We start from the raw sequence: 144,179 nt of genomic DNA on the forward strand, positions 1-144,179 counted from the left end.
AGCACATGCTTATGTACTTGATTGAACACAGAAAGGACTTAAGCACATGTTTAAGTGTTTTGATGAGTGTTGCCATATGAATTTCAACATGGATTTACAGATCTATGGCTTGACTGACAGACTCTACCCTTTCAAACATATATTATCTAATTAGTGCCTGAAGGGAAAGACCTAGATATAGAACATTTGTCTTTTAACACACAACTCACACAGCATTTCGTGACGTCTTGACACTTATTAATTGCATTCAGTTTGAATATAAACACTGTCACATGATCCTTAATCGAGAATTGGCTGAAATACCATAAACAAAGGATTACGAGCAGAGAGCGGGGAGGATGTGTCTCAGGGGATGCCATGGGGAATTTTGGTTGTGTCCAGTCTTGTCCTCAAACGATAAGTAAAATAGAATTAAAAACAAGCCAGAGTTTGCAGATGGTAGAAAACAGGCACGAGAGGAGCTAGAAAAGCAGAGTACCTACAAATATTTGAAACTTGGTGGAAAGAAAGAAAGGAAGGGTTATAATAGGAAGAAAGAAATTTCTATCTTCTTCCTCTCAGCTGGAACAAAGACAGTATTCTCAACACCTTCTGTTCAAAGAGGTAAAAAGCCCCATGGATGATCCAAAATATGCACAGAGCAACAGTAGAGACAGTATCACAGTATCACACAGAGCAATAAGAATGAAACACTGTCTCCAGGAAGAATGTCAGAAGAAGGATTCTGTAAAACTACCATGTCCTCTAAAAAAAACCCTAGCAGCAGGAATGACACCAGTATAAATCCCCTTCCCGCCTCCCCTCTCTCTGCAAACCTTCTTCCCTGAGGCTGTTCCAGCTTTGCCATCTCCAGGTCTATGGACTTCAGTCATCCCAACCCCTGTTACAGGCTGGAACTTGTGACAGAGGCAGGATGAACTACTTTTCCTAGCTCGTCATGACATCTGGGAAATTCCTTCCTTGCTCCAGCAATCAGAGCCTGGCACCAGGATGTGACTGCCACCAACAGGCAGTGGAAAAAGTGGATGACACAAAAGCACCTCTGGGTTTTAGAGTTTCCTACAGGCACATATGATTTTGCATGTGTTCACAAGAGCATGGAAGCTCCTATGGGATTGCAGGATAAGAGCCTAGACTTGCATTGGAAACCAAGAAGAGGGCTGCAAACTCTGGTACCCTCTTTCTGGATGGATTATGCTCTATCCTTAAGCTAAGAGGAAGCAAAATGCTGGAGCCTGCATTCTGTATTTGTAGAGCTGCAAGAAGTTAGCCCAAAGACATTTTTTCACATTAGTTTGGCATTTGCTAAAAGCCACTACAGTTGCATTTATAGCATATCATTTTTCAGATGACCAGAAGACTTATTTTCATCTGCTTGTCAATTAATACATTTATCATTCAGACCTTTCCTTTAAGTAAAAGTGTTCTCTCATAACTTTCATGCCATTGTAAATTTTTACCATGTGGGGGTATCAAGTAAAATTCATCAGAGCTTTCAGTCAATGTGAGATATATATAGATATATAGAGAGAGATATATGAAGAAAGTGCAGCAACGGTATTAAATTTCAGAGCAAAATCATTTATTCTGCCTAACAATGAAGCTGCTATCTAGAAACAAGACTGATTATTCATAATACTACCCACTGCTATTACCAGAACTCTTTACAGCCCCCGATAAGCTTTTATCCAACATGTTTAACATGTCAAAGTCAATTTGCCTTTCCACATGTATATTTCATAAGGTTACTTAAGTATACAACCAGACACCCAAGTATTAAATAGAGTATACATTTGTTTGTATTTATTTAATATTGCTCTAGCTCTTGACAACTTAAAAGAACACACGTCTTAGAATAACTGAGGTTTCTTCAGGAAAAGATCTGCCATGAAAAGTTATGTTTTTTTCTAAGCAGCTTAATGGTAGAGGGTTACTATTTTAAAGTAGGAAGAAAGATTGTGTAATTCTGTATCTTTATAGTTACATATTGCAATATACAGTATAATTTGCATAGCTAGAGTAACAAAGGACGAGGGTATCTCCCCTAACAAACACCCAGCAATGGCGAACTCCAGATAACGTGAGAAGTAAGGGTACACCAGGGAGTACACAGCAGACATACTGACCACGTGCATTCAGCTCAGATCCACCGGGCCTCCTGACCCCTACACCACCACCAGTTCCAAGGCAGCTACAGGAATCATTGACAATGCACTGTGCAGGTGGGGCTGCAATAGCTCAAGTAAAGCGACAGTACTTAAGACATAGATCAGGTCCTCCAGTACAGTCAACGCTGAATCAGACTCTTCAGCCCCACTGACACAGGGGCAGGCTGTCTCTGCCTGTCCTCCCACTTCTGTCAGCTAACTGCTCAAGGGCTGCTTAACAGCAATGACACCACTTCTGGCGTCAAGCTACTCCTGAAAGACGTAACTGTTCTTACTTACTCCTGCACCTGAGCCAACACACACTGTGTCTCTGCACAGAGCAAGCTCAGGTCGCCCCACAGCCCAGGTATAACCCACAATCCAGTCAGCCACTCACAGAACCCTGACAACATCCTGCACAAAGCCTCATCTCCCCAAGGAGCACCACAGCTTCACCTGAAGCACCCGCCAGGATAACACCCACTGCTTCCTCCTCCCACCTCCAAGCCCACCCTCATCAGCTCCCAACATACCCAGTGGAGTCAACAACAGATCACTCACCCTTCAGAGAACAGCTTCTGCTGCCTGGTAACCTTAGGATGCTGCTGCACCTCAAACACAGGGCCCCATCTCCAAAACCCTCCTTCCCACAAGGGCACAGCTCTCCTACGCCACTCCAACGGAGTATCTTTTTATAGCCCAGCCTCCTCATGCTGCATAGGTCTCCTAGGCTGAGTGAGCGCCTTTTAATGCTCCTCTGCCTGGTGAGGGTGGGAATGTGCCTCCCCACACTGCTTCACAAATACTGAACAACCTCACATAGCCTCTGCAGGACAGAGAAATTGTCATGTCCCCAATGGGGAAACTGAGACAAGCAGCTTGAGCATCATCCCTGCTGACTGGCAGCACCAAACCTGTGCCTTCCTTGCATGAGCACAGTAAGTCAGGAGTAGCTGTGTAGCCCATAAGCAGATCAGCTCTTCACACACAAAAAGCCTGTCTGAAGTGCCCAGCACCGATGAGCTCTGAAGCTAATTTCCACAGAGTACTAGGCAGGGCTCTCTTTTGGATGAAGCACCTTCACAGCCAAAAATGAAAGCCTGAGGAAAGCTTATTATCCATGAAACGCAGACTTACCAAAAAAATACAAAAACCTTGGGCATTTTGAATTTAGCTTACCTTGGAGCATCCCTGGTAGTTTAATGGAAAGACACATAAGCATACAAACACAGAAGTACAGGTTAAGAACAGCTAGCTGAAACCTAGAGCCCAGTTTTCTTACTGTTCACGTTTCTGAAATAAGCCTGTTTGGGGCCAGGATGTTCCTCTGCTTTCACATCACCAAAATCATGAGCAAAATCTAAACTATTCCTGGTAAAATACTTCTGGAACATTCAGCTTTAAAATACATGCATTCTTCCTTCACACTGTACACTGCATGTACCTGACAGCACAAGACAAAATGCAATGTTTTCCTGTCTTTGCTGTGTTCTTCTGAATAAATACAGAAAACAGTGAAGATTTTCCCCTAAGTTACTTTGGAAAAGCTCCTGCAGTCATTCTTGGAGCCTACTGAGCAATTCCTCTAATAAATGCAACACCCAGAAAGATTGAGTTCATGTCACAGAGACACATCCTTACAGCTGAGAATCATTTTCAGGCTTTGAATCCAGCTAAAAAGAGACGCATTAGCAAATGCAGACGACACATTACTATTTCCTTTTAAAGGAGGTTTGGCCAGCACACATGATGAATTCTGGGAGCCTTACATGATATAAATAAATAGCTGTGATTTTTTTATTATTATTATTTGGAGCATCAGGCAAGCTTTTTCAGTTTGAGATTTAAACGAAAGAGACCACGCTTCTTGCCATTTACAGTGCATACCTTGGACAGCGCTGACAACAATTAAAATGGGGTAAAAAGGCTTCCCAAATACCTTGGCATTGTCGGGATGACCACTGAATTTTAATAACAGTTTCAATTAATTAAGACAGGAAAATACCAGAATCATAACAACAGTGCTATTTTACTGGCAAGCTATTGGGGGGGAAAAAAAAAAAAAAAAGAGGATTCATCTGTTGGCCAGCAATAAAAATCAAAATAACTGCAAGTAGCCTCGGGGCTAGAATCTGCTCTTATTTACACCATCCAGGTAATTCCATTTATTGCAGTGGGATTACTCCAGGCAGATATTGTGGTCATGCAGCTGTTTAACACCTTGTGCAGAATAGAGCCCTTCAAGGAGAATTTGGCTCTGTGCATTTACACTTTCTATCAGGCACATAGCCCTAAGGGGCCATAATGAAATGTTAAATAAATAAAGTAAAATAAAAATAGGGACTTCTGGCTCAGGTTTTAACTCTGCCCTCCTGCACAAGGTTCCAACTGATTTACCAAGTTAGTATTGTGCCTGGGAGGCACAGAAAAGTATGAGGGGTAAAGAGCTCATTTCTCCACTACTAATTCCTATTATCGTTAGCTGGAGTCAAGAATAAGGTGGTTCAGAGTGAAGATGTCAGGAAAAAAGATCAAATAACTTGAACAGGCAATAACAGCACACTGACTAGCTACAGCAGCTGGATTACAGGTGGTAGTTCTACCTCCCAAAGAATAGCTGGCATAGGAAACAACTTTCAGGGTGAAACACGGGACGCTGCTCAGGACAGCAAGAGAAGATACAGTCTTTGAATGACTTCTCCACTGCAGCAACCCTGAAGTAAGATATCTTCCTAGAAGAAGGAAGACAGACTTTATATTTTCACATGCCCTATGTTTCCTTACGTTCCCTTACGTTTCTCAGTCACTGCGGAAGAAGTGTCAGTTGACGATGAATGTATTGCTGGAAGGTGAGTGATATGGCTGGGGATCTATCCCCTGCAAAGGGTCTTGCTGTCAGGCTACACATGAAGATGCTGTCTTTGGTTGAGGCCAGTGCACCCAGAAAAGTTTGTGCTTGTCGGTAATTCAAAATGGTGTGACCAGGAACAACAACAAAAATTCACTCACTGCCACCAGCTCAGGCAGCAGAGTCTTCATCTGGGTGACTGTTTTTTCCTGACCTTTCTCAGTTGTGGCCCACTGGTGGAGCATATTAAAACAGATGTATTGCCTCCATCAGATCCCTTCAGCTCCTAAGTAGGATCTTGTGACCTTATCATAGTAAACTATGAAACAAATGATCTGCAATACAAAATGACTTCCAACCAAACTGATTCAACTTCACAGGTCTTTAAGGACCAAATACTTAAGGACATGATTTCAAGAGAATGTATGCAGATGCTTTTAATTAGACGCAGAAAGAAGTGCTTTGCTAATGTGCAGCTGTGAAAGAGAAAGGTTGGCTTGTTAAGTGTAAGATTTCTCACATACCTGGAATAATACACCTGCTTAAGTTTGAGATCACTAACTGTTTGTACCTGCAATACTGTTTTGTACGTGCACTAACCACTGAAGGCCAGGCAACCAAGTCTGTCTTTTGTCTGCACTGAAGTTGCAGAAAAGTCTCAGGCAAACAGCTTAGCAGAGAGAAAACAGTGTGTTCCATTGCATGATACAGATGACATTTTTCTTTACAAAACACTGCAGGTTGATGGCAGGGTATCAGCAAAGAGAAGTTATCTGTACTTGGTGACTAATTCACCTTTGGAAGGTATTGCTCCTACAGCTTATAACAGACTCAGACAGGAGTCCTGCCCCTGAAATCATTTCCCATCAATCTCAATCACTCTGAAAGGCTCAGCCACCAAAGGTTCCCAAGTCAGCTGGCACATGAATGTTCAGACCCTGCCAATATTTTGTGATCCACTTACTGTAAACACACAGCTAATGAATGTTCATTCCCTTGATGATTCTTTTGGAAGGTGGAGACACATCTAAGAGTGCTTAGGAGGTATGTAGTACTCCAAAAAATTGATAAATATTCTGACACATCTTAAAACAGAGGCACCAATGCCTTCAGCCAAATAAATAATGCTAATATTATATAAAGACATGAGTTATCTCAGGAGCCTCAATATATTAATTTCATTATCACTGAACATTGCAGTTAAATATTCTGACCCCATAGCTTGGAGAAGGATGGGAACAAGACTAATGCAGATGAAAATTGTTAGTTGTTATGGAAACCTTTGAATAATTGTGATGGCAGTTTTGTGTCAGTCTGTGGATTATATATTTCTGCTATCAGCAATGGCCATTGCTAACCCATAACATTCACTTAGCAGGATCTGAGACTGTGCAGTTCTTCCAGCAAATAGGATGCCCTGACTGTGGGAGAAATGCTGACCTGCAAGTGAAAATGAGATGTGCGGCAGGGCTGCTGTCCACCTTCCCACTGAGCCAAGCTAGAACGCGGCAACGCAGTATCAGTAGCCTACAGGAAGACTTGGATTCTATTTATCATGATGCCCAGAGGGACTGCTCTTCTAAATAGCTGGGCACAAGATAAAAATTGTGGTATAAATGCACTCGTGCACACAGACATGCATACACTTAAACAGAAAATTGAAAATTATGTTTTAACAATATTGTGCTGAGAACCACCATGAAAAGCATTTATTTGACTTGAGTTTCTTTTCACTACAAATCCCTAAAGGCAGATGATGGGACCCTTTGAACACAGTAAGAATTTGGCAATATGAAGCCACTTGCAGATATTGTGTCTGACACAGCACATCTCCTGTAAGGGTGTACTCACTGACTGCCATCTTAGAAAGGAAAGCTTCGAGGCATCAAGGAAGTTGAATGCAATCTTCCGGTTCTTTCTGTCCTTCCAGTGTGGCTTCCAAGGAAGGGTTTTCTATTCCCTGCCTCTGTGTGTGATCATGTTGCCATCTAGTGACCGCAACCTAGAGAATACTCAAGCCCGAACACTCCTACACAAGCACAGACAACGCTGTGAGTGAAGCAACAGGGTCTTGTATAACCGAGACCTCAGGGGAAGTCTAAGCTGTTGCCAAGATATACGGGATTATTTCTCCTAAAGTTACAAGTCTCAGTTAAGCAGAAACAGCAAGTTCCTTGAGTAGGATAAGGAACTGAAAGCTCACAGAGGTTGTAGCTCTTGCAGTATCATTTTTGTGCCACCCTTCAGCTCTAGGACAAACACGGTGGTTCCCTTCCTTGAATTCACACGGAGACTTGGCAAGACCAACCACAACAGTCAGTCGTGGCCAGCTGGTCTCTGCCATTCCTGTGAGATCTGCTCAACTTTTCCTGTTAAGCACAAAGAAGAACAAAATGTCCCAGCACAGGTACCGAACAGTGCAAGGCCTCTTCTACTGCTTGTTGCACCTGGATTCAATGGCAGATTTTCTGGGACAGGGGGAAAATTCAGTTATTTTCTACAACCCAAGGGATGTAGGTACCCAGCACTCTTTTTTAAATGACCAAGATATGTAGGCAAATAAAATGTAGGGATTCCACATGCAGGCACTTCTTGAAGTGAGAGCTGAAATGAGAGTTGAAATCCAGCTCTCACTGGTCTTTAGGCATCTTTCACCAATCTTGGCCCAAAGACACTCAATCACCATAAAAGTTGTCTGAGTGTTTTTCAAACTTAGAATTATGGTAGCAGACTTCTTTTTTGGCAATTTGAGAAGGCACTTTCTTTCATAAACATGTATGTGCTCATTCCATTTATATGTAGATAACTGCACATATATGTGTGTGTGTGTGCATATGCATGCACATGTATAAATACACATATACACACACAGAGCATCCTCTCCAGGGTAAAATCTTTATTTTTTTCCCTATATACACATTGCTACAAAGTCAGTTGTAGACAACTGGCCAAAGATACAGAGATGAACTTACACATGACTTTCTGCAGTATCTCTTGGCGAGTTTTTCACCTTGCCTAAGCACCAGACATTACCATCCCAAAGTCTCTGTATCCTGAAAATGACTTCTCCCCACAGTATCAGGTTTTGTGGAATTTGTCTATGTTTTTCCCTGTGTTGAAAGAAGGCCTTCTGTTTCTGCTTTAACAGAGTCACACATCAATCTGGATCAGTATCATCTTGTTCGTTCTGTCTATAAACATACACACACACACACACAGAGTAACAAAACCAGCTCAGTTTTCTTCCTATTATTCTCTGTATTATCTCTTTCTTTTGCTTTGGGATCTGAAAAGCCAATTATTTGTTTTCACTAAAATATAAATAAATTTTAGGCCATATATTCCTTGATCAAATACAGACAATGGACGGCTAATTTCAGCATACTTTTCTCCTTAAACTGTTATAGAAGTCTCAGTGTGGTTTCCTGAGAGATATGATACACACAAGAATTGCTAGCAGATATAATTTACTGGCTCCAATTTATTAGAGATCAAAGAATGGGGAAAATAGGCCTCATCTTTCTTGTTCTTCTTGGCAGTGGAACTTTTAGATCACTAAGAAAACCAAAAGGCAAGAGGAAAAGAAACAGCATGAGGATATACAATTGCACTGGGGAGAAAAATCATGATCATACTGAAATACCTAAGGGACCTAAGGATGGCTTCCAAAAGCCTTCATAATAATTAAATGCATAAACCAAGTCAGATGCAGATTACCAAGCACCATGGCCCTTATCCTCAACAGCCATAAATCAATCTTGACGTAGCTATGCTAGTGTGAAATAGCTGAAGCACTTCCTCCGCTCTGGTGATGCTCTAGGGTTTGGGGTGGGATAGTTCCAGTGGAATATGGAGGAGAGGATGCAGCTACATACATCCCCATTTGGGAAATAAGGGAGTCATATTTCTTAAAATCTTTTCCATCAAAATGCACTAGCTGATGAAGCCAAACTCTGCCACTCGTGTGAGATTTGCTCAACTTTTCTTGTTAAGCACAAAGAAGGAAAAAAAAAGGTGAAGCAGAATGAAGGACGGCCATTTGCAGGATTGCTATTTTTGCTCTATTATGCTATATATGATTATTCATGTAGTCAATTAATTTTTCCCCAAAATAACTCACTAGATGACATTAGATTGAAATTTTGTTCTATTCTGTCCTATGGGAACTTATATTCCTCAGGCGATTCCTTAAAATCAGGTTTTCTTTTAGTCTTTAGCAAAGTGCTCCCTTTCCAGAGAGATCACCCAGAAGAAAATAGGAAGTTCCACAGTTTCATATTCTTTGAGGAGCAGAATGCTGAGTTCAAGCCCCATACTTCCCCAGCCATCAAGGAGTTAATGTGTTGAGGAGCTACTTCATGTTCTGCAGCTACGTATGTACTGATTAGCAGTGGCTGGAATAAAAGAATACAGCCCAAGGAAGGCGGAGCATTCTCAGAAACAGCAGTCTGGCAAGAAGCTGTCAAGGGAACAGATCCAGAACCCCCAAGAAGAACGAGATGGACCGACTGGGAACAATTAAGAAAAATCCTTCCATTCTATATAAAGGGGAGAACAGAGCATCCTTCTGAAGTTGTGGAGTCCCTGGAAATCCCCATGAATATAGGATACAGAAAGGGCTAAAAAACCAATAGACTGGACCATTCATAATCTCTTGGAGGATAAGAGCAAAATGCCTTACAAGAAGAGCGGAAAATCTTCCCCAGCATTGTCTCCCTATCAAATGTGCTCATGATGGCAACAGTGCTTCTAGAGCAGGTTTCACCCCAGTCCAAACCAGACAGCCACTGGCTGCTTGTGTTGGGGGTCAGACACAGTAGTTGTCTATTACTGCCTAGCTACGCAAAATTTCAAATAGCAAAGCAAAATACTTCGATGCTAGTGGCCAGTCTCTCCACTCAACACTTATCTGACAAGAAGCTGCACTATGCTGCTAGAGAAAGCTACCCAAAAGGCAAAAGGTAAGAGTCCATCCCCAAGCCCATTAGTTCTTTGATTACACTACTGACAGTGCTAATGATTAGCAATGACTATTGAGAGATGTATGACTGAACTGGCTGATTGACTGACATAACTGGCTCCTTTTAGGCAGACACCTGAACAACCCCCAGCCCCACCTAGGAACTTTCTTACTGAATCTTACCCAATTCCAGCTCCGGAAGCAGACAGAAGTAGTCATCTCAGAGAAAGATACAGGACACTAAAGATCAACAATAATCTGTCCCCCACCACTGTATTTGGACTTCACCTTGATTCCATCAGGTTTTGTATCCTTCTCAAAAGACACATTTACCATGAAATACTATGAAACTGGTTATCTTAATTACGCAGACAAAGAGGATTTCTTCTGTCTCTTGCTGAGTTTTGGTCCCAATGTAATCGAGCGGCAATGAGTTTCACAGACTAACTCCATGTTATGTGAAGATGCATTCCCACAGGGCAGCTGTGATCCCTTCCAGGAATCAGCAGCTTTGAAGTTTTTCTGTTACAGTGAACACAGCCTCTGCGGCCATCTCTGCTTCCTTCTTTCTTCTATGGGCCCTCAGAGGACAAGGGCATGTTCTGGCTGGACCTGTGTCACAGGACGACGATCACAATAGCTCCCCTGCAAATCACTTTATTAAAACTATTAAATGATCAGCAAGGACCAGGTCTCCTTAAAGATCAGAGTGCCAGCTGGAACCACGGTTCAAGCTGGAGTGAGGGCACATTACAGATCAGGCTAATCAGTGCTCTCTCACAAAACAGGAGTGAACAGGGGACTGAGTCATGAAAGTGTGAGACCGAGATATCTGATGGGAGGGCATAATGTGCAGGGACTCAAAGATATTACAGAATCACAGAATCATCTAGGTTGGAAAGGACCTTGAAGAACATCTAGTCCAACCATTAACCTCACACTGACCGTTCCCACCAGATGCCTCAGCACTGGGTCAACGCGACTCTTAAACACCTTCAGGGATGGGGACTCCACCACCTCCCTGGGCAGCCCATTCCAACGCCCAACAACCCCTTCTGCAAAGAAATACTTCCTAATATCCAGTCTAAACCTTCCCTGGCACAACTTGAGGCCATTCCCTCTTGTCCTGTCGCTTGTTACTTGGTTCAAGAGGCTCATCCCCATCTTTCTGCAACCTCCTTTCAGGTAGCTGTAGAGGGCGATGAGGTCTCCCCTCAGCCTCCTCTTCTCCAGACTAAACACCCCCAGTTCCCTCAGCCGCTCCCCATCAGACCTGTGCTCCAGACCCTTCACCAGCTTCGTTGCCCTTCTCTGGACACGCTCGAGTCATTCAATGTGCTTTTTGTAGTGAGGGGCCCAAAACTGAACCCAGTAATCGAGGTGCGGCCCCACCAGTGCCGAGTACAGGGGTAGGATCCCTTCCCTGTCCCTGCTGGCCACGCTATTGCTGATACAAAATTATTAGTCTCATTGCTACTGCAGAGGATGTGCCAGCAAGTTATGTTCCACAGATGATGGAACAAGGAGAAAATTCCTGCCATAATTCCTACTCTGTTCCTTATTTGGGGAACTTTATCACATCCCATCTCCTTGACCCTTGTAAGGCACATTAATCTGTTCTACAGCAGTGACTTCCTTCTGGTACATGGGGACTAGTAAAGCTGAATGCACGGCATGACCTCAGCACTTGTGTCAAGAACTTTTGTGCCTATATGCCTCTTCTGGGGATGAAGACAGGAGCAAAGCTTGTGATTTGTATCCTGTCAGTCAGCAGGTATTCTCCAATTCCCCTGAGCGTTACATGCCTGCATAGAGCAAAAAGATTGTCCCGTTTTCCCAGACTAATATTCTCAGCCCTGGTGCGGAAAAGCCAGGCAAATCCATGGCCTGACTTTCAGACGTGTCACAGAATCACGTAATGGCTGAGGTTGGAAGGGACCTACGGAGGTTATCTTGTCCAACCCCCCCCTCAAGTGGGGTCACTTAGAGCAGGCTGCCCAGAACCATCAGCCTTGCTCCTATTGTTTTTAGTGGGACATAATGGTGCTTACAGCACCTTTCCAGGACAGATCTCTCTCCTTAGGCATGCATTTTATTATATAACAATATATAGATGAGGAAAGCAAGTGGTAATATTTCACAGGAAGTAGTGCTATTTGGAATGGAGATGTACATCAATACAAAAGACTGTTTGTAAAGCAGCTATTTCTACATACACCAAAAAAAGACAGAAAAGTTTAAAATATTTATATGCAGGATTAATTCATAGCCTGTAAAACTCTGAATGCAATCTTACATCAGAATGAGCCACCTGCTTATTTATCCATCTTAGTAAACTGAAAATATACAAATAGCAAAACTGCATAAACCAGCCCCTACCCTGAATCAAAATACATGTTGCTAACTCAACACTGAAACAAAAAGAAAAGCAATCATCTTTGCAAATTATTTATTGAAATTCTTAAAGAAGCCATTGGAAACAGTTGTTTAAAAATAAGGCTTCTTAGGCTGTGGAACAATTCAGTAACGAGAAATCTTATTATTCTCTTTGAACAGTCTTGAAGCGCTTTGTAACAGACTGCTATTGACTTTACAGATGGGAAAGCCAAGGCCTTGCAAAGTGATACGATTTATCCAAGGTCCTTTCACCACTCAGTGGTGGAAAGAGGACTATAAACAAAGTTTCTTAATCTTTAGTCCACCACCAGCTTCCCTTAGCCTTACCTCTAGCACAAGTAGGACTGGAACAGCAGCTGATAACTAACCTGTTTACTTGTGGGCTCTCACACTGTGGTTTCATCAGAATCCATGTGGAAATCTGGTAGGATGTAACAACACTGGAGGACACTCTGCCACAAATCACTTCCTTAATGCAATTAAAGACACTAAAATGCAACAGGTACCCACTTCTGCATAAAGAAAAGCTAGTGCAATTTCATCCTAGACTTGAGTGAAATGACCTTGTGTAGGAAACACTGGGGAACAGCTCTGTACAACTTGGTCCCAGTTGACTAACTTCAGAGCGCTGCTTCTCCCTCTCTAACGGGAGCCTCATCGCAATCAGTCATTAATTTGCCACCTCTTTCTTACCTCCCATCACGAGTGGAACAAGAAGATGCAGAGCTCCCACTGTGGAGGGTGCAGTTCTGCATACCCACGCTGCCGTTGAAACCCCTGCCAGATTCCCACTCCTGTTCCCTTTACAAGTACCTCCATCTTCAGAAACTTTAAAGCAGGCCCAAGCAGAGGGGCCTCAGCTGAAGCGCAGCCACCCTCCAGGTAAGAACGACCCGGCCGAGGAAATCTTTGCCGCCAGAGGCTTAGAATTACCTGTTCCGCCCGAGCAGAGAACCCCCGAGGCCGAGACAGGGGCGGCGGGAACCGAACCGATGGACCCCCCGGCCCCGGCCCGGAGGGGCCCGGCCAGGCCAGCGCGGCCCCGCCGCGCCACAAGATGTCGCCCTCCCCACAGGCAGGGCCCGGGCCGGCGGCGCGGCCGGGGAACCCCCCTCAGGGCCGGAGCCGCCACCGCTCCGGCGGGAAGGCGGCGGCGGCGGGGTGGGCGCTCACCGGAGCCGCCCCAGACCCCGCCGGTCCTCCACCTGGCGGCGGCGGCGCCTGGCTGGCGCGGAAATGCGCCGCCGGGAGAGCGGCCGCCATGTCGCGGGGCCGCCTGAGGGCCGCCCCGCCGCGCCCTTCCAAGGCCGAGGGGGGACGGCTTTCGGGGCCGCTGGCGGGCCCCGCTCTGCCCCGCAGGCCTGCCGCCTCCTCTCTGCCGCCTCTTCCCTGCCGTCCCCCGCGCAGGTCCAAGTCCTCGGTCCCGCTTGCTGAAAAAGGGAGAGTTTAGGCACTCGGTTTGGGGGCCGAAAGGGCCTCCTGGGGCGCAGGCTGCCTCCCCTCCGCAGCGGTGCGTCCTCCTGCAAAGCCGCAGAGCACTTCAAACCGGCTGCCACTTCGCACCCAGGGCATGGGAGGCTCCAGCTCTGGGAGCCTGTTCAGGGGCCTCACTCCTCTGCTTACAAAACTCTTCCATGGCCAGCTCATTCTGCTGTGCTCCTGTGACACCGCTTAAGCCTGACTTATTTTTCACTCTTGTCTTCTGAGCAGTGAGAAAAACCCAAATCTAGCAGTCTAAGAGGATACCTGCTATTCCCTGTTGCTAGGAGCATGCAGTAGCATCTATGGTGACTCAGTGTTAAGGTAAAGCTACCATCTTTACTAAAAACCCCCATCTGGACCAAGCATCCCTCCAAAAATTACTAAATCAAACAACTTGATCCTAAAATGGGTCTCTTGCAAGGCTCAGCAGCCTCCACTCCTGTTCAGTTGACTCCTGGAAGGCAGTTACAAGTTAGGACTAAAAGACCTGGCCGGGATGCAAAACAGCTGCTCTGCTGAAGATGCATCCACCTCCCACTTACTTGTCAGCTCCTGCCTTCTAGAGGGTTACCACCTTCCCAACTCTGTAGGTGGGATCACCTCATCTAAGTGCAGCCTAAGCCACTTCAGGCACAATCAGACAGGCTGGCTCAAACAGCCTGAATTGGTGGGCTGAGCTTAGCCGGCAGATTTTCCTTGAAGCCCATAGTGCTAGATGGACAACTCCATCAAAGTGACAGTGGTATTATCTTTCTGTAGGTCCAGCCTTCTGCGCTGTCAATCTCCGGTGGCTTCCCAGGCTGAACGACTCTTTCAAACATAACACTAATCTTTCACTAAAGATGTTTTGGTGATCCTGGAGGAGGCCTCCTCTCCCTGCCATATGTAACATCTAGATCCAGCCCAGACTACATGCGTTAGTACTCCCATTCTGAGTCTGAGAGGCTCGTACACATGTGAACATAAGTGTGGGGGAGACGGGAAGAAAGAGGTCACCCACAGCAGCCTCTGAGCAATTCTGTAACGATGGCGTGTACGTAAATGACGTAGGAGGGTTCAGAACAGGAATCTGCTCTCAGAAAATATTTGCCCTCTGTGACACGAGGAGTCCTGCTGATGTCAATGAAACAGGAGTGGCAAGCCCTGGTCCTCAGTAAGGAGTCAGATTTCCCTTTTTTTTTTTATATTCACAGGATTATTATGAACATCTGGTAAACAAGTTCTTTCTTAACAATTGACAAGATTTTGACCATTTCCTTTCAGACAGCTGGCTTAGTGTAGTTAAGACGCAGACTCTAGGGTTTAGATTCACTCTTTTTTTTCATATGTAGCTTCTTTCACACAAGAACCAAACAAAGTTTCTCCTTACACATAATTGTATCACCAGCAAACCGTAACTGCTGGGGAGAAAGTTTTCCCTAAGACTGCGTTTAAATCCAAGCATCCCCCTTCCTTTTCAAGACCATGCTCATTATTACAAGACAGACACAGTGGTACTAGCTTTGTGTGATCCAATGTTTGTTTGGTACCTCTGGAAAAAAAGATTTAACTATCCTAAACTCTGTGCAGGAAGTTAGAGAGAAGAGTTACACAGTAATTCAATGCACAACAAGGAGATAATTAAACCTGGCGCACAGGCGAATCCTTTGTAATTGACTCCCTGGATCAGATTTTGCTGGCAACCCTTGGAAGTGAAGATTAAAAGAGTTTAACAGCTTCCATTTTCAAAAAGTGATTTTTAAGAGGAAAATACCATACTTCATTAAGAATTTTGTTGGAGCTGCCATGAATTATGTTCTAAACAAGACATACTTCATCGCTTTCTTTGCTTACATTGGTTCTGTAGATTCAAGTGCATTCCAGGGGAGGTTATTTTTTGTTACCATGGTAAAAATTATTTTAACTGTATATGATCAGCATTGCCCCCTCTGTTTGCTCATAATCTCTTCTACTCCTCCACTTTCCCCTTCCAAATATATAAGCATAAAGATTTTTTCCTTCTTCCTTTCACTCACATAGGTAACAGAAAAACAATTTCTCAAACATATCCAGTGATGACATCTGTTTATTAACTGGTCTGGATAAAAAACAGCTCTCTTTGTATAGCTAAGTATTCAAGACAAATCCAAAAATTTTAATAGCTAGAAGTTAAACGCTCTTTTTTTAGCCTGGCTTCCTAATGAAATGAGGCTTATGTGATCCTGCTGTCTGTTTTCCTCTCCTTTCCCACCCTCCTCCCCCATTCAAATGCTTTTAAACCTGTTGGCCAATTCCAGCTAAATTTGGCAGAGAGGTAGGAAAGTAATATCTTTGCAGCCTCACCGAGCTTAATGAAAATCAGCACTGAGCTGAGAAGAGATACCCAAATGAATGCCCTTGTTTTAGGAAAGACCATGTAGTTCCAGCGTCACCCGTTTGGCTCATGGGGTGGCCCAGCAGCACACACACAGCAGCCAGCATATACGTTGGTTACTAGAGCTTTCCCACCGCAAGCAGCCGCTGCTTGGCTAGCTGCTGATATATATATATATATGTATAGGATAGCCGGTGGGACTTACATGATGGGGGGAACTGGAGGTGGTGCGGGGCTGCGCAAGTCATTGGGTGAAGCTGTAGTTATAGGGTTGGGTATACAGAGGCATGGGAGAAAGACGCATAGGAAGCAGCTTTCACTGCGTCAGCTGCTCCCAGAACAACGACTCACAGTGACTGATACTACCCACTTGGTAATAGCCACCTTCAAATAGCACAGTAATCCAAACCAGCACGATTCTTTCCCCATGATACATTTTGCTGTTCTACATAAGCAGTTAGGGTAGGACACGTACGAGAAGACTTCCTGTGCAAAATACTGAACAGGAATATTTCTTATCTTCCATAGCCACTGCCTCCAGACAACCTATATTATGCCCTTTGCAACCTGGGTGGGAGCCAGGACTGCTGGAGTGATGAATCAATAACATCCATAAGGAAAATGAAATAGAGAAGGCTCTTATTCAGTACATTTCTCTTTTGTTAATTGTTGCTATATTTCATTCCAGCCCCTCATCCTTCCAAACTGCTGGGACTGTGACTCAGCTTCAGTAGCTTACATGCTCAGAAGAGATAGGAGTCACCCTCCTGGGGCTGATTTCACTATTTCTTCATAAGCTCCATTGCTTCTCAGGCTTGTCCATCACATGGATCCTCTTTCAGGTCTCATCCATCCCACACCCCGGATCCCTGTCTTGTCCCAGGCAGCCAGCCACAACAGAGAAGGGCAAGGACAGCTCCAGCAGCAGGGGCCAGCAAGATAATCCTGCTAACAGGACAGCCGCATAGAGAAATGCTGGCTTTCCTCATCTGGTACCATTGGCCTATCCTCATCAGCCACATAATCTCAATGACAGAGCACGAACTGAGCCTAAAAGCAGAGAAAAACAAGACCCACTGTGGCAGAAATGCCAGCACCGGATGGACAGCAATGCCAACTACAAAGGGCAATTATTTCTTTGGCTGTGGCACTTAAATCCAGTCGATTTAGTTTGTCAGTCATGAGTCAGCTCTGAAGCAAGCTTGTGCCTTCAAGGTATGGTATGGATGCTTCAGAGTTGACACCTAATAAGTCATTCTGTACGTATGGAAAGCTTAACACTGCTGTTCCTAGGTAGCAATTCCACTAGACAGCAGGTTGGAAGGAGGGGTTCGTGTAACTGGCAACCAGAAAGAAGGAGCCAAAATAAAGTTAATGAGATTTCTTTTTAAGATAACTGCTGTGTCCTCCTCAAAATAGATCAAGGCCCCTTAGGTGGAAACTGAGGGAAAAGCATAGTGAAAGCAAAACAAAAAAGCAATGAATAGCAACAGGAAAATAAACTAGAAACATATGTAAAACAAAGACAGAGGCAAAACAGACAGGCCTTTCCAAGCCTCACCCTTTAAAGCCCCAGCTCCCAGAGCCAGGAGATTGCATGCAGTCCCCAGTGTCATTAAAGAAAGTTATTTTCTCCTTCTTGCTATCCTCTGCAAAGACTTCAAAAACATAACATAGATGTGCTTTAAAGAAAAGCCAGAAAAGGCACCCAGATTTGGCTAGCAAACACTGGGTCTTTAAAACCGGAGCGACCTGGTAATTCTTTGAGATTTGCCCCACAACTTTTGAACAGTGATGAAGTGTTCAAAATGCTGGTAATACTGCATGGGTTGGATGAATTAATAGTTTGGGCCCTGGAAACACTATACAGCTCTGCTGCCTTCTGGCCATAATGAGGCTGTTTTCAAAAAAAAGCTGTTTATGTGCAAATATGTAGTTTCAGGTCAAAGAAAAACCTGGTATCAGAAAGTAAACAACGAGGACAGAGTTGTCTAGAGACATGCTGAAGCCTGTAAGCTCTGTATTTTAAGGCTAATATTTCCAAGTGCATCTGGAGATGGTACATTTATATTGCTAAGAAACCCAGCTCACACCACAATGACAATGGGACACTATAATGATATTGGTGGGACACTGTAATGATATTGGCAGCTGACTGCAAGTCTTCTACTGCTAATGTTTTAGAATAGGTCAGACACCACAACCCATATTTAGAGCACGCTTTTCAGAGACACTGGCCACCCACAATTCCTACAGGGCTGGGCACAGACATCAAGCCAACAGCTGTAAAGCTCTTACTTCCAGTGTTGCATTTCCAGTCAACACACAAAGCTTAGGTAGGGAACATATTGTCAGGAATGTCTTCTGGGTTTGTCTTTTCTTTTTTTTTTTTTCAGCCTGTTTCCCAGCTAGTCGTACTGAGGAACAAGAAAATCAAATGACTTGCATGGAGGTCACAGAGTGAGTCATCAACTCAGCCCAGTGACGGTCAAATAATGCTTATTTGTAAAACTATAATTTTATAGTGCTCTACTGCATAGCTTTAAAAATGAATGTATGGGAAAAATACACCCACATATGACAAACGTACTTATACTCTCTCCGCTTTGGGTGGACGTTCTGTTAGTCACAGGGAAGCATCTGTGTAAAGCTTTTTTTGTTGCTGCTTTTTGCTTCTCTAGACATTTCATCAAATGGTCCCTGAGTCAGAAGAAGTGGGTTTTGCTATTAAAGTCTGTGTGGAGGCTGCATTCCAAAGCTGTTGGAGGATTCAAAGATAAATATTCCTACTTTGGGGAAAAGGAAAAAAAAAAATCAAACATCTTTGATTTTAAAAAAACCAACAACAACAGCAATCCAAACTGAATGTAATGTTTACAAAGACAGCAAATAACTAATGATCCTGCCTGATAGTCACTTTGGAACTGAAACCCAAGAGGAGTTTCATTAAAGCGCAAGTTCCTTTAAAATTGCTTTCAATTGTATAGCGTATGCGCCTACTGCGCTAAAAAAAAAAAAATGGTATTGATTCATATTGAAACTAATTCCAACAGCAACAAAATATTAGCCAGCAACCTCATACAGCCACTGTGCAACGAACAAAGCTCTTTGGAGCAGGAGCCATCTCTGTTCTGTGATTTGTATTTTGTGTGGTAAGGGCGGAATGCAAGCCTGTAATAATCTGTCTCAAGAAAATACTTGGGGGTGAGCATATAGGCTACAGCTCCTTTGGCTCACTACTTTGGAAGCCTCATGTATCCTCTCAGATAGACAGCTTGCATCAACAAAATGAGGGAGAGCTGTGCAGTGGAAGATGGTCAAAACACCCCATCCTGAAAGCATTTCCCATATACATGTAAAACCAGCAGCCGCAGAATGCACCGGAGGTGTAATACGGGGAGGGCAGACTTCAACTTAAATCTGGGTGCATTGCTCAAAGCAGCACCCCTGCCTTAGTTCAGGGCAGCCGCTGGGCGGTACCTTCAGACCCACAGTTCTCCCTGCTGTGGTCTGCCACGGACAGCAGAAATGACAAATAAGGTCTATGGTCTCCGTATGTAGTATCTGTCATTGTCCCTTCTGTGGGGGTACCATAGGCTGGATGGGCTTGGAAGGATTTTACCCTCCTGCCTGAGGCAGAAAGAGTGTTTTCTGCCTTTTGCCCTGGGTGCGCTGACATGCAGGATGGAGGGACTGACCTGTTCAAGGATAGGGAAGCCCACAGCAAAGCTGGGTCCAAAGGCTGAGGGCAAAGCTGAGTTCTTACCCCATCCCACTTTGCCCATATCCAGCAATAGCCCATGGCTGGGATGATCTACTTCATACAGAAAGAACACCCTGGATGAGGGGAGGGATTTTAAGAAATTCATCTAACCTCCCTCACTCCTGGAGCTTTAACTCTTTCTTGCCTGGCTTTGCAGTGAACAGCTGAAGAGCTCTGCTTCACCAGCTGTTCAAGGTGGACCTGGACACAAGGGGAGGTAATGACCTCTAAAAGTAGAGCTTTGCAAGAGGAAAGCTGTTGAGCGAGAGTGCAACAGGAGAAGGGGACAATTTTCTTTGAGCTTGCCTGGTCCCAGCCTCACATTGCCATTGTGATCACGACCTAAGGAAAAACAGTCCTCAAGCAACATTGATGAGCCTGGTACACCTCATCCCCAATAGCCAGATCACCAAGACAATTATAGCTCATGTCCAAGAAAAGCTAAGAAGATAAATGAATAAAAATGTTGAAATATTAGATCATCAGTAAAACAATGAAAACCTTAAACAGATACAAATAATGTTATTGCCTTTTTTCTTTTTTTTTTTATCTTCAAGCTGAAAACCTGTTTGGGCCAGAATTCTTTGGAATTGTGCTACTGAATGTGCCTATAGTTAGGAGATAAAAAAAGAGGCGTTAAAGCTGCTAGGAGATGTGATCATCACAATGAGGGACTGGTTGCAGCCTGCAGGAACCTGAAAAGAAACTGGTGAGTGCAGGAGTTAGAAGGCATTGCTATGACAACAAAGCAAACCACCCCTGAAGAGAATAGAAAATATGTACAGCCATGCCAAGATCATAAGCAAAGAAATGTATATTCTAAGAGGAGGCAAATGAAACATTGACTTGGAAAACAAAATTACGCCTTTAGCATGATTTCTTCTTTATACATGGCACCTCTTCAGGAAAAGCATGCATTTAGCAGAGGGAGAGAAACTTTCATCAAAGCACCTCTTTGCCCAGTCCTTACACTTTGAGGAGGTAGCAGAAAGATCTTTGCTCTGTGTTTGCACTCTCAGATTTCAGTTAGCCGTGGTTGTTTAAGCTATCCATAAGGTGGTCTCTATGTTTTTTTCCAACCAACATTTACTGTGCTTGTGAACAAATTTAACGCTAACTTTCTTACATTTTCCTCCTAATAAAATTAATCTCATTTACCAGAAGACGCCTTTTTATTCACATTCAAAGCCGAGGATAATCTATGGAGGGTTAAAACTAGAAATTCCTCTAGCATTCTGGCAGAGAAGGTTTCCATGTTCTTCTACAGCTGCACATAAGTCATTAACAAGATCGGTCCAAGCAGTTTTCTGGACCATACCTAGCAGAAAGATCCCTGGTGACACTGATGCTTGATGACAGTCAACTCTTGAAATCAGAGCCAGCATGGATGTTGACATAATGGTCCACACTTTGTGTGCTCAACTAGAAGGGGGAAAATCCTCTGGTTCTCAAAGTGAAGGAGCAAACAAGCAGGCTGGAGGAGTGCACTATGACGAGAGTGTGCTGAAGAGGTGGTGAGCAGCATCTAGGGTTTGTTGCAGAGAGCAGAGCTGGGAAGCTTTGTGCCACGGGATTGTTCTGCATAGGGCATGTCCTACACTGGAAGAACTGAATAGATACTGCTGGAGACAGAGTAGCATCAGGCCCTACCCGGATGGTCTTTTGATGGCTTTTGAGATTTATCTTCTAATTTAGCTCTGGAATGGTAGGAGAGAGAGTGTCATATACACAGGCTTGGGTGGGTTGTCCTCTGTCACTACAAGGTCCTCAAGATGCAGCCCCCTGCCTCCCTCCAGCAGACCTGAGCAGTTCTGCATCACTTTCTGGCATAAATACTTTCCTACTTCAGCCTCAGAGATTTTGTTCCCCTACGGCACTCCTTAGCCAGAGACTGAAACACAGAGCTCAACTGTTACAAATATAAGCTGTAATACGTCTGGAATATCAGCAAACTAATGCGTGAAAAACGTTGTCCCGGGCTAGGAGATACCTTGCAGTAACAACAACAAAGGTGTAATTGTCCTTGCCTGTCCTGCAAAAGCTACAGCCATGGAACTGCATGGGTTGAACCTCCTAGCAGAGACACGGCCTGTGCCACCAAAGGGAATTTCAGCCTACGGCAACGCCACCTACGTACCCAGACACGCTAAACTGTCAGAAACACTCATCTGTCAGCATAGCTCTGTCTACACCAGTGCCTTGCCAGCAGTGGGGGAGTTGATTTCTTTCCACACCCTAGAATTACACTGGCAAACTCTGTAGGTTACACTAAGCCACAGAGTGCAGGCCACGTGTGCATACACTTTATTGGCCTTCATTTGATCCTGTGCATTAAAGGCAGCTGGGCTTCCTCTCTTTCCAACTAAATAATAATTACACCTATTGTTCCCAGTGGGCAAAGAGACCCTGTTCACACATATCCAGAAAGACAAGGCATATAATTAACACCTTGCTGGGATAGAGAGCTTTTGTTCAGGTTACTTATTACATGTCTTGCAGCCTGAAAACAGTGCTTCTTACATACATTTCAGCTCATTTCCTCCCTGTTTCAGAGCTTAACTCCCTGCTTCTTCCCAGGTCCTTGTGCATGAATGGGTCCAGCAGCAGTGCTCGGTAAACTGAGTCCAACAGCTTAATCCCGATGTCCAAGCAGGGGGTCCCAAACCATCGTGTGCATCCCACGTTCCTGCATGCTGGCAAGTGCTGTGGCTGTCGTTGCTGCTGTCAGACCCATTTGCAAATGAATGGCAAAGGTCTCCACCAAAGGGGCAAGGCAGAGGACAGGGCTCTCCCCTTGAGAAGAAGGTGAAGTTCCACCAAATGGATGCACTTAAATAACAGCTCATTGCTCTGCTCTTCCTCCTTCCTCTCTCTTTTCTACCTTATCCTGTTCCCATCCTCACTGCAGCTCTCATTTTCACTCTGCGCTCTGTCCTTTCCCTTCCCATGTGCTGGACTCCACCCTTGGCTGATCACGTGGTCAAAAAATCTCCTTTTTTGTATGCATGGATTTAAGGTTTTTTTACTTTTTCACTTTAGGTTTAATTTTTCAAGCCTCTGGTTCAGTGCATTCAACTGAATAATCCCAAACAGGCTGAAAACTGGCACAAAGCGGGAAGCAGAATACTCACGGTTAAGGGCAGAAAGGGGGTGGACAGGGAAAGGTGGGATATACTTCCTCCTTCTAGCAGCAATCTGCCATTAGATCAACTCAAGCTGTCTTCTGCAACTTTGCCATTTCTTTTACCAACACAACAACGTGGATTGTGGTGCTACGAGGAGGTAGGGAAGGTCGAACTGCGTCATTTTGCCAGTAATAATGTTGCATAGGTACAGTTACAGCAGCAAAGAATTACTTCATTTCAGGGCCAGAATCTCATAGGCAAAAGCATTGTATTGCCAGAGTAAGGTCTATCGCTATGACATGAGCTTCCCAGGAAGGCAATTCTCAAACCACTTTTAGACATGGTGCTGCTCCCCAGCACCCTGAAAGACCCTCCCGTATCACAGCCTCCGTACCTGAACTGCTGACAAGGCTGCCGCTCACACTGATAGCCACCAGCACTCAGGAGTACAAGGCAGAGAGCAGGAGCTGAAGAGCAGAAGCTACACTCAAGCCATGAAGAACCAGAGCAAGAGTGGAAACCAAATGGTTTGGCACAATCAATGCAGGTTTTAGCCATCAACTGACAAAGGAGCAGCTGTGGCTCCTGCCTTACAGCAATAGGTCCTGGCAAGCAGTGGGGTTACCAACACCCAACCAACGGGCGCTTTGCGTAGCGAACATTTCATCACTTCACTTCAAGATCGCTCCAGCTGGTGCTACCTGATTTGGCAAGGTCTCTGCAACCCCAAGGTGATGGTTTGCTCACTGACAGCTTTAACTGCAAATATCCAAACCATCATACCAATACAACCTGAATGAGGAGGAGCACTTACATCAGCTTAAAGACACCCAAGCACCAAGTTCCTTTGATGGAACCGCTCTCTGCTGCCTATCATCAACATGAAGCTAGAGGTCAGCTCTCTATCAGAGCACTCCCAAAGCAACTGGATTAATTTAAAACCCCTTTGTCAGCTCCATAAACTAACACGGTGCACAGCTGGGTTGGTAGCATATAACATCTTCACAGCCTCAGCACAGATAAAGCAGCACTGGTGCTTTGAGGAGAAAAGGTCCAAAAAAAGACCATTTCACACCTGTACTTACTTAATAAAGACAATAATAGCTGTGTTTTGTAAATGGAAAGTGCAGCCACACTCATGCAATCCTGGCAGACTAAAAACTCCTGTCTTCTTTTTCGGTCTCTAAATGCAATGGCATCTGGTGCCTTGGGGTTTCAGCCCTTCTAATTAACTAACAAGCTTTATCTCCCACTGGTGCAACTGAAAGGTGATTCTGTGATCTCAGGAAACACTAATTGCTCTTTTTTTTTCCCTGTTCTAATTTAAATAACATCCAGTCCCACCCTACCAAATAGCCATTGTAAGGAGCTTTTAAAAACTCTGTACTTAGCACAATGAGATTGCAACAGCCAGGTAAGCAATTAGGCAAAATAAGCAGCAATTTCTTCTAATACAACAGCCATGCAAAGGTACTGTTCATTTCCTGTGACAACGACTGTATCTAAATGATGGAGGATGTTTAAATAGATTTGACACATTTTGCTAATGATCTCTGGTTTCAGACCTCAGGTGTTATGAAGCAGCATGAAGTCCCTTATCTACATACCCCACCAGAATTGGTAGGACCTAGATAAGCATGTAAAGCCACCATGACAGCAATGTCCCTAAAACACATGGTGGTATTATTGGACTATGATTTGAAATGTTACTGTTAGAATCAGCAGTTTAAAACCTGATATAGCAAAAAACCCAACCCAAAACAACCCAACCCAAACCAAAAAACTCAGTCTCAGCTTCAGTTCTCCTTATTTTCCAATTCTGTGCTCAACAATATTTCAGCTGCTGCCTCTGGAGAAGCTAAAATATCCCTGCAAGAGTTAGGCACACCCAGGAGAAGGACACACGGTGCTGGAGGTGGGCACTACTTCCCCCATGCCATGAAGCTAGCCCAGGGCAGCAGCCAAAGGAGTGTTATTTCAGATTCTTTTGTTAACAGCAAGTCGGGAGAGTTCAGCAGTGCCCAACAGGCCAGGCAGAGGCAGAAAGGATTTGTCCCAGCTGCCCAGGACACTCCTTTCCTACTTCCCATGGGAGGTCTCTAATCTGCTTCTGCTGCTGGTGGCTGGAGATAATAGTGGCTGTACTGCCTTGGGCATTTTTCTCCAGGATCTCATCCGGTCCCCTGAATGGGGACAGCAGATGCACTTCCCTAGGTTCCCAGTCCATTCCCTGGATGAAAAGTTTTCCACCTTGCCAGTTATCTCCAAAGGAGGGCTCTGGGAAGCGTGGCTTAGCCCTGAAAAAGGTCCTGTTGTGAGGAGACAGGGGGAGTGAGATTAAAGAGAAAAGCAGCAGCAAAGCTGGACCACAACATCTGATTGAAATCTCAGGTTTTACTCACAGTTTACTGAAACTCCCCCCCACTTCCAAATTTTCTCATGACAGAATGAATTGCTCTATCAACAAGTGTAAAAGGAAATGATTAATTTACCCCTCCCATCCAAACTGATTACCAAGACTTCCATATCTTCAGGACTTGAGTAATGAATGAGCTTCCTGTGATTATAGCAAGGCACACCAGGAGGGCTCTGGTGTTAGCATTCACGCCTCTGGGTCAAAAGCTGTAAGGACCACACAGCTTATTTGTGCTCATCAGAGACAGCAGCAACTTTTTTAGCACAGCAAACAGCAACTCCTGTAGTCTTTGACCTTCTGCACAGTAGTAATCTTGTTTAAAAAAAAAAAAATAATCTCTGTTTCACACCACATGATATGGCACATAGAGCACTAGGCTAATGAGAAAACGCTGGAGTCCTGGTTTCCCTGCCATGCAAACCAGAGCAAGGGTAGCATGCCAGCTTGGACTTTCTGAAATATGAGGCTCAGCTTGCTGCAAGAAACACAAGAGGAATCGGAAGCTCCTATGTCGCAGAAAGACAAAATGCTGCCAGCAATTAATGGATGGTATCTTGCTTTCTTACATGACAAGCCTCACTCCTGGTGAGATGGGAATTCAGCATGAGCTGGAAGTTGCAATTTCTTACAGCTCCTTCTCTTGTGGTGGCATGGTTCCCAGTTGCTGATCCTACTATGTGCCAGGCAAAAATCTGTCCTCCTGCTATCTTTGGCCTCCACGCTATCAAATGCTGACCCTGATTCAGAGCTGTGCTGGTCTGAGTTAAACGGTGTGGCAGGGCTTCTCTGCACTAATGCGCTCCCTGTTGCTAACAGCGATGGGAAAACCAGGCTGGAGATCCAAGTGGGGACGTGATGGTCACCCTCCGCTGTTCTGTCCTCCAGATCAGATGTTAAGCCAAAGCCTCTTCTCCAGCTGCTTTCAAGGTAGAAATTACAAACTGTCACCGTCATTCTCAAAGGAATAAAAAGCAAACCTCAGCTTTAGTGTACAGGCCAGCATCCCCCCTTCCCCCTGGAGGAAAATGGTTTCTGTGTTAAACTTTCACAACTAAACCTGAAACCCAGTTATGTTTGTTTTAGGTTTTGTTACAAACCTAGAACACAGGCCAAGTTTGGGAAGAAAAAAAAAAAAAAAAACACGGGCAAAGTTTCAAGCAAATCAAGACCGATTTATGGTTTTGAGTGGAAACCATACTCAATTCACTACTTTCACAGGGGTTTGATCTGAAACCAGGCACAATCTGGCAGCCTTAAGCTGACTTTTGCTTCAGGTTAAACTGAAAGCCAAACCCAGCACATCTCCCCAAGTATATGGGGTCCTTGCAAGAAGGAAGGATTCACAATCACAGATGCTCCAGAGATCCCATAATTGCACAGCGGTACCTACACACCGGTGTGTCACTCCAGTCTCACAGGGGCAACAGATCTGCCTTCAAGACAGTACTGTAATATATGCTGAGAGCTTTCAATATAAAATACATCATATAATTCAAATTCTGGCCTGTAATTTTTCATTTGTGTGTTGGGGTTTTTTTTCCCATTTCCTTTAATGGTTTGTTTTGCTTTTAATCTCTTTGCTGCTTTGGTACAGTTGGCTTTTTATCAGATTGTAGACAAAAATTCTGGTGGTCTTATATCCAAGGCCGTAAGTTGTTGCAGTAATTGAGAATGCTGTTGCAGCACTGATAGTAATTCACCAATTTTACCGAGAGATAAGGTGCATGCCTTACTATGTGCATATACTGCATTATCTCTGAGCTTTCTCTCCCTCTGCCTAACATTGATACTTGTGTACGTTTTAGGCCTGCTTTTGAAATATTAAACAAAAGTGTCCCTTTGAAAAAAGTGATGGCAACTGTGCCATTGCTAGACATACAGCGCAGGAGTCAGCGTTTCACAGAGACAGAAGGAAGGCTGAAGTAAATAATGGACAACCAAAGCCATTATTTAATGATCCTGTGCCTGGCTTCTACCATTATTTCACATCGTTAAATGTAACGTCTTGCCTCTCCCTGCCAGCCCTCCATTTTCCAAGTCCCACTTAATACCTTGTAGATCCAGACAGTGGGGGTTTATGCATCCCTGAGTCTGATGAGACGCTCCAGACATACAAACATTCACAAGGCGACAGCCCTAAGTCAGCACATCAGTATTAGGGCCGTGCAGTCCGTGCCTCATACAGACGTACGTGTGTGCTTGACTATACGCTGGGAGTAGACTTTCATGGGATTAGCCACCGGGAACATTAAGTGCATGCTTAAGTTTTTGTGGGACTGGCAGTCCTATCTATTAACAAAAGAAACAGATACATAAATGCTACTTTGCACGTATCCAGTCCCCCATCCTAATTCTTTGTATTTTAATCAGATTAAACTTTGCAGAAACATATTATTTCATGACAAAAACGCCAAAGGAGCAATCCTTTGTACAGGATATCAAAGAACCATCTTGAGACATGGCTCCAGTCGAGTTGGCATGGAAGAGGTAAAGCATCCCCAGCCACGAATCCTCCCCAAGCCGGCAGGAAGCCACAGGGAAGTTTGTGTGCTGGAGCCAGGCTCCTGGAAACGTGCTGCTCTCTGTAGTGGTTTCAACAACAACAACAACAAAAAATCTGATAGCGAGTATGATGGGCTTAACATACGAGCTGCTTCCCATGCAGCCCGCTTGATCCGCTTCAATGGGTGCGGGGGAATCTTTTCATCACCACCTATTTCCCCAGGTCCCTGCCGAGATGGGCTTCCCAGCGGGAGGATACGGGTGGAGATACACGTCCTCCTCTGGCTGCAGCTGTGCTGGCCGAGTCACTCCCACTGCCACTGTCCCCGCAGTTCTCTCGACCTGCTCCCTTCAAAATCTGCTCTTTAAGCTGCTTATCGGGCTCATTTTCACCTTGCTGTGACAAGCAACCGGAGACAGGCTGTGAGCAGCAACCATCCGCCCACACCCTCACAGGCACATCTCCCGCAGGCCAGCCGAGGCCTGCCGGAGTCTTTGGCTTCCGTCTGAGCGACACCTTGAGCCCCAGCAAGCTGTGACAGCCACCTCCAGGCACTCCTCGGAGCCAGGGGACCAGCCTGCTGGCTTTGCCCGCAATTCTTCACCTCTGCATGGACTTTGCAGGGGGTTAAACCAAAGTAGGGAATAGCCCAACACTGCCAAGAAACCTGAGTAACCCTAGTCCTTGCCAGACAGAAGGCAGTTTGGGTTGGTATTCCTTTATTTATCCTTCCCAAATTTACCAGGCTATGTGATCTTTTCAAGTGTAAATCACCTGAGGTGACTAAGGTTAGGAATGGATTCCTAGATATTAATAACAACTGCCAACGATTCCACCATCCAGCTTGTGCACAGAGCTGCCAAGTAGCAGACCAAATTCCTCACTAATATAAACCCAATGAAAGGAAGGTTATTCCAGCAGGGGTAATTCTTACTTCTTCATGCTAGACACAGACCACTTCTTAAATCCCGTTTTCTATTTACATTTTAAGTATCCTCCTCATAAGATAAGTGAATTAGGCAGCCACGCTGTCTACTAAGGCTGACTGAAAAAATGAAAACTAGTCCAGCTGAAGCACAGCTGGACAACTTTTCTTGTTCTTCTTATTTATCCCTTCAGCATATAAAGAAAGTCTGTGCTCCATTGTTTCAGTGACAGAATAAGGCCTGCTGAGACCCCACCACTTCATTACAAAACATCGCATGCTGGAGCAACCACAGAAAGGCACAGCTGGCCAGCTCTGGGAAAATCAGAAAAAGAGTTTGCTAACTTAAAATGGCTTGAATTCAGAATTTCTGTCCCCTGCTAGTTGACGCAGCATTATTTGTTGGTCTGGAAGGAAATGCCCGTCACCTAAGCTGCCAGTTACCATACATCTGGTTTTAAAGGGCTACCGCCTTCACATTAGATGTTATGGCTGGAAAAAGAAGCTCTAGGATTTGACTGTCCACTGGAGATGGTAGTGCAGCAGCGGTCCCACTGGACCAGCTCCCACCCGCCCCTGCCCAAGCATGCCAACAAGTCAGGCAAACACTCGAGCTGCAAACCACATTTCTCTTCAGTCAGTTGCTTGGGTTGTTTCTCTCATGCCTATCAGCATCACCTCTCTTATCTGGAGTAAGCACAAGGCATTTTGCTCCTCTGTACGTCCCCAGCCTGCCAGCCCCCGGCTTAAGCAGGGAGGTAGCTCCAAGTGCACCTCCACACCGTAGCCCTAACAGGGCAAACCCACTGAAGGAGAGAGCCCTGCAGAGCCGCACAGGAGATGGGGTGCATACTAATAAATAGCCCCCAACACCTCTTGGGTGACTCTATACATCTCCCTCTATATGACCTGCCAGCAAACTGAGAAAACCTGGAGTGCATTGGGACAAAAGGCCAGCGATCTGTTCGAAAACCCACCATCCAGCAGTACAGCCATTTAAAACCAAGCGCCATGAAGCTGCATGCATCCATCCCCTGTTGCCTCAACTCTTTTCTCTCTGCTGCTTCTTCAAGAGCTTTGTCGGGAAATAAGAGGGCACTGGTAATGCTGTTGTCTTCAGCCACAGCCTGGGCTCTGCCACAGGCACTGACGTGAGCTTCGTCCTGTGCCCTGAAGACACAACCAGGCGTTGCAAGCACTCCCAGGGCCTTTTGCTAACATGAGCTGTGACCTCCCATTCCCCAAGTTACACACCTCCCTCTTCTTGTTCCTGCAGAAGCAATTGCTCAGCAGGAATTGAATGAGGCCAAAAAACCCCCAAAAATGGCTAGGAAAAAAAAGACAAACCCAAAACACGCAATTTTGGAGCTGCCAAAATGAATGAAACATGGCAAACATTTTCAACTGTACCCAAAATATAGGGGGAAAGGACATACATATCTACATTTCTTGAAATAAATGGTTTGTTTGGAAAATGCCTCAGCATTCTCTTTCAATGCCTCTTAAACACAACCCTTTGATTTGCTATTTTGAAGTGGCATTTTCCACTCAAAAGAGACCTGAAATAAAAGAAAGTGTGAGAATCAAGAGGGGTAACTAACCTCAAAACAAAACATTACATTCAAAATGCGATTCGGGTTGACCCAAAATAACACGTTGGGGTTTTTCTCATTTCCCCCGAACAAAAAAAAAAAAAAACACGAAAACTATTATTTCTTTTGCTTTGACCCAATCCAATTCTTTTGCTCTCCATTCTCCAGCTCAGCCCCTGAACTGAGGCAGCTATTATTTTCCCAGGTCTTTCCAGAGGGCATATTCTCTGCTTTGTGCCTCCCTTCCATGCAGTGCATAGGCAAACACAGAGCAAGCAACAAAGCTCTGCTCCTTCAGGGCAAACCAAACCCTCAGGTGCCTCATTTTAACTCCATCTTAACTTCTACATAAGAAGTGAGTTGGTATTATCCAGACTGCCTGACTCATGAATTTCAGGAGCATCTAAAATGCTCAATACAGATACAGTCTTCGCATGAGTGCGTGACGCAGACAGCGTAGGGGGAATCTCTTCATATTTAATCTTCTTTCTAACTCTGTCACACTTACTTGTTGGCAAGTTGATTTGCTCCCATGGCTCAGTTTCCCTGAGTCCAGAGCAGAAATGAGCTTTATCAGCAGAGCAAGCTGCTGTGCCTGCTGATGGGTGCACTGTCCTGAAAACAGCACGTTAACAACTGCACTGTTGTGCAGTGAAATTTCTTTCCCTCTCTTTCAGCATCTAGAGAATACCAAAAGGTTTTAATGGTCTAAACCTGCTTAACTCATGTGTCTCTTTTGGGATGTTGCTCTGCTTGCGAGGGCAGCCAAGCTTTGAGAAAAACAGCTTCTTCCCTCCCCCTCTTTCCCCTTTTCACATGTTTTTTTTTGCATCTTCCTCCGTGGGTTTCCGGCGGTTCCTTACAGCCCCACAACAGACAGCTGTGCTCACTGTACCTGTGTGTGTGTCTGACTTTTCCTCCCCGGGAGATTTGCCTAGAAGATAAGCACAAGCTTGCGGAAATCCTGTGACACCGACCTTAGGGCAGCTCTTCAGAGCGGGGATCCCAGTGACATTTTGTCCTGGAGGGCCGCTGACAGACACATCCAAGCATTTTGCACCCCCTGAAAATCTGAAGTAAAGCTTTGGGTGCCTGACACTGTCTCCCCAAACACACGAGGCTCCATCGCTGCTCTGCGGTTTCGCTGTGGCCAAGTTTACTTTCATTTTCACATGATGGCGGGGAACGTGGCATCTGGGTTTTAGTCAGGGAATCCTGCATTGTGGTTCTACACGTTGCACCCTAAAGACAGAGCACACATGAGGATGATCCCTCTGTGTGGGATCGGCAGGAAATTTATCCCTCAAGAGCGGGGGTATAAATGCACCAAAGTTATGAGGTGCTTAGTTGAGCGATGACTCTGAAGGGAGAAAGGAGCAGTGAAGGGAGGAAGAATTGGGGTGGGTGGTGAGATGGGTCAAGCACATCTCTCCTGTGTGGGAGAATCCTGTCATCTTGGCATGGAATAAGGTCAGTTTATTGCATATTAAGAAGGGCTTGTTGGGAGGAAAACCACATCCAGAAAAGAAAATCAGGACAAAACAATATCCCAAGGGTGCTTGTTAGGACGCGAAGTCAGACCCAAGCCTTGGACATCTGGTTGCCCTGAGTCAGAGAGAAGTGGGGTGCAGAGCCCCCGTGGTGTGACTGAGGTTGTAGAGGAGTTCAGGGGCACCCAAGGGCAGGCAGCCAGGTTTCAACCTTTCCAAAGGAGCCACCTTAGTGCCTGGACTAGCCACCTTCTCCTTAACATCACATCAAAACTCCCCAAGCCTGACTCTAAAATAACCGTAACAAAGACACACAAATACACATAAAAAGATGAAGCCAGGCTCTCCTTTCCCTGAAGCTGGCACTGCGTACAACATATCAGACTTTTTCATTTCCACCCCAACCAAAGGGGTGTACGCATGCATTTTTTTTCCTAGTTTAGAAAAGAAAAAAATATTTCTTGGGCTTTTGTTTCAAAAATCACTACGCTGTGACATTTTTCAGCAAAACATTTCAATTAGGGTTTTATTGTTCTTTTTTTTTTTTTCAGTAAGACAGATTTAGTATCTGGTTCCACAGACTCAGCAAGAGAGTAAATTGGAATTTGTAGGAAACTGGGAAGTCCCAAGTGGAAATACCCGGGTACAGAGCAAAGATTTAAGACTTATTTGAGGACATGGAAGTAAAAAGAACAACAACATTTCCTTTGGGAGGAGCAGCTCTTGTATTCATGGCTTCCAGTTTAAACAGAAATGTCTTCCCTCAGCAATTTCACATCGCAGGCAACTTGGGAGATGTAGCACAACTGGAAGAGGACAGGGAGGGGAATCCCTAGGACGTGATGACAATGTTAAGTAATTCCAGAGACTCTCCCACAGGAAACAAAAGTCAAAAGAGGAAAAGGAAAAAGGTCAACAACACCTTCCAGTTCAAAACTCTCTGTAAGCCATTGTTCTGCAGGTGAAAATGTCAAGGGAGGCAGTGTCTTCTGGTGGTGAATATTCCCATATTTCCTCTTCCTTGCGAGCTTGGCTAGCACTTTTGTGTCAAGCCTGGTAACCCCACAGGTGGCTGAATAACATTTACTGCAACATCTGGACACGGGAGAGCGCTGTGCCTCCTAAATTAGCCCAGGATACTCTCCAACCTCGACGCTCTAGGAGAGGGATGCCAATATCTGATACTTGAAACAGATTGCAAAATCTTTCCCTGCAACAGTGAGTTACGAGTAAAGACTGCCATCGAATAGAGGCAGAAGAGGAAGGCTGGAGTTTGGGGGTTCCCTCTCTATACCTGCTGGCTGATGGAGCCAATGGCTCTCTGAAGCTACCCATTTGGCTCCTGGGAGCCATGGAGGTGAAGAACAAATTTGGCATCAATCCCATATGAACTCAGAAAGGAAGACTCTGGTTCTGCAGGGGTGCACAGCCCGTGGCAAGGTTTCCAAAGCTGCGTACCTTCAGGGAGCTATGTTAAAGGCCAGCTGCTGGTCTCACCATGGTATATATATCCAAAATAAACGTGCCAGTGGTATTACTTCTGGTCTATACCACCATACCGGAGAGGAAAAATTTCCTCCAGTAGTCTTAATTAAGAGAAAGACACCTAGAGCTTAAAAAATAGTTCTTTACACTGGGCATAACCTGCCCTTCTCAGCCTGCAAACCACTGAGCAAAATCTTCACACCATGGGGAGCCACCAGACCCTGACCCCTGAGCCTGAAAACCATAGGGAGGAGGAGCTGAGAGTCAGGCAGGGAGAATTACCCCATCCCTGAGCTCTGCAGCTCCCTGGGTTGCGCTTGGTGACTGGCCACAGGGGTTCCTGCAGAGGCTCACATCCTCCAGGCAGCCGGCCACCCCCGATTCAGCGCTGGACTCAATTTTCACAGTCGCACACGTCTTCAAACCAGTGGGAATTAGAGGCTTTATGATCTGACTTCCATGATTCAGAAGCTTGCAATTTTGCGGGATGTGGGTGCTTCCCCCGCGTGGGACATCTGAAAGGCCAAGCCTTGCTCATCTTTGAAATTACTTCTAGTGTTTGGCTATCTTTCATGTCACAGTGCAATTTCCAGGATGAATGCATATGCTGCACCCCTTTATGGTAAGTGTGTTTTAATTTAGGCCTCTGTGATGTAAGACCCTGAAAAGTGCATTTAAAATTGAAAAGGCAGCTGGTCCTCAACACTAAAGGCACAACTATGATACCACAAAACATTTTCTGAAGGGTGTGCCTTCTTCAAACACACCTTCATTAGAAAGATTAAAATTCAGAAGAGAGACGGCATATGTCTTACAGTCATTATTAAAAAAAAAAATAAGTCGGGGGAAGCGTTATAACTAAGAATCTAAGTTTAATTCTTTATCCAAGTTACGTGTTGGCACAAGTGCAAAGGAAAGGGCTCTTGTTTAGGCAGCAAAAAGTACTTGTAGGTGAAAACACTTCTTTGGAGGGCGAAACATGTGTTTCATCTGTAGAGAGTTATTTTCAAACTTGGAAATCAGGGTGTAAAGAATTTTCCTAGGGTGGAAATGCACACTAAAGCACTTTTACTCAGGCCACACTGGGCAAACGACTACAATCATGTTCAGTTTGATGGGGCAGCTTCACAGCAGCATTTCATTTTAATCCATGCTGATATCAACTATGAGAAGAGAATAAGCATGTCGTATTTAGGCTTGAAGCATTTAACTTTACTCCAAAATTCTCCTAAATTTGGAGTAATTCTGATATGTCTCACAAACATGTTAGAATTTATTTTTGTCCTTTCTGATAGTAAAATACAGGGGAACAGAGGGGCTTAGGTGATTTAAATACCACTTACAGTCAAGCAATTAGACACACGTAAATAAACACGGGGAATTAAGTTCAAGTGGATGTTGTTTTCCTGTCCTAGATGACTCCCAAGTACTCCTGAGTCTGAGTTCTCCCCCTGACACCTGGGTATCTCCTTGGGCTGGGATTTCTTCTGCTGTAAGGGAAGACCAACGCTCTTCTCCACCCTTACAAATGACTGTGAAGGATACTAATGAAAATTAGTGTATAAGACCAGACATGATTACACAAATGCACTAACTATATCAAAAGTCATAATATATAATTTATTACTGGGGTGATTGTTTTTTTTCAAGATCTCATGTTCCTCAGTGATTATCTCCCTCTGATACTTGGAAAATGATTATGAGAAAATTCTGCATAGTGAAGTGCCATTGTTAAAAGGTCAAAGCTGCTTTTGAGGTAATTGTGTGCAGCAAAGTAAGTTACTGCAAAGCTTCCACTGCTTTCTGGTATAGCAGATTCTATGGTCAAGTAAAGCTCTGGCCATGATTTTTGTGACAGCTGTATAGTAGTGGCACAAAGTCCTTTCCACTGTTAATATTCTTCAGAAAGCAGAAGGCAGCAGGCTCTGGTGCCCTTTCTCAATGGGTGCCTTGCTCATCCCGTTGCTAGCAGAGATAAAGTCCACCTGCAGAGGGGATAGACTTGACCTTGAATTGCTACAGCAAGGTGAAAATCACCTCTGCTTTGCACCCTTTCAGGATTTTAAAGCAAGAGAGATATATATCTTTCTTTCAAGAAGACAAAGACTTAGCCTGGTTTGCCTGCGACACCAAGAGAAAAGAAGGGCCAAAATTTGGACACCCATCTCCCAGGCCTTTGATCAAGTCTCATAGGGAAGCTTTTACATTTGTTACTCCCTTAGACTCAGAAATGTCAAAGAAAAGGCCCAAAGCTCTTTAGAGCTGAGCAGGAACTGATTTATAAGCAGCTTTTCAATGTCACAGTTATCCAGATCAGTAATGCAGTAATAAATTAAATACTGATAGTGTGGCAATGACTTTGGTATGAGGAGCAGCAGTTATATGCAAAGTAATGCATATGGGCCATGACATTAGGGTAACTCTCACTCCTCAATGAGTTTGGGACTACATTGAATGGGCAGAACAGAATTGGTGGGAGAGAGGCAGAAAGTGAAAAATAAAAGAAGAACTCAGACTCTGATGAAGACAAAACTAATGGCATTAAAAAAAAAATCATCAGTCACCAAAACATCTTCTTCATAAGTTCTCTAGCTCCCTGTTTAAAAAAACAAACAAACAAACAAACAAAAGCAATAAAATGCTTAAAAAGTCAGACAGTGCTGCCAAGCTGAGGATGTATAAGAAGCTGGGTGTCTGGATACTGCTGAGGATCTTGTTCCTTGTTCCCCCAGAAATTTAGGGCAGTTAAGAACCCTTCTGAAGCTAGGCCCATTCTTTTGCAGAGATTCCTGCCCCCATTGAACGCACATGACCCTGAAGACATGCATACACGTGTTCCCCATGTCATCAATGGGACCTCTCCAATGTGTGAAACCAGGAGGCAGGAATTTGCCATAAGCCACTGAAGGTACATAATGGCTATTTAAAATAAAATACCTCTTCTGGATGGCCTGATCCTGCCGCCACTGCCTTCAGAGGGGCTGAATCAGGCCGTTTATCATCAGTGCCATGTAACTCCTCCTGTACAAATCACCCCTCCAGCCATACTTTGTAAAGCTGCAGTCAAACAATTATAACATGTTAAAAGTACGTGCAGGAGGGGATGAAATTCTCGCCATAAACACAGCTTTCAGCACATCCATTTAAGTGTAAATGCTGGGGTTTATAGACTCGAAGAGAAAAACAGAATCAAAGGCAAATGTTTACCTGCCATGGATCTAGGTTTCTTTCACAGTCCCTGCAACATAGTCGAGTACTCCCAACTATGGAAATGAAGCTTATTTTCCAGAATGTCTTCCATTTGCTATTTTCCAGCACTTTCTAAATAATTCTTTTTTGTCACAATAAACCTTAAATTAACCCCTACTCCTCCCCGCTTGCAATTTTAGAATGATGGTATTAACTGTAGAATGAACAAAACTCTTCAGCTGCCACTTCAGTACACCCCATATCTTGGATTGGTTTTACTTTCAGCTTTTAAGGTCAGAACATGCACCCAGCAATAACCAGTCCCCCCTTTTTTTTTTCCAGCTAAGAGACTGGAGAGACTCCTATCTAAATCAAGGGAGTTTTGTGAGCAGGCTGCGAGCTCTGGAGAGGCATGCCCATGTTTTTAGCTTTGCAGGCGTGAAGCTCTCATAACCTGGGCTTGCATTTCTCGGCTTTGTTAACCCTGGCAGCAACCGCCGCCAGAGATGTGGCTGGCAGTAAGCACATGAGAGGCCTTGCACCCAGTTTCTGCAAATGGCAGCGTCTGTTAATAACTACACACAGAACAGAGCTGTGCGTCTTCATTCCCTTCTAGACAGAGCTGGAATACATACTGGAGTATATATACAGTCCCAAAAGATTTGTGTGGGGTGACTAATTACTTTTCTCCTTAGAAGTGGGCAGGGAAGCATAATATGTTTGTGATTACGAGGACATAAAAGGAGCATATGATTATTTTCCATGGGAATGCTCAGGAACAGCAATGCAAACGTCTTGGAGGATGGCTGTCTAAGGTGGTGCTCTCTGCAGGACCATTAAACTCTCCTCCCAGGTTCTTCATCCTGTGCTGCAACTTATCCCTGGCAAAACTATCTAGTGATGCATGGGGTTAACCATGAACTTTCTTTAGCTCTAACTTCCCACCTCCAAGTCCTTCCAGGACACTCATAAGCCATGTGCTATATTTGCCTTGCTCGAATTGTTATGAGGACGTTGACACAAGGGAAAATATCTGCCTGGAGAAGAGGGTGGACTGCTACCCTTTGAAATTAAATATTGTCGAGCATCTGTGAAGAACTGCGTGGGTCAGTGTCACTGAGCAGCCCTGAAGCCGAGAGCTCAGTTAAGGAGGATACAGGCAGCATACATACAACACTCGTTCCACTCGTTTCCCCTGTGTACCACACGCCACTAAATGCATGACTCAGCCCTGTCCTCATTTCCATATTTCAGGAGCTTAATTTAATTCCGGAAGTGTTTCCTGATCAATACCTGGGGGGGGGGGGCGGGGCACGTTTCTGCCACAGCTGGGCCTGGACTGGGTAAACCCACAACTGTAACTGCTGAGATACTGAACTAGGACCCTCTTACTCACAGCAAGATGCTAGGTGAGGAAAGCAGGTCAAGCCACGAAAACTGGTTTTGCCAAAGGAGGTAGTCAACAGTTCATCCTGTCACCTACTGAGGCTGACCAAAGAGCTTTGCAATAAAGGAGATTCAGTTCAGAAGGGACAGTCTCCCATCAGCTGTGTGAACAAGGGCAGAACACCGGTTATTGAGTGAGCTTCAGGTGTCAGAAGGCAACTTTCTTAAAATACACTTAAGAGTTCAAGCCTAGTTCAAATAATCCCCAAGGAGGGGAGGAAAAGGTGTGCACAGCTCCAGTGTTTTTCTCAGATCCATCCACTTCTGTGCTCCCTGAAGTAAAAACAGATTATTTGGCATCTGTTTATTCAACTCCCATGAGGCCCTGGAAAGAGCTGAATCAAAAACGCAGAAACCTCTCAGGGGTGGAAAGGCATCTTGAGAGGAGAGCAGACATTCCCTCATGTCAAAAGTAGCCCACCTTTAGGACTAAGCCTGCGGTTGCCACTGGCTGAGTCTGTGCACACTTATTTTTCAATCTGATGGGCCAGGGCATGCTCTGAGCCGGGATCGCAGAGAAGCAAATGGTGATATGTGAAGGTTCTGTAGCAGTTCTTCCTTCCAAGCATTCAGCAAAAAAAGGTATGCAAGAAGTTCAAGAAGCAGCTGTGCACCCATCTCTCGTTGAGTCCATGCCAGGGACTCGGCTCTAGTGGGACTCCCAAAAATGTCATCCTGCATCACCACATCTGAAGGAATAGCCCCCGACGATGTTGCTGCCTCACTAAACCTGCTAATGCCACCCTGTCACCAGGGTGAAATTTGGAGGGCAAGGGGGAGGCTGAAGCACTGAACTCAAGATCAGAGCATTTTCCTGCTATCTGCACCACAAAGACAATGTGTCATGTGCTTGTGAGATTACAATTTAGGTTTGTTATCATCCCTTTATATCAAAAGGAAGTTATGCACACAAAGGAAACACCAAACCATCATGTCAGGAGGGCTATAAATCACATACTGCTAAGTATTAAGAGGATATCAGAGTGCCCAGTAGGAAAGCAAGGGTTTTGAAAAGCCCCCTTTTCCTCCCAATCCCCTCATTTCAATAAACCTTGCTTTTATTTTGGGAGAAAGTGAAGGAGAGCGCGCGGTTTTGTGAATATACCTACGAATGAAACCAGGTTTGTCCCATACATGTGACTCATGGCTGACTGCCCGCGCTGGTCAATGCTGCCTTAGCCGTCGGGACATTGCTGCTGCCCAGGTGGATCCCGTGGTGTCCAGAGAGGGTGAGCTCCTGCTCCACCTCTGCTTTCAGCTGAAAGCACTGAGCTGCTCCTCTAAACAGCTGTTTATTCTCTTTGAACCGGTGAGCACTGGGTTGTTTTGGAGATCTCTACTCTCTTTCCCCGTTCCTCCCTTGCCCTTCTTCCCCCCAGCCACCAGCCCCAGCATCTCGAAGCCGTACAGAGGCGCACACGTGCAGCAGCGAAGAGATCACATAAACTTTGTTGCTGGTTTTGGTCCTAGTAAAACGCATGGTTACAAAAAACAAGAAATGGAGAGAACAGCGGGATAGTCAGATCTTGGGCAAAGCAGCCCATCTGGCAGTGAGGGTCCCTTTCTGCTTTCCTGCTCTGGTATTACCGCCCTTCAAAAGGACATCCTGGGAAGCCTGCGAGGAGCCCTCCACCTCCTCTTCGCCTGGCAGTTGCCCAAAATCCTCCCGACAATTCTCCAAACCGCATGCTGAAATCCCACTCTTGCTGAAAAACCCCTTTGTATTTCCAAACTCTGTGACCTCCCAAAATGTGTCAACTCTGAAAGCTTTCAAGCTGACTGCAAATGTTGCAGATCGTTTGTGTAGCTCTTAAATTCTGAGCAATTATAATGGGGGAAAACACGGATGTAATCATTGCTTTTAAAATATGATTGCTTCTCGAAAGAATTATCGGGGAGGGGGGTAATTGTCTGGAGGATGGCATGATTCAGGACTGCTGACTTCCACTCCTCACTCATTCAAAGTCACCGAGTGAGTCAGTGGAAAAGTCATTGAAACTAGCACAGTCAACAAGGTACCAACATTCATATTTAGGTTCCTAAACCAACAGCGTGGAAGATCTCAGCTCAAAGGTACGAGTTTTAAAAGCAAGACTAGGTGAAGGTCGGAGGCTACATTGCAAACCTGTAGTAAATGCCATCCTAGACTCTGCTGCTTCAAACTCCAGTCCTTCTTGCCCCAAATAAGTGCTAGCTAAAGGTGTAGCAGCACTCGAAGTCTGTTCTCAGTCCAAGGAGAAACAAGGTCCATATACCACGTTCTCTGCAATGGCTAAAGTATTACTCTGCAAAAGAAACGTTTCTCTTGAATATAAAATGCAGAATAGTCATAGCATGCAAATCATTAGTACGCAGAAGCTGCTGTCTTGAAGCTCTGCCACCAATGGCTAATTAATTCTAGGTACCACAACGATCGCATCACAGGGAAGCGCTATTTCGCGTGTAAGCAGGAGCTCTGTATACAAACAGCACAAACAGAAATCGCACCTCTGAGAGCCTTTTCATTCAGAAAAAGTTAGTCATCTTGAAAGTGCTACTCGCAAGAACCGGCACGGTAACCTGAATATTAGAAAAATAAAATTCAATATTTATCATTATGAAAGTAATAGTAAGAGGGTTGTGCAGTGAGAGAAATCATTTGGAGAAGAAATAGCTTAGCAGCTTCCAAATTAGGACAGTGAAAGCAGAGATCAAATGCGAGATCTTGCAAATCCACAGGAAATGACTCAAGAAACTAGATCGAGTAAAACTTCAGCTTCCAAGCCTCACACACGTTTGCTTCTCACCGTCAGGGCAAATATGCGCATAGACAACACAAGTACATAAAAATACATCCAGATCATACGGCCAAGCACTCAAGCATTAATCAGACAGTGATTAAGACCCAGTCCTCCTCAGCGGTATATGCATTATAATGGCCTTTTAATTACATGATTGTGCCCTGGGTTTTTCACGTGGCCATAACTCTCCCCTTATTCTGGTTCTGTAGTAGCCAACTGCTAAATGCCACGCTTCCCACTTCATGTGCATCGATGCTCCTGGTGACCACAGAAATTTTTGGCATGAAAGATTTTAAGGATGTTAAACGTCTGTGCAATCTCGGTACCGTTTAGGGGGGAAAAAAAGAAAGACATAGGATGGGTGGAAGTGTGTCAAATCATTACATCTGGTCTTTTATGGTACAGCAGCTGAAGACGTTCCTGCCATTTCCTTGCCCCCAACCGCTTACTCCTGCCCTGACACTTCCTTTGGCTGCCAGCTCAGCTTTGCCAAGATGTTTATCATACCATTCTGCAAGCTGGATCCTTGAATAACTTTCCAAAATAAAGAGGTATTAGGGGGTATTATTAGCCGGGACCATTTAGCAGATCCAGCAGTGTAACACCCCAAGAGGGGGATGCATTAGCACAGCCGAGGAGGTTGTCAAACTGCGCTTTGTGGAGGAATGACTGGGTGGGAAGGGGATGGGGAGAGAGGCAGCGCTGCCGCCCAAATGAGCGTGCCACAGCCTGCCAAGGGGAGGGAAGCTGGCTCGCGCTCTCACACGTTATCTGGTGTTACGGCCGAACCTCTAGCGATGACAAGTGCGTTACTAAAATATTGAAAAGCCACCAAAGCTGTGGATTCTGGTACCATCTCCAAAGGATGTGCTGCTTCTCCCTGGGGATAACGTCCCATGAAGATGACCTCAAAGCTTTCATCAGCTCTTGCCTCCATTGCATTACTAGTAGTCCACAGATATTTCTCCAAGCTTCCACTTTTGTTCCTGAAAAGAAAATTTACAGCACTTAGAAACTGAAACCCAACAGAGCAGAAGCACAATTTCCACCCCAAAACCTGAAGGCCCCTTCAAGACTAAATCCCATAGACTAGACTTGAAAGATAAAGTCAGTAAGTGGCTTCCTTAGGAATTGCAGCCATACGGGGTCTGCAGATCCCTACGCAGTGAGAGCAGAGACGGGACATCTCCCTGCCTGCAATGGGAAAGAGATGCTGCAGCTGAGGAGGGAAGGGCAAGGTGATGTGTTTGGGTGGGACAGACAGATTTCTTCTCCCAGGATTGCCTGGTCACAGAGGACCTGACGGAGAAAGCAAAACCAAAACTCACTGCTAGTTATTGAACTTCATGGGCCAAACTGTCTTCTCAAAAATCGGCTCCTGTCACCCCCTCCTCTGTGGACCAAGCAAGTTTCCAGGGCAGGAGAAGATGTCACAGTGTAGCTGTGGACACACCACAGGCTGGGAGAGTGTTTACTGTTACAGCACTGCTTGTTGTAGCTAAAAAGATTTAAACTGACCTACAAAAAAAGCTGCGCAGTGCTGTCAGCATGCCGGCGCTCACCCCATAGTGTTGCTGAGCGCGGCTCCAAGGGTTGGTCTGAGCTCCCGCAGAGGGCGGGATGGGGTGGGAAGAACGCAAGGGTGGTGAGAAACCCAGCTGTGTGGGCAGAGGAGCCCCGTCGCCTCAGGATGTGGCTCTGTGGGGGCAACGCTGCTTCCCTGAGCTGTTAAAGCCCTTGCTGCACACACAGCATCACGCCAAGCACCTACGGGAACGTAAATCCTTCCTACGGGCCTTGTCAGCCATGACAAGGAGCTGTGTTGAGCCAGGCTGGCTTGGGTCAAACCCAGCCCAGCTGGGCTAGATTGGGTTGGGCTGAACCCAAGCGAGCTGGGCAAGGTCAGGGTGAGGCGAGCTAGGCCTGTCAGGACTGAGATGGGCTAGATCGGGCTGAGCTGGGCCTTACTAGGTCAAGCTGAACAGGACTAGAGCAGGGCTGGGTGAGGCTGAACCCAGGCAGGACAAGCTGTGGTGAGCTGAGAACCAAGCCAAACCAAGCCGAATCAGACCAAGCCAAGCTGGACCTAGCTGAATTGTACCAAGCTGAGCTGAGCCAAATCGGACCAAGCTAAGATGAGCCATGCCAAGCCAAGATGAATCAGACCGAGCCAAGTCAAGCCAAGTCGAATCAGACCGAGCCAAGCCGAGCCGAGCTGAATCCGACCAAGCTGAGCTGAGCCGAGCTGAATTAGACCAAGCCAAGCTGAGCCAGGCTGAGCCGAGCCAGACTGAGCCGAGATGGACTGAGCTGAATCAAACTGAGCTGATCGGACCAGACTGCGCCAAGTTGGACTGAGCTGAATCGGACCAAGCCGAGCCGAGTTGGACTGAGCTGAATCAGACCGAGTCGAACCGCGCTGAAATGGACTGAGCCAAGCCAAGCTGAGCCAAGCCAAGTTGAGCCGAATCGGACCAAGCCGAGCCCAGCTGAGCTGAGCTGAGCCGAGCTGAGCCGGACTGAGCTGAGTTGGACTGAGCTGAATCAGACTGAGCTGAGCCGAATCGAGCCGAGCCGGGCCGAGCCGAGCGGCGGCGGGCGGGGCGCGGGGGCTGCGGCGCGGGGGGCGGCGCCGGCGGGCGGAGGCGAGCGCGGCGGCGGCCGCACCCCGGGCGCTGCGCCGCGGGGGGCTCGGTGGGCCGGGCCGGGGCGGGCCGCGCCGCCGCGGGGGAGGCGCCACTGGCAGCCGCGTCTCCTCCTTCCTCGCCACCGCCGCCGCGGCTCCCTCCCGGGTCCGGCGCTGCCCTGCCCGCTCCCGGCGGCCGCGGCCGCTCGGCAGCGCCGCCGCTTCCTGCCGGGGCTCCCCCCTCCCCGCCCCCGTCCCCCCCCCCCCCCCCCCCCTCCCCCCGTCTCCCTCCCTCCCTGCTCCGCCGCCACCCGCGGCGCCCCCGCCATGGCGTGAGCGCGGCCATGGGGCTGGCCCGGCGCCGCCGCCTGCCCCCGGGCGCTGCGCCGCTCCCCCGGGCCCGGACCCCGCGCCGCCGCCGCCGCCGCCGCGCCCCGCCGCGCCCCCGCGGCGCGCTGACCGCTGCCTCTCCTCCTCCTCCTCCTCCTCCTCCTCCGCCCCCGGCCGCCGCCGCCCGGCGACGAGCGCGGCCGTAGCCCCCCTCCCCTTCCCCTTCCCCCCCCCCCCCCCCGCCGCCGCCCGCGCTCCCGCGCCGTCGGGCCCGGCGCGGCCGCCAGCCCCGGCCCGCCGCGGCGCGGCCTCCCCGCCATGTGAAGCGCAGGAAGATGCGGAGGCGCAGCCCGGCCGCCCGCGGCGAGGGATGAGCCTAGACGGGGAGAAGATGACCGAGGAAGCCTACCCTGACGAGTGAGCGGGGGCGGCGGGCGGGCGGGCGGGCGGGGGCCGCCCTTTGTTGCCCCGGCGGGAGCCGGTGCGGATCCCACCCCCCCACACCCCCCCACACCCCCCCACCCCGCACGCACAGACCGCGGGCGGACAGAGGGACGCGGACACGCGCGTACGTGTGCGCGCTGCCCGCCCGCGCATCCGCCATTTCGCGCTCCCCCCCGGGCCGCGCTCATTTGCATACCGCCTTTTCATTCATAAAAACCCCCGGGAGGCGCGGGGACGCCGGGGTGCGGGGAGGGGGGGGAGGGAAGGGGGCGCACCCCTGGACACCCCTCGCCGCCACCTCTTCCCGCCCCGGCTGCGGGGTGGAGGGGGGGGGGGGGGGGGGGGGGGGGGGGCGGGCGTCGGGGCGCCCGGCGGGGGCGGCCTGCGGCGGAAGCGGGGGAGGGGAGGGGGGGGCGGCGCGGCGGTGCGATCCCCTTTCCCCGCCCCGCACCCCCGGGGTTGGAGGGGCGGGTGGGGGGGGGGAATCTGGAAGTGGTGGGGGGGGGACACACACGACGTCGCGGATCCCCGCCCCGGCCGCCGCCGTTTTGTGAATAGGAGGGCGGCCGCCGCCGCCGTCACATGACGCCGCATTCATAAACCCGGTCACCGGCGGCCTCCCCATTCACCGCCACCCCCCCACCCCCACCGCACCCGCGGGGGCCCCCTGCACCCCCCCGCACCCCCCCCAGCCCTCCGCAAAGGCACCCCCGCGCGGGAACCCTCCCGCAACCTCCCGCCCCCCTCCCCAATAAACCCCCCGAGGGGCCGCACCGAGGCTTCCAAAATGCCTGACCGTGCTCTTTTCCCTTTTAAAAATTTTTCTTCTCCAAAATAAAACTTAAAAGATATTACAGCGAATTTACAGGAAAGACTTTTACAAGCCGTGCTGGCCTAAACGTTGTTCCTGGCTATCTCTTTCTGGATTTTGACAGTCGAGAAAAATGACTCACTTGCGTGCAGGACTGGTTTCGTGCCAAGCGCCATAGGATGTACCGTGCTTTAAAATGACTTCTCTCAGGGCTTATAAAGCAGCGTCAAAATTGTGCAAGTTCTCAGCTCGGTTTTGGAGTCCGAAAAAATCATAATTGGCGGCATGTGCTGCACTTATAGCTTTGTAGCGTCAAACTTATTTTAAGGCCATTTACTGGAGAAATGTGAGTGGCAAAGGAAATGGCTTCTGCCTGCAACGTGTGTGTTAAGAGGAATTGTTATTTTGGCACTTCTTAATGAAGAGACTATAAATACATGTTTATATGTAGCTTCTGAAATTGTGGTTATTTTGAAGTTGGTATGGTTCTTCCAAAAAAAAAAAAAAAAAAACACCAAAGTTGAGTTTCTCTCTCATGGATTGCCATGATCTAACAGGCTGGAAAAATGTGGGCAACCCATTCCCAATAAAACCCCACCAGTTCTTGGTTTGGTTTTTATGGTTTAATTTCTCAAATTGGACAAGAGGAGGAGAGGTGGGACCCTGTCTCTGGGTCTGGGAGTTCAGGAGCAAATCTAGCCCGGTTCAGTGGACGAAAGCTGGTGCTCGCCAACCTTCCTCTTGCGGGAAGACGTTGCTCCCAACACGTTTTCCTGAAGGGCTCAGTGCGGAGGTGAGTGTCGGTGTAAAACAGCGAGTGCTTGGCTCCGATGGTTGGTTTTTTTTTTTTTTCCCCTTAATTGTAGGCTGCAGTTTGTTTTGGAGTAAATTCTTCTTCCACGTGCCGCCACGCTGCCATGCTGAGGGAGGCTTTGGTTAATGGGTTTCGTGTGCGCCCTACCTGTGCCGGGGGAGGGAGGCTCTTGGGTCACTCTGCCTCTCCTGGGGGTCACCAGTCAACCCAGTAACGTTGTGCTTTGATTCCTGGGAGATGGAAAGTGCTGGTGGCCATGGGGAGCTGGTACCCAACCCACTTCCCAGGCCAGCGTTAGCTGTTTTCTTGGTGGCTGGATGTGTTGTTGGCTTTCAGGGTAAACGATGCACTGTGGTCCTCACCCCCGTGCACGTCCTGAGCAGCTGTTTGGGAGGCTGCAGTTGGGCTTGTTGCAGCTTAGTCCAGGCCTTCGCCTTGCAGGGCACAGTGAGGTGTTTTAAGTAAGCCGTGGTTTCCTCTGTAAGCTCTTTGCTTCCAGCCTTGCATTGATTGATAGCGTCGCTAAAGCCGGTGACTCATGGATTGTTTTTCATTTCAGTGATGGGTGAAGTGATTTGATTTCCCCCCCCCCTCCCCCCAATATATATGATGTTAAAAGGAATAAGGACAGGCTCTCCTGATAAGTTTTCTGAAGCTGTCAGAACAATGGTAGTATAGCATGCTATTTGCCCTAGATATCTGGCTTTAATTTGCATAGCTATTCTCATTTCACTGAGTGCACTGTGAGCAAATGTTAACAGCCAGTTTTCAGAAAAAAAAAAAAAGGACCACTGTCAGGATGCATTTTAAAACAACCATCTTCAAGTAAATTACGAGGGGTTTTCCCACCATTTTGGCTCCTTTTTTTTTTTAATTCCTTGAGAACAGCTTGGTAAGATTTAGAGTTTTGAAACAATTTATAAAACCAAGGAGGGGAAAAAATAGGGCTTAGGATGCTGGAAAGTCATTGGTCCCTTCCTGACTGCACCATTTCAGATCGATACTTAGAGGTCAATTTGTCATTGCAAAGCGAGCGCCTCTTTCTGCATCTCAGCCTTTATTTCTGCTTCCCTCCTTGCACCCCCCATCACCGCTGTGCTTCTCCTTGACAAGGCGGGGGGGAAAACGGGGATGCCCGATAATAATAAATCAGAGGCACGAAGCTGCGGCACTGAGCGTAAGTGGTGGGAGAGTTTCGGGCAGCGCTGCCTGCACCCGGGAGAGGGGCAGCTGCCCACCGCCCGCCGTGACCCTCTCCGCAGCCGACAGCTCCCGGGTGGGCTGTTGGCCTCTTTCTGCTTGCAAGTAGGAGGATTCGTAAAGCGATTCAGTTATGCCGGGAGGCTGCCGCCTCTTCGTCCCGATGCACGGTTCCAAGAAAGTCACAGGAAGTAATTAAATGGAAAAGGTCAGAGAACGAGGAAGTGTTGGTCCGCAGCCTTTCGCTGCTTGGGATGGAGCCGCGATGCCCTGCCCGGGCCAGGCAGCGGCTGCGTCCCCGGGGTGTCCCCATCGCTCAGCGGACGCGCCCTTGGTTTATTCCAGCGAGCCCGGAGCGAGCGTGCCAAGTGTTTGCAAGTGGGACTGGTCCCCCGGAGGTTTTTAATGAGCTGGGTTAAGTGGGATACGTCTCAGGCAGTGTTGCTGCAGTGTCACACGGGACAGTGAAATGTGGCGAGAGATCACAGCCGTGCTTCAGGGTGATGCATTTTTCCCAGTCCAGGGAAAGAAAGTTAAACTGGATTTACAGTTGTTTGTCCTTTCGCTGGTCCCAAAATCCTGCTTCCCTCCATCACTGAGCAGGCACCGGCAATGCTTGCTCTGAATATCACGTTTATCAATATTGCAGTTTGCCCTTTACACTGAAAAAATAACTTTTTTCTTTTTTTTTTTTTTCTTAATTTTCACCTCACTTTTGCCCAATACTGGTGATTTTTCTGTAGGTGTTATAAGCAGCTCATTCCGCTAAATTTTTTTGCTGCAAGCTTAAGCCAGGGAGGAGGGCATGGGACATGCTGTGTGTCATGACATTATTGCTTGCAAATAGGACAGGAAATGAAGGATTGCCAAAATGTAACTGTTTATTTCTTGGCCTGAAAACATGCCTCTTTAAAATATGACATGTAAGTAGCTGCTTTGTTCAGTTACTGGGAGAAGCTGCTGTTTATAAGGGAATAATAGCTCTGTTGGATGAAGAAGGGGGAAAAAAAAAAGGGATTTACCCTTTCAACTTCTGCCTTGGAAATGCCTTGGAAAGGAGCTGTAGGTGGAAGACGTATGGAGAGGGCGTTTGGTCGGACAAGTGGAAGGGAGACCTGCGTGAAGAGGGCTGCCACAAGTGGGAAGGAGCTGGACTTGAATTTCTCAGCATGTTAGTCCATGCTATGGCTGTGGGCAGTCCTTGGATAACCCCAATCCTATATGGAAGAGGAAAAACCTAAACAGCCCACTTTTGGGCCAGAAAGTGAGATTCTTCAGCGAGGCTCCCCTCAGCGGGAAGCAGCAGCGGTGGTTTGGCGGTGGTGCAAATGCTGCACTAGCAATGGGATCATCTTTGGCCTGTTTTTGCAGCCTGTTTTTTATCTCACTGGGGCGCACCCTCGAGCGTGGGTTAAAAGGTAGGCTTTATCTGCCCATTTAATTAAATCCTGAGGCTGCAAACAAAAGTACGTTGTGCAGCAAGGCTCGCTCTTAACGTGGACTCGGTTCACTGGTAGCTAGATTTAAACCACAAAATTGTTTCCTGTCGGCCACCAAACCACAGGGAGATGATGGTAATTGTCCTTCTTCTGGACCAGGCTGGAAAATAGGAGCTGAGGACCGAGAGACAGCTTAACTATAGGTTTCAATCCCTCCTTTTGCTTTCTTACGCACTCTGGCATGCTTGAGGAATCGATAAATTCAATTTCCTTCCCTCCAGCAGAATAAGAATAAATGATCCTCCAGAGGTATTAAACCTGGGAGAGACGTGCTCAGAAAGTTTGAGTTACCGAGAGGGTGCAGGCAATCGGCCACATCCCAACACAAGCGACTTTGCGTATTGATCCAGCCCGTTGAATGGCAGCACCCTGTTTCTGCAGAAGTCAAGATCTTGTGGCTCAGTGGCAAAGGTGCACATCTTGCACCAGCTTTGCCCGTAGGAACTGCTCCCTACAACAAAGTCACTGAAAAATGTGTTTTGTTTTATTTTCCCTTTTTTTTTCCTTTCCCCTTTTTTAACAGTAGGTCATCTCACAAGAAATGTCCAGGAGTAGAGAGGGCGCAGAGATCAGTAAAATTAAAAGTACAGCTCTGGAGACTGCATTTTTGATCATTTTGAAAATATCGCTCTGTTTGCAAAGCAGAGCATTTGATTTTTGGAGGACTTAAACTTCTGAAGCAATGCAGAAATTTAGAAAGAAATAAAAAAGGTCAGTTGACAAAAAAAGGCACAGGTAGACTGTGGAGCTGACTGACGGCAGATGCGAGCTGCAGCAGTCCCCATTTCTGTGGCCTAGGAAAAACAAGTGAGAAGCTGTTGTCGCATAAATCCTGGCACTGGTAAGAGAGGTCTTCTCCAAGCCTGCCAGCAAGCAGAGCAGTGCAGCATCTCCCAGCACCTTGCTTGCTCTGACCCTTTCTTCCCACCTTGGCTGTGGGTAAACTCAGCTGATGGTTTCTAATTCCCCTTTTTTTTTTTTGTTTTGTTTCTTTTCTTACCTATTGGGTTTTTGCCAAGATTTTGTGAATTTTCTTTTGCTTCCTTCCCTTTTCCCTACCCATGTCCACCCCCTTTCCTTGTCAGATTTCCTTTAATGATTTATTTTTCTGGTGCTTGCTTAGTACTGAAAACCTGACCCTCTGAAGCTGCAGAGAAACGCAGCTGGGCTATGCTGGCCGCCCTCTTGATGCCTTCCCTTGGCGCCTAACCCTCACCTTTGGTTTTGCATCAGCTTTTTGTAGCAAAGGTTGCGTTTGCCCACGTAGTTTCTCACGCTTTGCTTTCTCGCGTGGCCAGGCTGGCCATCTGCCGGTCCCCTCCGCTGGGTGAGTCGAGAGTGCCGGGGTGCAGAAACAGCACCGGGGCGAGGGAGTGAGCCCTGCTAATGCAGCAAGAATAGCAAAGCGATGCCCAAGTACTGCGCTTCTGCCTGCTGGTACAGTCATTTTGTGGGGTTTAGTAATATCAGTGTGACCATCGGTGTTGGCACCTGCAAATATCGTAGTGATGCTCCTCACCTCTTTTCCTACTCCAGCTTGATGTTGAGCAAATGTTAGGTGGGCAGGGGAAGGTCATCTCCTTTCAGCCCAGGAGGGTGTCTTTGCTCTTTCTCGCTGCTGTCTCTCCTCTAGCAAACTCACCAGTGGTTCCTCCCTCCCCTGCCCCATACCCATTGCACCCAGGGCTTGCCCTGACGCCCGCTGGCCGGCTCTTTGGCACGGGAGGCGTAGCCTTGCCTCCGGCTGAGGCTTGGGAGCAGCTCTCCGCGCGGAGCCGACGAGGGGCTGTTCCCTCCTTCCGCTGGGTTTCTGCACTTTCCTGCCCGCTTTCTCTGTTTCGCTTCTTGTTTTGCGCTCTTTCATTTCCTTTCTCCTGCACTCTTGGGTGGTTTTTTTTTTTTCCCTCTTGCTTGTTTTATTTCTATTCCTTCACGTGTCGCTCTTGTCTGGAAGCAGGACTTCTGCCATTGCTGCAAACCAAACCTTGCTGGCAATATTTTCTCCCTAGCATCAGGGGAAGGTGGTCTCCTGGAATGTGCACCTGATGTAGCCATTGGAGCGAAACGCTGTCCACTTCATGCAGTAGAAGTAGATGTTTCACCTTAAAAGTAAGCTGTGTTTTATCAAAAGCAGCATTACAAAGTGTGCTTTCAAGGCTGTTAAAGACCTTTCTGCCAATAGCCGTCAGGTTCTACCTGTTGCAGTAGGTCTAAGTGAGATTTAAACCAAATCATTATTTTTGTCTCTGGATTGCTTGTTCTTAGGCTCTTTGAATAACTTTCTTTGACTTTCTTCGCTTGCAACTCACACTTCAAGGACTATGTTTTGGGTTTTTTGGTGGTTTTTTTTCCTCCCCTTTGTTCTCAACTCCTACGTGTGCCGTAATCAGAGGAGAGATCTCGAGTCTATCAGCTGAGCCTGATAGCTTATGGCTATTCCGTCTAGGAAGGAAACTTCTTACTGGCAGGCATGGGGAGGAGGAGTTACAGGGCTTTCTAACAAAATAACTTGATTTCCCTGTCTGTGGTGTTTTCAGAAGTGAGACTGCAGAGTTGCCCACCTTCACAAAGTCCTTGGACTTTGGCAGTGGTGCCTGTCAAGGAGAAAAGCATTTCATATCCTGAAGACTAAGGTGGTGGTGGAGCCTGTTCCTTGCTAGCTAGTGCTTTCTGGCTGAGGAGCTACAGAAACCAGGCAAAATGTAAACCAAAAATAGCATATTTAGTGAACTACCTAAACAGTTAAATGGACTCTTTTTTGTTTGCATGTGTATTAAATGGCCTTTCAAAAGTAACATTAGGAACAAAAGTGTGTGTCTCTTTTTGAGAGCAACCACTTCCCCCCCCTTTTTTTTTTTAATAGGAAAGTTGAGTTGGTTGCTATTACACCTCTGCTGTTGCTCTTTGTGAGACTCGCACCAATGGTGCTGGGAGATGTGTTGTAAAACCTGATAGTGTCTTTTGATCTAGTGTATGGGAAACACGTCTCTCTGCTTGTAAGGACCTGTGCTGCCGTGCAAGGACAGGAGCATGTTCTGCACGTGCACTCAAGTCCCGAGGACGTCTGGAAGTGCTTAGATTATTTTTTTAATTGCATTATACATACGTCCTGTTTGGATAGTCACATTGCTGCTTTTCTTGCTAGTTAAAAGTGGGTCTGAAGACTGAGCAGCTTCCCTCCCTGCCCTGTACATTAAAATGTTTAGCATTGCTTGCCTGTTCAGTGAGTCGTTAGGAACAAGATTAGTTTCCTTTGCATTAGCTGAAATACACTGAAGGTGTTTGCACAGCAGTCAGAGTTTCAAAACGCTGTGGGAAATCACGGAGCTTCTTCCTTAAACACCGGAGCCTGTTGCAGCACCACGGTCTTGCCTACCAGCTCCTTCCTCGTCCTCCCCTTGCCTGCAGAAAGACAACATTTCTTAAATGATGTGGTTTTATAGGAATTAAGTCCATGCTTAGGATTAGTTGATGCCACACTAGTAGCAATTAGCATCTGAGCTAAAGCACATCTGTGTAATTTTTTTTCTTTTTGGGTCTCTAGACCATTTATGCTTTTTATTATTTATTAATTTACATACTGGTGGTAGAAAGAATTTTTCAGGGAGGGAACATGAGGTGAAGGAAGGCTCTCCCATAGCCTTGTGTATATCTATTTCCAGGTGGGGGTTCATCCCTTTAAATATGAGTAGCACCTACTTTTTTTTCTGCAGCTGAAATGACTGCTCACCTGTAGACCTTGAGTAGGTCCCTGCAGTGAGGGGAGATGCTGCCCAAAAAGGTACACGTTGTGCTCACCCCCCTCTGTCACGCGCTTCCACTTGATGCAAGCCAAGAGCTCGGCTCACCTCCACTTGCTGCATTTCTTCTGCTGACATGTCCAAACACTCCCGCCTGGGTTTTTAACGGCTTGGAAAGCAAGCTGGCTGTTTACGTGGTTTTTAAGAGTGGAAAGGTATGCCCCCAAGCTGATATAAGGTTACTAATGCTTCAAGTTGCAGCATATAGGGAAGTGTGTGCTTTGCCTTGAGTTGGGACAAAATGAGGTGTTGGGGGGTGAATAGCTGGGTTCTTGCCCTGGTAGCGAGTGGCAGCCCGGGCAGCTCGTCACACGCATCCTTCCTCCCCTGTGGCCCATCAGCCTGCCTCTGGGCTGGGGTGCCAGGAGGGTACCACTGGGACGGTTGGTTATTCATAGGGTCTTTATAAAATCTCTGAGGGCTGAGAATAGAAAACATATCCAGGTGTTAATACGGGAGAGCTACTTTTTTTTGTTTTCCAGAAGTCAAAGGGATGCCATGAAGAGCTGCTGGAAGGCATCAGCAGAGCTGACGAGTAGACTCAGCTGCTGCTGCAGGGCTTCTGGGTCTTACAGGTTACTTACAGACAGTGCTGTTCTTAAAAATTACATAGAGTATCCCCCGGGCTAATTCAAAGCATGCTTGGAGTTTTTTCAGCTGTTTAACTTAGTTTTTGTTCAGTAGCACAATTCCCATAATGCTTGGACCTTTGCATCTCTCCATCGTTCGTCCACACTGCATGGGTGGGGGTGTGAGGACAGCAGCACGATGGAGAGATGAATGCCTAATTTTGCCTTAGATGCCCAGTGCAGCGGGTCCTCACAATGCCAGCAAGCTGAGAAATTCGCCCTCCTCTGCTGCCAGGTTGGCCGTTGAAGAGCTGCATGGGAGAGCACGTTGGTGAAAGCGGGGACTAGACCTGCCTTCTGCCGTCTTCTCCACGATTTTGACACTGCAGCCGCCTTATTTGATTACATTTCCTAAAACCTCAGGTGCCCGATTCCTTAGCGCTGGTTTTGGGGTGTTTTTTTAGTTTCTAGTTTTTAACTTTATTAAAACCTACACTGCCTCAGTGGGGATGGAGAGCCAGGGTACAGCCACCCCGTTAGACCGCAGCGTAAATCCCTGTATTTCAGACCTTGTTACACTCCATGTATTTAAAGCCACTGATACTTCAGCGGAGCATGCTTGCGCTTTTTTTTAAATACTGGTGAAATTACAGCAAAAACTTTATCGCTGGAGATTTATAGCACTGCCAACATAATTCATCCTTGACTGAAACTTGGCATGGGAGGTGTTAAGCTGGTTGCAGCCCGTCATTGCTTTACATGTTGTTACTGGATGTATGTAGTTTTGTGGCTGTGAAGATAGGAAGGTTAGGAAATGGTATAGAGTTTTGTAAAATAGTAATTCCGATACTTGCGTTGCTTGAATGACCTTGTCTTTTAAAAAGGGATCTGATGTTTAGTTGAACTAGAGGAAAAACTTAGTGCAGAGTTTGTTTTCTGTGTTTATAAAACGAGAATAAAAGGCTACAGTACAATTAAACCACTAGAGCTGCTTCAGAGAAAAATTTCCTGTTTTCTCTGCAAGTATTTAGCATTTTGGTATTGTAATACTTCATGAAAGTCCAAATGTTGAACGGCTGGAAAGTTATTAAGCAATGCTAGAGATCAGCTTCTGCTTGTTGTCCAAAGGAAGTGAAATGTAGAGTTAGCTAGCTTGGTTAAAAAAAGTAAATGAAGGGAGTGATAGGAGAGGGGGAGAAAGGGGACTAAATGCATTTTAAAGATGCAGTTGAAAACCTAAACAGCATTATGTGTTATATAGATAAGGATAACTTGCAGATTTTTCTATAAAAAAAAAAAAAAATCAAGAAGAACTGTAATTTTCCTGTATCTTGTCCACCTTAGTGACTGGGATCTCAGTGACTGCTGAACCACAGGACTTCTTGTGAAGCATCTTTAGCCTCTGTACTTCTAAGGCACTGGGTATAAATACTGCAGGCAGGCAGGCTGGTGTGGAGAGGATCTGGAGGCAAACGGAGAGCACGGTCTCACAAATGCAGTCAGGAAGTTCTAGAAATACCCTTTATAAACACTACATCCTACAGGAAGAACCTTAAAGCCCAAATAAATCATTTCCCCCTATGCCTATGTATACATAAACTCTACTGGTTTGGAAGATCTTATCAGCTCAGCAATGTGCCTTTTTACAGTAGTTCCTAAAACAAGTTATATGATAAATATCAACTGGGTTTTTTTGAGCTGTTCATCAGGTCTGCCTGTGCTTTTATCAGTTATTAAAAAGTCGGCATCTCCCTCGCCATTACCAAGAAGTCATAAACCTTCCCAGGTCAGTTCATCTGGATAAGTGACCATTTTTGGTTAAAATCCTTCCAAACGCAGAGATGTGTGGATGGGCAGAGGCAGAAGGAGGGTGGGTGGTTTTATCTGCTCAACCTGATTGGGGAGGGGAGACTGCGTGTGTGTGTGTGTGTCTTCACCCACCTAAAAGTTGTACTTATATGTATGTGGTATCTGTAGCAATGATCAACGGACAGCAGATAAGGAGGAGGCAGAAATAGGCTTATTTTGATGCCTTGGATTGAATTCCAAAAGAATTTATTGATCCTGGGATTGCCATGGCTGTCCTGCATGATGACACTGGGCTGGACGGTGTTAAAATATGTGTGCTTGCGGTACAGTGGTGTTTTTACCCAGCTTCTCTCCTTTGTTTGCACATTAAAAATCTTCATGTTTCTCTCCCAGTTTTATTATTAGGTCCCAGAAATGCTTGTGTACCCAGAGGCCCAGATCTAGCTGGGGTCTCCCAGTTCTTGGCTGTGGAGCAGTTGGTGTGCCTGTTGACCTCAGCCCTGCCGATCGTCCCCTAAGTGAGTGGTTAAGGAGCCCTTTGAAATCCAGCCTATGAATGAAAAAAAAATTTTGGCTTAACAGAGTCTGCCACCAACCACTTGTTTGGTTTGGTTCTGCATGCATGACTTCAAACAAGATCCTTGAAATGAATTTCCAGGGCGTGCAGAATAGCCCCCACCCCAAACTCCCATAAGCGACAAAAAAGACTGTTCCCCAAAGCGAGCAGCAGAGACCTACAAATTGAAAAACAAAAAGCCCCATCTGAGGCATTTTTATCTTGGATGGTAAGGGTTTGTCTATGGAGCACTGAAATTTTGCAGTGCTTAGTGCCTCTGCACCCATGCACCTTTGTATTTTCTTGTTCAGGAAAGCTCTAGGTGAATTGTAAATGGTTAATTTGTTGATATAATTCGCTGTTCCGTACAAAAGTAATTAAAAAATATTTCTAACAGTTTTGTTGCTGGTGAGGGTGTTTGGGAGGGTTTTTTTTTTTTACCTTCTTCCCTTTACTATATCTCTAAGGAAGTGTGGGCTACCTTTATCAGAGTATTGGTGGAATAGCTTCCCCAGCCTTTCATAAGGTCGAATAAAAAAACAAACACTCCTCCTTATGGGAAGGAAGGGATGGGGAAAGAAGGGTGTTTGTGTACACTTTCCCATTCATGTTTTAAAAAGAAAAAATATAAACTTCTGGAGTTGGTGCCTTGTAACTCATGCGATTATAGGAGTTGAGAGTCGGAAGCTTAATTTGCTTTATCAGCACTGACTTAAAGAAACAAGTGAAGGGCAGTAGCAGTGAGCTGGAGACCACTTGCTGCTCTGGTTTTGCCTCTGTTGGACAAAATGCGCTCCAAGTTCTGCAGTGATTTAAGCAATAAAATCACTAGTTGTTTTTGCAAATCAGTTCTCTTTAGATTACAAATGTATCTAAGGTTTGTGTGTTGATTTGGGGTAAGGTGATACAGAAGAAAATGTATCCTTTGTTCCAGCACTTAAATTTTGAGATTTCAGTAAAGTGCATACTTTTTGTGCATACTTTGTATCAAGAAAAAACAGTTAAATGTTTCTAGACTATTTCCCTCTTCTGCTTCCTCTCTGCTGCAGGAATAGAAGGAATAATTTTTCATAAGACCATTTACCAGGTGGTGGTTCTGCACGAGTCTGGTACCCTTCTGAAAATCTCAACTGCAAGTAGTACTTCCCTATACGTGATTTAAGAAGGAAAAAGTTGCTCTGATCTCTGTGCTTGGGGCATGAATGGTAGAGATGGGACTGAAGCTGAGCATCGCTAGTTGGATCTTCTCCAGATGATCATCCACCTTGGGTCAGTGGTGGTGAGCCCTGGCTCTCTACTCATGGTGTAGATGTTTAAAGCAGCCAGGTGCCACGTTCATCCAACACTAAAGCAACCCCTGCCCTGTAAGCAAGGATGGAAAAACCCAGCTGCTTTGCGAGGCGTTTCTGGATCTGCTGTTTCTGACCAGCTGTCTGTGGAACAATTGGAGACAGTATATAACACGTGCTGTTTGTTGCAGTTAATGCTTTAAAGGACTCATCCACCAGACTTCCAGGGATCTTGCAGAAAACTGCTGCTGGCAGTTGCAGGGAACATGCCTGTGCCTGGAAGAGGTGGTCTCTACAGATGGTTAACGTTAGCTGGCCTTCAGCTATGAAACGAGCATTAAAGAGAGATCCTTCACATCCCCTCTCGTCTTTTTATGAAAGTGACAGTCCAGATATTAGGATGCATTAAAAAATTATTGGTAAATAGCTACCAATGTTGCTTTTGAGTACTGTTAGTACTGGATTTTTTTTGCAGTGTCTATGGAAGCAAACATTCCTGTGTGTAATGGGAGCAGTGGGGAGAGAAGGGAAGGATGTGATGGCAGGGAAATTTGTTGACTTAATTGGTGATGGGTCAGCAGAAAGAATACTAATGTTTTTTTGTCCTGATTCATTCCAGTTTGTGGTTTCATAAACTGCCACGATGTGAACATGGCCAGTTGGGTCACCCCTTGCTACAAGGGGCACGGGAAGGTGGTGACTGTATTCTTCTTGGAGCAGTAGAAGTAAATCTTCCTTATGTCTGCAGACAGTGTCTTCCAGTGTCAGATGGTGTGCATCTTCCTTGGCTTATTGTTCAGAGGTGTGTTTCTTATCAGGTACAGAGCACCTGGCTTTTTTTCTTACCCATTAAGCCTAGTATCATGTCTTTCTGGATTCTGGCAGAGTGCAGATGCACAGGAGGGTGGCAGAGTAGCAGAGGATGTGCTCTTGGCTACAACCCCAACCACTATTTTAAGTGTGTGTGCCGGAGGTTCATCCTCATTGCCTTGCTTGCTCGATGTCACCCAGATGCATGATGCCAGCGTAGCTTCAGGTGACTCCAGAGGTGCGACAGCAGTTGTATGCATTTGCTTGGCGGCGCTGAGTGGCCGTGATGTTTACAGAGGAAGAACTCAATTCCACTTTCTTCCGTGAAGGCTGCAGCAGGGAGCACAAGGTCATACCGAGCCCCTGTTTGCAAAATAGCCCAAGAGAGGGGGGTGTTTTGGGTTTTGCAAGTTCCTTAATTGAAAAAGGCTCCCAACAACTAATACCCAACCCTCTTCTAAGCTGTCGTTTCCTTAGGTGGAAGAAATAAATGCTCAGTCCCTTTCCTCTACTTCTGCATGTGACTTTTGTCAGCAAGAAACTTCTGCTGCTCCCTGAACTTCTGAGTAAAACCAGCTCCTCAGGACAGAAAAGGGAAACTCCTTGAGAGCACTGTCCAGCGTTGAAATGCACTGTATAAAAGCACGTTTGTACATTTTGTTATGCAAAGGAATTCCTGGCCGTACCCAGCCCTAAGTAAATAGCCAAGGAGAGGTGACTGAAGCATGACGGATGGCTGTGGTTGGCAAGGAAAGACGCACAGTGTGGAAGTCCACGGTGCAGAGCAAATGATAAAGGGAACCTTGCTGCATTTTACAGAAGTGGTGTTGTGTTAGGAGAAAACTGTCTGGTGCCTAAAGCTGTGCTCAAGGCTTCTTGCAACAAGTACAGAAAATGCAGAAAGGTTTTCTTCAATCGATAGGTAAATTTTCCTGTTATGTCATGCATTTCAAGCCACTTGGGAATGATAAGGCTTCATCAATGAAAGGAAGGAATCCATTGGGGTGTTTTTCTGATTTGATGTTTAGCTTCACATTCTGGACAGAAAAAACATCCGGAAGTTTAAAATCCTTTTCTAGAGGATGCACTATATCATATCCAGGAAGGTCCTACCTATAGATTGCCTGAGCTGCCCTTGCCCTAGGTTGGTGAGGTGGCAGAAGACCAAGAAGGGTTTTCCTTGGATGGCTTCAATAGGTATGTGCCTGACTGAGCACCTGGTTCAGGCATCTCTTGCTGTATAATTCATAAAGGGGATTCAGAAACTCCCTTGACAGCAAAGGTAGATTTTTAAAACCCTGAGAAAACTTAAGACTGGAGAGAGGGGAAAATGTGGGTCATTGGAAGGTGGTGTGTTGCAGGGAACGTTGAATGCTGCTGTGCAAGAGTTTCTTTGCTTAATTGAATAAAAGAAGTTGAAAGGATTGTGCATGTTCACAACTTGTGCACGTTCTTGGTATTTTATATTTCACTACTTCTGAAAACTGTAGACCTTAAATATGGGGAAGGAAATACCTGAAAGGTTAAATCCAGTCTCTGCATTTTCATTTTATTTTGGAACATCTCAAATATAGGAACCCTTTTGCAGGAATGTGGCTTTATCATTCATGATCTAATTAAAATGCTAAATATACAAATCTCTTTTGTGCTTAAGGAAGATATTTGCTTCTGTATGTGGTAACTTCCCTCTACAGGATAGCCTTTATTTCTTATAAAGGTCAGAAGACTGTTACCATCTTCCCTTCGATCAAATGTGTGCAGGCAGACGTGGAAAAAGTATCTCTGAGATTGGTCTTTGTGGTTTTTTTGTTCAAAAACACACAATGACCTGACACAGGGATATGTAAACTTGTGAGAAACCTGTTTGTATAAGAAGGTATTTCCCATGTGTTTGGGGACCGGGAGGTGGCTTGAAGATACACTCTCCTACCCAGGCGTGGCCAGCAGACTCTGCGAGGCCATGGCTTCAGTTGTAACAGCTCAAGGATGAGGTTTGTCATGGGCTCCCTCAGCGTATTGGTGCAGGCATGCATGGGAGCTTCAGGGCTTTGGGAGCTTCAGGGCTTTGGGAGCTTCAGGGCTTTCTCCCCACGTTGCGTAGCACAGCATTCTTGGCTTACATTGTCTGTGGCTGTAGCTCTAGTTTTGTGAATGCTTTTTAGCATTTAGTGCTCCTCTATGTTATGGATCATGCATAAATTAGTCTGTCCGTGTCGTGGAGCAGTACTGTGGCAGAGTGGATTTTTATTTTATTTTTATTTCTTTAGCTAGGCAGCGTACTGAACGTGTTCTTCCTTTTGGCTAAATTTAAACCTTCTCCCCAGCCCAAGCTGCTCTCCCACCCTTGGACTTCCACTACGTGAGGCATGAGAGACATGCAGAGCACACCGTTGGTTGGCGAGATGTTTCAATTAACTATTAAATTCTTTAGCTTATGATATGACCTAATTAAGCTTGAAGAGCATGCTTGCCCCAGGTGGATAGAAAGCCTGCTTGAACAAGCATCGGGGCACTGAGCAAAAATTACTTCGTATCAAAGGAAAAGCACAATTTTAGCCCTACAAATCTAAATGGGATGTAGCAGCTTCAGCAGCCCATGGATGTGGGTTATTGCATTGCCAGCTGTTAGCAGGTTAAAGTTAATAAAATCTGCTATGTGGAAACAGCGTGGGTACCACCAGGCTCACAAGAGCCGTCCGTGCCCATTTCACAGCAGCGTTTCAGGAAAACAAGCAAGGAGTCGCTTTGAGCTCGCAATGCCACTTGCTTGGCAGAGAGTCACGAGGAAGTCCCGAGCACTATCCAGGAGCAGGATTTTTGGAATAGTGCCCATACCATCCTCCATACCGGCAACAGCTGGTCATCATAGGCATGATGGGCATCTGGGGTCCCTGGCACCAGAGCTCAACCCTCCCTGTTGCTACCTTGGTTGGCAGGAGAGTCCACAGTCTGTTAAATGTCATGGAAATTTTTAAGCTGCTTGATTTTTTTAATTATTATTTTTTATTTTATTTCTAATGTCATTGGCATGCATCACTGACTTACTGAAGTACCTGTGGACCTCAAACACTGGTTGTTTTAATGGATAAGGCAAAAATGCCACCTGCAGCCAGGGCTGTGCAAAGTCAAGAAGCCATGAGATGCCCCAGAAGAAGAGATGTTTGATGCTTTCAGCATCAGCTGGCTCACAGCTGTCCTTGTGCACTGCATGCTCTGTAACCAGGTCTGTCAAAGTTTGGAAAGCTGCTTTGGACAAGGCACCTATCATTTTATTGTAACTTTTTTGTTACTTTATAATATTTTTATATGCTTTGAAGAAAGGGACTTGAAGAGCCAATCTATGACTCCTGGAAACATCTCTTGGGTATTAGCAGAGAAGGGAGAAAAATAGACTGTTGTATTTTGCTAACTGGCTCACACTTGATGAGCTACCTTAATGGCAGGAGTCAAAGTTTCGTATATTTGTGGAAGTATTGTCCAGGTTTTGTTGGTAACTCATCCTCCACCTTCGTCTAGAACAAAGGAGGAGTGAAGCCAGAATAACTGGGTGCCGATTCAGGGTTAAAATGACATTTGTGGGTGACATTTCAGGATGCAAAGCACAGGGAACCATGGCAAACGCAATATACGGGTGCAGCTTCTCACCACCACCTCACATACTTAATTAGCCAGAGAGTGTGAACTTTAACAGTGCTCTTGATGGTGATTTCCTAGAAGCCAGTGCTCAAGGGCTCCATCTGTGTCTGTTGTTATCCCAATTTCTGCTTGTAATTGATGCGAGTTGTTTAATTACCGATACCGTCAGTTAACATGAGGAGCTGCGAGGTGGTGTAAAACATTTCGTCACGCAAAACCCTGGTACGCTAACACACGTGGGAGACAAAAACAAAAATTAGAAAAGATTAACAGCTGGTGTACTTGGATCTGCAGTAATTCGGCAGGATTTTAATGTAAGTTATCACTTGAAAAGTGAATGCGAATTGGCGTCAGTCAGATGCCCTCTAGCAAGGCTGGCTGGCTCAGGTGGGCTTTTGATCACAGACCTTTGCTTATCCCTCATCACTGGGGACGTGTCGATGTGTTCTTATGCCACTGTAGTGGCATCGGCATTTCTCTAGACAGGAATAATTTGTGTGAACTGAAATTTTAAATTGTTTCAGAGTCAGATCTTTGTTTCTCTGATTTTACTGCAGTTTAATTGACCGTACTGTTGTTATAGTTGGTTGCTGTCCTAGTTGGTATGTACAAAACCAGAAAACATGTGGCTTGATATATTCTGTGTCAGACAAATGGCAAATGCTTAATATTTGATACAATATATAGATATTTGTATATTTATACAAATGTTCCATGCAGTAAGCATACAAATAGCATCTAGGTTTTCATTGTAGTTGTGGTAAGGTCAAATCCAAGTGGAAAGCTGGGTTAATAATACTGCACTTGGTGGGTTTTTTAACATGGATAATTTTCCCCCCATAGTTGACTAATATCTGCTAACTAATGTGGAAATGTAATGATATTTCCTAAGCGATGAATGCCCTAGTTCAAAGGGATTGCTTCTAGTGGGCAAAAATAATTCAGCTATATATGGTACTAAAGAGAGAAGTGATGAGAACATGTTAGAAGCATAAATATTTAAACGTTTTTTTTCGGGTTAGGTTAAACTTAATTTCTGTACTGATGGCTTTCTTTGCTCTGCGAATTCTGCAGACAGGTGTGAGCTTAATTCAGCTCTTAGGGTAGCATTCAGTACATGTGCACAGCATTGGTTGCAATGATCTCAATTTCTTGCAGGCTTTTGCAAGAAAGAGATGGAGAAGTTGCTTCAAAAAGTTCCTAGATGAGGACAAATTGATGTGGTGTCCCTATCCCCTCCCCTCCCCACTTCCTTTAATAGCAGAAGACCCCTGGGCAATGTTGTGCCTCAGCCTGACTCATGTAAGTAGGATAACTTATGTGTAAGACATCACACAAGTCCAAGGGCTCCTTGTGGTGCCACTGTGTGCTAGCACGAGACATTTCCAAGACAGAAGAAAAGGTTAGTGCCTCTGGACAAAGTACTGGTGTCTGTTCAGCTTTGGTGAGTTACGATGGTCTGAAAATGGTTGTGCCACCAAGTTGCTGCAAAAGTGGTGGTTGGCCTCAGCACATCCCCGCTGCATCCTTGGAGGGACTGTAGTTCACAGCGGTGGCTGTTTTATTTTCATTTGAACAAAAACCAAGGCAGGAGAGTCCAGAACAGCTTTTCTTGACAGTTTCTGTTTGGGGCAAAACCCTTCATTTCCAACAAGTACTACCTTGGTATTGAGTATCACAGTAGCTATACCAAAATACAAATCTGGAGGGAGCACCTTCATCCTGTGGCTGTAAGGGGAAATGCAACAACAAAATAACTTGATTTATTGGTATCACCTACAGCGCATTGTCCACACAGTGACAGCCCTTTCAGTGACTTGTAATGGCTTTAAATGAGGTGAAAACTAAATAACAATGTTGGCTAGGGAGACAGCTAATCCGTAATGTTCAGGATGGCCTCCCCGGACTGACAGCTCTGGGGACCTGGATGAGGAAACTCTCTGCAGCTGCTTTTGTATAGAGAATAGTGTGACCTGCAGATGGAGGCTTTTGCCGGTATCTTAAGCTTCAGAAAAACAAATATTCCCTCAAAATAACATAAAAAAATAAACTTCCACTTCTTCCTGTTTTTATAGTTCCCTTATTTCCTCAGTGTCATGGTTTTGTCTCCAGTACTGCAGATTATTAATCTTCAGAGGATCAGGACCTTCATAGAAGTATTTCCTGTACATGTTTATCTGTCTTTTTAACAAATTAGTATCTACTTGTTCGCTTCTGAATATTCCTGCAAATAATAGGAAACTCTTCCTCAGTAATAAGGCTTTTTGCTAGAAAAAATATCTAGATGAATCACTGCCAGGGGTTAAAGTACCTTTTATATGACTTGGTTGATGGCATCCTTCAGGACATCTGCAAGTAGCCCCAAATTCCAGAGGTCACTGTCTTTGTGTTGGTTTTGGCGAAGCATTGTTTCAGCTAAACTTCACTTATTTGGTTGTAAGTGCATCTGGAGGTCTCCTGTCCAACTGTTACCTAGACTTCTAGAAGAAGGATGTTGCCATGTCTAGAGCTTGTTTCGAGACGGCCATGGATTTCCACCTAATTTATTAGCACCATGAGCACTGGCCATTCGTCAACGGAGAAGTGCCTGTTTTCTACATCCAACTCTTGCATTGCCTTGGAGCAATCTTTTCAGCCACTACACTACTAACTTTTGTTACTTTTAGATAATGTCAGCTCAGTTTTTAAATACATGCATTAAATATGTGCATTTAAATATATTCTTCCTCAAACGTGCATGCATGCGTGTGGTAGATGGGGTCTCAGCTCCCAAGCTCTCCATGGACTCGTTACAGCCTGAGCACATCTGCAGACTGAAACGAGGATGCAGTTTTTCCCTTTTGCGTCAAAATTGATGGTATGCATCACCCATGCATCTCCAAGGGAGAGTGCCGGATTGGAATGAGTAGCTGGCTTTCCACCTCGGCTTTCTATTTTGGATGGAGTTGTCATCATCCGACTCCGTCACTGAATTCACTGAAGCTGAGTCTGTTACGCCACCCATAACTCAATGCTCGTGCTGGCACTGCCTCGGGTTTCTGTGGCATGCGCTGGATTGTGTTGATACTCACAGTGTCTTTACAGCATTGGCGGGGTTGCTCCTTGAGGGCTGTCCCCACGGTGGAAGAAACATGGGTTGGGGACCTGCCTCCTCATGGTGCTAACATTAATAAAAAGGCACCCCTGGATGAAGAAGCGTCTTGCAGGTCCTTCAAGGCATAACCTTTTGAATTTCCCCTTGCCCCACCTTGCAAATTAAACTGGAAATAGCACTTGATCAGACTCAGAACGGCCAGGGGGGACGGGGGGTTCAGTTTGGTTTTGGTTGGGTTTTTTTGCAGACAACTTGACAACTTGTGATTTCCCGTCACAGTGCGAGTTGTTTAGCAAAGCTTGTATTTGGTTTGCTTTTGGGCGATGCAGGCATATTTCTTCCCATAGCACATGGAAATGCTATCGTTGTTTTCTCTGAATATTAATTTCTAGCGGACAACAAGGTCTTGCAGGACAGTCTTGTCACGTCACGTTTCTGCTGCTGTCTTGTCTGGGAGCCAAAACATCCCGCTGGAGTGCTGGGTGCAGAACTGCCCTCCCTTTGCATGAATGCAGCAGAGACCCATCTTCAGACCAAGGCTCTTCCTTTCTAAAATTCCTCTTGCTCCAAGATATTAGTGGACGTAATGGCAGAGGCAGGTAAATCCTAAGCAAGGAAGTCAGAGACTCATAATATAACTGGATGAAACCGCCTTAAGAAAAATGAATTCCAAATTTGTAGATGAGGTGTGGAAGGATAAACATGCACCTCCTGTTGATTTTGCGTCCTTGGTAAACAGGAACTAAAACACCCTAGTTAAATCTGAGGGGAGGGGGGGGAAAAGCCATTTTGGATTGAGATAAACACTTGTGGTTCCATTATCATCCGCTGAACATGCGTAGAGTGGTTGTAACACAGCTTGAGACAGTGAAAAACAAGTGGGAAGTTGGAAAAAAAAAAAATCAGGGTATATCTTCTTCCTTCCTTCTAGACATAACCTTAATAATTTATTGGAGGTGGGCAACGTATAGTATAGATGGGGCTTTGTCCAAAGACAAAAAGTAAATGCTTTCTTCCCACAGATCTCCAACAAGAAGATAGTGTTGCTTTTCTTCAGTAATCATTTTTTGATGTTTTTAAGCAGGGTGTCATGGCCTGTTAAATGAATGGACTTGCATAAGCTGTTACTAGATATTTTCTAAGCTTAGTAGCTTTTTTTGTTTTGTGTGTGGCCTTGTTGTTCTGGTATTCCCCGATAAACCCAGAAGATTTGAGGTTGCAGCTCCTAGCTGACAGAGAGTGCACTAAAAACCCCGATGGGAACAAGGATGAGAAGCTCCTTCACCGTCTACCTTCAGATATGCCAGAGGGCTCTGGCAGTCCCTAGGCAGATGTACCCAAAACTTAACCTTTTTTGAAGGAATTGGCGTGAAAGCACGGCCGTGCAGTGTGTTGAACAGCTCATCCTCACCCATGAGAATATAGGATGACCCCGAGGTGATCTCCCCTGATTGACTTCTCTGCCCTACGCAAACAAAATTGCTCTTGTTAGTGATACATTCAGCAGGCACTTCTTCTAGCATTTAAAAGATCTGCCTACTAGAACGGAGCGCAGGAAATATAAGCTGTTAAATGCAAAGGACACTTGTGACTGGGTGAAGGACTCTGGTAGGAAGAGACGCAACTGCCTGCAGCTTGAGGAAACGCTTGTTTGTTTGTGCTTTTTCCAAAGCCCTTCAGCTTTGCAAGGGAAGCCAGGGCAGAGATGTAAACAGGAAAGCTGGCTGCAGGGAGAACAAAGTAGAGGTTGGGAGATGCACACAGTTGGCTGGAGGAAACTGAAGGTATTAGTGAGAAACCTCTGGCTGCTATAGGATGTAAATAATAACATCAGAAAGCTGAATAATTGTTAATGCTGGATGCCCTGATACAGGGCAGGCATGGCAAAGCTTGAAGTACTCTATGCAGGAGGGGAAACCTGCCCCATATGATTTCTGTACTTCAAAAGAGGCAGGCTGTGGATCACTATTCTAAACGAACAATAAAATAATTCCCATGCTACTGAAGATGAAAGCAGCATCATAAGCATTAACCACCTTCCTTTAAGTCAATAAAATAGCAGCTTGTTCACACAAGTACTGGAGAGCCAGACAAGGTACATTTTAAGGGCAAGATGTTTTACTAACACTTACAGAGAAGCAGAGTGATCTTGAAAATTTAAGCTGACTGACTTAAGTCAAACCCCAGCAAAACAGAGAATTGAGTGAAAGGACATGCAGTCAACGTCAGCTTGAGTGTATGAACTTGGAGCTGGTCAATATGGTTGTATGGAAGTTTTCAGTGGATTTAGAAATCCAGGTTGGTAAAGGTTTTGTGGTGCTTGCCTCTTGATCTGCTGTACCTTGCTGCCTTTGCAGGTGCTTTGAGCATGGAGTGTTGAGTCCTGGCATAAGGGCTTTTGCGAGAGATAGCGCCAACCCTCAGAAAAAGCAGCAAAGATGTTTTAAAATCTAGAAAGAAGAAATCAGTGAAGACAAGAAACTGGATATACGTGGCCTGGGGTACACATAATTAGTCTGAGTGTACTTGCATGGAAAAGATTTTTGTCCTACAGAAAGGGAAAGCAAAGATGCAGTGGTTAGAAGTTAAAAGATTCACACTTAAAAAAAAATACGTATTTTTTTTAGGGATGTTGTGGATTCTTCATCACTTGAGATCTTATGCAGTAAAGCATCTATTATACTAAGCAGTCTAGATTAAGGCTGAAATGAAACAAAAGTTTGATTTAGAAACAACCAGCAAAGTCAAGCTCTTCAACCTGTGTTGTGAGTGATCAGTTTTCTCGGGGGATCAGAGGTGTGAATCCATTCGTGGCAGTGATTGATCTTGGCTCACAGAGGCAAGGAGCTCTTCAGGCAGATGACATGAAAGAAGTGGTTGAGCTCTGCCGTCTGGCCAGTCTAGGAGATACCGATACTGGTGCAAGAAAAATGCAAATTCGGATGCAAACTGTGGAGAGGCAGGACATCAAAAGCACCTCTCCTTTGAGCTAAGTATTTAAACACAAAAAAAGGGGGAGGAGGAAGGTCTTTTCTTTTTTTACTAGCTTTTTTTAACTGTTTTTTTAATCAAGAAAATGAAAATTTTCAGTCTGCTCTGTGATGATCAAGTCTGTGTCATACAAGTAAGCAAAGTACAGGGTTAGATTTCCTGGAGTGTATTACAGCTGTTTGTCCAGGTATCAATTAGGAGCTATGGAGGAAGGGTTTAATTAGAAGAAAAGCACATGAGGCTTTTCCGGTGTGGAGGAGCTCAGTGCATGTCATTTGTGTAACCTCTTTTCTGGTCATGGATGTTTATTTGGAGTAGAGTAAGACGCTCTCAGCAGTTTTCCTTTGATCTGTCTGCAGGAAAATTAAACCCACATGGCCTCCACCCAGAACCTTTCTGTGTCCTGGATGGAAATACCCATCTATGCTGGGGTTGATTTTTATTGTCATCCTTATGTACAAAGGTCCATTCATCTATGAGAATGACGTGTCTGTCCAAGGCCTAAGCTTTAAAGCACCGAGAAAAGAAAAATGGTTATTGCAAGCTGTCAAGTCACCTGGAGATGGACTTTTTAAACAGATACATGAAGAGTTGCCTTGGTTTGCATAGTTTGAAATGACAAAGAAATGCTGCTCAAACTTGCTGTGTTCATTTAGTATCCCTAATTTTATAAATAGGTGTGCCTTTGCTAGGACCTGGGATTGTACTGTGTGTAATGATCTGGTGCCAAAGGGACAGCCTGCACTAGTCCAGCTGGGATGGTGGCCTCCCAGCCTGGGCCCTGAGCTGCAAATCAATTGCTGTTGGGCATTAATGCAAGGTGCTCCCACAGTCCAGAACCAACTGCAAAAAGGAAAAGGGACGAATCCTTTCTGTTTTGGATCAGGTGATGTCTACAAAAAAATAAATATACTGCAGCTTTCCCCTTTCCTTAGTTTTATTGGAGTACTCGGGTGTATCTGTGTTAGGAAAGCATCATGCTCAGTGATGCTTAACTTCCAAGCGAAGTCTATATTGAGAAATGCATAAGCAGAAACATTGTAGATTCATGGAGTGGTTTGGGTTGGAAGGAACCTTAAAGCTCATCTAGTTCCAACCCCCTGCCACAGGCAGGGACACCTTCCACTAGCCCAGGTTGCCCAAAGCCCCGTCCAACCTGGCCTTGAACACTGCCAGGGAGGAGGCAGCCACAGCTTCTCTGGACAACATGTTCCAGTGTCTCACCACCCTCATAGTGAAGAATTTCTTCCTTACCTAATCTAAATCCACCCTCTTTCAGTTTAAAACCAGCTCCCCTTGTCCTGTCCCTACACTCCCTGATAAAGAGTCCCTCCCCACCTTTCCTGTAGCCACCTTTAAGTACTGGAAGGCTGCTATAAGGTCTCCCTGGAGCCTTCTCCAGGCTGAACACCCCCAACTCTCTCAGCCCATCCTCACAGGGGAGGTGCTCCAGCCCCCCGATCATCTTTGTGGCCTCCCCTGGACCTACTTGAGCAGGTTCATGTGTTTCTTATGTTGGGGGCCCCAGAGCTGGACACAGCACTGCAGGTGAGGTCTCACAAGAGTGGAGTAGAGGGGGAGAATCCCCTCCCTTGACCTGCTGACCACGCTTCTCTTGGTGTGTGGTGACCAGAATCAAGCTGTGACCAGAACTGGTCCCACATGGGCTTTTATGGACCATCTATCCCCCAGCAGACTGCTCAACTCCTGAAGCGCTGTACAGCTGTACTTTTAATAGTACCTTACTTTTGTGCTGGCAGAGGTGTGCAGAATGGGAGAGCCTTACTCCAGTTTCATGGAAAATAGGGAAAGTGTGGTAATGGTAGGTGGGGAGGAGCATTTAGTGCTCCTGAATGTTCAGCAGCCCCAAGCACATCATAACAAGTTTAAAGTCATTTCTAAGGATCAACTTTTCTGCCCTTTTTCCTATTTCTGCTATACTTCGAGCTCTTCCCTGCAATATGACTCGAACTGAATGCTGTATTCAAGAAAACTTTGTGGGCAACACAGACAGCATGAATGAAATGGGTGTCTGTGAAGTGCTGGCTAAAAAGCTGCACTGACCATGTCTAGAAGGTCTTTTGTTTGGGTTTTTTAAAATTAAAACAAAAATGGAGAAAACCAACCTTCTTTACCCCTCACAAGGCACAGTAGGCAATGTTTAGGTAATATTGCTATAGCAAATTTTGAATGCTGTACCGAAGGTAGGTTCCCAGGTGATGAGACATTATATGTTTCAGGGTGTCCTATACGGGCCTGGGACTGCAGATCACTCGGGAGCCTACGCTGCACTGAAATTATGTGCTGAAACATCTTTTTGCCTGGTTCACAAGCTGTGAGAGCTTGGTCCTGTGCACTGTGTTCATGCTGTGCTGCAAGAAGTTCAGCCCGTTAATACAACCAGCATTAACAAGGCGACTCAGTATCATTGTCTTAATCACAAATACTTCAGCAGCTACTGTGAAAATGGTCTCCTCTTGCTCCAACCACAGTCTCAGCTCTTTGAACCGTGCTTGTAGTTGGCCGGCAGGCAGCGGGAAACGGATCCACCGCCTTGTTGGCTCTCCAGTTGCAATGTTTATTTTAGATTTCTAATAGCAAAACCCAGTGGCAGGATGCATCCCGCTGGAAACTGGGGAAAGTGTTCATGTGTTAGAGCGGCAGCTCATCAGTCCCAAGCTAGGAAATGCACAAAAGCTTTGGAGGATATTTCACTGTAGCACCAAGATAGCAGGGATGGGTGTGCAAAGATTGAGTGGATAGGGCAGTATTTAAGGGGAAAAATAATAATAGTTAAAAAATGCAGCAGCATTGCCAACCCTGGAGCTGAGGTTTGCTAGCTTAGCCTTAAGTTTAAAGAACATTTGCAAAAACAAGAACCCAACCAGTGATTCAGTTGATGCTCACAATTATCTGGTGAGTTGATATCCGCCTCCCTTCAGAGAAAACCCTTGGTAGCAGGGCTTGAAGCCAACTCAATTAGGTGGTGGTGGTTCTTCTTGACGGATACAACAACTTGGTGTAGACTGAAGGCCAGGGCTTTATTTGGATCCAGATGGATTGAGCATGCTGGAACGTTTATAACAGCTTTTTTGTGTCTTGCATTTTCACACACAGAGCGTTTCTCCTTACCTGCCCCTGATTCCAGCACACCAGCAAACAGGAGACTTTGTGAAAATACCCGGGTCATGGCTCAACCCAGCCACGTGAGCTGAGAGCTACCCTGCAGCAGCTGCAAAACTGTGTTAGCTTTACAGCGTGATGGCTTTTCCGTGTAAACCCATCTTTTGACCCGTAATGCTGGAATCATGTGTTAATGCTGCTCCTCCGTAAGCTGCCTCATGTCAATGCTCAGTCCGAAGTCCTGCTGTGTGTTGTGCCTTGAGTTTCTAAGAGGACCAGTGGTGGGCTGGTCTGTGGAGCAGGGGAAGGCAAGAAAACAGGGAAGCTTTGGGGAAATGTAACAGCTCAAGCTGCTGTTTCAAAAACATGATTACAACACAACTTATTCAAAGATAGTTTTGTCTTATATTGGGAGGCTAATTTCATCTTCCCCTGTCCCTCGGGAGAAAAACTTTAGAAACTGGAATTGCAGCAAAAAGAGCCAGGCATCTTTCTTTAATTTTTCTGGCTGACATTGCTTTGGACTTGTGTGCTGACTTCTTGCCGGAGACAGCTGAGGACAGAGCTGATGGGTGCTGTGTTAAGTGTTTGAGGGTAAAAGCAGTGCTGCTGCAGAGCCTGAAGAAGAAGGCAAGGCAGCAAATCCTGGCGCGTCAGGGTAGGTCGAGTTGTGGACTGGGGATGTGCAATTAAAATTTTTTTTAAAAATACTTTTTTTTTTAATTACTTAGATGGCACAATGCTCTGACTGGCTAATGAGTTACCCAGTGGTTGCAAATGCACTTCTACCAAAACGGAGTACCCTTTGACAATTAAATTAAGGACCTTTTTATGATGTATATTGGAATTGGGTAAACATAGCTTCACCTCATCCCACTATAACAAACTTAAAATGCTGCCTGTGGCCTTCTGCATGGCTTTGGGCTGTAGCTTGATTCCAGTGTCATGACAAAATCTAGCTAAGCTGTGAATAGGTACCTGCAACTGCACCTACACAGGTCCTCGCTGGATGCTGGAGAGAAGCAACGAACAAATGCTTCTGTCCTTGTGACTCAGGATGTCCTCAGCATCCTCTGTGCAGCCTGGTGTCTGCGCGCTGAAACTGGGTTCAAGCCTCGGTGGTCTTGAGCTTGGTGTTTCTGTGGTCCAAGCTTGAAGTTTTCAAGAGCGTGTGTGACTTTAGGTTGTTATGTCTGTAAAATGGGGATGCAGCTTTCCTAAAGGATGCTTTCAGGCAGCATCACCTCGGCTGCTGTTCTACATCCTGGGAAGAAGGGATTTTTGCCCCAAATCAAGGTTAAAACAGTTTGGATTAAGGAAGGCAGAATCAGCTGAGCCTGGAAACACTTAAATTAGCTTTCTTCCCGGCTCCTGCCTAATCATCAGTGTAGATTAGTTCAGAAACCGGGGAAGTATTTTTAGCAGCTGCTTTCAGAGCCCCAATGTCACAATTTTTATTCTTGTCGCTGGTGCCAAGGCGGTTCTTGAGCAACATTTCTGCTTTAAAAAAATTAGAGGGCATTTAGGGATGATCATATAACTTTGGGAGGGGGACACACTGGCTGAGCGAGGAGTTAAAGCTGTTATGAAAGTTTTTGAGTAGCAAGAGAACGCTTGAGACCAGCTGCCTGAAACGAAGCTCGTGCGTTGGGGTGTTGCTGTGTTGGCATTTTGGTTGTGTGGGCTGCCTGCAAAGGTATAGTATACCTATATATATCTATATATAGTATACCTATAGCTGATATTTATAAATACTGACTTGTTGCAAACTGGAAGTATTTAAAATCCTGTTAAAAGCTGCGATGGAGATAGGCACGTCGGGAGGCTGAGTGCTTCCCCCAAGGCTGATGAGTTGTTTGGACTGTTGGTCCCAGCGCTGCGTTAGCAGCTTTTGGGGAATAAAGCGCAGCCGGGGTTACCGGAGATGACGCCTGCTTTCAACTTTGGACCTGTTTGCAGTCCTGAGTGCGCGGGCGACGCGCCTGCCGGTCTGCTGCAGCGTTTGCTCCGTCAGCCACTGCTGAACGCCCCCATTATTAGTTTATGGCGGTTGTATCGTAATTATTTTATTTTTTTTCCAGCCTATAACCGGGGTGGGGAAGCAAGGATCTTTGGTCGGTGCGTGCGCTTGTGCTCTCGGAGTGGGGAGGATGTTGCGAATGAGTAATGGTCGGGCCAGGGCTGTAATACGCAGAATACCTCTGGGATGACTCACGCGGTACAATGCAGCACATCCCTCAAGGAGACTGAATCACGCATGGGGGGAAGCCGCTCGCTCGCTCGGCAGCAGCCAGCTGGGACGGGGGGCAGCCAGCGCCGGTCGGGAGGCTGGTAGTGGCAATGACGGTAAAACGGAGCAATCGGGGTGTAAAATGTAGAGGAAATGGCATCCCCCAGCAGGTATGTGTGTGTGTTCTCGCGGTGTATAATTTCATATTTTTTACTCTTGCTTTTTTCCTCCACCTGCCCCCACAGCCTTTCTGAATCTTTTCTAAATCAGCGTATAATTTATCAGTGAATATGTATGACTTCTTCTGTGAAACACGCGCTTTCTTTTATGATTACATATACATTTTTTTCAGAAGTAATGGTTTCATGTGCGCCCTCCTCAAATACTGAGAGGAAAATAGATGCTGCCTGGGAAGCTGCTGCCCTTGATGTCCCTCTCCATGGACACTTTGTGGATGGGGGGGGGGGGGTTAAAGAGAGCTGGAAAGCAAACTCGGTGTGCATGCTGGTTTTGATGTGGTTAAGAATGTCTTCTTTTATTCTATTCTTTTTTAAACGTGTTTACACGGGAAAAGATAAAAACATTTTAGACCATAGTTATCTTGCTTATTCCCTGCCCCCTCATCTGAAATAGATTCAGCTGGAATTGAGTCACAGAATTTTTTTTTATGTTTGCAAAATATTGTTGTCTAGCCTTTGTAGTTGTATCGTACGTGCCATGAAGGATGTTTACAGGGGGATAAATATAGTTGCATTCTACACTCATCAAAATGGAGGAGAGTGGGGGAAAATGCAAACCACTTGGGTTGAGCAAAGGGTTTTGGTGGTTTTTTTCTTTGCTTTGTAAACTTCAGATTTTTCAGAAATACAGTGTATGTGTATACATAATAATTTATTTTTATGTCCTGGAGTATCATTGATTCTGTAGCTGAAGATAAACATGCCTTGCATTATTTTCACTCAAACTGTAATATGGCTGCATTAGGATGGGTGGCACTTAATCTGAAAAATGTGATGTTATATGGGAGTAATGGGATACCTCGTCTGGCTGACACCTTTGGTGTCATCGTGGGCATCACAGCGGTCTACAGCGTGACGGCAAAAACTCATTGGATGGGGAAGAGGGTCACGTGGAACAGCGTCGTCTTGTGAATTGAATAGATTTCTCCATTACATTCCTCTGTAAGTTTTGGCGAGCGCTATCAAATCTCTAGTTTCATTTTACAAAATAAGGAGGGTGATAAAACTTAGAAAGCTGCAATACAGCTGCTGTGATGGTTAGTCTTCTTATTTTTGCTAAATACCAGCATTCATTAGCTAACAGGGTAACAGTGACAGAGTATGGTCAGTATATGTTAGAAAAAACATTGGGGTAGAACTTGGTTGTGGCTTTTTTTCAGGAGGGGTGGAGTGGGAAATCAATTCAGGATGCAGATCTCCTGCAACTACCTGTTTGGCTGGCTAAGCTTTTATGCGATTTTTGCTTATCTGGCGTGCAATATAAAACAAATACCATCTGTCATGCAATAACAACTTCCTTTCTCATTACAGTAAATGATAGTACTAATTAGCTTTCCTTGAAATCTGTTAATATTTTGTACCCTTGCACAAAAATAGAAGGACTTGAGTGTGCAACTCTTGCCTGTACTGCATGCCGGCTTCATGAGCTGCTGCAGGGTAAATTATTTAAATTCATTATTTTATTAAACTGTTTGGGTTTTTTTATTTTGCTGCTCCATACAACTTTCCAAGACATACTGATATGTGCTGCTGTAATGATTTATTGCAGAATTGATCCATTAAACATTTTTGAAGAAAATTTTTTTGCGGGTTCTTTTTGTTTGGTTTTTTTTTTTTAATAAACAGCAAACCTCTAACTTGCAATCACTGACAAAAGAGTCACCATGCAAAGCTGAGAGGAGGCTGGTCCTGAAGTAATTCATTCTCCAGTAAGAAGGATGTTCACTGTTTTTTTGAAGAGGTTTTATTAAACGGTTGCTCATTAAAAGTTTTGTTGTTAGCGTGCATCTCAGTGGTGTTGTGGCTGTCTCTTAGAAAAAGATACTTTTGGGGGTGTTTTTCTAACAACTTTTGCAGCGGGTTTTGGTAGCTCTAACACAGTTTCAGCAATATATTACATAAATGCTTCAGTGCGGCCACGAGGGTTAAATTAATCTGCCCCTGATGCAGTTAAACTTTCATTTTAACTCAATATTGTTTGTGTATTAAGCTAATTTCTGAGAATAGCCTTTAAAATCTGTGTGCTTGAGCTGTGTTGGTGGATCTTCGCTTGCCTGTCAGCATGTTTGCAAGCCTGCTTTTTTCCCCTGAAAAGCCACTTACTGGTTGGTTTGGGGTTTTGCCCACATGTACGGCACTTTGTGGGGATCGCCAGACAAGCCTAGTGCAGGAGGAGAGGTTATGCTGACCAAGAAACCCATCTAGCCTGTGCAGGACCCTGTCTTCAGCAGAAAATTGCTCTTGTCCCCTAGTTTGGTGCAACCAAATTAGTTGGGACGTTGCATTGTAAAAATGTGCTGTGTTACTCTCACAGCAGAAACCAATGCTTTTGTGTGTGTCATTTAAAAAAAAAACCACCAAAACCCAGAAAAATTATATATATATATATATAAAAGAAAGGAATATATATAAAAGAAAATTTGCATAGCTACCTTATGTCTATTATGTATATATATAAAAATATATATTAAAACTAGTTTTTCACGTACTTCCCGGAAGGATCTAAAATAATTATGGGATTATGAAATCCTATTGGAGTGAGTTAGGATAGAGCTGTTTCTTGTAAACTCAGTAAAATCAGCCTTAAATGTTTAACAAACATTTTGGTGAAAGGGTTCTTTTGTTCATCTTCGCCTCGGTGTTTAAGGGAGTTGTGGAGGCGGGCAGCTGGATTGTTGCAGGTGTCTTGGTTTTTTTGAGAAGTCCTTTTCCTTCTGAAAGAACAAACAAACAAAACTGCTGTTAATCTTTTCCTACTGAGGATTTTCGGATGGGCTACAGTGCTGGAAGCAAACCCAAGCACTGGCCATGGAGGACCAGGCCCCTCTTTATTCTGCCTTTGGGGTTGCTCTAGACACAGAAAGGCATCAAGGAATGAAAAATTGCAGTCAAAAGGTGGTACTCTGGGCTTGCTTCAACCTCCTGGAGCCGTGTTCCTTGCATGAGGCCATGTGTCCTATGGGAAGACAAGCTTTTGAGGGTCAAAGGCATATGAGCCTTTGAGCATCCCTGCCACATCCAGGACCCTCTCAGTCCCATCGGAGCTATCACCCTGCTGGGTTGGGTTTTTTGCTGCCCACAAGATTTTGAGCAGCACTCAGCCAGCAGGAAAACCCCCAGCATTGAGTGATCTTTGTGCAGAACTACTCCTCTGGGATGCTTTATGGGACGTGCAGGTTAGGACTGTGCATGTCTTAAAACTTACCAGCGGTGATCCCCAAATTCTGCACGAGCACTTCTTCGGCGCAGGATGTTCCTCCTCTACCATCTGCGCTGCTGCAGCTAACAGTGTTCTTGGAGTTAATATTTTTTTCCCCTTTTTGCCCCTGAAATGGTCAGCATACAAGCTGAACACGTGCTGCCAAACTCTGTTCAGCAGCCAGGCATGAATTGGGAAGTTGGAAGGGAAAACTCCTTTCCGTTTTCAGAGGAAAGCTGGGAGGAAATGCTAAATGCCAACAAAGTTTTCTCATTTTGTTGAGACAGAGAAGTGTCCTGAAATTGAGCTTGTAAGGTTAATATTGGTTTAAGATGAAGTGCCCCAGGACAGGCACATTGCAGGACTCGGCCAGCATCTCTGGAGCAAGACATGTGGAGCTTGAACTCTCTTGTATTGACTCCAACCAGGTGGAAACCAAAATTTTTCAGATGCCTTTTTATTCTAGCAGTACTGGATTTGAAAGACAGAAAAATACAGGTTGCAAATTTATCATACTAGAGGGGGTTGCAGATACAGTGGTTCTGTGTTCCTGGTGTGATGCAGAGGTGAAGACAAGGAGGACTTTTGGGAGGTTTTCCATGGTTTTCTGCAGGCTCCATTTTAACATTGGATCTGACCAGAGCAGTGCAGGGGGTGCTTTTTCATGCTGATACATAATGAAAAAGCTTCAAACCTACTAGAAATCTAAATGGTATCAAAATACCAACTTTATTTTGCTGTGGCTCCGTGCACTCAGAAGTTTTCTTTCTAACAAAGTGGTAAGTTAGGGTTTTGAAGAAGAAAATGCTGGTATTTCACCCTTGCTAGAAGGTTCATGAACCAAACATCAGGTCAGGAAAGTGGGACTCCAAAATCAGCAGTTTTTCATAACTTCCATCAAAATGCTGCTGCTTCCTGGCTGTGGGGTGAACTCTGGAGAGGATCCTTGCAATATAATTTGCCGCGATCACCTGGGCAGAATGGGATGACTTTAACTCCAGTTGTCAGAGTTGCTGGGGCAGGGACAGAGGGCAAAGTAAGAGCACCATGAAATACATCCAGCGCAGCCAAAGACAGGTTATGCCCCAGTAATCGTAAAGTTAAATTTGCATGGATCCATTTTAAGCGCCCTGTGTCTGCGGTTCAGTTCAGCTGAACAGTCCAACCTTGGCAGCTGTTGCATTCTCAGCCTCTTGCTGTCCTTTTGGCTCTTCCCTGAAATCTGGGATCTGGGAACACTGATGCATTAAAGACAGCAGTCCGTAATTTTGAAACCCATTATATGCAATTACCTTTCTTTCTGAGACCTGAATCTCTCCTGGCCTTGTAAGCTGCAAAGTTGAGAAGGGAGGAAAACACTGAAATGCCATATGGCTGCTTTTGCATGGAAGTTTTTAAGTTTTTTGGTCAACTAGTCTGGCTAGAGGGAAAAATATTATTGAATTATGGAAGGTGTCTGAGAAGTGTTTTAGATGCTAAATGTGACTCAAAGAAAAGTAGTAGATAAAAAATACTTCTTTTTTTCTTTTCCCCTTGGGATTTTTAGACATCTCAGATGGTATTTGCGGTTGCTGCATTTGAAGCAAAGTGGATAAGAAGAGTGGAAGGGAGCTGTGGATTTTCACCTTCCTCTTGCAAAGACACTGTCAAAATTAAAGCCTTAACTAACAAAGGAACTATTTGCTGTTTAGTCCTGGATGCAGGATTGTAGCCATAAGCCCACGCCAGGTGTACAAGGCTCAGGGCTGTGTCCCCCATTGGTTTTGCTGCGCTGCGGTTGCTGTAAGTGATGTGGTTCATGTTGGAGAGTACTGGTTGGTGTCAGCTGCATTTTATAATGTAGTTCATGCATGCTGGAAGAAAGCACTTTTATCCACCTTAAACATCATCTATCTTAGCCTAACTTTTACAAAGCATTTGTGTGTCTGTAACGCACCCATAGTTCAGTTATTGCAGAGGTAATCATTCAGTCACTTCTTGTTTAGGAAAATTCTCAATATCCTCCAGATACGCACGCACGCACTCCTTTTTTTTTTTTTTTTAATAGATATATATGCACACCCACGAGCTATAATTTTTAAAGGGCTCTCTTTTCCTTCCAATAAAAACAGCACGTGGCTTTCTGTGCTACCTTTACTCCCCAAGTTCATTATGGTTTTTTGCTCAGGGTGGGGCGGGCGAACAACCTGAATCAGCCCTGGAACACGCTGGCCGGCTGCCATGCAGCTGGGTAATCCCTGCAGATACTTTTCTTCCCAAGCTTTTAAGGCTGTTGAAGACAAATCTGTAGGGTAAAGATAGCAAAGTATTCCATTTAAAAGTGTAATTAAGAATAGTTTGCATGAAACGCGTAGCACGTAGGCCATAAACCCAACAATTAGAGTGGTCTTAAAGTTTTAAGAAGCCAATAAAACGAGGGGAACTAAAGCTACTGTGGGGTTTTTTTAGCTGTTTCATTTTTAACTATATGAAAGTCTTCAGTTATCTAATCTCAGCAGCAGTTGGTATCTCATTAATGGGACTGGACCAAATATTTTCACGTACCTCATTAACCATTTCTGCTGGAACAGTCAAATTGCACAGTTGCCGTGATAAAAGTGCAGGTGGATGACTTGAACGTGGTTGTTTCGCTGATTCAGTGCACTAAGGTCTCAGCAGTGACATGCACATGGGATTTGCAGATCTCTCCTTTGCTCCTGAGGATTATGAATGCTTGCAACCAGCCAGAGCCTTGGTGCAGTCGCATAAAATTAAATAGCAAAGAAAATAAACAGCTTTTACACTAAGGAAGCAAGGTCCTTATATGGACCTGAAATATTTGAGTCCCTCCCAAGTATTTATCAACACTGGCATGAGGGAAAGAAGCATTGCCTATTCTAGGCTTGTGGATGGAAACGGCAGGCAAGATTTTGACATAGAAAACTGAAGGAAGCGGTGCATAGCCTTGAAAATTCAATGTGCAGCTTCTGAGTCCTAGTCCAGTGACTAAACCAAGACGTCAAGCCCTAAGACGTCTTAACCACCTTCTTTCCTTATTTATTTTCTTTCTTTTTCCCAAGTCCCTTGGCATAGGTTGCACATTGGGAGACATGTGCCTATGGCTGGAGCCCAGTGGGAGTGGGGATGGGGCTTTCCAGGGAGCGCAGCGTCACCTGTGACTTTTGATCATGCAGGAGAGCGTGCCAAGGGATTGCATTAACAGAGCCAGAGCTCTGCTTACCTTGCTAAAGGTGAGCCCTTCTGCTGCACAAGGTCCTCTTCTAATAGGGGAGCAGAGGTCTTCTTGCTGTTCTAAGGGGATGGAAACTAGGTTTTCTGGCTTGATATATTTAAGGAAGTAGCTCTTCAAGATGGGAGAAATGCAGTTTATATGATGTTTGCTTGGCACGTGGGTGAAATCAGTGGCCTTGATGGCTGTAAGAGCCATAGGTCACAGTATAGGTCTGGATATGAAATGAAAATCATGTGGCTCTGTGCCCCACCGGATTGTGATTATAATGGGCAGGGATAGTAGTCAGGGCACCTGAATTTAATGTGTAGGCGTCCACTAGTATTCAAACGTCATTATGAGCCTAGAGAGATCACCGAGAGGTGATGGAAACACAAAAATAATTGGTAGAAATCACAAAGTACTGAGTAGCTTTCTTAGTTTTCCTTTAAGTGGGCGATTCCTGCAGCAAAGTAACTGAAGATGACGTTACTTTTGGGACAGCCGAAGGCTCCGGCTGCTGCTGTAAAAGTGAATAGTAAATCCCGCAGGAAGCTGTATTGCCAGTGGCAATTTTCAAGTGTGGAAGGAGAAGTAGCAGTTTGTGTGGCTGACTTTTGCAGGAGGATGGGAAGGAAGGTCATGTTGAGCAGCTCCAACTTCAGAAGAGAGCTTGAAGTTTAATGGGAGTTCCCCAGAAGTGAGAAGTTAAAAATAAGTCCAGAAAGGATCCTTGGGGAACAGGAGAACTATATAGAAACATATAGTTGGGTTTCTTTTTTCTTTATCTGTTAATTGCTAATCCTTATAGACCATGTGGGAAAGGTACAGAGAAGAAAACAAAAATTGTCTTGGAGGGAAGCAGCTCAATTTTTGCACAGTAGGAAATTAGCTGAAATATTTTTCTTAATTTTGAGTATCAGGAAGCCAAGAGATTAAAGTTGCCACTGGTAAAATCTAGAAGTGGGTTTTCATTAGGAAATAAAAAGCTAACAGGATCTGTTTATAGACACGCTTGCCCTGTTTCCTGTCGCAGGATGCTGCTTTAAGGACTCAAGAGCAAAAATATTCTTAAAAATGTTGTTTCTCAGTTGAATGCCTTGCGTGTGTCAGCTGTGGTGTGGGCCGTGTATCTGAGTATGCTGAAAAGCTTTTTATCGACCAGTACAAAGTCTTCAGAGCAGTAGGGGGTGAACCTTAAGCATCTGTGTACTGCCTTCATTGCATAGGTCTGGTGAGAAAGTTGGTGTGTGTCTAAAATAAAGCCTGTGAAGGGAAAATTGTAGCGTGCGTGTTGTGAGATCTGTCTAGCTGCTGAAGAGATTAGCTGCTGCTCCAAGGCACCTCTGCCCAGAAGATGCTCGCTGCCTCCCTTGGTCTGTCCTCAAAACTACCTTCGAGTAGTATCCGTGAGGCTGCTTGCTTAGGTATTAAGTAAAATCTGGTCGTATTAGAGAAAGGAGAACTCGGGCTTCAATTATTAGCACTTGAATTACAAAAGTGATGCAAAAATAATGTCTGAAAAGAAAAGGCAGTTTTACCTGGTGCAGGATGAAGAAAGATACTGCTACTTGTAATATTGGATAGAAAGGGCCTGTTGTGTTGTCACGTTGTGCAGGATGCTGGAGGAATTTCTTTCCCTAAACGATTTGATACCTGTCGTTTTGAAAGGCCTCCCCTGGAGCCCTCTATGGGTTGAGCTTCCTCCTCCTGGTAAGCAAACCTGGTGGTCTGGAAATGAACAATTCCTGGGCAGTTTTCATTGTGCATCCTTTTTCTTAGCTCCTGTTGATGTTCCTGGTTTTGCCGAGGTTTGAGTGCCCTGCGGCACCTTTGCAGATGCTAGCGGGTGTCTTGGCAGCTCTGCAGCTGCCAGCGCTGAGGTTGTGCGTAGTTGACGTCTAACCATGCTATGGTGACCTCCCTGTGAGGGCATCAGAGCCGTCAGCGCTGTTCCTGAGCGGTCACTGGGTTGATGTCTAAAACGTGACAGGTTACACCGAGCCAGGACTCAGCAGCAGTGTGAGGACAGAAAAGCTAATTTGGGTATTTCTCAGCAGCTCTGGGGTGGGGACAACCCATTTCAGCTTGGAGTCTGTTGCACGTCCATGCAAGGTGCACGGCTTTTGCTTTGTCCTGTAGTGGCCTTTCTGGTCCCAAATGATGCCCTCCCTGGTGACGTTCCCAGCAAATGCTCTGTGGAAGGGGTACGGGAGGAAGCCAGGGAGAGCGGAGCCTCCTGTTGTGGGGGCTCTTTTGACCCCTTGCGATGGGCCATTAGATTATCCCCCAAATCTCAGGTGCTTCCAGAATAGCTTCTTGTGAGGTTATCATGTACTGCATTTGAAAGCCCCTTAAAATGCTGATGGAGCTCTTTTTAGGGACGTGGGGTGGTCCTGATGACCTGAACTGAGATGATTCCCATCTCCTGTCATCTGAGGTACCAGCTGAAGCCACAGTTGTGGGTTTTTTCCCATAAGGCTATCCCAGTTGCGGAGGAATTTTGAGTGTCGTTTTCCAGAGCCCACTTCGCTAATTTGATCACAAAAACCTTAAACCACTTTGTTTGTGGTTTATTTGAGCTCCACATGGTCTCCCAACACTTTGGAGACCTGATGCCCCAGTGCATCCCCTGTGGGTGGTGGCCTTGGGGTGTTGCCTGGCTCACCCCACTCTCTTAGTCCCTGTCCCCAGCTGCATGAGGGAAAGTGTGTCCGGGACCATGGGTTGTTTGATCTGTATTTTGACATCTGGCAACCCAGCGGCTTCATTCCTTGCTGTTTGATGGATCTCTTTGGTGGCTTGAGTGGTTGAGGCCATCCATCATGGAGGTGGACTTCCATCTTGGGCAGAAATTCTGTGTTAAGACCAGACCAGTGCTGTCTAAGTACCGCCCTCAAGAAGAAACGCTCTGATGAGACTGTGTGATGCTCACAAAAAGTTCTGTTTTTGTTTTGTTACCATTGCAGTGACAGCTATATTGTGCGAGTCAAAGCTGTGGTTATGACCCGAGATGACTCCAGTGGGGGATGGTTGCCGCAAGAAGGAGGCGGTCTCAGTAGAGTTGGCGTCTGCAAGGTCACGTACCCGGAGGGCAATGGAAGAAGTGGATTTCTAATCCATGGTGAAAGGCAGAAAGACAAACTGGTAATAGACCCTAATTCAACTTTTGTCTGTTCTTATAATGAGAATTATCCCAAATCTATTGCTATTGTATTCTTGCACCAGTTTTTTTTAAAACATAAAAAACAGGCATGTGCAAATAATACCAGATTGGACAAGACAAACCCATCCTCATCTCGAATTGCTATCTTTTGCTATCTAGGTTGGCGTGCTGCCACCTGGAAGGCACAGGTAAATTTTTGACATCCCATGTGCAAAAGACCCCCTTTTGATGATTGAAAAAGGGCCTGTGGTTTTTTTCTAAGACCTAGCAGGGGTAAGTGAGAAGTGAATTGAAGTGTAAAGAACCCATGAAGCCAGTCACATTGCACTGAGTAATGCAGTGCAAGCCTTTAAAATGGCCATGAATTATTTATGCTGCGTGCCGTTCAAGGTTTGAACGAGCAGAGTGAGAATATGAAGACAAGTTGTCTCTTATGAATTGACGCACTCGGTTTCTCCTGGTAGCTCTTTATCTAAAAAGGAGTTCTCTTCTTTCCTCACACAAATCAAATTAGTAAAGCCTTTTCTGTATTTGCAGGGTCCATTTTAGATGTTATAGTTTGTTATCTTGTTTCTATATATTTGATTCTTCTGAAATTCGCTCCTGTGAAGAGATGGGCTAGCTTAAAAACAGCACTCCCTGCACAGGCTCTGCGAACTCAGTGCTTGGGAAAAAAAAATGCATTATTTGAGTCAGAAATTATCTTGCTTTCAAAATGACTGCCTTTTTAAAGCTGTTTCACGTATGGTTTGTCTATTGCAATACTATTTTGCTTAGGATACTTTTTTGACACTATTTGGGAGCCATGCTTACGGTTTTGGAGGATGGAGTAAGACTAACAAGCCATTCCTGTTCTCCCTGAGCATCACCCTAGAGATGGTTTTTGGCACAGCAGAGCTTGAGATGACTGCCTGGCTGGGGATGAGGGAGGAAAAAAGGGTGAGGGGAGTGTTACAGCACCTCCTAAATCTGCCGCTGGCAGATAAAATTTCTGTTGAGCAAAATTATTGAGAGAAGAGGTTCTTCTTCCACCTGAGCCCCTGCTCGCTGTAACCTGTGCCACGTTGGGTCTGAAGTAGGCTCCTGGGATAGGGAGCAAGTACCTACTCAGAGCGCAAGCAAAGGATGAATGCACAGTGGTTATGAGAACATTTACAGTGTCTGGTGTTTATTAGTCATCGTTTGGTAGGGAAGGATATTCCCCTACGTGAGATGACTTGGCGTGCTTTTGGGTCTGGGCTGAGATGGTGCCGACTATGTCCTTGGGGTGGGAAAAGTGACTTTGCTCCTCTTTTGGGGCTCACGCCCTCCCAGGTGGTGCTGGAGTGCTTTGTGAAGAAGGACCTGGTGTACACGAAGGCGAACCCCACCTTCCACCACTGGAAAGTCGACAACAGAAAATTTGGGCTCACTTTTCAAAGCCCCGCTGACGCTCGAGCCTTCGACAGAGGAGTGAGAAAAGCCATTGAGGACCTCATTGAAGGTACCGCGGCACACAGCGGCGGCCACTTCAACCCTTGGAAGAGTGGGGAAGGGGCTTTGAGTCACGGAGCTGGGAAGAGGGATGGGTTTGAAATCCATTCTTGGGCTTGGACATCTCTTGTGCACACGCCCGAGTGTAGCCAGCACTTACTCTATGCTGAGCAAGCCCCAGCTTACCTACAAGAATTGAGTTTTCTCATCCCTTAAGGAGAAAAGGGATTTCAGTGCAAGTATTTTTCCAATCCTCTCTAACCTGCTCTGTCCAGACTTTCCCCCTTAATTATTATCAAGTCTGTTAATACTGCTTTTTTTGATAGACTTGGGTTTCACACTAGTGATGGCAACTCAAACAGCCCAGGCTTTTTATATGTAGCCGAGTCTTGTCTTACTGAGTCTTTGTTAAATCACAATATGAATTCCTGCCTGGAGTTGAATAAAACTTTGTTTTGTTTTTGGTTTTTTGCAGTAATTAGTTTTGTCTGCATCCTCTTAGTTGAATGGTAGTTCTTGAAGACTTTGTTGTGTTCTTGGGTTTTTTTATTTCTGTAAAAAATGCGTTTGAATTGCCTATGCTTTGAAGTTGTCATAAATTTTTCCTTTTCACATTTCATTGCAATCAGGCAGTCATAATTCAGCTATAATTCAGTACTTTAATGAAATTTGATTCTTCATGGGAGTTTTACTTGATTTATTTTATTTTATTTTATTTTATTTTATTTTATTTTATTTTATTTTATTTTATTTTATTTTATTTTATTTTATTTTATTTTATTTTATTTTATTTTATTTTATTTTATTTTACCATGCCACTTTATGTAGGGACTTAGTGGTCCAAAGCCTTCCTCCTCCTCACCCAGTGTGACTGGGATATTTTTATATACAAATGACATTATTTTTTGAGGATACTAGCTCAAATATATATACAGATGTGTATTCTTTTTGAGGACATCAGCTCCATAAGACAGCTTAATGTTCTGGATGCCCTGTCCTTGCTTTAGCATGGAAATGGTAGATACTGGGAGAGAATTAATCCCCCAGGGCTCTGTCCTGGTAAATACCTCATCAGTTAGAGGAAGGATCTTCTCAACTACTTTATTCACTGGCTTTTTGCTCTGCCATTAATGTGAAGAAGTTACAGCCAGGCCTTCCGCTTTCTTTTTGCTTGCTAAAACTGGGAAGCATTTTGAGTCCTAAATGTGATGTTTTATGTAAGTGGCACGGGATTGTGCAAAGTTTCAAGGAGGTGATAACTCATCTATACTGAGTAGTATGTTGGAGATGCTGGTATGTGGCAACTCCTATTCTGCTCTTTCTGATCCATTTTACAGTGGAAGTATTTAAAATCAAGTTCTGCTGGATCTCAGATACTTCAAAATCAGCAAATCTATATTTATCCCATTAACAGCACAGACTGATCCTCATGAATGTGTTCCTCCTTAACTTCCAAATAAGGCTTTCTGAATGAAAAACAATAATTGGCTCATGCACACAGTGTCGGACAGTGAATTTCATTTATCGCTCATTTTTTATTCACGTGGTTGATCAAATTTAGCCAGTAATATTAAGGACAACAAACCATGTGCGTTTGAAACTTCACTTCATGAAATTGCTGCTTTATTATTATTTAACTGGTAGTTTGTTCCCTGTAGCATCAGAAGTATAGAAGTTTTGTGCACAAGTACAGTAATCCTGTGCAGCTCTGTAGAGCGTCTAGATTTTTTACTTTTAAAGCTAATGTAGCAAATGGCACAAATGTTTTCACGTTACTTAGTGTTTTAAGTGGGCTTTCGCACTTAGCTCTGCACATCTTTGTGATGATGCAACTGAGAGCAGCCAAGGCTGGTGTGGATAGCATTATATAAAGCACATTATTTTAAAAAAAATTTCCAGAATGAAGGTGGTACAAACTGTTCAACTATTTTAGTTAGGGATGTGATGTGGCCCTAATTCAGTATAACAGTGGGCTTACATCAAAAAAATGCCTTTGACTTGGTGTTTCTCCCCCCATCAGAGCATCTTGCTGCACCCACCCTCCTTGGCAGCTTCATGGGGGGTGAAGCCAGCCGGGAAGGGGGTCAGGATCCTTGACCAGGGCTAGGGAGAGGGGTCACCCCCTTTTAGCCACAGCATAAACTTACTGCCAAGTTCAGCAATGGCGTGTGCCACCCTCCCCGCTGCCCTTCTGTGGTGTGGGTGCTGACCAGGCTCTTGAGCGGCTCCGGAGGGGAAGACCTCCAGGGCAGGGAAAGAGGTTGGAGGAAGGCTTTTTCAATATGATTTCCCACTTTTCCAGATGATTGGCATGTAATAAGTGAGAACTGCACCCCAGTATTTTGCTCTTGTCTATGGTTTTACACATTTCAGCTCCATTCAGATACTTTGCTTACGTGGGGCAAGGTGGTTCACTGAGAAATAGCTGATAACAGAGAAGACCTTTACAATACATAACAACTTCCAAAATTAGAAGAAACCCAGTCTAACTATTCATTGTCAAAATGAGGGGGTTTTTTTAAATAAAAAGTCATTTTCCCCCGAGATTTAGGGAACATGTGAAGAATAACTCGTATATGGTTTCTTGACAGCTGAAGATCTAGTTTCGAGCACTGATTAGTACATAGCTTTACCGTTCTTCAGAAATGAAAGTCTTCTGTAATTGGAAATGGTAACTGCTATTTTTAACGTAGTTAATTAGCATTGGCAGCCATGCGGTTCTGTGTCAAGAAACACTTGCAGATTTTACCTTTCCAACCCAGCTACAAGTAGATGGCTTTTTCTTCCTTAATTTAAGCCGCTCTTTTACACATCTACAACATACAAACTTGTGAGAATCCAAATGTTTGCCAGCCTAATAAAAAAAGAAAAAAGTTATATAGAAATGTCATGTGTTTAAAAAGCTGTTATTTTTATTTCCTAGGGTCTACGACTTCCTCGTCAACGCTTCACAACGAGGCTGAGGTCGGCGATGATGATGTCTTCACTGTAAGTACATGTCACCCGAGGTCATTCTCCCTTTGAATTATTATTATTATGCTCCGGTTTACACGGTCAAGTTGGAAAGGGTTTTTCTTTTTATGCGTTGGGGTTGGCTTCCAGCTGTCATCGTGTTTGGCCAGTGGGTGTGTTTTATTTGATGGAAGTATATCCTCTACAGAATGGGTTGGGTTTCTGTTGGCCTCCCGTCGCCACATGAAAAGCATGGCAGAGCAGGTGTTGTCAGGGCTAGAAGTGAGGAAATAATCACCCTCAAATTTCCTATGGCTTAGTCTGAGCGGTGCACACACCTCTTAATACCTCTCTCTGTCCTTGAGCAGCTTCCCACAAGCTCAAATAGGTGGCTGCTACTCGGGTACATACTCAAGGAAATGAGATTTTGAATGGGAGTTAACAAAAGCCAACTTTAAAGGTGTTTCACCTATGCATGAAATGTAGAAAGTTCAAGCAAGTGTTTTTCAGCTGGAGGAAGGTACAGTAGCATGCCATCTACCTAACCAGTGGTGACTTAAGTAGGAGTGAGTTGCTCGTATTTAGTTTGTGGTAATGTCTAAAATGTGTTTTGGAGCTTTTCTGAAACAGAAGAAACTACTGTCCCAGCTACGCTTGCACACTTTAAAAGAGGGGAAAAAAAATAAAAATTACATCGGATGAAATTGTAATCCGATCGTGGATATTCCATGAGCTGAAAACAAGACGCTCACAACGAATACTTTGTCTATTAAATTTATTTGCTCAGCTCCGATCGCGAACCCCCACGCACACGTGTGTGTGAGTTAGTTATGTTATAAATGCCCTCCTTGTCCCGTGACGCAGGTGGGGACTGGATGGCAGGAGGGTGGAAGGTGGGACGTCCTCAGTGCAGCAGCCACAAACTGAATTAAAGTAGCCTTTGGGATGCTTCCCAGCATCTTTAGGGTGAATGAGGGAAAACTGAGGACCGACATTTTGAAGATGGGCACCGGGAAGCACCCGAAGCCGAAAGGTGTTTTTGAGGGTGATGTTTTGCTGGTACGGGACCAGGGCAGGTTCCCTGCTGCGTTTTGGCCAGATCCTCCTGGCGGCTGGCATGTTGTCCGCATCTGTCCTTTTGTCACAGCTCCGGGAGACAAACAACAGCAGGCAGGGTTAAAAGGTGACTTCCTGCTCCACAGCAAAGCTATCATTAGCAGCTGCTTCCCAACTACCTGCCAAGAGTGATTTATAGGCACTGGGATGGGATGGACTGGGGGGAGGCACCGCTGGAGCCAGAGCGGTTTACTGGTTTACTGATTTGTACCGTTCTGCCCCCAAAGTCGCTGGGTGAGCCGTGCTCTGCTGGGGATGGGTGGTGGGGATGGGTGTGCGTGCGGCTCTTCTGTGCTCGTCAGAAAGGGGATCACTGTTGAAATGTGCCTTGGGTGGGTGTGTGCCAGCTCTCACTGGGTTAGACGTGGAAATAGTGTTAAAGCAGTGAAAAATAGCCTGTGGAAATAGGAAAGACTGTTTTTTCTAAATCCAACCGGCTGACGTTTAGTGACCTGGGAGCGCTCCTGAATTTCTCCACAAGCTCAGTCTTGTGGTTGAGTGTTGATTTTTAAACTTGTAGGGTGCTTTTTTAAAGAAGTTATTGCCTTTAAGTAGGTTTGCTTTACCTTGGGAAAGTTGGATGAATGGTGCTCCACCTGCATCAAAATCACCCAAACTCCTGCATTTAAAGCGAAGAGCCAAAACTGCAAAACTTTTTCTCCCCTACTTGACCCCAAGGAGGTGACAGATAACTCCCCGCCGTGCAGATATTTATGGGTAGGATGCTTGGTGGAGAAGGAGGAACTAGCTACTTGATAGGATTAGCAAGGAGGGAAACCTCAGCTGTGGTCCGCACCTTTTTGGGATCCAGGGGGACGTTCACACCTCGAGTTGTGCCCTGCCTGGCAGCTCTCGCTGCATGTTGTGTGATCTCCAGAGCGTGAGAGGGACTTCACCAATGATGGTAACTCGCGTGGTGCTGTTAGTCAAGCTGTCACATCAGTGCAGCTGTGTTGTACTCCAAAGATCAGGCTTTAGGAGCATCTTTTCCCCCAATATTTCTTCTTTGCTTTCCCAGGATGAAGTTTCTGCTTTTCCTGCAGTCCTTAAGCTCTTTGAAGCTTTCAACTTCCCATTTATCTGGTAGGTGATGGTGGAGTATGAAGTCTGCATAAGCCAGAAATAAGAGACTGAAGCATGGAGGGGTTTTAAACTGGAAGAAATTGATAGGGCTGTGATATGTTTTATTTTTACCTTTCTGTTTCATTCTTTCTTTGCACTTCTTTTTGACTTGTGTGTCGTAGTCCATTTGGTCATCCTTGCACAGAAAACTTCTTTACGACTTTCCTGTAAACTCTCTTCCCCAGCCACAGCAGTGGATTTTTCGGGTTTGGGGGTTTTTTGCTCTGTTTTAAAGAGAAAGTACATTTGTTCTTTTTTATTTCCTAAGGTAGTTATTAAAATCTTCACAGTCCTCCCCCTCTCCCACACATGCATGAATAAACTTAACTGCGTGCGGCAGAATTTTCAAAAGCATCTGCATGATTGAGTCATTTAATCAGTCATTTACCCGTCTCTGAAAATCCCAGCCATCGCTGCTACACTGCTGCCTCAAATATTTGGCCCGAGGTCCTGCCTCTCCTTGAAGATCTTTCAATCTGTTCAACTACAGAGGTCCAAAACTTCACATTTCTTATGTTGCGTTGCAGACAGCCACCCCAACTTTGTCTCGCACATCAGCACTGATGTTTGCACCAATGTAATGGTACTGGCTTTAAAACAACCAGCCTCATTACTTATAAGCACTGACCCTGATATGGCTGTTAGATATTGATTGACACAGGGCTTTTATACTGTCCCTGATCCTGTTAGCTTCAGTACTGCTCCGTGGGATGATGACTGCGTGCAACTTGTACATCATCAGTTTTGTTTATTCGTCAGCCGGCACGCAACCCTTGCGGGCATCCAGCAAGTTATTTACATGGGGAAGAGAAGGTTTGCCCCAGAGGTAGAGCTCTCCCTCAGGGTATGATCTTGTGTGGCTTAATGGAGGATCATTTACTTGTACCAGAAGGTGGGGGTTTTTTGTTTTTAAGGGGGTGAATTATGTGCAGCTGTGGATACGTGAGCATTTGCTTGGGAAGCATGGCTGGTGTCTGTAGCCTCATCTCCTCCCATCACTGTTAACTTGTGGTGCCAAGACCAAAACTTGAGCAGCAGTACCTTGCCCCATCCCTACGGCGTATGCTCCCCACCCATCGTTCTGAAGCATGGGTTATATCTTTCAAAACAAGACTTTGCCATCTAATGATTTTTCAGTGGATTAGACCTACAGCAACTATATGAATCAATATAAACCTCTGTTCTGAAATTCATGCCTTAACAGGGCAGAAGACAAAAGTATATAGAAGTAAATGTCACTGACTTGAGGGGAATATGCTTATTTCTTAAATGAAATCTCCATTTAGAAGTTTTAACAGTATGTAGTTGTGTTTCTTTAATTCCAGATCCTCAGTAGAGCCCATAAATGTTTTCCATATGTTAGCAAATAAATTTCTCCTGTCTTGTACATTATAAATCGTCCTCTCAAGAGATGCAATCTGAGTAAGACTAGCCATCCGTCTGTCTCCACTGGGGGAAACACTGTCTTTGCAATGGTCTGAGATTGTTCTGTTTGTCTCCATCCAGCCAGCCTGCATCTTCAGCCTTCTTTAATTAACATGCATTTCAGAAATAACATTTAATAAGGACTGAATATATTCTGTAGTTCCTCAGCCACAGAATTTGCCATTATAATTGAGCTCTTGTGCAAAATTTTTTCCTTAATCTACAATTTTACTTTCAATTACAGATAATAATCCCACATGACCATGAAGTGAAAAATGTGAATTGAGTCCAAGGAAAGAAAGGTCAATGTCTTCCAGAGTCTGCAGAGTGCCTGAAATGGTCTCTTTTAGCAACCTATCCAAAAAAGCAGAGGTGTTCATTCTGAAACCTTATGACCAGTTCAGCTGAAATGCCACTCATGTGTTTTTCAGATAAATCTGCAGCCTTGTGCTTCTTTAGTGCTAGAGAAAAGACACCCACTGGCAGGAGGAGTGAAAGCTCCAATGTCTGCTCTGGTTTGTGAACCTAAAAATGACTGGAGTCCCTTTCAGGTTTAACGGGAATGTGAGGGAGAAAACAACAAAACCCAACCTTACTAAGTTTGATATGCATATTGCAATCATAGCTGTTTCGTGTAATCAATAATAATTTTAAAAAATCCTAGTTTTTGTTCAAAATGAGACTTTCAGAATTTTGCAGGTAGAGGAGGCGTGATCTAGGGGTGCACAGCTGGGCTGTGTTTTAAGACACCTAGGCTCGATCCATTGCTTCTCTTGCAGACTCCTGGCTAAAAGCCTGTTTGCCTCAGTTCTTCAAGACAGGGAGAATATTCTCCCGCTTCACTAAGGTGATGTGGACAGATCTTGCTGCCACCACTTTTCTTCTCTGTGCAGGGTCCTGGTTCTGGGATTCACACTTGCGCTACCAGCAGGAGTTTTCAGACTCACATTTTCACCATGAAGTCGTGTGTTTGGAGCAATCCTGCGCCCCTTGTGCCTTTTTTTCTCAGCATGAACGTGTACTCCTGTGCTTGGGGATGTTCGAGTTAGGAAGTTTGTCACGTGGCTTGGACGCTGCTGATAGTTGTTTAAGAGACAGACACAATTACCCATTCTCTGCCGTAGCAGTGCAGATTGTGGCAGATGTTAACGTTACAGTCCTCCTTGCATCTCTTCTGGTTTCCTAATTAAAAAACCAGATTTCTCCCTTCTGCCTTTCCATGAAACCTTTTCCCTACTTTCATCTCCCTTGTGGGCCTCAAGCGTGTTACAGCCTCACTATTAAAATTTACAAGATTTATGTTAGTTAGATAAACACTAAATCTAATTTTTCTTGCTGGCTTGGTCATTTCACGTTCAGATGGTTCTTTTAAAGAACCACTGTAGCTCTTTTTCTTTAAAGTACAAGTGTAGAAACCCAGTCCAATTCCTTTGGAATATATTTGTAAGTTCTGTGTGATGCTGGAGCATCTCTTGTCCCATCCCTCCATGGAAAGCGATGTTGCCGAGTGTAGAGAAGCACTGAGTTGCAAGATTTATTTCTTTCACGAGTTGTGCTCAGGGATTGAGAAGCAGCAAGAGCCTGCAGTTTCTTTTTCTTAAGGCTGAAATAAAATAACAGAAAGGAAAAATGCCTTTTTGAGGATCAGAGCACTGTATGGGGATGGTGGGGTGTGGTGCTTAGGTTGTCACCGTGAGCAAATCCACCTTACTTGCTCTGTGAGGCTGAGCAAAGCGATTAGAGGATTGTCCCAGCGATAGGACTAGATGGCTTTACCTATGTTATTTTTCCTGCTCAGCAGCCAGCTGTACTGTGCATCTACGGCCGAAGGGTTCACTGCTGCTAGCCACATCCTCTGATGTCTGGATTTTGGGCTTGCATTGTAAACCACAGCTATTCTAATTCAGATTTTAAAAGAAAGAAAAAGCCCTTGCCAAGAAGAGAGAAATTCACACACAGAAGCCAGCAGGCTCAAATCCCTCCCTCCCTCAAAAAAAAAAAAAAAAAAAAAAAAAAGTGGCCTTTCCTGGCTTTGAGCAATGAACTGGATTAAGATTTATTTATAATTTTTTGTAGCTGGGTCTCTCAAGTGATATGCAGTGGTCTGAGCATCCCCATCCTACACTTGAACAGTCAGTGCAACACCAACTTAGCAATTTTTTGTCGTGTCTGAGCACTGCTTTCACTCCTCGCACTTCAGTGCTGTGAAATCTGCCTTGATTTGTTCCAGCAGACTGACTACCAAGGTAGTCCCGGAGTCTGAAGTCATTGGTTTATGTGTAGTTTGGTTTTTTTCTTCCTCCCTCTTAATACCAGGGTGTATCAGCTTCTCGGTGGAATTCTTCCTGCTTTTATGCCAGGGGTCAGGAGGCAGGAGAGATGCCACTGAAATAGTGAGAAGGTCCTGAATATGCAGCTATTTTAAGTCTAGCTTCTTTTTATTCCCTTTTTTTCTGCCTTTCTTCAGGTTAACTTTGCCCATTAACAAATTCATGCCACTCAATGGGAATGGATCTGGCTGTCAGGTTTTTTTATAGTGTTGTGTTTCTCCCTTTTCTTCAGGACCTTCTGTTTCTTCTAAGTGATGCTGGAAATTAACGCATTTGTTTTTCTTACTCTTTCTACCAATACAAGCAAGCTATACTCACTGATAATTTAATACGATTGTCACTGAGATGGATGTATTGCTGCTGTCATCTGGGATGGCAGCTGCTCTTTTCTTTTAAGTCCTTCAAAACTGTAGGGGCAATTACTATCTGCTTCAGCCTATAGATTATTCTTGCTCACTCGCAGCCTGTCTGGACAGAAAGCGGTACAAAAATTACTGTGGTGTGGAGGTACACAGAACATAAAATCTGTTTATTCTTGTGTATATAACAGATTCATGAGAAGTAAGTGAAGTGAAGAGCTAAGGGAACTGATCGGAGAGAGAGCCGTGGGGTAGATGTGAAGCTTTATTTGCTTTCTTTAAAAGAAAGGAGGGGGAAGTAGAGGTCTTGCACAATTTATGTATTGTTTTATTGTATTTATCGTATTATTTTTTCGCTTTCGGGTTAATCTCTGGTGGGCAAAGCAGGCTTTTCATGCTGCAGATCAGGAATATGTAATTTAACACAATTCCCAAGTGCGCTGAACTTCAGTTGCTTTGGCACTGTTTCAGTCTAAGGCTTTCAAACAACAAAACCTTCTTTTTTTTTTTTTTTTTATTTCCTTTTTTAAACCAAGCTATCAGTCTGGTTGTTTTACCACACACAGTCTTCAAACTCCTGACTCCCTGGCAAGGATGGGATCACCCAGCCAGTACTGCTGTGCTTCCCAAGGGTCCAGCAGTCACTGCCACGCTGGCGGGGGAGATGATGGGAATGTGGTCGGAAATTCGGTCAGTCACGGGCACCCACGTGCACTTTGTGGAGGAGGCAGAAAAGTGTTTGGGTCCCAAAAGAAAGTTGTTGTGTTTTTTTTTTTTTTCCCCACATTAGCCCAAATACAGGAAGTGGTCCTTTCGTGCAAGTATCAGCCTACTGAGAGCTTGGGGTGTTTGGGGTGTCTGTGTGAAGACAAGGCAAGGAGTATCTGTCGTTCGGTAACAAATTATTAAGGAGAAGATATCTGTATTGCTAACAGATATTCCAAGTCTCACTGTCGTGTAGTTTTTATGTAGCTAATTATAGCATCGACTTGGATGTGTTGAGCTACTTTGCTGAGGGTAAGCAATTTCTCTTGTCACAATTCTTCCTCTCAAGACCGTTTTTTGTAGTGTATTTTCTGGCTCTGTACCATTCCCACATACAAACACAGTTGGTCCTGCACTGGGATTGGGATATATCCTGCAGGAAACTGAAATTTGATCTTCTGCTGTGATGGAAGTTTCCTTATAGCTGTATCTTGCCAGAACTTGTAAGTGTTGTAATTTGTGCACTGGTTAAGTATTGAGTTTTGTTCAGTTTGCTGCAGCCGTTCAAAGGAGATTTTTACCAGGGGTTTTTTTGTTTCTTTCTCTTTTCGACACCCGTTTACTCCTTTCCATGTGCTTAAATGTTGATATGGTAGCATATTTTAGTGTGCTGGCTCTTTCAGTTTTACACTCTATTCAGTTATTTTGTTATGTATAACCAGACTTGCATTCATTTAAGTAATCTTCAGATTACTGAAAGTCTGTTTTCTTGTAATACACGGTCACCTGAGGCTTCGGGATGAGAAGGGCCACCGGCAAACCTGCCTGTAGGATTCCTTGTCCAAAGGTGAATTGACTGGTGACTCTCTAGCTGTAGTTTCTAGCTAATGAATTCGTGATCTGAGTGCGTTGTAGCACCATTTCACACTTGCAATCAGCTAGCTGCCTGTTTGTCTTCTGAAAAAAATAATTTGGCTGTGTAGTAATGTACTTAAGCTATGTGATGAGTTAAAGTGTGAAGCTGTTTATGAGCGTGTTCCCTTTTAATTCATCTGGAGCTGAATGCTTTAGTGCTTTTGTGTGCTTAAGGCACAAATGTGTCAGAAACAAAACATAGCCAAGATGAAATTGCGCTTTCTTAATGTACAGTAAGATGGAGGGGGAAGAGATTTTTTTTCTTCTTTTTAAAAGTTTATTTTTTAACCTAGATCAGCTTACTAGTTGGACTCAGTGCATGGCCCCGCAGGCAATAGCAGCAGCCCAGATAAAGGGGGGATGTAGGGGGGTGAGCCCCCAGAGGTGGAGCCCGAATTTCTGGCCACTGACAAAGCCATCCCTGGGATCCCTTGCTGAAGGTGGGCTTTGCTATTCCTCCCCAAAAGCAGCCGCTGTGGCCCTTGCTGTTTCCCTTGCCTAGCTCTGATCCCTCCCCCTCAGCCAGGAGGAACGTTTGTAAGTACAGCTCATCTTTCCTGCGTTTGCAGTGTGGCGGTTTTGCCTACCTCAGCTTGTCAACAGAGGTTCACAGGCTGGGTTTGTGGCCTTCTCCTTTTGGCCTTGCTTTTGTTCAGCTGTGGTTCCCCGGGCATTTCTTCAGCATTATGTAAGGGGGACCTGATTTGAGGCAAAATGCCTGTGAAAAGCAAGTTATTTTCCAGCCAGCTTGGTTCCCCCCACCTTGCTTTTGCTGCACAGCCATGCCAAGAGCAGAGCTGGTGTGGGGGAGCAGGAATGGGGTGGCAGAGGTTATTTTAGTGCTGTATATGAAACCACAGCCAAGGGATGCGGCTTGACTGATGCATCTTTAGCCTCAGCACCACTGAGAGCCAGCGGAGCGGAGAGGGGCTCCTGCCATTCCCCTTCTACCAGCACAGCTGACCCCGTGCTGAGCCAGCCCGGGGAAATGAACCAAACACTAGCCCTATAAAAGAAAGTGAATACTTTTCCGGTGGTTTAGCTCCTCGAGCCAGCTCACTGTAGGACTGGAGAAGCAGAAGTGCTGGCTCAAGGGAAACCATAACGAGTGATCGGCTAAGCGGGCGGCAAAAATCCTCCGCCACCCCGCTAATACTCATCATGCTGCCTGAAATTCATTGTGTACCCCCTGGCCATGGTTACACTGCCTTCTGCAAGGCAGCTCACTGCATACCTTGCTGTGCTTGTGCCAGTGGTACAAGTAAAGTCGCTCTTGCACTTGTGGCTGAGCCTGGCTTAGTATTTATGGCATGTTCCTCCTTCATGTTGCTACTGTGAAATTCATCCTTTGATTGAGACAAGAAGGAGACAACAGGATAGCTGAGTTGGTGTCGATGGGGGTGTGTTATAGCCAAATGTTACGCTTTTACACATAGTTGATATTACTTACAGTTTTCCATTAGGTTCCTTCTTTAATCTGGGCTATGCACTTAGCCTTTGAAGCGTCTAGTCCTTTCTTTTGGCCACAGGGTGCTTGAAAATTTCACAAAGACAGAAAATGGCCTTTTCCTTTATTTTAATATTCAACCTGAGGAAGTCGCTTTCAGCAGGCAGCTATATTTGTAAGCTACAATCTCTCTGGCTGCTGCGTTTGAACAAAACGCATTGTCCCAGGGCACTCGTGGGAGGAGACCGGATTTGGGGTGTCTCGCCTGGCCCCGGGCACTGCCTCTGAAGGTGACAAGCAGAGTGGACCCTGCACAGGGTGTAAACACAGTTGGGAAGAGGCAACCTTGGCCAGGAGACAGGGCAGTGATTGACAACTTCCTGCGCCGCGGCAGAAGGGATTAGGGAATCTCCACCCGGCACATAAGCCAGCAGCGCTGGTGGGGCCGGAGGGATGCGGGTCCGCAGCAAGCAGGCAAAGCCATGTGTGGCCACAGCATCCCAGCCTATCTGCACAATTTAAAGGAGGGGAAGGCATTTGGCTCCTGGTGCCAAGCTGGAGCATCCATCTTGGTGTTGATATGAAGGGGGCTGACTCGGAACCGTGGAGCAAATTACTATGTTGCCCTGCTCTTATGATGGAGCCTGTAATTTCCACATGCTGTTTAAACACTGACAAATCTGGTTTGAATCTGTTGTCTCATGTAACAGGTAGAAAAGAGAAAAAAAAAAAAAAACCACCACAAAGTTCAGGAAGCTTGGAGTATGCACCCGAGTTTTGCTAGTCTAACCACTGATTTGATTGCATCCTCTCATGCGTTTTGTTTTTTTTTTTGTTTGGCATTTCTTTTTTTGGAGAGTTTGGAAAGGAAAATGAGGAGTTTGGTAAAGCTAAACAATGAAAGGTGCTTTTACAAGAGGCTTCAAGAATGGCAGGTTCCCCCTTTCACCCATTTAACAAAAAAACCCCAAACAAACCAACTTTCTCGCTGATAGAATACTGCAGGATGGTGTTCCCTCTGCCCCATGCATGTGTTTGGTAGTAACTGAGGACGAGCAACAGAATACAAGAGTCCAGGGAGCTCAAAATGGACCTCCGCCCAGCACAGAAATGCATTGTAAACAACTGCATCTAAATAGCCCTGCTTCCTTCCCTCACCTGCCTAATGCGTTTTGCCAAGGGCCTGCTCGCTCCTTATCTTGTAAATATTTTATGAAAATTAAATCAGAAGTGATTATAGGAAGCAGTTCATCTGTCTCTGGTTCTGTCTGCAAAAGGAGAAGGAAAGGCAAAAGTTAATAAGTACCATTGCGTTTTTAAGCGGAGCCTGACATATTTGCAGTGCATGTGAAGAGGGTATTTCAAAAGTTTGCATCAGCTGTTGGATTCTATTTTGGTGATTAATTCCAGCTAAAATAACGTGGATGCTCATAACTGTGTGAATAAATGACCCCTAACTGACTTCTTAAAATATCATATAAGTCTGCTGTGGGAAGTTTGCATTGAACTGTTCTTTTCCCCCTCCGTTTGTAACCTGGTGCATTATATGGGAGGAGCACGCTGTTGAATTTAGAGGCTGAAGTGTTAAGTTTGTATATAGCAAAGACATTAATGATGGATTAGGTGCACTGATTCTTTTCTCTTAGGTAATCTTATTTTCATTAGCATTTTTCTTCCTCCCCAACCTTATTTTCTTCCCCCACCCCCCTGGAAATTTCTGTATAGATGTGCTGAGATTCAGTGGTGAGTTATGTGGAGCCATCTGTTCCCGGCTGTGCTCAGCAGCAGCGCAGGCTCTTGCCGTCCCCTGTGTGCGTCCAGTGTTTAACACCCCCTGGCTAAGCTTCACTCCTTTTTTCCCTAGCATCCCTACCCATCTTCTGAAAGGAAAGCTTTTCGGCAGCATTGGATGTGCTGAGTTCCCTGTTAGCACCTTAAAATTAGGAGCTAGCGCTTTCCAAATGAATAGCAGCTATGCTGGTGACAAGCAGGTCAAAGATGGAAGACTTTAAAGAGGAGCTTGGCACCCACCTCCCTCTCCAGAACCCCCATCCCTGCCCCCTACTTTGCCTGGAGACCCTCCCGTGCCATCAAGGCACAAGCCGCTACAGGTGGTCAACTGGGGTCGGGGAGCTGTTAGGAAAATTGTTTTGGGCTGGATTTCTGTGGTTTTCCACCCAAGTATGCACAAAGAGCAGGCAATGGGACTGGTGGGAGGGAAAAGCAGGGACTGTCACCTCCCCAGAGCAGTACGGACCTCGGTGGCCATCTCTCGTGGCCTTAGCAGAGGACAGCTGTGGTAACGTGGCTAATGTTACTTGTTAGAGGAGAGAGGCTTTGCTAATCTTCGCGGAGCTGTATGAACACAAATATTGGGCAGCTGATCATCCCGACAATGCTGTAGTCCACACTAAGATGTCATTTCCAAGGCATAAACAGATTAACAGAGCTCTTTATGCAAAAAGGAAAAGCCTGCCTCTGTCCCTAGATGGTTTTAAGCAATTAGTTGGTTTAAACAGTTCCCAGGTTTAGGTAAAAAGACCCTGCTGAAGCAATGTAGCTCATCTCAGCGTGGAGAAATCTAGTCAGGCCACAGCAAGGAGGAGTTACAAGAATGAAGAAGGAAATGTAGGAGTCCTGGTAAGGAGAGACTCTCCAGATTGACAAGGACACGAGTGCCTCTTGAGTAGGCAGAGGCATCCCACTCTCACCACTGTACCGTGGGATTGCTATGCTGCCTGGGGAGCAGCCCAGTAACAGGGGCTTGTGATTTGGGTTTTTTTCCCTTTATAGCATTCTGTTTTTTCCTTATGAGTACCTGATGCAAAGACCTTTCCTTCTATTGAAGCAGTGCTCTAGCCAGTGGTGCAGTAAGGGCAAGACGAGGGGTTTCATATGGGAAGAAAATGTTGTGTGGACCCGCTTACAGCCTCTGGTCCTGAGCTGAGTCCAAGCAAAATGGGGTACTATCTGTCTTCAGTCCTCCTCCGACTTTTGCAGGCATTTCTCTTTGTTCAAATGCCTGCTTTTGCAGAGATGTGTCTGACGCCTTGTATCACCAGCAAGCAGTGAAACAGGAGAATCTCACTGAGGTTTCCCCCTTCCTACATCTTGAGTGTTTGCTGTATCATTTAACCATGTCTGATTCTCATATATTCTTTTTACTCCTCGAAGTGAGCCATTAAGCCACATCTGTGGTCCACACAGAACTGACCGATGATGCCAGGAGTGGGTTTAGCATTAGCTTAATGGAGATGATCTTGTGCACCGAATCCTTGTAAATGTTCCTTGAGTTTTGCTGACTTAAGACAGCACAGCTACCAGCATCTTTCTGGCACTAAAAGCTATAACCACAAAACCTAAAAATAAAAAAGGTAGCAGTAAAACTAGCTAGCTTTCTGCACTTTATATTGGTATTTGTGTAAGTGGTGACTAGGAAACAGTCCAAACATATGAGAAATTATAGTCCTGTTCTGGTTTTGGAAAAATCTGAATCCATGCTTATTGTAATGGTTGTGTACAGCCAATTTGTCTTTGAACTGTACTGGAATATGATCTAACATGAAGCTTTTCCTTCAGATTCTCTGCTAAGGAGTAAAACTAGATTCAGCTCCAGCAGTCTTCAGCAGATGAGAGTGTCAAAACGTTTCAAAAATGTATTGAAGTGATTTTCTTCAACACAATTTCTGTTTTGTCTTCAGTGATAGGAAACAAACAGAAATTTGACAAAAGCATTTTCTTCTGTGGCTTTATCTTGCCATGACAAATTAAAAGCTTATGCCTAGAAGACAGGAGTCTCAAAAGATTTTTCACACTTGAACCTTTTTCTGATACTTAGATAATCTAAGCCCCCTCTGAAGTGGGCTGTCCTGAGTATACAGGGCGCACTTAGAGGTGGGTGGAAAATGTCAGTAACTGTCTCCTTTTCTAATTTTCTTGAATAGAGAGAAAAAGGTGTTTTGAGACAAAAATTGGGATTTTTGCTGTTCCCCTCTCTGTGAAATTCAAAAGTGCTATATCTCTTTAGGCTTTAAAATAAAAAAGTGGAGGGGAAAGGAAGGACTTTCTGGCAAGACTAAGCTGAGGGAGTTCTGGGAGACTATATTTTATCTTAATTTCTTTGGAAAGGTGGCGTGTTCTTTGCCATGAGTCTGAAGTAACTCAGACTTCCTCTTTGTGAAGTTCATAAACAGCAAAGGCTCTGCAGATAAACTTCAGATTGGTGCTTAGCTCAGTATTGCTCGCTTGCTGTACGGTTTCACCGACTTTATAATTTTTCCTTTCCATGCTGGTAGCACAGCTGTGTTTTGCCTTATTCTAGTGAATGAAAAGGGCCAAGCAAGGAAGAGCTGGCTTGTGCCAGGGCTTCCAAGCGATCGCACCTGGGCAGAGCACGCAAAGAGCAAAGAAAGGGCTCTGGCTGCTTGCGGGGAGCTCATTGCACAGGTCTCAGCCAGAGGTGGTTGGGCTACAGCCTGGGGGAGGATGCAGCTTGCTGACTGTCATTTTTCCAGGCTCATCCTCAAGCTGTGAATTGGTGAGGGAGCTGGGTTTCTTGTCCCGGGAATGGCGGGGACGTCTCCAGATGATGAGATGGCGATAGGCTCCTCTTTAACATGTCCAGGCTTCCCAAAGTGAACACAGGAGCCACTGTGAGGAGGTCTGGCTGTTGCAGAAGGCTGCCTTGGTAAAGATGAGACCTTGAGCCCCCACCAAGTTTTGCGTTTCCGTGCTGCGTGTCAACAGTCCCCCTCAGATACGGGTGATGCGGTGAGCAGGCTTGCACGGCAGTGGGAGATGAGCAAAGTGGAGCATGGCAATAGAGAGCAGGTCAACTTGTGCTTTGCGAAGGCGAGGCTGTCACAGGTTTTTGATTCCTTTAAGACAGTTACTTGAGAAACTACTTGTTCAACATTATGATACTTCTGTTCCCCCTTGTCCTTACCACTTCATGTAACCATTAAAGTCCTAGAGGGAAAAAAACCCATCCTGTCTTGGCTTGACCTACAATTATTTTTGACAGTAAACTTGCAAATGCCTTAGCTGGCTGAGAGCACTTCTGGAAGTTACAAGTGACAGAGCTCCATAATTTCCCTCTGGCAACCAATTTCTGACAAGCTGCCGCAGATTGTATTGCTTCATAATTTTGAGATGAATCTTTCTTCTTTTTCATAGTCACCCTCGGATGTTGCATCACACAGGGTGAACCTATTCTGTAAAGCTATTAGAGACAAGGTGATCAGTCCAGTTCAGGAGCAGCAGAAGGCTTCTTTTTCTCATCGGTTTTTATGATAAATGTTTATTTCAAAATATTACTTAGGCACCTGATTAGCCGGCTGGTTTTGTGCAACAAATCCATTTCAATGAGAAGTAAACTGCAGTAAATGTTTCAAATAGTCTTCTTTACTAATGACTAGTGGTTTTTAATTTAATGAGTCACTTCTAAAAGTTTGAGGGGGAAACAGGGACACGTTTTATTTTTTAAAATGATCACAGTGCAGTCATTTGCATGTAGAAGTGCAGTGTTGTTTCCACGCGGTATGTGTGCTCACTCAGATATGTACAGCTCACTTGCAAAAGGAAATGTGTTGCATGGGTTTTATAAAATTACTATTATGGTCATGATTAATGATTTTGTTATCCGAGCAGTGAAACCACAAGACTTCAACCGCCATAGCAATCACAAAGCTCTAGTACGCGCGGCATGAATTTCTCTAATTGAGTATTTGAGGGCATGTAGAAACAGAGTTTCTTACCGGACTCTCTGTTCCAACAACTTTAGTTTTGGGTTCATTTCTCTTATGTGGCTACTGGGCATGTTTTCAATAGTTTCCTCCTCAAAAACAAATACTGGGGCTGGACTGGTTTCAACAGGCTTGAGAGGAAGACAGTGTTTCTCTGACAGACTGGTGGCTCGATGGTTTGGGACATGTTTTTCCATCGGTGAGATAGCCTGCCTCTGGAGACCACGTCCTTTATAGATGTATTCCTGTAGGCAAGTGTGTTGTATTTGGGTGACCTGCAGCAAACCTCTCATGTCTCCCCCCCTCCACCATCCTCCCCAAAATTTTCACTGCTATGCTGGTGGTAGAAGATCCCAGCCAAGATCCATCTTGACATGGGGAACAGAAGTTGCTCCCTGCTTCCATCACTCACAAAGGCTTGCCATCATTTGTTCATAGTGGCACTTGGCTGAAGAGTGCCTTTTATTTGAGAACATGCCTGATTTTCACCAGTCACCAAGTCCAGGTTCAGTCCCAGGGGAGTGGTACAGTATACTTTTGAAGGCCTGAGCATTATCATGCCTTTTATCCTTGGTCTGAGGGTTGCCGTATGGCTTCTTGAACCACGTTTTAACTATGGGCTCTGTCAGAAATACTTCCTACTGTTTGAACCTTATCTGAGCCTGTTCCAGTGAATACCTTGTGATCTTCTCTTCTGAAGGATACCAGAAGAATAATACCTTCCTGCTTACGTTCCTATGGGACTCACAGTTCAGTAAACTTCTCTTCCTATCTTCAGGGTCCCTTCCATCATCTCTCTTACAGGCTGGAGAGACCCAGGCTATTTACTTAGCTGTTGTTGGGGAGTTGTCCCATGTCCTCGATTGTCCTGACCATGGGTCTGTGAACTTGCCATGGTGGAAATACCCTTTTATTGACACAGGGTGGAAGTGGATGCCAGAACCACAGATTGGGGAAGCACAGCAGACGCATGAAATGCCTTGATGATCATCTTTGTTGCTGCTGCCTTTTTTTTATTTTTTTATCTGTTGCTGAGCCACCAAGCTGACACTGTCACAGGGCTGTCTGGTTTAACCCCAAGACCTCTTTCCTGAGCAGCGGTGGCTGGCTCAGTGCATCATTGTACATGTCAGATCAAGGTGTTTCCGTCACTTTGCACTTTAGGGATAATTTTTTTTTTTTTTAATTAACATCTAGTCCCTCAGCATTGCGAGATTCTTAAGTTTTCAGGGTCAGTGTTCATTTTTACTCCCTTGAATAGCTTAAGTTTCATTAGAAAACTGTGTCATCTTGTTCACCTCTCTTCAGATCATTGATGAGTATGCTCACTGGCACAGGTGAGGAGCCTGTAGGATTCATTGGTGACCTTCTGCTTGGGAGGGGGGTATTTTCCACCTTTTTTCCTCCCGGTCTTCAAACTGTTCATTCCTATATGTCAAGAGCCTTCTCTCTTCTCCTACAGAAGTTTGAAGCTTTGATGGGGGACCTTGCTGGAAAGCGACAGTGCTTATCCCAGCCCAATGGTCAGCAAAGTAACCCTGCAGACGCTGCGTTTGTCAACCATTGCCTTTAGTGTCACCAACCAGGAGGCAGTGTGAACTTTTTTACGGACGAGTGAGCAGAGACCTGGTCTCGGATAGCTTGCTTTCTCCCTTTCTGGGCGCTTAGAGTAAGTGTTTGTGTTGGCAAACTGCCCCTCTAATCTGAGGACATTGAACGTGGAAATGCAGCAATTTTTAATAAGGTGAAAGCAGAGGCCAGAGCCACAGCCTCTGTGGTATGCTGCAAACAGGTTTTGTAGCCATGTCAACACATGTGGAGGAGAGGCTCGGTTGCCCCGACGGGTCTGAAGGAGAATAAGGTGTGGAGGAAAGCAAGGGTAGTTAAGAATCGGGCAAGATAAAAATCACTACAGCCTCTTTTCCAATTGCCTGTTGCAGAAATACTGCCTTCCCCAAGAGCAGCAAATAGCATGCTGCTTGGAGGGCTGGTTATAGCTCCCAGCTGCGCCGCCGAGATTATCTAGCAGTTATATCCAGTTTGGGATTTTTATTTTCATCGAGGAGGGTGAGGGGGGTTCCAGGCCAGTATGTGCAACCTTCTCCAGTTGGGTAATTTTCCCAGGCTTCATTATTTTGACCACGAGCACCCATGACGTTTTCGGAGTGTATCGACAAAAGGCTTGTCCCAGCAGGGCTCGGCCTTAGTTCCAGCGAAGGTGAAGGGTCCTGCCGGCTGGCACTGGCACTGTGTTAAGGCCCTGCCTCCTTTTTGGTTCATGCCAGTCAAAGTTTAACTTCGAGAGCATGGTACAGGCTGAGGCTGCCCAGGCTATGGGGTATATGCCTTTCTGTTGTTGTTCTGAGAAGCTTAAATTACAGCTCGGCATCTGGGTTTGCGCCACATACAGCACTGCGAACAGGTACTCCTGTGAGGTGGCTGTTGTAACTAAATCAGGCTGTTGTAACTCTTATCAGGTTTTCCAGATAGATTGGAAGCTTAATGTTATTATGAAGTACTTGCTTGCAGAAGCCGCTTACTTTCTTTTGAAATGTCCCCAAAATGTGCTAGATGTTGTAGAACCTGAAGTCACTGGCACAGGAATTAGCTCTGAAAGGTTTAAACCCCAGATTTGAAGTGCCTTTGTCTAATAAGTTATGAAGACTTGGCTGATGAAACCGCTTTTTGAAAACAGCCTGAATATCCGTGTAGTTACATTTTAGAGGTGGTGTTAACTATCTTAAGAGTTGTTCTGCTTCTAGGTACTTGTTTGAAAAAAAAAAAAGCCAACCAAAACAAACACATACATTAAAAGTCTGTTCCTAATGGGTGGGTCAGCCATTCAAAACTCATCCTGCTTGTTGTACCTCTCAGATAACCCAGCTTGGCTTTACATCACACTGCAAATAGATCTGTGTATTTGCTTTCAACAAAGTAAATTGGGAGTTCAGTGCTTTTAAGTGCTATACTGGTTAAAGAGGATCAACATCTATTTTGTGTTGTAATGCTTTAAGGTGTGCTTACCGTTGGTCAGAGTCTTGCAGAGTGTTGTTTTCAGAATAAACAAATATCCACAATGAGTATTCTTGTACTCTTGGAGTAAGAGACGTGTCTAGTACGATTCGTTGGAAAATAATATTTAGACAGTGTATTCTTGACAAGGAGAGGAGGTTTTTCAGGTAAAACCAGTCTTCTCCCACTACCGATACAACTTTTCTCTGCTCTTGGGGTTGTGTCTCTAGCTAACTGTTGTGGCAAATGGAAACCTTTCCCTCGGACTTGTCATAGCTGCAGCATAGCTTATTAGTTGAAGGGGGATGGAGATTCTTCTTAGTTCAAAGCACCAGTATTTTAGGCACTTGCAACGTTACAGCTCTTCTGATCATTGTGTATGGAGGCTCTTTTTCCTGCTCTTGATCTGGTAGCGCGTTTTATAGCTCTCATCTGATATTCATGGTAATATGAAAAAGCCCAACCAATCTATGAAAAGAACTAATGGGCAAAATCCTGAATGTCTACATAATGTATGGAAAATATTTTAACTGAGGATGGCTAAGACTGGTACCCCACTGTGTATTTCTCCAGGAGGAGAAATATGTGTATGAAGAAGCTGTGGGTATTGGCAACAGCATGTTATTGTTTTCATGATTGTTGTTGTGTAATGATGTAACTAATTAACCTAAAGAAAGTGCTCACCGTGAGCCAGGAATGTATAAAAATATGAGTAGCATTCATTGCACATTAGAGATTAGTGACAAAACGAGAGGAAAAAAACCCTGAAGTGTTTAAATGAAAGCTGTGTATTCAAGTACCCTGTGATGAACTGGAATTTGGAGAGTGCTCAGAGAGGAACATGTAAAGGAGTTTTTGACCGAATGGGACGCCTGCAGGTTAACAAAATTGCCAGTATTTTTGTAACCTGGGTAGCTAGTGGGATACAGCCTGGGCACACAGATGTGGTGTTTGAGTCTTCCCACAGGACTTAAATGATTGCATCATTTGATGGAATTTGACTTTGCTCTTCAGAGGTAGCTTCTAGCGTGAACGCTCATCAGCCTGCAATGCCCAGTATAACAAATGACATGCCAAGCGAATACGAGTGGTGTTGGTGAATATGTCACGGGTAGGCGATGGCATATTATTTTTCCATGTGTGTGGTGACACCTTTAATGGCCTGGCAACAGATCTGCCTCTTTCAAGTATTTTATGTGAAACTTTATGAAGCTGCCTGCTGTCAGGTGTTGCCGGTATTGCAGGTGTGCACAAAGTCGGTGAGTGGCAAAACATCTCTTTTAATACAGTGTGCAGTAACAGCTGAATGTATGACGATTTTTTTCCCCCCTTTCCATTTAAAACAGAACGCTACAGATAGCTCCTCTAACTCCTCTCAAAAAAGGGAACAGCCTGTGCGAACTCTGGCTTCTCCTGCATCCTGCGAACATCGAAGAATTTGCACTCGTGGACACCTTCACGACCATTATAGCTCTGACCACTACCATCTAGATCAAGTAAGGTTTCTTCCCAGCGTTGCCACCTAAAGGGCTGTGTCTGCCATAGCTAAGGCTGGTGGTTGGTTTCCCCCCTACATCCCTGAAAGATCCCCTCTTCCTTTCTCCCCCTTTCGTTTTCAGTTAGCTTTAAATTGCTTCCAATTACTTAAAAAAAAAAAAAAAAAAAAAAGTTTTTACACTGTGATTTAATATGCTACGTTGTACCATGTGCACACAGACCATTGTAAGTCTGTGACAGTGGTACTGATTGCCGAGCCAAAGGCTGAAACTCTGTGATGGGTCATGGTGAAGGGCGTACAAAGAAGGAAAGACAAAATTGTTAAATACTGACTTTTCACTAAGCAAGGAGACAGTGATTGCTGATAACAAAGTGAGCTTATTTACCTTTTCTCCCTCTTCATCTCCATCCCTGCTTCCACAGTCAGTACCACGATCCTACCGGCACGTCAACTTTCCAGACGATGATGAGGAGATAGTGCGCATCAATCCTCGGGAAAAGATTTGGATGACTGGATACGAGGACTATCGCCATGCCCCAGCACGAGGAAAGAACTTTGATCATGATGACATGGACTCCTATGTACGTTTTGCCAAAAGCGAGGCCTCAAAACACGAATACACTTACCCTTACGTAGACAACTCGGACTTTGACCTGGGTGAAGATATCAAGGGTGCTGTGATAAAGACTCAACCTGTCAAATTCAAGCCCAGGCGGAAGGAAGATGGTGAGAGGTCACGGTGCGTGTACTGCAGGGACATGTTCAACCATGAGGAGAACAAACGGGGTCAATGCCAGGATGCTCCAGACCGCGTCAAGACTTGCATCCATCGAGTGAGCTGTATGTGGTGCGCAGACACTATGCTCTATCACTGTATGTCCGATCCAGAAGGAGACTATACAGATCCTTGCTCGTGTGACACCAGTGATGAAATGTTTTGCCTCCGGTGGATGGCCCTTATCGCCTTGTCTTTCATTGCTCCATGTATGTGCTGTTACTTGCCGCTTCGGGCTTGTTACCACTGTGGGGTCATGTGCAGGTGCTGTGGTGGAAAACACAAAGCTGCTGGATGACTACAGATGCATTCAAAGTGTTACGTTTTTCCTGTAGTTCAAGGAACACGTTGGTTTTGGAGCATTGAGATCACTTATTTTGATGCAGCCGCTGTGCCCAACAGCATCCAGAAACCACCAGTTTGGATCACTTCACATTCAGTCGTCTGGGGCTCATGCTGCATTGATTTGCTCATCAAGTGTTCTAACTAACTAACCTACAGCATAGACTTTTGTATTATTAATCTGTAATCAAAACAGACTGTCTTGTACATGGGTTTTGGGTTGTGGGTTTTTTTTTTTCAGTTAAAAGGAGTTTGAGAAAAGAACTGCTTTAAATGGTGGTGGATCGTAGAACATCTCCAGGTTGTGTCCGTCTTGCCTCCGCTTGTGCGGTACCATCAGCGTGTTAGCAAGCTTTGGCATTTCTAGAAACAGGGTGGTGTAGTGAATGAAATCTCACTTGGAAGATATTTTAACTTGCCGTCAAGTTATTGTGTGTGTATAGAAGGTGTGCTAGTAACAAACTTGTACCACAACACAGTATTTCTGTCACTGGTTTTCTTTGGGTTTTTTGTTGTTTTCCAAAGCCAAAATAGCCATCTAAGCTGCAGTTTCTCTTCTAGAGTCCATCGTCATTTCCTTCAGCAAACATCTTAAATTATTTCTCTGTTCATAAAGCTCTGTGAACAGAAAGCAAGGCTCAGTTACCATAGTCACATAACCATTGAGAATCTGGTAGTTCTCCTTACCTGTAATCATTTCAGACCACTACTTGAAAGGGAAACTTAGGGTTTTCTTTTTTCCCTAAATAACATCAGAAAAATGAAACTGTCTTTTCAGAGTTCTGCCCAAAAGAAAGGGAACTTCTTCATTAGCCAGCCATGTAATGATCTGTGAATAAAACACTAAGGTTCCAGATGAGGAAAATTGTTGTTATGCAAAGAATTATTAACAATGCAACGTCAAAAGCACTATCATGGCAATTCTGGGGAAATGCTGCATTAAGTGGTGGATTATATGGAAAATTGTATTTGTTTGTTTGTTTTCTGTATAATACATGAGCATGAGAACATATGCGTCCACGGTAGAAACTACATTTAGCAATCTAAACAGGTATTTAAAATCAAGAGCCAGGATGTTAACCACCACTTCCATTTCCTGACCTCCAGATGCTTACACGTGTCTTGACGTACTGCACGTGCAACAGGCATTTCTGTGAGTTTGTGTCTAGGATTAAGCATGTGAGTCTTTGCAGGAGCCAGACCGAAGCAACTCCCTGGCTTTCCCCTCCCCAGTTCACCACCCAGATTTATCAAGTGGATGCAGAAGGTGCATACAGCAGGATAAGATTACTTTAATTTTTTTTATTTTTTTAAAATGTCATGTTGTCTTGTGTACAAGGCTTGTAATTAGCTTGGAAAAAGAGTATTTTTCTAATATATTACAAGGAATAGCCAAATAATTTTTATTAAAAAAAAAAATGATTTAGCGCAGTGAGCTCTAACTAGCATAGTACAATCCGAATACTTTGAGGCAGCTAGGGATTGGCTTGTCAAAGCTGGCACTGCTGTTCCTGCCATAATTTCTTTCTGCAGTAAATTGCCAGTGGGCGCATGTCCTTTCCCTCCCTCTATTGCACATTGACATCAGTCTTAAAAGAGAGGATTTTTTTTTTTTATTATTATTAATTTGCCAAATAAATGTAAAAGGAACACTTGCCATTCTTTCTTGGTGGAATGTCCCAACGGTTCCTCTGAGAGTTAATCACAGCTTTTTAGTCAACCATTAATTAAGTATGCAATGTGCTTATACACTATAGAGTTTGGTAGGCTTAATTCATAGCAGTTGCTGGGGATTTTTTCGGTTGGGAAAAAAAAAAAGAATGATAGTGGAAAAGGGATGGAGTGTTACACTCTGGGTGATGTGTCTTGGTTTGCTGAATGAAATATAAATATTTTGTGCCTAATAGCAGTTGACAAATCTCTCAATGGTGTCTAGTAAACATCAAGCCAGCCTCGGAAAAATAAATAAATTAATGGAAAAACCTTATCCTTTTATTTCTGTTTTTGAAGTTTTTTCATGTAAACAAACATCTGTAAGATCTTCTCTCTATAAAGCACAACACTACAAAAAGATCTTACAGCTTTTTGTCCGGTCTTGAAGTGCCCCTATTTATTTAAGTAAAGTAGACATACTCCAAGCCTTTCTGTATGTCTGGAAATAAAAGTTTTAAAAAAAAAAATTCCCTCTTTTTTTTTTTTTCTTCTCCTTCCTTCCCCTCCTCCTTCCTCCCTCTTCTCTTGGGTTTTTTGTAATACTTGTAGATTTTTGCTGCGTGTGTTATTTGGTTTGTGAAGGCAGTGGTGTAAGGGCACAATGATAGAAATGGGTGTTTTTTTGTAAATATTTCTCCTTAATTTCCACACTGCTGCTGAACAGTGTGTAGCGTTCTCCCAGTCAGCTTTGCAATACTGACATCAATCATTTGAGAGAAATTATTCAGATTTTATTTTTGTATCTGTGGTAACAAAACATTAACCAAATTTTTTTTTTTTTCCTGTTGTGGAAAGTTTTTTCCTGTTTGTTTTTTTCCAAGCTATCGCTCACGTTAACAAATTAAAGTGCCTGAAGCCTCATCATTATTCTATCTATATACTAAAAGTTAAAACTCTGTTGTATTGATTTTTATAAGCCTTTTTACCTCTGTGTAAAAAAAAAAATATATATACAAGTGTATGATGTACATTTTAGTTCTTAACTTCTTTTTTTATTGTTTCTAATATGTATGATCAGTGTAGCTATTGCTTTAAAATGTACCATGTAAATATAAATACATCATATCAAAATGACACTGTTTGTTGTTGTTTGGCTGGCTGGAAAATGAGGGGAAAACAAAACGGTGCTGGGAAACACAGGGCTATTTCTTGGCCATCCCCAAGACCTTGGGTTTTCTGAGTTAAAAAATGGGTTCATTTTACATTTTTCACTGGTGAATGCTGCTAGCCTTGGGCACGGGCCATACTCAACCAGACGCAGCGGAGAACATGAGGGCAGGTGTTTTTTCAACTTTTTTTTGGTGGTTTTCAGGTGTTTTGCACACTCTGGGGGAGGATGCCCCCGGGGCGGCCTGGTCTGGTGGTGCTGTGCCCCAGAAGGCCCTGGCAGCCATGTCAGTGGCCGAGATTCCCCTCCTGCCCTCCCTTCTCCCTGGGCCCTCATCCCATGCGCTGCTTTGGGCTGGGCTAAATACACTCTGGGGACTTATTTTGTTTTGTTTCACTCAAGCAGAGCAACCCCAAAGAAAAGGGGAAAGTGGAGAGGAAGGCTGACAGACATGGCTGCCAAGTGAGGGCCACCTTGCTTTCCGAGGTCATACAGTGGGAGTTTGCAGGGCTGGCTGGATGCCGCTGCCACCACTGAGGAGAGACGCCTGGGGTGGCTGGCACTGCTGTCCCTGCTCAGAGAGGTTTAACTTGGAAGATGGAAAAGGAGTAACCCAGTTAAAAAGGACACCAGGCTGCAGCTGATCGACAGCAAACCAGAGGAAAACCAGTAAGTGTATCTGAATTTTTACAGTTATTTCCAATGAGAGCTAGTCAGGCCACTACCACCCACTTCTGAGAAGCCCAGTTTTATTTTTCTGTAGGTAAGTGATAACATAACCAAGGTGCTAACACAACCAAGCCGTTGCTCCTTTTTTTCTATGTGCTGCTGCTTGTTTTGCTGCCGAACCATGAAGCTGCATCGAGCAGCATGGAAGAGGGGAGACAACAAGCACGCACACGGAACTATACATTTCTTATAAAAGGTTTGCTCTGGGCAATGGCAGTGCTTTGTGTGATCTGCACCCACCCAGCACACAGGGTGACGTGGTTGTTTAAGTAACCTCGATGTTTAATTTGCCACAGCTTTGCTGAGATCCTGAGTCCACTTTCACTTTTTACTGGTTTATATTTGTATTTACATATATCTAGAAGTATTATATGCTTATACAAACAGATTTCTGTTTACATTTGTTATACAACTGTATGTTTGTTGTACATTTAAAAGACTTTGCAGACCTCATGAGAAACACGTGCCCTGTGGGTCAGGTGTTGTGTTCAGGAGGACTCTCATTGAATAATTATGTCAGGAAGACTTGAACCCTCTTCCCTGGTCATTTGAATTCTGCTTGTCCCACAGAAGTCCTGGCTAAGCCACGTATCTTCCTGCAGCCTATAACGTCCTCTTGCTTTCGTCTGTGAATCAAAAGGGTCACTTATGCCTGGAGATTTGTAATCTGAACCAGTAAGCGGTACATTTCAACCCTGGATCAGTGGAAAATGCAAACACCATCAAGACACAAGGCACCGTGAAAGGCAATCAACCTTCTGCAGCCTAATCAATGCAGAGGTCCTGGGCTTACTCCTGCTGATCATCTGGGAAGGGTACTGTCATTTTGACAGGATGCAATCAAGGAGATTGAGTTTGCAGAGCACACAGATACTGTAAGCTTGCAACCACATGAAACAAGATTGAATATTTTATGGCTTTAAAAAAAATCTATTTCACTAGTAAATGTAATACAAATTGCATTTTAGAATAATGTCCTTTCACCCAGGCTGAGTTTTGGTCACTGACAAACGCAGCTTGTCATTTTATAGCAAAGAGACTTGACACCAAATGTGCTGCTACCATTGCCTGGGTCAGAATGGCTCTCCCGACCTGTCCTTTCCTGGCTTTGGCAGCAGGAGCAGCGCTGACCCAGTTCACCTCCAGGCCTTTCTCCTGGGGAAGCATCCTTGGGTTCAGACAAATGTTATCACAGCCGTCCTACCTGTGTGAACTTTTCTCCTTGTAGGCTGTGAAATTGAAGAGACGGAGGGCAAGGAGAGCATTTTCTTGGCTGTGCTCACTCAGGAAACCTGCAGATAGTTCCAACAAGCCTCCCCTCATAAAAGCAGTATCAGCTCAGGAACTGCAGTGGGAATGGAGGGCAACAGCAAGGGATAACCAGTGTGGGTCTCTCCAGCTACAACAGCTCTGCTTTCCTGCAAGGCACCACAATAACAGTGTCGAGCATTTCTCAGGTGTGACTACAGCTACCCAGCATTAGCTTCAGGGGCAGAATTTTTGCATGAGGGTTTACCCAGCCTCCTTTAATTGCTCAGTAATAAAAAGATTTTCTCAATCTTCTCAGAGAGCTGCAATTTAAATAGGCAAAACTGATATCCCTGTTGTGAAAATGAGTAAGTCCAAGAGAGTTTGAATGACTTGCGTAATGTCACATGGAGAATTTGTGGCACAAGTATCCTGAGCACAAGTCCACCACCACCTTCATCTAAAGGTGCTCTCTCCTGCCACTCTGTCTGAAGACTAACTGGGAGGTTTGGGCTTCTACAGGAGCCTCGCTGCATGGAGCACAAACCAAACCAATCGGCCCAATCAGCAAGGAATGTGTAAATCTCCTTTCTCTGCTAATTCTACCTAGAAATGCAGATTGGAAGTAGCTGTCAGGATGCCTGGAAACAAGAGGTATCATTGCATGTGTTCCCAGTGCTTATCACAGACAGAACTTGGCTTCTTGTACAGACCAAATGCAGCCTTTTTCACAAATCGTTTGAGAGCGAGCTTGCAGCACTAGCAACCGGAAACGCTTCCCTTTCTTCAGCACACGATGCTAGATGAGTTAACATCCTCCTAACACCTTGTCCTTTTCCAGGATGTTCAGCCTTCTGGTATTTTCTTAACATTTTGAATTAGGCAATTAAATTCCTTAGTATCTTGGTGGCATACGTGGAAATAAATAGAAAAATGTTTGGCTTCCACCCAGAGACAAGATATTTAAATGGTGGAAAGTATGTGTGTATTTTTGGGGTTGTGTACTTAGATCTCCACAAATATTTTTAGTTGCTTCCCTGCACTCATGCACAACCATCCCATGCCATTCATCTCATTCCCCCATTCCCCACTTGTAAATTTATTTAGGAAGAGTTGACAGACTTTGGTTTGGCTTCTGCTAGATTTTAAGGCTGCTGCCTAATGTCGTGTGAGACAGGATCTCACAGCAGCGCTCTGGGTGACTGTAGAGAGAAAGGCTTCTGAGGACTGTAACACACCCCTTCTCTCTGCATGAGCCATCACAGCTCCATGCACTGATGTGTACTCTGAGGTGGTAAGGCAAGTACAAAGTCGTTTCCAGACTTAATATAATTCATGTAATGACCTAAGGAGTCACTGATGTTAAGAATACGTATCATTGCATGGGGGAGCTAGAATTAATGCATACTTTGGTATGTCTAAGACATTACCAAGTCATACACAGCCTTAAACTTAATTCTTATCTAGAATACTTAATTATTCTTAATTATATAGAGAGTGTAATATGAACTGACATTTCTTTTTCTGCATTTTCTAAGGTTATGTCACGATGAGCTGCAGAATTGGCCAACATCTGTTTTAAGGGAACTTGACAAGACTACTCTCAGGCTTACCACTTTGAGCAAGCATTTTTCTGATTTTCACACTCTTAATTTCTCTGTTTGTGTTGTGCCAATGTTAGCTTATTAACTGTTTAATCTCTTAATGTGAGATTACAATCTTACAAAAAAAGAACAGGGATAGGGAACTTGTCAGCGCAAACATCCTTGATGTTGAAGTATCAAGTCTGATATGTTCCCAAATGTACCCTATATTCTAACCTGAGATTTCCGGTATTTGGATTATGTTTAGCTCCAACCTGATTCAGAAACTAAAAGCTCAGACACTTCTAAAATTTGAAGCATTAACATCCTTGTGCCCTAGAGGGCCATTTCCAACCTTAAAAGCCCAATTCCAGAACTCCCAAACTCAAGTGATTTCACTTTAAAAGTGCTTGCTCTTTACAACTTCCTGAGAACAATGATAAAAACCAGGTTAGAAAGTAGAACTTTCAATGACATTTTGTAAAAGTGCTGGCCAAACTTAAAACAGAGAGTATTTTGATGTGCACAGCCAAAAGAAGCAGCACTCTGCTGGTTTTGTTCATGAGTCTGAACGTTGCAAAATTCAAATCCCAATAAATTTGTTTCAGAAAACTCTGAGCAGCTGAAGGAGACAGAATAGAAGCTACAACTGAATGCAGATGCAGGATATATGGTTCCTCCCAGATATGAAATTTAATTAGAAATACAGTCTTTTTTTTTTTTTAAGGGGTACCTAAAATGATCCTCTCAGGGTCACAGTGATGTACTGGTACGGGGCTTGATGTTCAAGCTGAGGTACCCCCAGCAGTTTCCACGTATTCCTGCCAGGAAGGGCAGATGGTCTGTGCCTCTGAGAGGAGTGTTCAGACCAACACTGTGGCTCAGGCTGCCAAGCATATATACATATATATGCACATGTGTGTGCACGCGTATCCTTTTGGAGCAGAAATCTGAAATTGCCAGCATGAGCTAAAAACCCAAGTGATAGTTACCCTTTAAATAAATAAATAAACAGGTAAAACTCCAGCTGTGTGGCTGACCCTGGTGGCTTGGCAACAATGAATGGGGTTTTCTGTGCAGTGGCCCCAAGTATTGGGTATCGCTGCAGGATTTCTCTGTTCACTTAGTGAATAGACCTCAGTGAACATCCTCATCTTGGGGAAAACCCCAGAACCCCATTAAGTGGTTGAGCCAGCCACAGAAATGGGAAGGCTTCCAAAGCAGAAAGTGAAATAGCAATAGGATGAAGCAGAGAGATGTATTCTGCGCAGAGGAGTTATCTGTTTTGCTGTGACTTGAGGGTCATGTGCTGAATGGTCAGTGGCTCTGTTTCTCTGGGGCCGGTGACAGGGCCTGTGGGGAAACCATGGGCATTGTGGCGAGCAGGAAAGCCTGTGCATTCATTCATCTGCCTGAAATGGAGGGGTTTGGTGTAAACCATTTGGCCAGAGCAAGGCAGCCTTTGCAACGATGCCAGTACCACAGTTTAGATACAGTTTCTGCCGTCTGCCACAGGGCTGAGACATAGTTCTAGTTCTACATGTGGCCAGAAGGGCCACAGGCCTGGAGCAGGCTGCTGGGTGAGCAGAGTCCTCACACTTACCCCTGTCTTTGCAAAGAGATTCAAAGGACTGTAGTGTGTCAGAGAGGTAGCAAGAAATACCACATATATTTAATTTCAAAACTCTAGCACCCATCACAGATGCAGTGCTATTTGCTGCACTTGTGCTTCCCTAGACTTCGAACAAATGGACTCCTTCCAGCATCAGGTAGTAGAAGACTGGAGAGGAACAGCCCGTTCAGTGCCAGGAGATTGTGTTCCCCAGTTCCCTGGAGTAAAATCCTGACTCCACTTAAGTCAGTGGCAAAAATCCCACACACTTAAGTGAAGCCAGGATTTGTCTCCTGGGATCTGCAGGATTTGGATGCCAGTATCTCAAGGTCTGGCATCTAAAGTACCCCCTCCCCTGACAACCCCTGGAGGTGACCTTTCCACAGTCTTCTCCCTCCCCCATTCTCATAAACAAGACACTAGGTACAATGACAGCATAAGTCTACATAAGTCTACAAAAAGGAATTTATTATGCTATACAGTGCACCAATTCATTCTGTCTTTAAGGGGCTGTGTTTGAAATGGGAGCCACTTTCTGCCCCTGCAGAGTTACAACTAAGTGAGTGAGGCGCAAGAACATCCTGCTGACAGCTGAGGGAAGAAGGGCTTTGTGGGACCCCAGGATCACTGGTTTTAACCTTAGCACCTTATCTCGTCACCTTTTTTCCTGTGCCCAGTTGCCAGGTCGTTTCATTCACTTGGACCTTCACAAGCCAGATTAGAAAAGAAAAAAATGTATCTAGAAGGAGTAAGCAGTTTTGACTTAATAAGTGACAAATTGACAGGGACATTCCCTCAGACACCTTTCACTCATTTTTGACAGCTTGCAGGGTTTCAAGTTGCCAGCAATTCTTTTCAATATTAGGTTGAATTTCCAATCAAAAATTTAAAGGCTGAAAGGGTGCCTATGTGCTAACATACATGAGAAAAAGGTCCTGTAACAAAGAAGCACCCCTGAAAGGACTGTGTTTTCAAACCCCCTCACATACATAATGTTTTAAGAGCTGTCACCATCAGAGCACATTTTATGTTCAGTTCCTGAAGGAAGTGGTTGTAAAGATGTGGCATGAAGAGCAGAAAATCCAGGTGCTGAGCAGAGAGCTTTTGAACTTAACAGCAAATGTGTGATACTTTTTTTTCTAACCAGAACAACTGCTGTTTGTGACCATCTGAACTTTGAGCTACAAGAAAATGTCTTTGGGGTTCGTCAGGCTGATATCCTGTCTCTAACCACAGCCTGTACCAGATACTTCAAAGGGAGAGAATACAAGAAACTCTGTATTGGAATCATCTGCTAGCAGAGGAAATTTCTTCCCAGCATCAGACAATTTGTCACTGATTTATCCCCTCAAACAGGAAAGTTTATGTGCCTCTTCAAAAAAATCCAATTGAATGTAACAGCATTGTGAGTTTATTCATTAAGCCTAACAAATTTTCATTTGAAATTTATTTGATTTCTCTGAAATACCATAATAACCCTTCTACCGTTTTCTCTGGAGATTTTTCTAGTGCTGAATTGATAGTTTGAGGGTTTTTCCCAGCCAGTTTTTTATATAGAGAGCCCTGCAAATGTGATGATGCTCAGGAGCTGCAGCCCTATAGCAGCCATTTTGCAAATGCCAGTGTCTCCTCCTCTAAATCCTTCTCTTGGCAAGTGCTTTTAATCCCCTCCTATGGATCCTTTAACCTTAGTTTTCTTATTGTTGAGACGATACTGTGTTTTTATTGTTATACAGTTTCTCTGAAACCTCCTATGTGTCAAAAGACACAAAACAGATTGAGGATATGAAGTGGGCAGTGAAAAGACAGCAAATTTATTGTTTTGTTTATTTGTCAGATTGCTGACATTGAGCTGGATTTATAATACTCGTTTTCTGGAACTCAGATACTTTCAAAGACAGCTGTGCTGAAGCTGTGAATATAAACTAGGATGAACTGGGTGTCTGAGATGAAGGTGTAAAGTCTGTATTTAGGCTCCTAAATACAAGTGGCTTTGCTCTGAGAGGTGCTGAATGTCTTAATTTCTTCCTGAAACCCATAAGAGTTCCCAGCCGGGTAGGTGTAAAACATTGGCCCCACTGAGGTCAATGGCAAACTTCCCACTGGCTTCAGTAATATACAAATCACCCCCAAAATACAGAGTTAGGACACTAATTACTGGCAGCTATTTTTCTAGGAGCCTGGCTAATACATAGAACAATGCCAAAATGCCTCTTTGTGTTTATTTCTTTGTGCAAAGCTCTTCTATGCATTTTCCCATTCCCTATAAAGAAATACAGAAAAATTCTGCAGGCTGAGTTGCCATCACAATCTGTTTAGGGGTCATCTTTTTGGTCTTAGTCACAAGCAACACAAGTGAAAGACCTGCTTTGCTTAAAACAAGGCCTGGCCATGTGAGCAATTCAGCTAAATAGTAGAAAATTAGTGATTCTGATGCAGAAACTCATTGATTGATGCTTGGATCCTAATTTGAGACTTCTAATTTGATTGCTTAGTAATTGTTGATTGCTTCAACATGAACTACAGATGATCAGCATCTCCGGAAATCAGGCCACAGATCACTGAAAATAGTAGGTATGGGTTTTTTTAAGATGTGGGTCCTAAAGTCTCTGCATCTCATTGAATTTAGTCACAACTTGGAGTAAAGAGACACACACAAATTCAGCTTTGGCTTGGTTTTTAACAGATTTGAATTTGCACCATTAATCTTCTGCTTGTCCTACTCCTGTAATGGTTCTTAAGCCACGTGGCCAGTGAAAACCAGATTGAGGTGTTGAAGAAATTAATTTCCTATGGGCTTCATAAAAATAGGCAGCTGAGTAAAACAGAGATCTGTTAGTACTCTTGCTGAGCTCATCCCTGATTAGACAGCAGGAAAACAATGTGGGAAAAGCCTTGTTATGAATGCCCTACCTGTGGATAAACTCAGCTGGCAGCCATGCCCTACTGGACACGAAAGATCCACCCCCCAAGAACAACTTCGTTTTCACACCAGACCTCTCTCTTAAACAGCCAGTCATGCTCAGACACATCCTTTGGAAACCAAGTGCTGTTGTTTTCATCGCTTGTGGAATACTTGTTTTAACATATACCAGTGATATCTAGGAGGGAAGTGACATGTTTTCCCAATCAGGGCAAAGAAATGTGTCAAGTAATGCCCTGGTTTTTTTCACTCTGACTCTAGCTGCTAAAGGGTCTGCTTCACAATTTGTTAATTCAGCTGGGAGTGTTGGCTGTATCTTTGAAGGGCTGTAGGTGGATGATTTGCTTTTTTTTTTTTTGTTGCCAGATTGAAGTCTGCTTTCACCTTTTTTTTTCTCATTTGCTTGTGCAACAATATGAGTATCGTTCCATCTATGAAATTAAATTATTGTAGCTGGAAAGTCAATGACTCCAAGAGATTTCCTTGGGCTTCTGCTTGCATGATGAGAGAGATTCCTGGGCTCCAAAAGGCTTTGAATGTCTGGATCTTGCTAATAATAACAACCCAAAGGGAATAGTCCAGCTGACTGTATGTAGGCCAGACTTAATCAATTAACACACTGAGATAATGACATACCAGCTTATGGAGCCTCCTAAATATGATCACGTGTGAAGACAGCCACTGGCTACAGGAGGTCTGATGGCTTCACAAATTACATGGCACAGAACTGCCAATATTTAGATCTGGGATTTCCAGAAAGCCACACTGAGAGAGAGAACAACAGCGCTTTCTGAAGAAACATGCACCTTTCTGTGCTGATACCTAATCCGAAACCATGGCTCAGGGGAAGCTGATACCAGAAATGAATGTCTTTCAGCTGCGGTCCTTTCTGGCTGGTGGTTATAAACTGATACCTGTTGGAACTGTTCAGCCGAAGTCAATGGGACCATTCCTGCGTACGTCTTTGCAGAATGGGGTCCAGCATACGGAAATGTTGCTTACTTTGGAATTTTCAGTCGTACGCGTCTCCGTATTGTTCAAGCTCATGTGAGCCGAAGTTTGCATAACAGCTCTTAAAAAAGTGGGCCTCAAAATGTCAAAGGGAGCCCCCTTTCATGTAAAAGATGAAAGCCACGTTGTCTTGGCTGAATTCCAGCATCTATCCTTGTGTGTTCAAGCGGATGATGGAGGTTTTCTTGTGATGGCTCCTGAACTGGGTGCCCTTTTACAGCCGATAAAGCTAAGTCGATTTGCCTTGATTTTGCTGTGGGCTAAACTGCGTACAAAGGGGTTACAGTAAACTCTTAATTGGTGGCTGCTTGAATCTATGTGTGAGCCCTTAGTTCACCCATCTGTACGATGCAGGCAAAAGAGGGGTCCCTTCCTTTTTGACTCTTTTGTCTAATCTGGTTTGATTGTAAGATCTTCCAGGCAGAGATTGTTACCACATGGTTGCACACTGTCTACTGGGATGGGGACTCTGGTTCCAGTGGTAAATAACAGCCTTCAACAGTTACTCTCACGTGAATAAAATACGACCGGCAGAGTGATCCGAGTCATCTATCAAATAACCCACAGCTCCACCCACGTACAGCTCCTCCATATGAATCCTGAGGTTAATTAAAAGAATCTAAAGAATGATGGGGTTAGGGTGATTTCAGTTGAGCGCTGAAGATTGATGTATCCTCACAAGCCTCCCATGCTGTTCTGAGCTGGGGGTTCTGCATGGTTGCTGGCCAGTCCTTGAAAGACCAGGGCAAGGTTTCTAGCTGCTCTGTGCAGGCTATGCCAAACTACAGGTTTAAATATTCATTGCATTCTTCACATGCCAAATCATCTAAGTTGGAAAGCAGGAGCCTAAGATTTTGCAAAGCTGCTTTTGCACATAAAGACCATTAAAAATTCATCGTGACAGGGAAAAAACAACAACATTGCCAGTAGTAGGGAACTTTATGTTGACTTGGCTAATGCCATGTGGGGCTAAGTTAGAGCTAACCCACATTAATCCACTTAAATGGAAGGGTGAGCCTGATCCAGTAAAAGCAATAAATCCTCTTTAGAGCTGACCAGACTCCGATTGCACTATAGGAGAACAGGGCTGAATGGCAAACAGTTGGCAGGAGGCAACTGGATGGGGCCTGAATTTCCAATGTGCCAGGTAATTTAACCCACATCATCTCTTTTCCCTCGTATACGCAGACCGGCTGTGGGTACGACCACATCCCAAAGCTCTTGGCACCAGAGGTGGAATGATAGACTGCGGGGCGGGGAAACTCCCTGCCAGTACAGAGCTAGAAAGGTTGAAGCAGCTCTCCGTCATCACAGCAAGTGGGTACCCGAGATGCCTGTGTTGGCAGAGTTATTATCCCGGGCAGCTTGAGCAAAAGGGGTGAGGTGCAGGGAGCAGAGACGGACAGACAAACGCCTGACTTGGAGCTGGTAAGGCTCTGCCTTGCCTTGGAGGCAGCCTGCAGATGTCAGGAGAGAAGGGCCAGCTGCTGCTGCCTCGCTATGGGTGAGGGACTAACTGGGTTGCTGCTAAACTCCGCAGAATTACATCTGAAGCTGAACTGGCTTGGGAGCAAGCGGACCTGCACGCCTGGGAAGTGGCTGTTACTATCAGAGAGCAATTTTCTCAAGGCTGACCTAAGGCATGGAACTGAATCCAGACTGGGTTAATCTCTCTGTTTCCTTATTCCTCTGAGAAACTGGGCCTGAATTTAAAAGGCTGTTTAACACTTTGAAGCCACCCACAGTTCTGTCTTTGCCTCCCACACAAGCTCCAAGGAACTGACTCATTCCCACCGTATTTTCAGCTGCGTGTAGATCCTGCTCACAGCCCAGGAAGATTCCCCGTTCAGCCAAGCAAATCAAGCACACATTGTGACTTGAGTTAGCTGGTCTTGAAAGGGTTTCACCACGCCGACTAACAGTCGACTGTATCTGAAGACATCTGGCCTGCCTTTTAAAGCAGAGTAGGAACCATATTCTTTAGTTAGCTGTATAATTTATGCCTTGTCTGCTGTTCTCTATTCATGATGCTTCCTTATGTTGACTGTTAAATAGCTGTCTGTGAAAATAAGTGACACTGTCATCTGCTGTTGAAAGAAAAGAGGTGTGCTCTACAAGTAGGCATTCACCTCTTCGCTTCTCTGTGGCAAACTCATGTTGCTTCTCTCTCCGTGGGGACGCTGGTTTGGGTTTTGCAACTCTTTAAAAGAGTGTGAGTGATATGTACAGCTCTTGATGGTTCGTAACTCAAAAAAATTAATGAGCCTTTCTACAAGGGGAGGCATAGGGTTGTCCCTCTGTCCCCTGCCAATGTGGTGAGCTCAAATGCTCTTTCCAATTTGGACTAAAGTCCTGACATCCCTGGATTTCTAGCTCGCTAATTCTTCCACTGCCGAGGAAAACAACTCACTTCTTGCTGACATCATGCTGTCCTCCCGCTATGCCGTATCCACTGTGAGTCTTTAAAGCTTCATGCTATGCCTGAACAATTACACCCACGTTTTGGCTGGGAAACAGAGACAAATGAAGGCAGTTAGAAGGAGGACATGGGAGTCCTGCCTTCCATTTTCCTGTTCTTCACGCTGTGCTCATTACTGCCATCTTTCCCCCTGCCTGATAGCGAATCTCCAGCAAATACCTGTTGGGGTCACTGCTTTGTGCCTTTTCCCATTTCTCTGTAGAAATATCCCGGGTCTATTTGGGCTCTGGACCACTTCTGCATGCCGTAACACCACAACACAGTCTTTACAGATTAACATTTGCAGGTTTTTGAGCATAATCCTGCTCACTATATTGTTACAGAAGAGAGGAGAAGTAAACCTCCTCTGCAGTACAAAGGAGTGGCCAACAAACTCAGAGGAGAAGGGGAGAAATGTCCAAAGAGTTTCTCCACTTTTGGCTTGTTGCATTTGGTTTCCTTCATGCAACTCACTGAATGTTTGCCCCCCTCTGCAAAAATCTGGGGCAAAGGCCTGGCTCTTATCTGCACTATTAGCTAATGAAGTCAGGAATTTACCTCTGTCACCACCTGGGAATTGAATAATGTAAAACCCAGCTCCTCCATCCTACTGGCACTGGGCTGAGTTCCATCAGCTTCTGAGGAGCTTTTTTGGAGTGCAGAGTCCTGACCTGCTCACAGTGACTAGTATTAGCTGAGACATGAATAAACAATAAAGGAGATAAAGGAGAGGCTGGGTTGAAAGCAACAGCTGTTTCCTATGTGCTCCTGAATAAATTCAGGCTCTTCTTGCTGAGGGGCTGGGCTTTTGTCCTTGCGCAAAGGAATGAACTGCTTTGGGAACTGCATTCTGATATGAGAGCAGAGTGGTATTTGTTTATCACTAAATATAAAGGGCCAGCTCAAAAGTTTTAAGAAGAAAAAAACTGTCTATTTTAAAATTTATTTATTTCAGGTAGTTCACAAACTTTTAGCTGCATTATCTCATTTCAGCTGTGATTCTAGGAGCAGAATTACACCTCAGACTTACATGTGTAGATCATATATGCCAAAGACCAAAGTCCTTGGCCCGAGATAGCCTTTTGCTGACTCCAGATGTGCTCCTCTGCCATAAAACACTTTGGAGGCCCAATGCTACATTACGTAAGCCACTCAGTGGCTTTAACATTGATTTCAACAGAAGGAGTGATCCCTTCTCTGTGTAACTAAGCAAAAGGTTTGGCCTGAGCCTGTTGCTATAATGAATTTCTAAAGCCGGACTTGTGGGAATGACTCCATCAGCGAAGCATGAGCCTCTGCTCTGCTCTTACCCCAGGAGCGGACAGCAAGTCTCAGAGCTTTAGGCATTTACTCCTGATTTCCACCAGTGGAGCAGAGAGAAGAGCTTGGCCAGGACAGTTGGATTTTCCTGGTACTTCCCTTGTGTAAACTCATTCTGTTTGTGTGGAAATCAAGTGTTTTTCTTTTATAGGGAGTTAGAGCCTTCGGTTATCTCAACAGTAGAGCAAGAGGATATTCTAACATCACGATCTGGGAACCAGATAAATGCAATCTGTCTTAATGCAACAATCTCCTTTTCAGTTACTACTACCAGGTTATTATATCTGAAAATCCTTTGCAATCTCTGTTCACTCAGGTAATCTCTTAGTTTGCTGAGGGCCTGGTTGCTTTTGTTTATATGTGTCAAACCTGCAACAAATTTGGATTCCAGATTAGCCGGTCCCTATCCTTCCCCTCTGCCTGCCAGCTGCAGAAGGATGGCTGCAAACTGCAGCAGTTTGCTTTTGGCAGCACTGGCACTGTCATCGCAGAGACCTTCCCCAAAAAAGTAGAGTTTGGAGATTTTGAATTAGCAGATTCTGGTGTAGGTCCCCTGGTGTATTTACCTTTCCAATATGAGCCACTTGGCTCCAACTGCAGTGGGAATTCAGGGCGGCTGGGGCTAGTGGGCTGTGCTGTGGGCCAGGGCGGCCACAGCTGCAATGATTTTGTGGCTCTCTGGGGTGGCTGCAGGGTACCTGGGCTGCTGGCAAACTGGTCACCCTGGGAGAACAGATCACACCAGCCCCATCTCCTCAGTGAATCTGGTAGTGAATGGTGAAACGGAGCTATGATTGCATCTGCTACATCCAGGTGGTCTGTATCTTCATTCTTTTTTTTTTTTTTTAGGGGGGAGGGGGAGTAAAACCTAAGGGTAAAAAAACCTTAAAATTTTTGTTATTTGTGTATTTGGAATGAGTAATATCTTGCCTTAGAACAAACCTAAATGTATAGAAATACAAACCTGCTAAATTTCTAATGCTGTTTTAGAAGAGGGCATCTTAGTTTTGAAGTTTAATATTAGCTAGAACTCAAATAGAGACCTTCAGCATTTCCCTTTTTCTTTCTCTTTTTTCTTTTTTGCCAAGTCTTGCCCATCTCGACTGCTTTCCTGAGGCTCCTTTTTGTTTATCCTACACAATTTCCTTCCTTCCTTCAAGTCCAGACCCCCTTGCTCCCCTGGGGCTTCCTATGATAGCTAGGCACTAATCATGTACTTCTGCCCCAGAAGCACAGATAGAGGCTTCCTCCCCCTGCTTCCAGTCAAAGGAGGATGTAAGGCATAATGGTAATCTTAAACAACACTGCTATTCATTGTTTGGGAGATCTGGGAAATATCCTTGAATTCAGCTTGCTAAATTAGCTGCTTCTTGAGTAACCCACAGCTGCTGCGTATCTGTCCCATTACATTTTGCAAAAATGCAGCAGTTCTCATTACATATGATATTCTCTCGACATATGGACCTTCCATTAGTTTATGTCTCTGTGTAGCTCTGTTGCCATGAATGTATACACAGAAACATTTTCTTTTGTACTTAAAAAAACCCCAACAAACCCAACAATTCTTGAAAATAGATTAAAGACAGGCATTTGCAATTATTCAGATGGAGCAAAGATGTTGGAGCGCCTCAGAATACAGCCTCTGTCAGGAGCCAATACTTAGATTAAAATGTTGCTTCTGGCAGTAAAAGTGTAACTACTAGTGGTTTTTAAGGCTTCATCCTGCCTGTTGTGCACATGAATATCTCCCTTGAAGTTGGCAGGCGTCGTCTTGTGCGTGCAGATATTGGAAGTCAGATGGACCATCAGTGTAAGGTGATGCTTAACCATCTATCTGAGGCTCCTAAGGAGGCAGCGACATGGGTTTAGGATTTGGTCTTGTGTTTGTTTGCTCCTTCACAGTGATTCACTGAGGGATTTGGGTTGAAAGAAAATGGATTCCTGGTATTAGTGGATTTACACTCCCTACCCTTTTAATAACTTCTCCGCATGAGCGGGGAACTTGAGCAAACCTTGGGGAGAAAGGTTTCTATGTCTCCTTCTTCTTAAGCACTTTTCTACGCTTTGCCCCTCAAAGTGAAGCTGTGTCCTTGAGGAAAACCCAAGCTTCCATCTTTGCTGGGCTCCCAGTGAAATAGCTGGTTCCAGCAGGGTGTAATCCTTGATGCATCAAGAACTTCAAATGAAAATGCAGTGCTAGGACAAGTCAAAGTTTGCCTTGAACCCCCAGAGTACTCTTCAACACCTCTCTTATCCCATCCAGGGCTTGTTCCATCGACTTCAGAAGGCGTCTAGCCAGGGGTGAGCACCAGCTCTACTCTAAACATTGGGAAAAGTGCCACACATTTGCACATTGACTGTTGTCACCTCACACAAAACGAGGAGGGACAGACCACGTCCTCTGAAGGGCATCCTTGATCTATGCTTGATTGCATGGTCATCAGCAAGGGCCAGCAAATGTGTCTGTGACAGCGGTCTGGACTATGGTTAGTAAGCCAATGGTATCCATCTCATGGCATTCCTTCCTTCCTTCCTTCCTTCCTTCCTTCCTTCCTTCCTTCCTTCCTTCCTTCCTTCCACCCACCCTGGTCCTCTCTGTCATCCCTCTTTCCCTCTCTCTGTCTCTCTCCCATTCTGTTTGGTTTTCTTTCCTTGAGTTGCACTTTCCTTATTCTATTTCTGTCTTGCCATGAGCTGACGACTTGACTCGCTGCTGTAAGCTTCGGGCACTAGATCTCTGTCATTCTTTGGGATTTTGCCATGCTTAGTCCTGTCCGCTTCAGGGATGTGATTCTGGGGCTTCCGATTAACCACATTCAAAATTAAGAATATGTAATTCTGTTTTACACCTTTTCCCTCCTTTTATATCTAAACTGCAAGCACGCTCCCTCAAACATATCCACCTAACTACAGACACAGCCTCCTTTACTCCTGTATCCGAGCCTTCTGCAACATGCCTTTATATCCAATACCTGCTTGGTGCTCCTGTGCTGCAGGAGAGGAGGATCATCTCTCTCCCACAGGAGCTACGGAGCAGTTGGAGACCTCAATCTATGCAAGGATGCGGCTCTCCTGCAGCCTGGGGGAGCTGCCGGTGCTAGGGGCTGTCAGGTACCCCGTTTCATGCTGGTGTATGTTGGAAGGGGCTGCAGAGGGTCCCCTGGAGCTGGTCAGCTGTGTGCAAGAAGCTGCCAGAACGTGGCAAATAGGAGAGGCTGAGGACACTGCTGTGGCCCCTTGAAGCCATTCAGGTGCTTAATTGTGTGTTATAAGGAGATGTCTCCTCCTCATCAGCATGCACGGGCAGGAACTCTTTATAAGAGAGGCCCTTCTCATGAAATAGAGGAAGAGGGTTTGGGTTTCCTTTCAGTGGCCTCTAAATCATTTGCCCAGAGCACAGAACTGTCTCTTCCTGGAGGTATTTAGGCCCATTCCTTTAGAAGTCATCTATGATTGTGTTAGTATTTGTGCATAAATGAATATTAATGGTGAATGTGGTCTGACTACTGGGCTCATTTCCTCCCACAGCTGTTTTTGTGCGAGACCTGATCCAAAAACATCTTGCGCACACATCTTCCAGCCTGGCTCAGCAGGCGAGCTTGATGGAGAATGCTTTGCTGGTAAGGCCTGTTGTGGTTTAGGCATGGACACAGCACATAGCTGCTCAGTGCTGTCAGGGTCTCAGCAGATCTGCATTTGCCTCACAGCAGACATTTAGGTACCCAGGGAACTTGTGTTTTCACTGGAAAAAAGCTTATGTGCCAAAGGCCTCTCATTGTAAGGGAGGTCGCAGCTGAGCAGGGCTTTGGAGTGGCTGAATGCTGGAGTTCACTGCTCCAGCTGGCAAAGAAGGCCCACCCACAGCTTAGGTGCCATTTAGGGCTTCAGATTTCAACCTGAGCACTAGCACCTGAAATCAAGTATTATTGAAACACCTGCACTATAGCACTTTTATTTTATTTGGATACAGTTCTGTGCATTTCTACATTTATCTTTTTGTGGATTTATCCCAAAGAGATTGCTGAGGCTGAGCTGGGACTCCTGCAGGAAAAGACAGTCCCAGAGACAACAGGTTCTGAGAACAAACACTCCCAACACTCTATTTTTTAATCATTAAATGAGGATATCGTTACAGACTTAGATTTATTTAAGTAGGGAAAGGGATTGTTTGCATGGCTCACATGTCCAAACTAATTGCCACCTGTGTTTTTTGATGCAAAACCCTCACAACTGCTTGCGAACAATCTGCAACGGATGCGTGTGCTCAGAAACCCTTGAGCAAGTAATTTTGGGCTCACACACTTGAAAAGGTTGTTTGCAGACGATGCACATGCCGACCACTTCTGTTGAGTACGGCAGGCAGCAAAAAGGTTCCCATTGCCTGAAATTAGTCACAAATAATTTGCCTGGCTCTTGGTTTTAATCACATGACACAATTACAACTTAATCCCATCAATACGAAATAAATGTTCCCACCTTTGATTATTTTCTCGGTGTGGAAAGTTGCTCACAGCCTCGTGCCTGGCAATTAGTCTGTGTTTTGTGTTTCTGGTTGCAAAAGGGGAAGGGGGATGGAGGAAGGATGGTTGGTGAAACATGTGGCTTGAAAACCCTTCTTTCGGCCCAAAGTGGGAGCGGAGCAGCCCATAGAGATACTGTCACGGATCCAAGCAGGCTGGGGTTAAATGGTTTCCTCAGCTTTTCTCCCTAAATCAATTTGAATATTCTTGGCAAGCTCTGTTACTATGCATGGTGGGCAGCTGTGATTCAAGCAGGGATTTTTTTTTTTTTCCCCCTTTCTACTGTCCCAGTCTTCCTGTCTTGTGCAGATGTGATCCTTTCCCTCTGTCTGCCTAACAGCTAATTATTTTACCAGACGAGCCAATAGTCTGAAGAAAACAGACCATGCATATTCTTGAAAGCAACAACTGTGTTACAATGTCAGGGGGGATGGGGAATTAAAAAAAAAGAGTCACTTCCTTCTGACCCGCTCCACTCCTTAACAAAACCTCCAAAAATAGCAAGCGTTCTGATTTATAAGGGACTGACCTACCTCCCAAGTTAGTACCCCCGCCTTTAACAGCAGAAACTTGCTCCATGTATTTGGGGAAAGTGGGGGAAAAGCCAGCTTGAATATAAAAGCCATCCAGCTAACAAACAGCTCTGTAATCAACGGCAACCCAAAAAAGTACACACCCCTGTTCCTGCAAGAATGTGGACAAGAGCACATCAGCTGCTCCCCAGAAACTGCTTGGGTGTTGCTGCACTTGCTGAAATTTCATTCCATCGCAATTATACCCTTCTGATTAAAATCATTAGTCCCTCAGTCTAGAAAGGGCACAAATTCTGCTTTCTGCGTTTGGTGGTTATGCTGAGGGGGCTCTTCTGGTGGGGTAGATATCTGGGCTTTGCAGCCTGCTCCAAAGCCAACAGCTCTAACCACTGTCTGCCATGTCCCAGGTGTGAGCTGTGAGCTACCAGGAAGCACCACAACCGCACAGTTGTGTTTCATAGCCTACAGGCTGCGTTTTGGGAATGCCTACAGTATTGGGTTTCATAGGCAGGACAGGCAGGGGAACACCTTGTTTCCAAATCCCACAGCAGCTCAGCACTGGTTGCTTGCTGGAGCACCGCTGGGGCACCGCTGGGGCACAAGGAGAAGCATGTCATCCTGCAGAGCCACACTTACTGCCTGCCTTCATCCTCCAACAGCGAAGAACAGCAGATGAGGGGGGTTTGCTCTGCTCTGAAAAGGCTGGTGTGCCCCTTGTATTTGGGGGGCCCTGGTTTAAGCACTGAGGTGCTTGGTATTTTCGCAAGTGGGGCAATAGCATACCAATGCTGGGAGGCAGGAATGAGGGCTCTGAAGGAAGGCGTGTGCCTCGAAATGAGGTGGAAGCTGTCTGGTACTTTTTTGAAAGTTAAATTAGAGCCTAGGGTGCTAATTGTTGGTGGATTCAGCACTCGGGACAAGAGTTTTACAGAGGTCTACTACTGCTGGTGCAAAATCTGCAGGGTCTTTAATCGTACAGAGAAATGTCACTGCGCTTTTTTTTGGACAGGCAGCTCTTTTCCTAGGTGATAACAGCATGTCCCAACATAGGGTAAAACCAAGGCCTGTCCCCAGCACACTGCATCCACACCAAGGGACCAAGTGCTCCAGATAACATTCTCTTTAAAATTCTACACAAGCAAATCCTTGAATGTAAAAGGTGACCCATACTGCTCTGAAGGCCATCATCAGCTGCCTTCCTGGATAACCTGCGTCAGTGAATCCTCCTTAATTTTGAGCTGCAGCTCAAAAGTTGAGTTGCTTTTGAGTAAGCAGTCTACTCTCCTAAAAGCAAGTTCCCTGCCTCAATAACCCCCTACAGCATTCAGAGCATCAGGATGGGGAGAGCTCTGTCCATCCTGGACTGCCTCATTCACCTTTCAAGGAACACATGACTTTGCTACTGGAACAAGAGCCAAAAGAATGAATATTCCTCATTTCTTTGTTGCCATTTTAGAAGTGGATAACCATTTAATTAGTCATTCACCCTCTGGGGCTATAAGTTCTTGTATAATTAGATAATGAGCAATTATCATTACAGCGTTTTGTTCTCACGTGGTGCTACGTGGATTCCAGCACTGACTACGCTTCAAAGACTTGTGTTATTACCCTGTAACACTACGAGAAGCACTAGCACCACCTTTACAAGAAGATTTTCTTAGAGGGGACAATCTACCAGTATTACAGATAATAATAAATTACAGGTAATAAATCCACCTGCTCTTAGTGGACTTGCCCCTTGGTAGTTTGAAGTAGTGTTGATACCCACTACAATGGGAAAACCCTAAAATATTCCAAGGAGATTATGTGGTTTGGTGCTTCCGAAAATACTGCCTTTCATGTCCTTAATGCCACCCTTGCCTTTCCTGCTTTGGCAGGGAAAGCCAACATCAGGGTTACACAGAGTGGTTTAGAACAGAAAGTTATTGGACAACACAAAGGTTTAGATTTGGAGTAGACCCCAGAAGGGCTGCTGTGCTAAGAAAAGCGCCTGATGCAAGTCAGGACTTACAGGATGTACTTGTGTTGAGGTCAGCAACTGGCAATTAATTAATTCGTTAAAATACCTGGAGATATTTAAAATGGGCACATGGTGAGAACATGCATGCAAGAGGAGGATCTTGAAACCACTTAAGCTTTAGGGCAAACAAAAAACAGATGGGAGATGGGCGTGGTGATGAAAAGGTGTAGGCAAGGGGCCCATATCTGTCATTATTCCTGCAGCTACAATTTAATTACCAGTCCTAGGCTTTGGGGAACAGAGATTTTTTTTTTTTTTTTTTAAAAATGTATGGAAGCAACACAAGTTCTGCGGTTAGAAGATGCCTCTTAGCATCATCCCAAGTCTCTGCTAAGACTCTTAACGTGCTTTACTCATCATGCAGAATAGAAGCTGTTTCCCTAATCTTCAAATGTTAAGGAATTGCTTTCAAAGGGAAAAAAAAATAAAAATAAAAATTGAGAAGCAAAGTCCCACGCTTCCTATCCTCTCTGAACTTCTCCTCCTTGTTTCAGCAGCACCAGAGCAGAACTCAGCACGAGGCAGGCAAGAACGATAAGCAGATGTGCACTGCAATCTCCTTTTGTGCAGTTGTTAGTTGGGACAGTAGGCTGCAACAACAGGTTACAAGAAGGTAAGCTATTTACCTGGAGGATGTTACTTAAAGCTGATCTTAATGTCGTAATGCAGTGAAGGTAAGAGGCAAAATAAGCAGCCTACACTGAATGGAAGATTATTTTTTTTCTTGAGGCCTATAATGGCAAGGTGACAGTGACTTACACCACCAGGACAACAAACCAACCCATGGGAGAGGAACAAGTATTACATGGCAGGGCTCAAACAAAGCAAAACTTTAGTCTACATTTTAGTAGACTTGCTAAAAAGGTCCAAAACATTTTTTTTCCTAACACCATTCTCCTGGTTGCTAGAACACAGGAAGAGATATATTTGGATTTTTTTAATTTTTTTTTTTTAAAAAAGCAAAACAACAGAAAAAACTCCAAAACTTGATTTTTCACAGTATTGAAACAGCTAATGAAGCTTGTTTGTGGAAAATAGATGAAGTGCCTGCAGGGAAGAATTCACTATTGAAAAAGTTGACCAGCAAATGTCAACTGAGCTGTATTTAGTCCTTTCCACACAAAAGCCATGTCAGGCAAAGCAAGCCAAAGGGGAGGAGCAGGGAACATGAATTATTACTGAGCAGAGGTAAAGCCTAATTTCCCCCCCTCCCCCCCCTAAGAATGCACAGTGATGGAATAAAGATTTGGGCCTTGGGGGCTTTTTTTTTTTTTTTCTTCTTCTCCCCCTCTATTAAAATCCTGTCTACCTGTACCTGTATCTAAGGTGGAATGTGTTTGACCTAGCCACTGAGACAGATGCACCCAGAGCCAAACTGCACATACTGGTTCACTCGAAGAAAACCAAAGCTATACTGGGGCCATGATGCCTGGGGAACATACAGCACAACATGTACAATGAGCTGGGGTGAAATGGCTGGTTGAGCTTGTTTCAAAAGCCAGATAAATGCATCGTGATTAGTGGGCCAGACACTAATCCACACAGCAAGTTGAGAATTACAAAATTTCAGGTGCAAGAACTGCTTTAAACCAGTGCATCTTTCTAAAAGTTATGTGCTAACCCCTCATACAGTTCTATCAGTTAAAATGAGGGATGCAGGTGAAGTTGCAGATGAGGTCGCAATGCCTAAACAGAGCATCGTTATGCAGCTTCTGAGCTTAGCCAGGGATGCAGAAGTCAGTACAAGTCGGGGGCTCTTCCCATTTTGCAGTACCGAGCATAGAGCTTGAACTAGAAGAGATTCCTGTCCAATGATAAGGGTTTTAATTTCTTTTTAAAGAAACTAGGATGGAGGGAGTGGAATCCTGGCTAGAAAATGGAGTAGGGGTGCTATGACAGCAATCAATAGGAAATGTGTTATTTTGTCATGTCAGATTTCCTCAGCATAAGCAGCTCATGATAGATTTGTGATGAAAGTTAAGTTGGAGAAAAACTGACAGAACTGTGATTTCCCAAAGGAAACAAAGCAAACATAATCTACTTTGAAAAAAATCTGATTTTATTTTTGTATTGAAAAGACCTGTCAATTTAAATAGATGTTTATTTCCATCAACCAGTGTTGTGTGTTAACATTACCCAGAACTGTATAAAAAGCCATTTGTGTTACATCGGTTAACATCCTAGAACACTGGAGGGTGGGGGGGGGGGTTTGAAGCAGCTTAACATTAAAAATAGGATGTTCCCAAAAAAACGTACAACTGATGCGGCATCTTCTATTCTAATTTTATAGGAGCTGAAGCATATTGCAAATGCAACTCAAGTTATTTGGTCTTCAAAAAAAAAAAACAAACCCCACTTTAAAACCAGATTGCTTTCGTAGCAATACTGAAGCTGTCAGCTGAGAGAACACACACACACTCTCGTGTGTGCAAACACACACATGGAGAACCACACTGAGCACAACTGGAACACCCCATTCAGTATTTGGATTACGGATGCATTCCTCCAAATCCATGATAGCTGCAATTTAAAATGCTAGTTGCCTTTTTTTTTTTTAAATATATACACGGTTTCCATGGAAACCCAAGATTCTGCACAATCAACTGACATTTATTACTCATGGTGCTGTGAAGTTCTCTAGTGAAAGGGCCAAATTCCAAAACCTTTACTCAAACATGCACATACCTAACCGAAGCCAATGAACAGGGGAGAAGATGGTTTAGAAAAGGGGTTGCAGGGTCAAGGTCTAGATTTGATAAATCACATGACAGATTGTCATTCAAAAAAGGTTTTTTAAGTCATTCTTTGGTTTATTTCCATGATTCTCAACACTGTCCAAAATGCCCAGAGACAGTCACATGAGAAACCATAGCTCTAAAGCAAGCCCACAGCATTTTTAAATCTTGCGTATTAAATGTTCAGAAGACTACAGGAATTCAGAGTACCCCTTACATTCATGTCCCCAAAAATCTAGTAACTGCTTAAGTGCATGCACTGAGGCATGACCGGCATGCCTGTAAATTCATATTGTTCAAGTTAAGAGTAAATATAGCTGCAAAAAACCCCACCCACCTATAATTAAATGGTCATTACTAGCAATACTATAGTGACTGTCTTGTTATTAAAGAAATGCAGACATGGTTTCTGCCTGTTTGGCTTGCTCAGCCAAAAGGAAGCTGCCTGCTCGATTTAGAAAGAAAGCAAATTGTAAGAATCCAAGGGGGTTTAATATTTCCATGTTCCTGGGGTCAATTATTAATGTAAAGATGTAGACAAATGGCAAGTATATGAAAGCATATCTCATACATTCCAAGGTTTGGAAGTCAAAAGCATATCTTAACTTCCTTATGCTTAAATGTTATGGTAGGCTTGGAAAACCAGTAAGAAGTGATATAATATTTCCATGAAAAGCAAAGCAGAACTAAGTCTAACAGGCATTCATATGCAAGCAGTTTTTGCTATGCTTTATGTAAGGCAGATTTTACTGCAAAGATAAGTTACAAGTCTGCTAGTAGGAAAAAAATACAGGCAACTATACTCAGAGAAGGTGGCTGATAATTACTAGTGACAACTTCTATTTTTCAGAACAACTCAGCTTTAATGTACTTTTGGAAACAGCATTTTCATCACTGGTTTTCACTTCCTTTCCCATCCCATGTTAAGTATCAAAAATCAGGACTGGACAAAACGAATTGTGGATATTTACCAACCGACAGCATCTCATATTCCAATGTTATTTTTAACTGGAACAAATATAGGTCATTCTTTATAACCTACTGCCAGTGGTTGTTTATAAATATCTGCTTGTTGCAACAAACACTGGTCATTGAAATACTCATTCGCAGTAACTACTTGGCACTAGGTTAATATACTTGTAAAGTTTAATGGAAGTGCTTCTGATGTACATACAAGCACTTAAAACAGACTTTTAAAACTTAGTTTTCGGGGTTTTAATATCTATAGCTACAGTTTTCACAAGCATTTCTGAAAGTATTAAATCTCTTCAAAAGTTTAGAGGCTCCTGTCTCAGCACATCTAAGTTTCTCAACAATTACAGAACAGCTAATTTAACATTCTTGCTCCCTATGCTGAGACAACACGGTACCAAAATTTAGCTATAAAAAGAGGCATTTTTGGTCAGACTGACCCCCAACTATCCCTTAACAGAAAAGCAACACAGCTCAAACCTGTCTCGTCTCGCCAGAAAAAGACACATAAGGCCACAAATTTACATTTGCCAGAATATCAGGTGTTTCTCCATTTGTGGCAACTGTGTACATGCCCACTTAGAGAAATACAGTATGAAAGCCCCACCACCACCTTTAAGGATAAACCACCTCAGAAGCCAGTTTAGGCAGCAGTGCGTATGGAACCACATTACATCAAAACGGTGTGTTAAAGCCATTCCAGCTAGTTAAACTAGTTTCTAACAATGTTTAATCAAAATTCCTAATTGCAGGAAAGAAAAAAAATAATCTTAATGTAGAGAGAGGCAAAAAAATGCAAAAATAACCACCACAATGATCCAATAGCAAAAACTCCCGTTTAAAGGTTTTCTTATGCTAAAAAAGGCACACAACCCCTTGTGAACTAGAGACAAAAGCTAGCAGTACTACAGCAATAAACCCAGAAGAAAAAGCCTACCAGAATTACCCAATTGCCTACTCGGAAGGAACAATGAAGTAGACAGGCTGCTCTTGCTCTGTTTTGTTTGCAGGGAAGTGGTCAAATTTAATAGTCAAATTTAGCCACATTAAGAAACATTTAACAAAAAGCTACCCCAAGAAACCAGAACAAAACCTGACCATTGGGTCAAAAGGCCACAGACAGGCCTTTCCATAGCATGTAGCTGAGTGAGTTCAGAGATTGGCAATGAAAGAAAAAAAGCTTTAGACATGTGATGGGAACAAGCTTTGGGATTTATCGAACAGTCACACCAAGCTTCTCCAGCACACGCACTCCCTTTTCTTGGTATTCTTGTCGGGTCATCCAGAAGTTGTCTTTGTCTTTCATGATGTCTGCTAGAACCGCGCCACCCAAAAACACCATGTGCTTTCGACGAGGTGGATCTTCAATTCGGATCTTAAATTTCTAAGAAAGAGAAAAGAAACTGTTAATAGGATTCCTGAAACAAAGCCCTTCAAAATAAAATTGTGTTTTCCACCAGAACAATGAAATGGAAACTGTCTAGTGAGAAAAATGCAACCCAAAAACTTAAATGTTAGCACGGGGCTCTGCTTCAGCTTCCAGCTTGCGCAACCTAAGTAAAATAACTAGTTTTTGCTGGCAATTAGAGACAGCTATTGACACTTTCCCCCAAATTATACCTTCAGTCTATCCACAGAAAGCCCAGGAGTCAGAATACAAAATTAAACACCGTATTTTTGCATTTCATGAACACAGTAAAGAGTGAAATACTTCCTAAGCTTTGATGGCTAAAATTATCAGAAGTTACCAGATCATCAGATCACAAAATATTTTAGAATTATAACAAGTTTTAGAGGGGCAGATGGAACCAATTTTAAATTTACACAATCTAGAACAACTTAGCTAATTAATATTTCCTTAAATTCTTTGATGCTAAAGCTCTAACTTTAAGAGCAAAAATCAGTACAGTCAAAGCTATGTGTGAAATATTGTCTTAGACTTAAAACATTCTGTACAACTGACTCATTCCATATAGCTGCAAAAGATCTTTAGGGAACACTGTATTAATAACCAGGGAAGTTCAATTCAGTTCAGCATTAGAAACTCAACTCAAAGGAATTTTCTCTCTAAATATCTCCTCCTTGAAACGCAGATAGCATTACAATGCAGTGTTGCATCTCTAAGGTCTGTGTAGCTGTTGTCTGCTTATCACAGTCACCAATGAACAGGGGAAATTTATTACACTTGAAGGTGAGAACTCTAGCCTCTTTCTTTTGAGTATTTCACTTACAGCATGAACCAAAACTTTCACAAAGAAAAGTGATTTTTGCTCAATGATGACTTTAAGGCACAAGAACTCATTAGCTTCGCTTAATCTACATTACAAGTTGTGCCCTAGCACATTTTACATTCAAACTAACCCAAGACTTCAGTAATTACTCGCTATTAGCACGGACTAGAAGGTGGCTTTATTGCAAGTATACACACACAAGCCACCTATATGAAACGGAGGCAGCGATTTTGCAAGTTGCATGGAGGGCCACCCGTAGCTTCTGTCATTTCTGACTACTTGGTTCCCTCTAGTGGGGATTCAGGTTAAACCTCGGCCCCACACGAAGAAGCGACTCGACACCTACAGAGAGTTTTTCCACATCTCCTTTCAGAACTCGTTCCAGGTAGAGCTGTTTGAGTTCCCGCTCCAGTCGTGAAGGCAGCCCAGGGTACATGGTGGACCCTCCAGACAGCACAATGTGCTTGTAAAATTCAGACCTGACAAAAAAAAAAGAAATAAGTCTTTCTAGTGTCATATAGTCTACCCCAGTACGAGTAGGTACCTGTACGTACAGGGGAGTAAATACAAATCTAAAACCGGTCATTACACAAAGACAGACTGCACAAGTTTGGCAGACTTGCTCATACTTTTCCAGGCATCCCAGAAAGCAGAAGTAAAAAAATATTGTGCTTTCAAGATTTTATCGTTGCTCACTCACACCAAAACAGTCAAGTTTCCAGAAAACCCGTTAAGCTCCAAGATCTCAGACTGAGCCCTACTCCTAGTACACCCCCTCCCCCAGCAGAACACATATCAGCCTCTAAAGCAAAAGATGTTATTTTGTTTGAATGCAGTTCTCACATCACCCCTGCACTCTGACACGAGGATTTTAAGTGTTCTGCTCTTACCTGGTATCAATGTCAGCGGCCTGGATGGTGTTAAACAGCAATTCAGCCACGCCAACCCCCTCTACGTTGATTAAGTGAGGCTGGAAGAGAGCCTCCGGTGCCTCAAACCGTTCCCCACCAACTTTGATAATCCTGCCATCTGGGAGCTAGAGAATAAAAAACATCATTCAGAAGACTACTTCTAGCCACTTGGATACTAAACAAACCAAGAGGAAATGACCTACATTGTTCCCTGATGTTTTAAAACAGGAAATTGTTGATAATTGCCACCACTGCAAGAAGTCATTCAGTACTACTGAAAGAAGATACAAATTCTTCAATTGTTATGCAATTTACTTAAGAGACATCAGGGACCAGATACATTGATACTGACTACTAAACATTTCCTTGCAATACCAATGCTAAACATTACCTTGCAATATCAATTTAAAAGCTGATCTTACAGCAAGAGTAATGCTTTCCTGAAAGTTCTTTTCTTCCATGTGTGATCACAGGAAGTTTCCACCAAGAGCAAGTTTACCACTCTTGTCACCAGATATCAATCTCCTATGTGTCACTACTAGATGGATGGAGCTGAAACACAGTCTGACATGCTAGAGCAAGTCCACTTTCTCTACAAGTTCCTGTACTATAATACTCAAATTTCAAGGATCTACAATGGCAAAAATGAGTACAAAGTTTTATGGAAAATCTGAAAAATAATAAAAAAAAAAGAAAGCAGCTTTTAAAAGTTTTCCCAGAACCAAGTAATCTGATTCTACAGACTCCTGTATCTGGGAAGTGAGCTACTGACAAAAATTTAGAAAGAATCAAAGTTAAATGCTACCTGAAGTTAAACCTATGCTACCTGAATTTAAGCCTATGAAGTTCAGGACAAGAAAAGCTGTCTCAAAACACTCACCGTGTAGGATTCAACTAGTACTGTGGTCTCTAATGCCAGTTTCTGCTCCTGTTCAATGTTGTATCCCACATAACATAGCTTTTCCTTGATCATGCGAACAGTCTCAAAATCAGCAGAATGGTTGAAAGCATACCCTCGCAGTAAGAGGAGCTAGAGGGAACATAGCAGGTTAGTGGTAGATGAGAGGAACATCAGTATCAGTAGGTGGGTACATTCAAACATGTATCTTTAAAAGTTCGTCTCCCTTTTTTAACTGCTAAGTCAACTAAGTTAACTAAGTCAAACCTGTCACAGCATATCCATTAATAACAGAAAAGCAGAACAGCAGCAGCATTACTCCAAGTCAAAAATCATCTTCATCATTACAACTTTCAGTATAACCGTTAAAGACAGGTGAAAGATAACCAAAATAATTCTTGTATTTAGGACTTCACTTCAGAACACTCCAGTATTCCAGTTTAACCATAAGATTTGTCAATACAGAATGTTGCTCTTATTTAAAAAAAACCCAAATAAGTCCATAAAACATACTGTCTTATTTAATAATCAGGGAAGAATCACTACGTTATTTTCCACACTGTAAGAAAAAAAGTCTTTCTGAAAATAATTAGTAGAACTGATAGAACACAGTTTTCATTTTATGTATCAAGAAAGCCAACTTTGAGTTTTTCCTTCTGAAATATGGAATAAAAATCCCTTCCTACAAGACTGCCACTAAGAAAATGTGAAGTCTCTGAATAATATCAATAATATCACATGTGATTTACATGAGGAAACATAAGGATAGACTGAAGCAATACAGAGAATATAGGAGTTCTTTATGTAGTTAACATATGAATAATAAAGACAAAACATATAGTTGTTTCTTGCTATCAAGGGATTTTAACTTGAACCCATGTACCACAGATACCAGCCTCAACCTTAAATTCTTTCCAGCTTACCTTAATGAGGTACCTAGTGATATCCCTCCCAGCGATATCTAACCGTCTGGTGAGATGAGGGAGAGAGAAACCTTCATAAACTGGGCAAATATGAGTTACACCGTCTCCAGAGTCCACAACAACACCAGTCAACAAACCTAAAAGAATGCGAGGGGGAAAAAGAAAAAGGTACAACTTTTATTAGCACCTTCATAAATAGAGCAAAATAGTAGCAAGTTTAAGATAGGATTTTTCATTGTAATCTTAAGACAACCTCTATTTCCGCAGTCATCAGTTTGGGAAAAAGTAGTCACAATTTAAAATTTGGTTATTGTTATCCAGCTGGATTTTAAACTTAAGGTTTTAATAATAACAAATGCTTTCATATAAGTTTTTTGAAAGTATTACCTCTATTTTTTCCTGGATGCTTATAACTCTGCTATTCACAATTTTATCTAGTATTTTGACATCTTAAATTGCACTCTAATTAAAAAGAATATCTAAGATCATTAAAAGCTTGTTGAGGCACAAATTCCTCCTCAGATTCAGCTGCATCTGTGCAACCTTACATTAATTTCTCCAATGTGAAGAAACCTAGAGGCATTTAGGCCACAAGTTTACCTTGTTACAATTATTAGGACTTGTTGATTTTGACTGGTATTCAAAAAACAAAACAATGCTTTCATAAGCTAGAGAATATTTAGACTATATAGCACACATATAATTTTTTTCCCCCATAGAAACAGCGTTAGGCTGAATCAGATCCCCTTTCATACACTAAAGAAGTCAACTCCAGTGAAAAACATTTACCATAAACCCATTAAATTCTAAGGTGTACAAAACTGAGATGATATAAGCATGTAGAAACAGAAGTTTTGTTATTTTGAAGCGAATTTTGTTATTCACTAGCAAAATAAATAAATAAGAAGCAGAATTAATGATGAAAGTTGATTAGAAAACAGTTTTATAGTTCCTCACAAGCTACCTAAAGCAAGAAAACATATTTTAAGGGAAGACCTTAAAATAATGAAGGAACATTTAAGATGTAATGGAAAGGTGCATTAGTTTGGCTATTGTAATTTGCTCAAGCCTTGTAAACAGAAGGCAAACAAATTGATTATTTGCCTCAAATGAACCAAAGAACACACCTTGGTTCAGTTGTGTGATCAGGTCTTCACATTTATTAGTGAACCAGAATAACTGCTATGCAAACACAAAGTCTTGCAATCAGACGCACGCAGTAAGGAAGGAAATAGTCACGAGGGACTACACCTAACTCCAAAAGACTGTTGTGAGGAATTGCTAAAGAATTTCCTAATTAGAACTAGGTTTTGATATATAAACCCCTTTGCCTTTAAAAGACACACAAGCACACAGAATTCCAGGGAAAAGCAACAACTAGTTTTAAGAGAGTTTTAACAGCAGCAACAAAGTGTGGTACACCAAAATGAGGCACATCTCTGGATGTAATTTTAGCCACTACTTTAATCTTTAATGCAATATAAATAAGTAGGATGTTTTAAAGGGCTTCTTTACATTCTCAAAAGCAAATGTTCTACTTATGTGCCACGTGTTTTTTCTATCTTAGAAGGTCTTCAGCTTTGTTTTAGATGTAGAAACATTGTGGACTGCTCTAAGTTGTTTTACATTTTGCTATTCACAAAGTAATTGAGCACTATACAGTAAAATACATGTATAATTACAGCAGAATTTAAGACTGCATATTAGTCAATTAAATACAAGGAATCAAACCAAAGAAAAACCAAGAAGAAGAAGAAAAAAAGAAAGAAGAGTAATTGCACAGATCGCAACAAATAAAATTAATATGCAGGTCTGCAAAAGTGGTTTTAGTTTAACTATTTTTAATGACTTGCATAGCAGAACCACTTTTCCAGTACCCCATCACTTTTGCTCTTGGACACAGAAACTATGGTGACATGTTAATGGTCAAGGATATTTATGTCCTGCTATGTGACAGCTAAATACACCAAGCCACTAGTAAACAGATGTAAGGAGTCATGTTATCAGAACTGATGTGCTTGAGTAACTTCTTAAAATCCTAGGTGGATTGCAGTCAATGGTAGAATTTCTATCAAACTCAGTGAATCCGTAATTTTCTCCTCAGGCTGAGGATCATTTATTCTAGTTTATCTACAGCAACAAATCAACTTTTTCTTGAACTGAAAATAGTGCAAAAGTCACCTAGTCATCATCTTGAAATTCACTTATGGTAATAAATTTTTCCTTTATCAGAAAATCAAAAGCATGTCATTAAGACCTGAAGCCAAAGACTACACCCTGAAACAATGACAGTTCTCATAAACCAGGTTTTTGCATTTACAAGCACGTCTCCACAGTTGGTTCATGAAAACAACACCGACAGTGGTACCTATCAATAGTTCCTCAAAACAAAAAGCAAGCCCATAAGTCAGAGATGAGCTTACTTAGAACAGCATTGAAAGCCCAAGACCCATTAATACCATATTAGTACTTTGGCTCAGAAACACATTTATAAACTAAACAGATTTTAAGTTATCTTTGCCTACCTTGAGCATACAAAGTAAGAACAGCCTGAATGGCTACATACACCCCAGAAAACTGGTATGTCTCAAACATAACCTGTAAGATGAAGGCAAAAATTAACTTCCAAAACAGACCAAATACTTAAATTCCACAGATGTTTGAAAACTGTATTTCTAGAATTCTGTATTTTTGCTAATCAAAATCACTTCCCAATAAATTTCATCACACCAATTCTACACAGACATTACAAACCTACTTGCTTTATGGCAGTAGGTAGTACATTCAGTTCTATACTTTACCTGTTCACACAGGACGAGCCATATGAAATATTCCACATCCATTTAGCAATGAAAGCGTATACTTACAAGAAACCCACACACCAATTTCTGCAGCTTTACTAAGCCGTTTTCCAAAGTGCTTAATGAGCAGGAGGCAGTACTTGCAGACCAGCCAAGTATTTCATTACTGAAGTGTGACTTGGGAACAAAATGTTTGTTAAAGGTGTATGCTCTAAATCTTAGGAAGTTCAGGGGTTTTTTTTTTTTGAGTCTTCATCAAGCCCTACAGTCTGTAGTTGTACAAAGTCTATGTCAAGTAAAGACCAAACAGACTCCTATGCATGTGGGTCTAGAATAAGCCCTTTGTCACAGGTTGTTCTCTGCTTCTGAGCTGCCTTCTTCCCTTCTTTAAAGGGTAACTGATGACAAACTTCTAGAATTAGTGCAAAATCCACTACAATTGAAATAGTACGGGTAGGGCTAACTCTGTTACATACAGAAAACCACAGGTTTGCAGAACTCTTTACTGAAACATGAAAAGTAACTGCCCATCTTGTAGACTAGGTTCCCCTATCCATTAAACTAGATTAAGTGAAGAAACAGAGTCTAAGATTAAAGGATGTAAAGTTTATACGATCTCGTTGTCTTTATAAACACAAAAAAAGCCCAAGTAAACAAATCATACTGTACAGCAGTTTTCCCCTCAAAATGCTTTACCAGGAAACACAGATGAACTCTTAACTATTCCAGCACACACAGAAGTTTTGCGTTTGCTATTCTGCAGCCTACTGAGCACTTCTGCAACTTCTAGGATTAGAAACTGATTAAATCCTAAGTACTCCCACAGTTCAAGTAAAAGATACCTAAATATTTTTAAAGAAAAAAAGCTGATGCCTGACAATTTTAGAGTTCTGAACTATTTAAAGAACCTCCTCTTAGAATAGCGTGATTTTAAATGGCTGGCCCATATCAAAACCCCGATCCTTGCCAAGTCAATGATTTCACAGCTGTATCAAGCACACCGCAAAACTCCTGGGAAGACTGATGCTGCTTTTCTCGGGATATTTGCTGTGAGCACGCAGTATAGCAGAAGTCAAGCAGTAAGGAACACAGAGGGAGTGAGCTGCAGAGCATCATGTTTTGGGTCTTTACAAACCCCCAGTGTGAACTGGCCAGTATAAAAGGAAATTTAATACAGTAGTCAGGTGCATGGAGCTAAGAATGAGCAAGACCTTACAAGGCTGGCTAGTGACTTCCGTACTGGCCACAGTTTAGCACATAACGCAATACCTTCAGAAACAAGAAGCAGAAGTGTCTGCCAGAAAAGGAACAGCAGAAAGGGCAGCAACTCAAAAAGAGATCCCGTTTGAGTAGGCATTGTCTAAAAACAGCACTATTCCAATGGATGAGCTTTTCAAACACCCTGAGTGTTTACAAAATGAAAAACTAATTTAAGAAAAATCTAAATTATCATCTTCATACAACAAAATGAATATTCAAATGGCATTAGTTACTGCCTTGACATGTTGTACTAAACCCTAGAAGCCACTGCAAAACCCTTTTATAACCTATATGCAGGCCTTTGTGGGGTTGTTATTCTTTCAAGATATCTAGATCTGTTCTATCTGACATGAAAAATGCCTTGACATGGGACATATATGTTAACAAATCTTAAGATGTAAACACCGGGCAGGATGTTCTCCTGAAAAGATTCTTCTTCTCGTGACACCAGCTTTTGGATTACCTACAAAGTGATGTTCTAATTGGATGTAGAAAGAAAGAACTAAAAATTGGGAAAAAAGATTAAGAATACCAGGCTGGGATTAGGAGCAGTGACAGTGCTAGAGTATCTCTACAGCTACATGATATGCCACTACGGTCTGGCTGCTCCTGAGGGTACTACAGAATGAGAATGCAGCAGATAACTAGAGACAAACAAACAGCAAACACTCAATTAAGCTGAGCAGCAACCAGTGTCTTGTACATGCTATAAAAAAACCCAGCACTTTAAAAATATATATTTTACAATACAACTGTTGTGAACACTTGCTGCTATTACTATGTAGCTGAGTTTGATGGAGCAATGGGGTAAGGAGAGAGAATTACTGGAAGCAGAATGAAGTACAGGGTATATAATTATCTATCATCTTGATATAGTCCAGATGACTAAGCTTTTCTTTTTAAAATGCTACTGCACTGTATCACAAAATGCAGAGGCATTATTACATTTACTGCAGGCTTTAGGAAAAAAAAAAAATCTTAACTCAGTCCTCTGCTTCATACCGGGGCTAGCCTCCCTAAAAAGGAAAACTCCATGTCAAAAATGGAAGGAGTATAAATAGGTTGCAGTTAAAAACTAAATATTGCTAGCCTTCATAACACTGCAATCCAT

At 44.2% G+C, this 144,179-nt stretch overlaps 2 protein-coding genes across 3 annotated transcripts in view; one reads left to right on the forward strand and one right to left on the reverse strand.

Annotated features, from left to right (window-relative positions):
* Positions 1 to 44,161: 44,161 nt before the first annotated feature.
* On the forward strand, positions 44,162 to 110,348 carry SPRED2 (sprouty related EVH1 domain containing 2). The gene is made up of 6 exons (XM_074817280.1): positions 44,162 to 44,274; positions 82,148 to 82,325; positions 83,659 to 83,827; positions 86,741 to 86,805; positions 106,291 to 106,440; positions 106,865 to 110,348. Exons 1-6 carry the CDS (start codon positions 44,228 to 44,230, stop codon positions 107,513 to 107,515), a joined length of 1,260 nt encoding a protein of 419 aa, XP_074673381.1. The 5' UTR covers positions 44,162 to 44,227; the 3' UTR covers positions 107,516 to 110,348.
* A 22,027-nt stretch (positions 110,349 to 132,375) lies between these two features.
* The window catches only part of ACTR2 (actin related protein 2), a 25,539-nt gene continuing 13,735 nt past the window's right edge, over positions 132,376 to 144,179 (reverse strand). For both annotated transcript variants that reach the window (XM_074817282.1, XM_074817281.1), the window contains 6 exons: positions 141,533 to 141,605; positions 139,008 to 139,144; positions 138,067 to 138,216; positions 137,166 to 137,311; positions 136,622 to 136,754; positions 132,376 to 135,428 (listed from right to left, as the gene is read on the reverse strand). In XM_074817282.1, coding sequence (XP_074673383.1) covers positions 135,258 to 135,428; positions 136,622 to 136,754; positions 137,166 to 137,311; positions 138,067 to 138,216; positions 139,008 to 139,144; positions 141,533 to 141,605 — 810 coding nt within the window. In that variant the 3' untranslated portion in view covers positions 132,376 to 135,257. The remainder of the gene's footprint in view (positions 135,429 to 136,621; positions 136,755 to 137,165; positions 137,312 to 138,066; positions 138,217 to 139,007; positions 139,145 to 141,532; positions 141,606 to 144,179) is intronic.

Source organism: Strix aluco, chromosome 3 (genome assembly GCF_031877795.1).
Source record: "Strix aluco isolate bStrAlu1 chromosome 3, bStrAlu1.hap1, whole genome shotgun sequence".
NCBI lineage: Eukaryota > Metazoa > Chordata > Aves > Strigiformes > Strigidae > Strix > Strix aluco.

Excerpts from the sequence above, each read along its gene's own strand:
- SPRED2 (XM_074817280.1), top strand. The coding sequence starts at position 44,228 with ATGAGCCTAGACGGGGAGAAGATGACCGAGGAAGCCTACCCTGACGA. Across the intron at positions 44,275-82,147 it reads GAGGAAGCCTACCCTGACGA|TGACAGCTATATTGTGCGAG; the intron begins GTGAGCGGGGGC and ends TTACCATTGCAG. Across the intron at positions 82,326-83,658 it reads AAAGGCAGAAAGACAAACTG|GTGGTGCTGGAGTGCTTTGT; the intron begins GTAATAGACCCT and ends ACGCCCTCCCAG.